The sequence below is a fragment of the Arachis hypogaea genome, chromosome 2, assembly GCF_003086295.3.
Source record: "Arachis hypogaea cultivar Tifrunner chromosome 2, arahy.Tifrunner.gnm2.J5K5, whole genome shotgun sequence".
NCBI lineage: Eukaryota > Viridiplantae > Streptophyta > Magnoliopsida > Fabales > Fabaceae > Arachis > Arachis hypogaea.
The window spans coordinates 98,514,613-98,658,791 of NC_092037.1; the positions used below are offsets into that span (position 1 = coordinate 98,514,613).

The 144,179-nt window shown below is 31.2% G+C and overlaps 8 protein-coding genes, 1 long non-coding RNA gene, 1 other non-coding gene and 1 pseudogene across 25 annotated transcripts; 4 read left to right on the top strand and 7 right to left on the bottom strand.

Moving 5' to 3' along the window:
* Window positions 1-5,368: 5,368 nt before the first annotated feature.
* LOC112755472 (uncharacterized) lies at window positions 5,369-8,884 on the bottom strand. Its single transcript, XM_025803591.3, has 9 exons — window positions 8,567-8,884; window positions 8,233-8,358; window positions 7,452-7,513; window positions 7,127-7,363; window positions 6,868-7,038; window positions 6,654-6,703; window positions 6,186-6,318; window positions 6,062-6,099; window positions 5,369-5,970 (listed from the first exon to the last, which is right to left on the bottom strand). Exons 1-9 carry the CDS (start codon window positions 8,604-8,606, stop codon window positions 5,874-5,876), a joined length of 954 nt encoding a protein of 317 aa, XP_025659376.1. The 5' UTR covers window positions 8,607-8,884; the 3' UTR covers window positions 5,369-5,873.
* A 4,278-nt stretch (window positions 8,885-13,162) lies between these two features.
* On the bottom strand, window positions 13,163-37,557 carry LOC112729306 (bifunctional 3-dehydroquinate dehydratase/shikimate dehydrogenase, chloroplastic-like; annotated as a pseudogene).
* An 11,764-nt stretch (window positions 37,558-49,321) lies between these two features.
* LOC112755494 (bifunctional 3-dehydroquinate dehydratase/shikimate dehydrogenase, chloroplastic) lies at window positions 49,322-57,393 on the bottom strand. The gene is made up of 10 exons (XM_025803625.3): window positions 57,117-57,393; window positions 55,452-55,563; window positions 54,613-54,834; window positions 52,679-53,019; window positions 51,798-51,861; window positions 51,488-51,596; window positions 51,010-51,159; window positions 50,279-50,427; window positions 50,010-50,172; window positions 49,322-49,596 (listed from the first exon to the last, which is right to left on the bottom strand). Exons 1-10 carry the CDS (start codon window positions 57,317-57,319, stop codon window positions 49,553-49,555), a joined length of 1,557 nt encoding a protein of 518 aa, XP_025659410.1. The 5' UTR covers window positions 57,320-57,393; the 3' UTR covers window positions 49,322-49,552.
* Window positions 57,394-69,060: 11,667 nt separating this feature from the next.
* On the top strand, window positions 69,061-76,388 carry LOC112755507 (protease Do-like 2, chloroplastic). Of its 2 annotated transcripts, none has more exons than XM_025803645.3 (21): window positions 69,061-69,411; window positions 70,062-70,217; window positions 70,362-70,412; window positions 71,025-71,098; window positions 71,176-71,239; window positions 71,488-71,532; window positions 71,850-71,957; window positions 72,136-72,213; window positions 72,320-72,386; window positions 72,546-72,604; window positions 72,851-72,950; window positions 73,334-73,413; window positions 73,519-73,575; window positions 74,030-74,133; window positions 74,705-74,792; window positions 74,877-74,962; window positions 75,069-75,093; window positions 75,182-75,253; window positions 75,418-75,468; window positions 75,534-75,594; window positions 75,686-76,388. In XM_025803645.3, the coding sequence occupies exons 1-21, from the start codon at window positions 69,244-69,246 to the stop codon at window positions 75,928-75,930; spliced, it is 1,839 nt and encodes a 612-aa protein (XP_025659430.1). In that variant the 5' UTR covers window positions 69,061-69,243; the 3' UTR covers window positions 75,931-76,388. The 2 variants fall into 2 exon arrangements, with proteins under 2 accessions (XP_025659430.1, XP_025659440.1); XM_025803655.3 differs by having other exon boundaries at window positions 70,065-70,217.
* Window positions 76,389-76,875: 487 nt separating this feature from the next.
* On the bottom strand, window positions 76,876-76,956 carry TRNAL-AAG (transfer RNA leucine (anticodon AAG)). The gene has a single exon. It is a non-coding gene; the product is annotated as a tRNA-Leu (tRNA).
* A 3,723-nt stretch (window positions 76,957-80,679) lies between these two features.
* LOC112755564 (uncharacterized) lies at window positions 80,680-82,401 on the bottom strand. The gene has a single exon (XM_025803739.3). It carries the CDS (start codon window positions 82,396-82,398, stop codon window positions 80,851-80,853), a length of 1,548 nt encoding a protein of 515 aa, XP_025659524.2. The 5' UTR covers window positions 82,399-82,401; the 3' UTR covers window positions 80,680-80,850.
* A 957-nt stretch (window positions 82,402-83,358) lies between these two features.
* Window positions 83,359-89,327, top strand: LOC112755517 (TATA box-binding protein-associated factor RNA polymerase I subunit B). 13 transcript variants are annotated; one of them, XM_072221598.1, is made up of 7 exons: window positions 83,380-83,858; window positions 84,698-85,456; window positions 86,160-86,954; window positions 87,075-87,208; window positions 87,542-88,265; window positions 88,593-88,658; window positions 88,773-89,327. In XM_072221598.1, the coding sequence occupies exons 2-5, from the start codon at window positions 84,814-84,816 to the stop codon at window positions 88,193-88,195; spliced, it is 2,226 nt and encodes a 741-aa protein (XP_072077699.1). In that variant the 5' UTR covers window positions 83,380-83,858; window positions 84,698-84,813; the 3' UTR covers window positions 88,196-88,265; window positions 88,593-88,658; window positions 88,773-89,327. The 13 variants fall into 13 exon arrangements, with proteins under 13 accessions (XP_072077692.1, XP_072077699.1, XP_072077696.1 ...); XM_072221595.1 differs by having other exon boundaries at window positions 84,737-85,456; XM_072221600.1 differs by having other exon boundaries at window positions 83,403-83,891; window positions 84,737-85,456.
* A 358-nt stretch (window positions 89,328-89,685) lies between these two features.
* Window positions 89,686-92,768, top strand: LOC140180441 (uncharacterized). The gene is made up of 2 exons (XR_011874719.1): window positions 89,686-90,570; window positions 92,454-92,768. It is a non-coding gene; the product is annotated as an uncharacterized lncRNA (long non-coding RNA).
* Window positions 92,103-102,750, bottom strand: LOC112755551 (sodium/hydrogen exchanger 1). 2 transcript variants are annotated; one of them, XM_025803720.3, is made up of 16 exons: window positions 102,243-102,750; window positions 97,686-98,857; window positions 96,991-97,197; window positions 96,781-96,899; window positions 95,622-95,719; window positions 94,757-94,816; window positions 94,601-94,647; window positions 94,323-94,517; window positions 94,137-94,183; window positions 93,912-93,978; window positions 93,723-93,823; window positions 93,522-93,623; window positions 93,295-93,433; window positions 93,144-93,206; window positions 92,935-93,018; window positions 92,103-92,700 (listed from the first exon to the last, which is right to left on the bottom strand). In XM_025803720.3, exons 3-16 carry the CDS (start codon window positions 97,171-97,173, stop codon window positions 92,428-92,430), a joined length of 1,578 nt encoding a protein of 525 aa, XP_025659505.1. In that variant the 5' UTR covers window positions 97,174-97,197; window positions 97,686-98,857; window positions 102,243-102,750; the 3' UTR covers window positions 92,103-92,427. The 2 variants fall into 2 exon arrangements, with proteins under 2 accessions (XP_025659505.1, XP_025659512.1); XM_025803727.3 differs by lacking the exons at window positions 97,686-98,857; window positions 102,243-102,750 and adding an exon at window positions 97,284-97,665.
* A 5,329-nt stretch (window positions 102,751-108,079) lies between these two features.
* LOC112755580 (tubby-like F-box protein 3) lies at window positions 108,080-112,146 on the top strand. Of its 2 annotated transcripts, none has more exons than XM_025803767.3 (6): window positions 108,080-109,111; window positions 110,058-110,145; window positions 110,405-110,534; window positions 110,659-110,841; window positions 110,939-111,430; window positions 111,695-112,146. In XM_025803767.3, the coding sequence occupies exons 1-5, from the start codon at window positions 108,779-108,781 to the stop codon at window positions 111,408-111,410; spliced, it is 1,206 nt and encodes a 401-aa protein (XP_025659552.1). In that variant the 5' UTR covers window positions 108,080-108,778; the 3' UTR covers window positions 111,411-111,430; window positions 111,695-112,146. The 2 variants fall into 2 exon arrangements, with proteins under 2 accessions (XP_025659552.1, XP_025659546.1); XM_025803761.3 differs by having other exon boundaries at window positions 108,084-109,111; window positions 110,936-111,430.
* Window positions 112,147-125,935: 13,789 nt separating this feature from the next.
* LOC140177540 (uncharacterized) lies at window positions 125,936-128,030 on the bottom strand. Its single transcript, XM_072210661.1, has 3 exons — window positions 127,113-128,030; window positions 126,207-126,989; window positions 125,936-125,965 (listed from the first exon to the last, which is right to left on the bottom strand). The coding sequence occupies exons 1-3, from the start codon at window positions 128,028-128,030 to the stop codon at window positions 125,936-125,938; spliced, it is 1,731 nt and encodes a 576-aa protein (XP_072066762.1).
* Window positions 128,031-144,179: the final 16,149 nt, after the last annotated feature.

Here is a 144,179-nt window from a genome sequence, read left to right on the forward strand (position 1 = left end):
TATACGCCTCAGCAAAATGGTGTAGCAGAGCGAATGAATCGGACTCTCCTAGAAAGAGCACGAGCTATGTTGCAAACTACAGGTTTAGCTAAGTCTTTTTGGGCAGAAGCTGTTAAAACTGCCTGTTATGTGATAAATCGGTCACCATCAACTGCAATTGGGTTGAAGACACCAATGGAGATGTGGCAAGGTAAGCCACCTAATTATTCTTCTTTACATATATTTGGTTGTCCTGTGTACGTAATGTACAATTCCCAGGAAAGAACAAAGCTGGACCCAAAGTCTAGAAAATGTATATTCTTGGGTTATACTGACGGAGTTAAGGGGTATCGCCTGTGGGATCCCACTGCCCGCAAGGTAGTTGTCAGTAGAGATGTGATATTTGCAGAAGATGAATTGCAAAAGGAACAAGAAAATGACAGCACTGTTAAAGATATAACCACTGTTCAAATAGATGAAAAATGCAGAGAAGGTGATCTTTCTGAAGCAGAACCACAGCACGAAGAACAAGAAGCAGAGGCCAATGACATAGAAGTTCGTCGATCCACTCGACAAAGAAGAACACCATCATGGCACTCAAATTATGTTTTGACAAACCATGATGCATATTGTCTTTTGACAGAAGATGGAGAACCAACAACTTTTATGGAGGCTATGCGCAATCCAGATGCTTTTATGTGGATGACAGCAATGCAAGAAGAAATTGAGGCATTACATAGGAACCATACCTGGAAACTTGTTGAACTTCCAGCAGGTCGGAAAGCCATTGGTAACAAATGGGTTTACAAGATCAAACGAGATAGTAATGATCAGGTGGAACGATATCGTGCAAGATTGGTTGTCAAGGGATATGCTCAGAAAGAAGGTATTGACTTCAATGAAATATTTTCTCCAGTGGTGAGACTAACTACTATTAGAGTAGTTTTGGCTATATGTGCTGCATTTGATTTACATCTAGAGCAATTAGACGTAAAGACTGCTTTTCTTCATGGAGAACTTGAAGAAGAGATATATATGCTCCAACCAGAAGGTTTTGAAGAAAAAGGAAAAGAAAACTTGGTTTGCAGGTTAACTAAATCTCTGTACGGTCTAAAGCAGGCGCCAAGGTGTTGGTACAAGAGATTTGATTCTTTCATTATTAGCCTTGGATACAACAGACTTAGTTCAGATCATTGTACTTATTACAAGAGGTCTGGTGATAATGATTTCATCATTCTGCTGTTGTATGTGGATGACATGTTGGTGGTAGGTCCCAACAAAGATCAAATCCAAGAATTGAAGGCACAGTTGACTAGGGAGTTTGATATGAAAGACTTGGGACCAGCAAACAAGATTTTAGGGATGCAAATTCACCGAGACAAAAAAGATAGGAAGATTTGGCTATCGCAAAAGAATTATTTGAAGAAGATCTTGCAACGCTTCAATATGCAAGAATGTAAGCCAATTTCAACCCCACTTCCTATGAATTTCAAATTATCCTCAAGTATGTGCCCTAGTAGTGAAGCAGGGAGGATGGAAATGTCTCGAGTACCGTATGCATCAGCGGTGGGAAGCCTTATGTATGCCATGATCTGTACAAGATCAGATATTGCTCAAGCAGTTGCGGTAGTAAGTCGATTTATGGCAGATCCAGGTAAAGAGCATTGGAATGTTGTTAAGAGGATCTTTAGATACATCAAAGGAACCTCGAATGTTGCATTATGTTTTGGAGGATCAGAATTCATTGTCAATGGATATGTCGATTCAGACTTTGCAGGTGATCTTGATAAACGAAAATCTACTACAGGCTATGTGTTTACACTTGCAGGAGGAGCTGTAAGCTGGCTATCTAAATTATAGACTGTTGTGGCTTTATCTACTACAGAAGCTGAATATATGGCAGCTACACAAGCATGCAAGGAAGCTATTTGGATCCAAAGGTTGATAGAAGAACTCGGGCACAAACAACAGAAGATTTCTGTGTATTGTGACAGTCAGAGTGCCTTGCACATTGCAAGGAATCCTGCCTTTCATTCAAGAACAAAACACATTGGAGTACAATATCACTTTGTTCGGGAAGTAGTAGAAGAAGGAAGTGTTGATATGCAGAAGATTCACACTAAAGACAACCTAGCAGATGCCATGACAAAACCAATCAACACAGAAAAGTTTGAATGGTGTAGATCCTCATACGGCCTATGGAATACATAAGCAACATGAATTTTGAAAATTTATCAAAATTAGCTTTAAGTGGGAGATTGTGAAAATTAGTAAAGCTAATTTTAGAAAATAAATAAATAAATAAATAATAACTAAATAAAATGAAAGGTAATAAACAATCCTAGTTTATAACCTTAGGATTTTAATGGTTGAAAAAGAAAAGAATTATATACCTCTAATTGATGGATGGTTCATATTGAAGAGACTCACCTATAAATTGAGTTTTTCTTTAATTCATTTCAATCAAGTCATCCAGATAGAATAACATAAGATTTCTTTGAGTAGTTTTCTCCTATATTTGATAGAGAGAAGTGTGTTCTCCTTTTGTCAAGAGAGAGTGTTATTGTAGTCTCCTTGTGATAGAGAGAAGTTGTAATTCTCAAAAAAAATTATTCAATTATTTCCATATTTTATACAAATTTCTAATTTTTCATCTCTATATTTTGCTGTGTCATTTGTCTGGTACCTAACAACGTGGACAAATACTATTATGACACGTGACACAAACAGACATGTGGCCAAATAGTATTGTGACACGTGGCGCAACCATCTACCTTAACATACCACGTGTCACGGCATGTTAACTGGTCAACACATCATACTATTACACGTGGCCAAATCATAGAGTGACACGTGTCACTAATCGCCACATTATCAAATCATGTCATCACGACGTTAATAGAAAATGGATTAGGGATTAACGTGGTGCATTTTTGTCTATCTCAAAGACGTAATTAATGTAATTGAAATCTCAAAGACGATTTTAATACACGACGCCAATCTCAAAAACTATTTTAAAATTTTACTCCAAATCTCTAATAATAAGATTCGGAAATAATAACTAGTGACTTAGCTTTAAAGAAATGGATTAGTTTTGGTTATAGGCAAGCTTTAGTGTCCCACTTAGGCAAAACGTATGTTGTGTAATTAAAACTAATTGCAACCACACAAATCAAAGTTATTTAATTAAAGCAAGTTACCAATAATTTATGACTACTACTAATTAAAAGGAGGAAAAAGAAAAAGAAATTATTATTTTTTAACTAATAATTAGCTCACAAATAATTAAAAGGAGAAGTGAACATGGTTTGGATTGCTACTGTATTGAAGATAAAATAAAATATTGACTAATTATTTATAGAAAAAAATAGTGTTAAAAATTATTTAATTGGTCACACGTAATCATGAAGAATCTTTTATAAGTATGCATCTAATTGTAAATGGATTCATTTCATAACTTGAGAAACTGCTCTTTAAATTTCGAATATTTATTTGAAAATGAAAAGAAACCGAAAGTTGAAGAGATAAGAAAAAATATAATAATGAACTAAATATTTATCATTTTTATCTTTATTATAAAATAATATAATTAATTTTTTTTCTTCTCTCCCGTTTCTTACCATTGAAGAACATAATTTTTTTTCTTTCCTCCGAATCCTGTAAAGGTTTTCTTATCAGCCGTACATTTTGAGCAAAAAATTCACTTGATCTAATGGAAATAAACATACATTTTTCTCTTTTTTTAATATATGCTTCCTTCCAAAGTCTTATATTAGACCCTAGATTACACGAGCAAGCATGATTAACTTTCACTTATATTACTTCAAAGTTATATATTAATTCATTGGATAATTATTTGGACGGATTGTATTATCAAATGATAATATATATAACTTCTTTCTTTTTAAAACAAGTAATTTTTATTTTTTAGGTTTATTAAAAAATATATATTTAGATAAAAAATAAAAAAGTAAAATAATATATTTTTAAAAAGTGAGAGTATTACATTGATAAAAAAAAAACTTAAATGTGGTAACCACTTAAAATTAGTTAAAAATTAAAGCTTCTAAACAAATGAAAGAATGTTTTCAATGATATGACAAAAGAATGAAAAGATAGATCATGATGATGATGTAAAATGATTTAAAATTCATGCTATAAAAGATCTTCTTTAAAATAAAAAACTATCCTTCATTAAACAAATTTGATACAGATACTTAATGAAACGCGTGACGTAAATATTAATAACGTTGTTATTAAATTATATTTTTTTATGTGTTAGAGAAATATAAATAATTTTTTTTGTAATAATTTTTTTCTTGATGTCCTTTATATAAAAAAATATTAAAATTCTATCAATCAGTTATCAAGATCTAGAATGAAAGAAAAAATTTTTAATTAATAATCATTAGTGGTTCGACTTAGTTACTAAAATAAAATAGTATTATTCATTAATATACTAATTATTCGTGTTAAATTTAACGGTGAGATAATATTAAATTTGATTAAAATATTTTTAGACTAAAATAAGACGTTTAAACTTTTTGAGATAATATTTAAAACGGTAGGAACTAAAATAATATTTTCTCTTATTTTATTTTGCGGTCATTATTAGGAAGGCAGTGGTACCTTGAAATTGGAAAACATGAATCATGAATGAATGAATACAAGTTGACATAATAATGGATCATGGAAACCCATGACACATTCGTCTCGTCAGTGTCATTGATGTTCTATAGTGTAGGTGTAGCAGTAACTTTCTCTGACTCTCAGGAAATCATTAATTGTAACAAGCATTCATAAATATGTTGCTGTGATTTGGAATATCATGGTCTACTCTAATTAGAGTTTAGTTCGTTCAAAATATATATATTTACACACTTAACAAAGACTCTAAAATCGAAAGTTTGAGTACAATTATGTTTATCAATTTTTTTTTAACTACTACTTTATTTTAACTTTAATCTACATATCATTGTTAAGAGTGTTTAAATTTGTGCAGAGGATATTACAGAAAATGAATAAATGTGAATATAATAGACATGTTAAACTTAACCTAAACAACCATACTATATAAAACACACAAAAACTAATCATCAATCGGCTATGTTATACTAGCATATTTGGTATTTATGAAAGAAAAATTATATGCTACTATAAGGGAAAAAAATTGATTATTCTGTGATGACAGATTTTGATTATTATACTTTGAAACGTTTAATTAACCTGGTAGCTGATTGCTTTATTTAGAAAATATATAAAATAATAAGTATAAATATAGATAAAAATAGTATACAATAACTAATTGGATAACTAATTTTGAGTATTCATCAAATATCTTAAGCCAAAGGCAATATATTACTATTTGAGAGTCATAACAAGGAAACTATTAATATACAAAAAAATAATATTGAATCTCACTCAACCCTCCTTTTTTTGAGGGGAGGTGACTAATGTAATTTCCATATTACAGTGATGTTATTACAGTAATAATGACAATAATAATACAAAAACAAGAGTACCCTCTTGTAATACAATGATCATAGTAATAGAAGGGTTGGAACTTGGGAACCAAAACAACCCTAGACTCCTTTACTGGCAACTACCCTGGAACTTATTCCAGCAAAACAATGGAGATGACGATGACGACAACGACGACGATTACAATAACAACAACATACTAAGATTAGAATGGATCCCTTAAAAGAATTTACCTGATTGCCAGTAAAAAAAATGTGATATTGTTTTCTGGGGTATGTACCTCAAATCACCAATCAAAACTAACTGAATAAAAATCTATCTAAAAGAATGGACTTGTTCGCAAGAACTAAGAAGAGTAGCTTGCTTCTTCAGCACTTATCAAGAATCATTCTAATCAAAGTTGGTTTATGGTACTAGATTGCCTTCAATCCAGCAAGTTTTCTTAGCTCTTCACATAATATAAATGTAATTGTTGTTTGTGGCCCGATTCTTGCGAATATCGCAAAGCCCCTGGCAGAACGGTATGGTATAGATTAAAACTATGTGAACAAAATATGCATGCTCTGAACCCCAAGAATGCTAGTAGTGAACATAAACTCACCCTTTGTAAAGTGCCATTGGACCCTCTGTAAGTAGGACCTGAACCACAAATGAAAAGTTGCATTAAAACACAAATGCAATTTCATGGCAGGCTTGGGCGATACGAGCGAAAACAACATGAATACCTGGTATGCACAATGAAATCCACTTTTATAGAGCCTAGAACCTTTCGATGCACGTTGCAACATGAGACGAGTTTTAACCATATCTATGGGAGCAGTTACGATGGTGCTCAAAATGCCAGCAACTGTGCTTGAGCTATATAGGGTAGAATTACAGTTAGATCAGAATTGAATCTTGTGCCAGTCTAAAGACAAATAATATTGATCTAAGTTAATCATATGAACAAAATTAGTTAGGCACCTTTTAACAAGATATTAGTTTTCAATATGTTGCACTCAGTATCATCAGTTCCGGAACATATTTAATTTGTCCTAATTTTATAATTCAAATTTCTTTTCCAAGCTTCTTCAGTCGTTGTTAATCTAAAGTTGTTGCTCATAAATTGGGGATTCTTAACCATATTCAGTTTACTATGATTCAATTTACACCAAGAATCCGAAGAAGGAAAAGAGTTGGAAGGAGAGCCATACATCAGATGTAGATGGAATCCTTCTTCAAGAGATGCAAACCTGACTAAAAGCTGCATACAAAAAATGCAAAATAAATTATGAAAGCAGAGAGACAATAGTATTGACAATGAGGACAGAACTAAATTAGGATGAGGATTAAGAACAATAGAGCAGAAGTATTCTCTATGAATTGCTTAAGATATAAGTAAAAAGAATCATACAGTTTGAAGCTGACCTGCTTGGTTTCATCGTATGTAGCAAGCTGCGATGCAGTCAAGGCAGCTGCTCGGGTCATAGCAGGGCCGACACCCTTCCAAAGTGCTTTGATTCCCTCTTCCGATACAGTTCTCTGAAGCTCTACTATCGGTCCACTCTTGTTCATCTCTGGATTCATTTGCAAACGCACCTGATTGTGTGGAATATGATTTCAAAGGAAAAAAAAAAGGGTAAAAAAGAATTAAACTAAATTAGAAGAAAACAAGAAAGTAACACACCTTAAGAACTTCAATTGGATTGGTGAGTGCAGTCGAAATAGCACCAGCAAACATGCCAGAAGCGATTTTAACTAAAACATTCGAGGAGCCAAAAGTAACATCACAAGCATGCTTAGAGGGTTCATACAAGCCCAAGCGTAGTCCTCCATAAAGAACTGACCTTGTTAGTGCAGGTGTCAAGCCCGAATACAAAGACTTTGGTCCTTCGTTTTTCACCACACTTAAAAACAATTGTCCCTGAACAAATGCTTAAATGATAAAAGTTCTGTAACTATAATGTGATAACGGAGGTCATTCATAGGTAAGGTCGAACTCGGCACACTACCATTCCAGTCAAAGGACCTTTCTGGCCAACGAGTTGCATCTGCAGCCTTACTTTCAATACATCTGCACAGAAAGTAAAAGCAAGATATTTAGCTGTTCTTACCGGTTTTGTTTTCAGTTTTTCCGGATCCCAAATACACTAGTATCTTCTAAACATGTTCAAGGTCTCAATCTCATTTAGCCTTCACCAATTTTTACATAACATCCTTTTTTCTTTTTGACAGCATCTTCATCGAAACCATTGACTTCATTAGTACCTAAAACATTTTCCTAAATGCAGCTTCGACTTATGAACCATGCTTATCCACAAGAAATACAAACATAGACAGAGTTCTACATTGTTATAAACTACATTTTCTGTTTTTGAACTTGACTATGCGAAAAATAGGTTGCATTATGGTTAAATTTCAGAAAATATCGTTCATTTGAACTATCCCCGGTTCGCCTTTCATTCATATGCGTTGAGTTATCCTCAATTGAATCCACTAACACAACAATCATTTTCTTGCAATGCAAACAACAAGGGATATAATATAAATTGCAAAACAACCAAGAGGGACAAATATACAAGACCTATTAGTTCTTCAAACAGTTAATATATACATTTAGACTAACTTTATGTTGGATTCAAAGCTGCTTATAATCAAATCAAAACAAGCTACAAATGTTCCAATGACACCCAACCAAACAGCCAATCAATACCAAACATAAATTAAAAAAAAATTGAATTTTGGGAATAAAAATTCCAAATATTTGGGAAGGTAAGAGATAGAGAGAAGAACCTAAAGGGTGAGTGATTGCAGTTGCAACTGCCACAGAAAGTCCACTTGTACCAAAATGATTGAAGACAGTGGAAGGTGATGTAGCCCAACTTTGCCTCTCACCATTCCCATTAATATTACTAGTTCCTGAACATACACACACACATTTTTATTTATTTATCATTGGTTACCTTCTTCTCAGAATTTCAACAAATTCAAAAATCACAACTTTACAGCTGAGAAAATTTAAAAAAAAAATAAAAAAAAATGATGGGCACAACATGCAGAGATCATGAAGATGAAAACTTTATTGAATTGCAAGCAAAAGGGTCTCAGAAACTGAAGCTCAAGTTACCTGAAGCTGCCGAATTATTAGAAGTTGAATTTCCAGCCATTTGTTTTTTCCTGTTAAGAAGAAAAAGAAAAGAAAAAAAAAAACAAAAAAAGGGTGTGTAGATCTGTGTTCTCTGAAGGGAAAATGAAGAGAAAGGTTAAGAAAAAGAGCACCAATTTTATCGGGTGCCCCGTAGGGACTTCAGAAAAACAACCGCACCTTCTGATTCGGGGAAGACAACATTAACAAGAATATTAAAAAAAAAAGGATAAAAAAAGAGAGAGAATAAATAAATATATAAAACTATAAAAGAGTGTTTTATTTTTTTTTTAATGCAACAGAAACACATGCATTAATCTCTACTATATATATATAAGCTTGATCCCTATTGAGTATTGGTGTTAAATTTGCACACAAACTTTAATTTAATCTTTAAATTTTTAATTATTTTTTAAATTTGTAAACGTGACTGATATTAATATTTTAAAAAATAGATCTTCTCGATTATTAAAAAAATTGAGAAGATAAAATATAATTTTTAATTTTTAATATTTTTTTATGGTTTTTTGTTATACTTATAAAATTAATAAAAAAATTACATTTTACTCTTTCAATTATTAAAAAAAATTGAGAAGATTTATTTTTAATATTTTTGGATAAGTTTCAACACACAAATATTAATAGAATATTAATATAGACCACACAAATATCATGTTCAAATTTTATAAAACGACGATGTTTTAGTTTTGGCACTCAAGTAACTTAAAATTGATGTTGTATCACTTATTTTGGATGAAAAAATTTCAATAAATATCAGTTACAAAGTTGTTTTTGAGCTATTTGAGTATAGAATTTAATGTATATTCGGTTATCTACATCAAGTATGCGTAAAAAATTATTTCAAAGACTAATATAAATTACATTCACAAAATTTAGAGATTAAATAAAAACAATTAAAAATTCAAAAATTAAACTAAAATTCGTATATAAATTTAAGGATCAAATTAAATATTATTTCCTATTTAGTGGCACATACGTCTTTTGAGAAAAGAAAATGATTTGCGTATATTTTTTCAATAACTGAATTGTTGTAATTAAAAAAATATTTAAGAAATTAAAATGATATAATAATATGTATTTTATGACTAAGGACAAAATTTAAAAATTTGAATTACCACTTAAGTAACGAGCGAGAAAAATGTCTACCGCAACTAATTAATGTTACATTACTTATAGGCAAATTTAAAAGTGCAATTGAAGGATTAGAATGAACAAAATTGTTATCAGGGAGATGAACGATGAAATTGATCATAAAAACTATATATTAATAATTGTTATTTATATTGTATACAATAATTCTTTAACTTCTTTGAAAAAATGAGAGCAAAGGATCCATAAATAATGACTTTCATTATTCATTCAACATCAAACATTATTATACATAAATAATACATATCACTCTGCATCGATATTATTACATTTCTTCTTAATATGTTTCTTGTTTTAATCACTTTTGCTACTAGTTTGTATGATTTCTAGCTTTTAATTGGAACGTTGAGGAAAATCATGACTATATGGCAATTTGTGTCTTTGTCGGATGATGATCTTACAATTGAAATTTATGATGTTTGAATACTAATTTTAATTTTGGAATAAAGACTTGTAATTAAATAATGCAAAGAAAACAATAATAACAAAATATCACATTCAAACTTAGAGAAGAGAGCTATCATATAAAGTGGTCTTCAATACATTCAAAGAAATATTGGAGCTTGATAGTTGTGTTACAATCCATATCTTCACTATATGGATCCATCCATATTTTTATTCCTAACTAGAATCCAAGGAAATTCTAGTTTTATGAACTCAACTCAAATACTAAAGGAAATCAAAATCAAAATCAAAGATTCTCTCTTTTTATATAGTCAGCCAAAACATAGATATTATAGACTGTGAACAAATGCTACAAATTTGGCAATTTCTGTTTAAGGTCCAATCACAAATGGTGGAGGATCACAATCACATGAACGAGGATCGTTACCAAATAAAATACTCAACCCAAATCAATAGAAACCAATAATATTAGTAAGAGATCAAAGAAAAAAGAAAAAAAAATTGAGTTACAAATTACACAAGTTACAGAAAAAAAATACAAACCTTTTTGTTTCTGTCTCCGACATCAATGACAATATCTACTACATGGTCTTCATCTAATAATTCTCACACCCATCGAAAATACAAACTTATGCTTCAGTTCGAACAGCAGAATACTTATATCTGGCCGATTAATTATATATAAAAATTCAGAGATAGGTTCTCCAATTAGGAACTTCTGTAAATTCAAAAGGATCTCGAGCACAGCACAATCTATGAATTTTATATACTATGGGTTATCTTTTATGATATATGAACACCATAAATTTGTTAAGAGAAAAAGAAAATAATTGACATAAATTAAGAAACATATAAGATTAAGAAAGTTACCTTGTTGATTCCTTTAACCCGCATTGCACCATCTCTTAAAAAAAATAATTTTGATCTAAGCCTAAGCAGTACTTGCGTCTACTGTTCATGTAGGTAGTGTTTGTTTTTGGTATATATTTCCATAAAAAATAGATACGGGAGTACACAGGAGTACATGTATAATGTTTATTTATTAAAACAAAAATTATGAAAGATATAATTATACACAAGCTTCCATTAAAAATATGTATTTTATATTTCTCTAAAATGTTGATACACAAATTTTTAATTTGAGACACTAATTTTTTTACAATTTTATCATGCTCTCTATTGATATTAAAATGCTAAAATAATAAGGATAAAATTAAAATTTTAGTATAATAATAAATTGTTTGTTATGTTCTGTCTAACTTATCAAACACAATATAAAATTAGTGCCTTTTTATATCTATATATTATTATGTATCTATATCTATATTTCATTTATGTTAAACAACAATCAAATACAGCGATAGACATCTTTAAATACGGTATTGATGAACTAATCCTCCATTTGCAGGTGCAGAAATCACCATCATTGCACTATCCTCAAGATTTGCAAAGAGGAGTCTACCATCATTGAACAAATAAGCTAAGAGCACGTACCAATTGTTATAAGAGATGGTCTAATCTCCTTTTCAACCCTAACAAGTTCTATGAATTTTCTCTCAGTTTCTTTGACACCATGTTATACCTTACCTAAATCCAGAATATTAAGAAAATAGACTTTTTGTAATACAATAACATAAAAACAACTCAATACATATAATTCGATACATCCATACATGCATATATTTTATATATGTTAGAGTACATAAGGAGTACATACATAACATAAGGTTAATCACAAAATATTTTTTTATTTAATTTTTTATTTTCATTTGTTTAAAAAAAAAATTTCTGTCAATTTTCATTCTTTCTTTCTCTTCTGATACATCAAATTATTAACATCTTAAATAACTTAAGACATAACATTTTTTTCAAAATAAATTCATTTACAATTACATACATACTTATAAAAGATTCTTTATGATTATGTGTGAACAATTAAATAATTATTTAACACTATTTTTTCTATAAATAATTAGTCAATATTTTATTTTATCTTCATAAATCATAATATCAATAATCCAAATCATATTTATTTCTGCTTTCAATTATTTGTGAGCTAATTATTAGTAAAAAAAATTAATTTCTTATTTTTTTTCTCCTATTAGTAGTAGTCATGAATTATTAACAACTTGCTTTAATTAAATAATTTTGATTTGTGTGGTTGCAATTAGTTTTAGTTACATAAAATATGTTTTTTTCTAAAAATATTTAAAAAAAAATAAAAATATATTATAAAAAATAATTTTATTTTTATATTATAAAATATATTAAAAAAAAGAGCAGAATAATATTGAAATAAAATAACAGTGTAAGTTTTTCATTACTTTTTAGAGAGAAAAAATTTTGATAGATTCTACTAATTTTTTATATTATTTAATATTTTTTTTTCTCCAACTAAATAATAAAAAATAATAATTTTTTTAATTTCTTTTTCTCTCTTTTCTTTTTTTTTATATTTTTTCCTCAAACAAACATTACCTAAAACTTGTCTTTATTCAAAACTAATTCATTTCTTTAAAGCTAAGTCATTTATTTGCGAATTTTATTACTCAAAAAAGTAATTAATTTTACTTGATCAATAAATAACAAATTTAGTATTTATTTGGATGTTATTAAATTCTTAAAAGAAGACTTTTTTTATAAAAAAAGATCTATTTTTATTTTTCAGTGTTTAACAAGATATAGTTTTTCTAAAAAATACAGTTTCTCTTGGTTTTCATTTAGCTATTCTAAAAAAAAAAAAGTTTCTATGGGTGTTATCAACTTGCACACACACACGATTAATACTGTTTCCGCTTCCTTTTTTTTTTTTCACACTCTCTCAGCTCATTGCACTCTCACTCTCTTACTCGCTCGCTCACTCACTAACACTTTCTTCTTTATCACGAAAATGACGACAATGGCGCGCAAAGAATGATGAAGTTAACCATAAATAATACATAAATAATGACTTTCATTATTCATTCAACATCAAACATTATTATACATAAATAATACATATCACTCTGCATTGATATTATTACATTTCTTCGTAATATGTTTCTTGTTTTGTTATTAACAAGAGAACAAGTAACAAATTCATCTTATGGACGAAATATGATGTTAATAAGAAATCAAAATTGTTCCAGAATAAGCTTGCGCATGAATGCCTCTGGAGCTGCAATGCACAAGAGAAAAGAAAAACAAATACATATTAAAATTGGATGTTATAAATTCAATTTGTCTAGTAACAATCTCAACATAAAGTTGTAACACATACAAATATAACTACATCTAATTAAAAAGGATATAAACATTGAAATAGACAAAAATAAACTGTTTTCATAAATTAAAACACTTTAATTACTCAACAACAAAGATATTAACATCTTAAAAGATAATAAATCATAATGAAAAATGTTCGAGGACTATCAGAATTTATTATTCTTGACCAACAGTTTAGCTATCAATGTTTAAAAGTATATACTACAAATATATTATTAGACGGAAAAGCTCTGCATACAAGCCATTAGGGCTTGTATGCTTTACAAGTTTATTAAACAATAAATTTAAAATACGCGCTCCTCCACATACGTTGATTACACGCGCTATATAATATCCCGCGTATATCTAACTTCCAAATTTAAAATATTTGTTTCCTTCTTCGTTTTCGTTATTTTGAGATTTGGTTGTTCTTCTTCTCGCGCGTCTTCCCTCATTCTTCTCCATCGATCTTTTCCTCTCCTTTTCTCACTGGTATGTTCTTCGTTTACGTTATCTTTTTCTCTCTCTGCAACTCGAGCTTCGTTTTCTCTTTTGATTTGTTGTTTTCTGAAATCAAAGTTTGAACTCGTTTTGAAGATAATGGATCCTTCAAGCTCAGATTGTGTGCTGAATCCAGGCGAAGTGGATTATGAATTTGAATCTAACGAAGTTCCTGAGGTTTGATTTACAGTAATTTGTATAGCATTGTGTAGTTTAAAAATTGCTCAACATTGTTTAATTACCTGGAATTTATAGCAGACGCTCGGGTGTAGATCAATTCTTCTTTGGGTGTATTTTAGCTATAAGTGTGGGTGTATATACACTTTACTGGTTTTTTGTTATTTTTAATTGAGTTGTTGTTGTTCAGGTGTATTATATCAGACATGATTGGGTGTGTTTTTAGTTTTTGACATGGTGTATTCTGCAGCCTGTGTATTGACAGTTTATGGCTTTAAAGGTCATTCTGTAGTTGAGTTGTTTCGGTTCGGGTGTATCATATTAGACATGATTGGGTGTATTTGTATCATATCTATGGGTGTATTCACAGTTCTGACACGGTGTATTGTGCAGCCTCTCTCGGTTGTTGATGACGAGCTTGTTCCGAAGGTCGGAATGACCTTTACCACCCTTGAAGATGCCGGAAAATTTTACAGGAACTACGCCAAGGCTGCAGGTTTCTCTACAAGAGTTCGGTGCACAAATAGGAAGGGAAACGAGATTAAGAATCAACTGATTACATGTAGCAGAGAGGGAAAATGGAAATCTAAAATATCTCCAACCGAGAAGACCAATCCGACAGCCGGTTTAAACTGTCCTGCAAGAATTTATATACACACATTGAAGGATGTCGGTTCTTGGATCATTTCAAAGGTTGTGCTGGATCATTCACACCCCTGCTGTCCAAGCAAAGCAGAGATGCTCAAACAGCACAGGGAACTAAGCATGTCCATTCGTCGTACGATAGAGAATAACGACGAGGCCGGTATCAGACCAAGCAAAACCTACCAATCATTTGTTGCGGCTGCCGGGGGTCACCGCGAGTTAAATTTTATCGAAAAGAACGTGAGGAATTACATTACCAGGGAAGTGCGGAATGTTTCCGAACAAGAAGATGCAAAGGAATTCGGGAAATATTTCTTAAGAATGAAAGAGAAGAATCCGAATTTCTTTTTTGAGCTCGAACTCGAGGAGGATCAATCGATTAAGCTGGCTTTTTGGGCCGACGCAAGAAGCAGAGCCGCCTTTGAGTATTTCGGAGACGTCATTTCATTCGACACCACCTACAATACAAACAGGTAACAAACTGTCCCTGTTTATGATGCTAAATTAATTTATTTTTATGAATCCGCAGCAGAGGTGTATATTGGCTGTTTCATTGGGTGTATTCGAAGCATTTGTTAGGGTGTACCTAATGATTTTGTATTCTGGACCATGGTAATTCGTTTCAGGTATAATTTGGTCTGTGGTTCTTTTGTCGGGGTGAATCACCACGGTCAGTCAACACTTCTCGGACGCTCTTTGATGAAGAACGAAGAAATTGAATCATTCAAATGGTTATTTCAATGCTGGCTTCGTTGCATGGGAGGAAACGCTCCGAAAGGGTTTCTCACCGATCAGCGCGCATCAATGAAAAGGGCTTTAGAGGCCTATATGCCAACAACAGTTCACCGCTGGTGTATTTGGCACATCATGAAGAAGATTCCAAGCAAATTAAACGGGTACAAGGGACATGCCGATATCGAACAACAAATGAGCCATATTGTTTGGAACTCTCATAGCAAAGACTCATTCGATAGGAATTGGAACGATTTTCTGGTGAATTTTGGTCTTGCGGACAATAAGTGGCTTTCAGGTAATGTGTTTTTAAAATCTGCAGCAGAGGTGTAAATTGTACGATCTCTCGGGTGTATTTTACAGTGTGTGTTTGGGTGTATTATGCAGATCTGTACGAAGACCGTCACATATGGGTTCCTATCTATCTGGACCACCACTTCTGGGCAGGGATGAGAAGCACACAAAGGAGCGAGAGCATGCATTCATTTTTTAACAAGTACATCACCCGAAACAGCTCGCTCATTCAGTTCATCAAACAGTACGATAATTGCCTCGGAAGCAGGGAGCAAGCAGAGAGAGAATCAGATGCTGCAGATTTTCATACGGTCATACCGTGTGCAACCAAATCCTCCATCGAAGCTCAGTTTCAAGATGCGTACACTCACGCAAAGTTTAGGGAAGTCCAAGCCCAATTCAGAGGAAAGGCGAATTGCATCACCAGATTAAAGAATTCCGCTCTAGGCTATTCAGTATACGAAGTCGGAGAACAAGTTTCCAGCTCAATATTCGACAAGTTTGCGGTTACCTACGACTCAGTTGCAGCCGAGGTAAAATGCCAATGCTTATTATTTGAGTCGAGAGGGATACTGTGCCGTCACGCACTAAGCGTGTTAAGCTTCGAACAAGTAAGCCAAGTGTCCCCTAGATACATACTGGAACGATGGAGCAAGAAGGTAAAGAGGCAACACACACACATCAAGAGCAACCACGACGAGCCACTAATGGAGCCAAGAAGCAAGAGGTTCGACCAATTGGTTTTTCGTTCGCAAAATATTTGCGAATTTGCCTTCGAATCGGAGGAGCTGACTGCAATTCTGCACTGTGCGTACGATAACATCATGGCCGAGATAGAAGCATTAAAAGCCAAAAGGAAGGGGACATCTTCTTTATCCCACGAAGACGCCAACTTGGAATCCGTTAACGAGCTTCAAAGCCCGCCAAGGATTCGAACAAGAGGACGTCCAAAAAACAGGCTAGGTTCAAAGCTCGAGAAACAGATTGCAAATGCCACAAAGAAGAAGAAGACGAAAGTTTTAAGCGAGGTAAATGTAATGTTCTTTAAATTTGTGGCGATTGAGTTTATTTTTCTAGTTAATAGTTTAGCTAATGCGGGAGTGTTATATTCAGATAAACCTGTTTGATGCTGCATCAGCGGCGCATTCAAATTGCAGCCAATATCAGGGACAAGTTATAAATTATCAGTTCAGGGTACCAGCAGCAGGGGATAACTCTTTGGGTGTATAGTTATAAAGAGTATGGGTGTAAAAGCTCTGTTTCTTTTGGGTGTATTTTTGTTAATTGACAATTTACATATAGACACATATATAGATACATATAGAACAAAAGCTGTAAAAATTCACAGGTTATGGGCGTATATTTCAGTTGATGTTTTTCTTCATATTTTAGTACATGTAATTCATTCATTTTGAATACAGCACAGACAGTTGGGTGTATATTTTATTCAACCTCGGGTGTATTATTAATCTTGCATTGGGTGTAACAGTTTATAATTTACGTTTATATATGCCTTTATTTTTTCTTCATATTTTACCACCTGTAATACAGCTTTTGAATACATCACAGCCAGTTTACCATCACAGATAGTTTAACTATCGGAAAAAATATACATCGAATAGAAGTTGTTGATAAATGGAAAATATTTGCATCATTTGTTCAATTTACAAACTACCCAGCAGTTGGATTACCCAGTTTCTATATCAGCAGAATTAATCTGACAAAACAGACTCAATAATACAGAGGATGGCTTCGACAGCCTTATAGCACTACTCTCTCTAATTGCCCGATCTCTCTGTTTATTCATCTCACTGAATAGTATCCAGGAAGCATACTCCACTCTATAGTGGTCCACCTCCTCCTACAATTAAAAAGTATGTTATGTTTAAACAGAAATATTAATTCAGTAAAGTAATACAGAGTTATATAGTTCTAAAGACAGTTACCTGTGTCCAATTATCCCATTCATACTTCCCCTTTTTAATGTTTTCCGGCTCAATTAACTCAAGCCACTTCATTACGTAGATAGCGCAGTCATAGCTGAAAACGAAGAAAATAAATTACAAATCTCATTTAGGAAAGTTTAATGTTCAGAGTCACAAATTTATACCTTATTTTTTGGCCTGATATTTTAACATATGAGGCTTTAATTTCCTTCTCCTTCTCGCCTTTCTCGAGAGGTTTCCCGCCGGCATATGTTATCAATCTTGAAAATACATATCCCTTAAATACCAAAACAAATCAGTAATACACCCGAATGAATGGACAAGATACACCCAACTGAATATGGAATATACACCCAACTCAACCTTCAAAATAGACCTATCTATTAAAGTAAAGAAGACAGAGGCAACTTACAGTGAATTTATTAATGTCCTTTCTCTCATCGCTTGGAGCTTTTTTGTGTAGCGGGTCAAGTATTTGACATTTCCGCTTTGTTGTATTTATCAGCCATAACCACCAATGTCCCGAGTGGCAAATAGGAGCAAAAATCTGAAGGATTGCCACATTTCAACAGTCTGTTATTTTATTTGGCATATAAGTAAATAAGCGTACTAACAAATTTACGAAACGAAAACTTACATATGGATGCGAACTTAATTTTTTTCTATCTATGAAGTGAATGAAACTCGGGTAGGCTTCCACCCTGAATTCTTTTTTTGTTTTCGGGGATATGAATTCCCCCCTTGGGTGATCCGAAAGTGCCATGCTCTGCAAGAATTGCGATACAAGAAATGAAATACTGAAAATACACAACTTACACCCAATCTAAGCTAAAATATACACCCAAATCAATGCATAAAATACACCCAAATTTCGTAGAAGTAACACTTACCACAATATCGGGGGGAGGGGAGACAATATATTTGTTCCTGAAACCTCTTTTCATTTTTCTGGTTTAGGATGAGGCAAATGGCAGATACAATCTAGAAATCAATTTTAAATTAATAAACATTGCAGTTGACTTTGGTGTAAAAACATTAATGTTAGTCTAAAATTACCTGAGATTCTATATCACTTTTTGCCTGGAGGGATGCAAGGTGCGTTCTCATCAAAATGTATTCTCCTTGGCCAATCAGAGTGCATATCTCCTCATACTCGTCAGTATCGCCTTTTGCATCTTCCTTCAGTCTCGTCCCCCAGATGTAGCACTTTTGTTTCATATCATCCGGAATTTGATTTATTCCCCCAGGAGTTTCAAACTTTGCAGAACTTTCTCCCCCAGTCTCCCTCTGAATTTGTGGACTTTTGTCTTTTCCCTTTGCCGCACTGCTTGCTAATTTTTGGACCAAACTGTCTAATTGTTCTAGCATAGTTGCAGTTTCTGGAGATTTTTCCCTTTCTGTCTCCTGCGTTGACGCCCCCTCCTGGCTTGAATCTGTCAATCCGAGGCTGAATGATGGCATCCCCGGATCTGTTTTAGGAACATAGGTTGCTGTTGTGCCATCATCAACAGGGCAGCAGCATCCTCTGCGTCTGGATGAATGCGTCATTATGTATAAGAATAAGAGTAAGAATAAGAATATACGGATGATAAGCAAAGATTGATTTTAGTCTAATGAACTTACATTTTTGTTGGAGCTGGGGGAAGCTTGGGTGTTGTTTCTTGAAGTTGTTTGGGGGTTTCAGGAGTGCTGCACAGTTACACAAAATTAATCATGGCGTAAAAAAAAATTGATCAGGAAGAATATACACCCAAACTGTTAGCAAATATACACCCAAACCCTAAATAAATATACACCCAATACTATTTTCTTACGTTTCTCTAGCCCCTTCAATCCGTAGCATAGGGGTTGGTTCGAAATCTGCGTCAGTGGTTGTTTGTTGGGATGCCGGCACAAAAAACTGGATCGGGACTCTAAACAAGAATAAAAATGAAAGGTTAACAACGTATTTGAAAATAATAAGGTTATAAGGTTGAAATATTCTTGGAAAACTCACATTGCAAGCGCTTCCGACGGTGTTTGTTCCCTAACAACCATCATATTCGAATCAGTCGGAGTCAACCTAAAATACACCCAAAGAAGGTCAAAAAATACACCCGAACAATTCAAAAAGAAGACGGGCTTTGTTTTTTGAGAACTTACATACTTGCAGTTTTTGCTTTTTTTGCTGCCTTTTTTTCTTGAATAAAATAATAAAGGGCTTTTTTTTCTTAAAAAAATATATACAGAAGTTATTAGAAGAACAAAAGTAACGATTATTTGAAAGAGAAATTACATGCTTTGAGACGGCTGGTTTACACTACTCTGTTCTGTGCGTCCTTGAGAGGAAGGATCATCACTTCCCAAGTTCACAGCCGGTAGTCTAAACAGATTTCATGTTATTCAAATGAAATATACATCCAACTTAGTAAACAAGATACACCCAACTTGATCCACGAAATACACCCAAATTGTTTCACAGAATACATCCAAATCATGATAACAATATTTTATTAAATAATAAAGCTTCTTACGTTTCAGAGGACACATAGCGACCTTCTGTCGATCGCAGGTCAGCTTGGTTCTCCCTGCGAAACAAGATACAATTATTAGCAAACAAAAGACACCAAAATCTCAAATACACAGCCCAGCAAGACATACCCCTCTGCAGCAGATTTATCAACGTTTTCCCTTAGCCATTCATCGAGTTCGTCACTTGATATTTCATATCTCTCACTACATTTATAAAATAAGACGTTAACAAAAATAATTACGATGATAGACCGTAGTATAGCTTACGAGGTACTGTACCCGTCAAAGTATTGATCTTCTTCAGGAGGTGAATCCTCCACAACAACTTTTTTCTTTTTTTGTTGTGTTCTGGGTGGAAAAAAAAAACAGTACCAATCAGAAATAAAAAATTAATTTTATCACAGAATTTTATCCAAAGAATTGCTTACTTTTTTGGAGTTGTTTTTGTTTCTTTCTTTTTCTTCTCCTTCTCCGCAGGCGATGATTCTTCGCTCCTATAAGTTAATAATAGACACTTCAGTTAATACACGAAATCTTTATAACGAAGCCAAAAGAAAGGAGTATTAATTTCAGGACATTACTCATCACTTGGTTCAGATTCAGATTTTGAATCAGAATCTGACTCGTCTTGCCTCTGCTTTCTTTTTCTTGAGTCCATTCTAGAAGGCAAACAATTGTCATTTAGAACATACTAAAAATACACCCAAATGAATTCACGAGATACACCCAACTAAATATACAATATACACCCAACGCAGCAAACGAAACACACCCTGCTTAATAAGCTACATACACCCAACGTGGACAAATAAAATACACCCAAACCGAAAAAGAAATTACACCCAAGTATGGTACTTACTTTTTCCCCTTTTTGCCGGGGTGTTTTCTTCCCGAATCCTCTGAGTCTTCTTGAGCCTCAGACTCAAAGGTAGAAGTGTCACTGTCAGTAGTTTCTGTCTCCGAAGACGATGTTGGGCTCGCCTTCCTTTTTTTGTTTTTTTTATTTCTTGTTTTTTTTCTTTTTTCTTTTTTTCTCATTTTTTCTCTTGTCTCTGCCATCTTCACAATCCCCTGAAACATGAGATATTTTAGTTAGCACCATTCGGGTAAATAAAATATACCAACTTATTATGATTACTCACCAAAATTTCCTCTCTTTCTGCATTCATTCTTTCCACCAACTGCTCCTTAGTCCAGTTGGCAATCCATGGCTTTTGTGGTCTTTCAGCCCTGTTCTTGCCTTTGTTTTTTGAAAGATGAAAGTAGATTATCATCAGGGTGAAGAGGCAGCCATTGATTGCCTTCTTCTTCTTCTCTTGATAGTCTGTGATGCCCTTGACCATGAAGGTCAAAACATGCCCCCCAGTTTCTCTCCGATATGCCGTCCATCTTAAAAATTGGGGCCAGGTGCACGGGCGATATTTTGTTTATCGTCGTTGGCAAAAGGAACGCCATCTGTATGTAGAGGATGAATATCCTCTTGAACATCAGGCGTTCCTCTTCGTTGCCAACGCCGATTTCCATCATTTCATCGGTAAGACTTTTGAGGGTCTTACCCTGGAATCTTCTATAAATTATTTTGTCATCATCAGAAAGTTTCTTATAGTCAACTTTCTCAGGAAATAGATCTCCTACAAAAAGGAAGACAACAAAGCATCCAAGTCGGTTCAAATACACCCAAGCATCAACTTAATATACACCCAAGCAACAACTTAATATAGAGCTATAATTTTGAGCTAATTACCTGTTGCATTGATGCCAAGCGCATCACCTATTTTTTTTGGGGTTATTTGGAAAGAACCATATCCTGTCTTCAGTTTGTTCTCCCCAAGTTTGAAGTTGTTTGCCAGCTCCCTTAAGAGTTGGTGATCCACCCTTAGTGGTGGGATGTGCATCAACCCACCGAATCCAAGATCCCTCACAATTGCCTTCTTCTCCTCAGTCATGTTTCTGAACTTATCATTCAGGAGATGTGTGGCACATTTAAGGTCTTTAGTTTGGTTTCTTGCTGCCATTTTCTCTGAAACTAAAAATACACCCAAAGATATCAGTAATATACACCCATATATATATGACTCAGATACACCCATTAATAACAATAAGATACACCCATTGATAACAGTAAGATACACCCATATATATGAGTCAGATACACCCAAAGATATCCGCAAGATACACCCATTGATAACAGTCAGATACACCCATAGATATTATTCAGATACACCCAAAGATATCAACAAGATACACCCATTGATTACAGTGAGATACACCCATAGATATTATTCAGATACATCCATATAGATATCAGTCAGATATCACTCAACCATGCTTCAATATCAAGCCACATTACAAGGTTAAGCAGTTTACACCCCCGAATCTACGGAATAAACCCCCAAAAATCAACAAAAATAGCAGGAGAACTTAGATAACAACGTAGAACGACGTAGAACTTAGAAGAACGACGTAGAACTTAGAACAGTGTAACAAAGAAGCAAGAGTAATAATAAACCCTAGAAGAACGACGTACAAGAAAAGTAAAATATACAGTATCTTAATGGACTTACGTTGAGTATTGTTGCTTTGTTTTTTCTTCAGATTCTTCACGGAGAGTTTGATGGTGTTTTGATGCAGTTTTCGAACTACGATTTCTATATTTTGAACTTTGATTTTCGCTCGAAAATGGGAGGGTTTCGTTGTTTTGAAAGCGCCTTGAGAAATGGAAGAAGTGGAAGAAGTGGAAGAGTCTGCCATACGTAACCGTTCGAATGTTGAGCGCGTGATTTTGACGCACCATGTTATCTCTCTTCATGCGCGTGATTTCTGTTTGGGCTGGGCCAACTTGTATGTGTAGCAGGCCCGATTATTAGATTACTAGACTAAAGCAATTCAATTGATAGTAGCCGAAAACAATAAATTCTGATGGTCTTCTAATATTTGTCAATTAGAATTAGTACCTAATCCATCGGTAAAAAGTCGAAATTGCCCAAGAGCCTGTCTTATGAACATTTCAACACCACTGACCACAATGGCTCCAGACTCAGCAGCCTCTTGCAAGAGCCTTGTATTTCTTGGTGTGTAAACAGCATCAAACACAACCTCATATGCTTTCAATGCACCCTATATATGCAACCACCATTAAAAGATGATGTGAATTATGCATATTGAATGATTTTAAGCTGTAGCTAGTTAGGTAGGAGTGATAAAAGTAATAAATAAGAAGAAGAACCTTGGCTATAGGAGTTTCATTGGACTTAGGTTCCATTCCGACAGAAGATGCATTTGCAAGGATCATATTATTTTGTGGGGAGAATCTATCTAAGTCTTCATATGGTAGAGCTTCTCCTGAGACTGCATGTGCAAGTGCTTTTGCTCTCTCTATCAAACAATAGCCGTATATATTCTTGTAATTTCTATGTGGTATATATATAAGGACAAATTTTAGATGCTATATATGTAAGGGGAAAAAATGGTATAATCTCATAAACACATCTTTACATAAAAATAGTATTGTGGATTATTAGATGTTTAGTACATTTAATTAAATATATTTCACTAATTATCTAAAGTTTCACAATGTGATTTTTATGTGAAGATTTCATTACGTAAATTTTTCTAATAAAAAATAAGTTTAATTATTCTATCAGTCTTTATAGTTTTATTAAATTTTTAATTAGGTCTATGTACTTCTTTTTTTTTATTGAGTCCCTATATTATATTAGATTTTATAATTAAGTTCCTATTATGATAAAAATATTGGAATTAACAGAATATTCTGTTAAGCAAAATGAATATGCTTAACACTTAATTGAATATTCTATATAGTTTAACAGAATATTCTATTAATTTCAACGTTTTTATTACGGCAGGGATTTAGTTGCAAAATCTGATATGATATAGGAACACAATTAAAAAACTATATATATATATATATATATATATATATATATATATATATAGATATAGACTTAATTAAAAATTCGATAAAATTATAGAAACACTACAAGAAAATAGAGTTATTTTAACACTTTATTTTTTAACACCATAATTAAATGTCAAAATTAATATGTATTTTTGACAAATATCACAAATGTCAAATTTTCTATGTTTTCTTGATAAATAATTTGACCGTAGAAAATTACTCCTCAATTTTGACACTCATTTATTTTCAATTTACTCAACTATTTTTCTTCTTCTTTGACCTCTGTTAATTTTGATATCACACTGCTCTCAGTTTAAGATTATACTACTCATTCTTTATCTTCAAAATCTCAATTTATTCTTTAGTTTTAACTTTTAAGATCTCATCTCATTCTTTGTTAAAATTTTTTGTTGAGAATATTTTATAGTCAATAAGTGTCAAAATAAATAGTATTTTTGACAATTAATAAGTATCACAGAAAATATGTTCTCAAAATTTTCTAACAAATTATTTTTGACAGCCAATATTTATCAAAATAAGATTTAAATTTTTTTCACAATCATTTATATGTTAAAAATACTATTTTTGACAAAATTTTTATTAACATATTCTCATAGTTAAAATAATGTCAAAATTTATTTTTTTGACAAATTTTAATTTTCTTTTACACATTATAACCCTAAAAAATAATTTATATTGTTGTAGTGAAAATCACATAATAATTAAACCTAAAAAATAATATTCTTTAATTCGATTTATAGTTCAATATTTTTATAATGTATTGATTTTTCAAAATGGTTTTAGAAGTATTTAAGAATTTTTCATTAGATGGTAATTCCTTTTACTTATAAAAGTTATTAAGGTATTTACCAAAATTACGATTGAAAATAACGACTCGTGCTCCTCTACTCTTTGCACCATAAGCAAGTGCCCTTCGTGCACCTACTGCTCCAACCAGCACAAATATTTTTTCTGCAAGTGGAGAGGTTTCTAGGTCTTTGCCATTCACATATTTTCTACCTGTTCATTCAAATAAATATATTTTTTTAACATTATATATATGTGTTTTTTATAACCGGTTAGATAGGTTTACATATTTTAGTAAACTATTTAATTAAATACGTATCAACATTTTAACTATTAATTTTAGGTGAAGACATTTTTATATAAGTAATCACTTAAATTTTTTTTAAAATATTAACAGATAAAACTAAATCAAATTAAGCACTAAAAATATTTTAAAAATTTTTCAAAAAATTTAAAATAAAAAAAATATACTTTACCCTAACTTTTACCATATCGAAAGATATGCTTATAGTAACTTAGAAATTATGGTTTGATTTTGAAGGTACCTCTCATTGCATCCTCTATTGCTGTAATACAAGCCTCACAATCTGTATTGTAACCAATTAGCTTTCCATCAATAGGCCTTCTTATTATTATAGTATTTACAGCTCCAATGGACTACATAATGCAAATGGAAGACCATAATTTAGAACATACTTTACCACACTTAATTACATCAACATGAAATTTATCTTAATTAAATTTGAATAAATTAATAATGCTCATATGAAAAATAATATTGTGCACCTAAATAATGATTTAGTTTCTAATTGTCATTTAGGTAAATTGACATATCTTCGATGACTATTGTTTATCACAAACCTTAGCAAGTGGATGAACTTCATCACAACAATTGATTGCTGCCTCTTTATGAGGGATTCCAACACTGCATAAATTTCACTTAGAAGAATCACTCCTTTTTTCTGTGCATGTATATAATAATTTCACTTATTATAGTAATTAACATTCAGGGAAAAAAAAATTATATATGGGAGAAATTTGAGTGATATCCTCAAAATGTTTTTTTTTCTTATTCCAAGATATGGGGATCGGAATTAAGAAAATGTTAGAGCTAATTATAAAATTTTTAATTTTTAAAAAGTAAATGTGTTTGGATGAATTTTATTTTTTATTTTAAATATTTTATAAAAGCAATTCATCTGAAGCGAATCGTAACTTTTTATTTTTATTTTTGAAAAATAATTTTACTAGAGCAAATTGTGAAAAATAAATAGTAAATACGTTAGAGTAAATTTTAAACATCACTTTATCTGTGTAATTCACATATTTGGACCAATTTTTAGTAAAATACATAATTCCAAATTATATCAAAATTAAAAAATGCAATATTCAAGCATATTTATTAAGAAAATGCACGCCTGAAATCAGTGCTTGTATAAAAAATGTTGTTTGGGAGGCTTTAAAAGTAATTTTTTTGAGTTTTTAACTTATAAAAATTAACAGTATTAATGTTTGGTGCAATTTTCAAAATCAAATTATAATTTTATAAGAAGTTATTTAAGAGCTTATAGAGAAGTTAAAAAAATGACTTCTTTCTTAATACTACTACTTTTTATCACATTTCTATAAAATAATCACTTTTAGAATTAAAAACTCAAATACAAAATAATTTATTTATAAACTACTTTTTATATAACTATTTATTGTTTAAATTATTTTTAAAAAAATAATTTAATTAAGTTGTTTATCCAAACTGAACCTAAGTGTTGAAGAACTCTTTAACATCATCAACCAACATTGGCACATAAATTCCATTGCAACCTTCATGTCTAAAAGTAGGGTTGTGTAAAATGGGCCCTTTGCTATGGCCCACTGGATTTGATACAAGTCCAAAAACTTCGGTATCGGCATTCAGTTGCTCCAATTTACACACATTTTTAAGGCTACCAAGAGTTGCTAAGCCTGCTATTGGTTTTCCCTCCAAAGAACCATACACTCCGACAAAAAAAAAAAAAAAAAACCATACACCAAAAATCCTCCAAATTTTGGTCCCAATTGGCTTGTAAAATAAATAAATAAATAAATAAGACGTAAATATAAAATAGAAAAATAAATATACTCTTATCTCGTTATAATATAAATAATTTATATATTTATAGATATTATAATTATTGTAATTTAAAACCACACAGAAATAAAAAAAAAGAAGAGAGTAATATTTGTAATATAAGAAAGAAGAAAGAATTGTTTTTATTACTTGTACGTATATAGTTTCAGATTATGTCCTATTTATACATGTATGAAGGGTTTATTTTTCAACCGTCATTTAACGAGATTCTCTTAGTAACATGATCATTTATCATGAAAAAAGGTTGAACCATTCAATGGACATCCACTTTTGTTCTTATCATAACACTCCCGCTTGGATGTCTATTTAGGATTATTGCTTCGTTAAAACCTTACTAAAGAAAAATCCAGTGGAAAAAACCTTAGTGAAGGAAAAAGAGTACAGTATCCTTTGTGATGGGGACTGCCTCATTAAAAATCTTGTCAAAAAAAAAATCCAATGAAAAAAAAAACTGGCTAAGGAAAAAAGAGTACAGTCTCCCCCTCTTGCCGACCTCATTTAAAGTCTTGAAATCGGCGCATCCGAATCTCATGTACCAATCTTTCAAAGGAGGATTTTGGAAGTGACTTTGTGAATAAATCTGCCAGATTGTCACCTAAACGGATCTATTGGACATCAATTGTCCCTTGATTTTGAAGATCATGAGTGAAAAAGAATTTGGGAGAAATATGCTTTGTTCTATCGCCTTTGATGTATCTGCCTTTAAGTTGAGCAATGCAGGCTGTATTATCTTCAAACAGGACAGTTGGAGCTATCTTATGATCAAACAGTCCACATGATGATAGAATATATTGAATCAGACTCCTCAGCCAAAAACACTCGCGACTAGCTTCATGAATCGCCAGTATTTCAGCATGATTAGAGGAGGTTGCTGCTATCGTCTATTTCGTGGACCTCCATGATATAGCTGTACCACCATATGTAAACAGGTATCCTGTTTGAGATCTCTCTTTATGTGGATCAGACAAGTATCCGGCATCTGCATAGCCAACTAGTTGTGACTTAGATCCATAGGGATAAAACAATCTCATGTCAACCGTTCCATGAAGATATCGAAAAATTTGTTTGATTCCACTCCAATGTCTTCTGGTTGGAAAGAAACTATATCTTGCTAGTAAATTCACCGCGAATGATATGTCAGGTCGCGTATTATTAGCAAGATACATTAGCGCTCCAATGGCACTAAGATATGGTACTTCAGGACTAAGGATATCTTCATTCTCTTCTTTAGGACGGAATTGATCATTTTCCACATCTAAAGATCTTACAATCATTGGGGTACTTAATGGATGTGACTTATCCATATAAAATCTTTTTAACATCTTTTCTGTGTATGTTGTTTGATGAATAAAGATCCCATTTTTTGTATGCTCGATCTGCAGGTCGAGACAAAATTTAGTCTTTCCAAGATTTTTCATTTCAAACTATTCCTTTAGAATTTTTATAATTGTTGGAATCTCTTCAGGAGTTCCAATGATATTTAAATCATCAACGTACATAGCAATAATAATGAATCCAGATGCTGTTTTCTTTATGAAAATACAGGGGGCAGATATCATCATTCTTGAATTCATTTTTGGCCAGATACTCAGTAAGATGATTATACCACATTCATCCAGATTGCTTTAGACCATATAAAGATCTTTTCAATTTAATTGAGTATAACCCTTGCGAATATTCACTGGATGGTTTAGATATCTTTAGTCATTCAGAGACTTTCATATAGATATCCTGATCTAATGAGCAGTGCAAATAGGTTGTTACCACATCCATTAAATGCATATGCAGTTTATGATATGCAGATAAACTGACCAAATAACACAATGTTATCGCATCCACTACAAGAGAATACGTTTCTTCATAATCTATACCGGGTATTTGTGAAAAACCTTGTGCCACAAGTCGGGCTTTGTAGCGCATAACTTCATTTTTCTCATTTCGTTTTTTCACAAATACACATCGGTATCCAACAGGTTTTACATCTTCAGGTGTACGGACTACAGGTCCAAAGACTTCACATTTTGCAAGTGAGTCTAATTCAGCCTTCAAGGCTTCTTTCTATTTTGGCCAATCATTCCTTTTTCGACATTCTTCGACTGATCTTAGCTCAAGATCCTTACTTTCATGCATGATATTTAATCCCACATTATATGCAAATATTTCATTGATAATTGTCTTATTTCGGTCCCATTTCTCTCCTGTAAAGACATAATTTATCGAGATCTCATCATTTTCACAATTTTCAGGTACCTAAACGTCTTCTGGCGTTAAAATTATATCAGAATTTTGGACAACTACAGGTGTCTTTACCGTGTCTTTTTCAACAGGAATAGTATTTATCTCTTTTCTCTTTCGAGAATTTTTATCTTTGGAACCGACAGGCCTGCCACTCTTCTGGCGTGTATTTGCTTCAGTGGCTATTTGTCCTACTGGGATATCAATTCGAATTGGAGCATTTTCCGCCTTGCCACGCTTCTGGCGTGAATTTGCTTCAATGGCTACTTGTCCTACTGGGACATCAATTCGAATTTGGGTATTTTTTGCTGGTATATAAGATTTGGTTATCCTCTTTGTATCGGAAAATGTATCAGGCAATTGCAAATGTATAATCTTTTGAACTTCTAGTTCACATTGCCCTGATCGAGAATCTAAATGCATCAACGATGATGCATTCCAATTAAGTTCCTTTTAAAGAAGCTTATTCTCTCTCCCTAATGTTGGAAATTTTGATTTATCAAAATGACAATCTAGAAATCAGGCTTTAAATACATCTCCAGTTTGTATCTCAAGATACTTCATTATAGAGGGAGAATCATATCCAACATATATCCCCAATTTTCTTTGGGGTCCCATTTTGGTGCGATTAGGTGGTGCAATGGGAACATATATTGCACACCCAAATATTCTTAAATGGAAAACATTTGACTGTTGGCCAAATGCTAATTGCATAGGAGAGAACTGATGATAACTCGTTGGCAGTGACGGATTTACATTTAAGCATGTGGGGGCAAGTGCCCCCATTGAATTTTTATAAAGTTTCATGTTGAATATATAAAAAAATATATTTGCCCCCATTCAAAAAATAAATTTGACCCCACAAAATTCTTTTTTTGGTTCACACACTTCTTAATGTATAAGAGTGGAAAAAAAATTCAAAACATAAATATTAATCAATAATGAATATTGTTCATACCCTGGCCCAACGTCAAAGGCCCAGGTCCAAATAAAAGGCCTAATCTGAAGGATTAAGCCTAGCTAAGTACCGACTTTCACGTAAGAAGTCGGTATCAACCACGACTTGATCTAAAGAAGTCGGACATGAGATTAGCTGGCAGATAAACACTCAATTCAAATGAGTAACCGCCCCTAAAATCTCTCTAACCGCTTCATAAAGCCATATCTTAACCTCCCCAAGATAATGGGACGGTTAACACCCTAAAGATACAGCACTACTCCAACGGTGGTTATTGGCTCGCCACTATAAATACACTGACACCCCTCAGGTATCTCTATGCCCAATACTCTCTAGACCTGCTAACACCCTTGCTGACTTAGGCATCGGAGTGTCTTTGCAGGTACCACCCCCCATTCACCCACGTATACAAGTCGGAAGGAGGCTCCAGCGTGTAAACCAACTCGGAGTTCACCCTTCGCGGACGATTGGGCCAACCTACACCATTTATTCTATTAATCTCCGGTTACCCACCGTAACATTGGCGCCGTTGCCAGGGACCCGAGAGAGCATCCATCGATGGCGGACAGATCCCACGAAGAAGGCCATGTGGAGACAGATTCTGAGCAAGAGAATCTGGACACGGGCAATAACGATGCGGACCTCACCCTCCACCAAGAAATTGACAATCAACATAGAGAAGGCACCTCCGGAGTAAAAAACCCAAAGGTAAATTCCTCAGACGGGCGTGAATCAGAAAAAGGTGGACCATCCCACGTAACTGAACTAATGGGGTTAGTCCACAGCCGCCTGGAACAGTTAGAACAAGAACGGGAGAGGCAAAAGGAAACCGAAAAGTACCTAAAAGAGGAGATGGAACGGCGAAAAGAGTTAGAAAGAAAACTCTTAAAGCTAGAATCCTCCCTCAAAAATCGCAACTCCCGTGACGAACAGGAAGAGCCACCATTAGGGGGGGAGGATCCCTTTAGCGAGGACATAATGAGGGCTAAAGTTCCAAGGAACTTCAAAAGCCCTGATATGGACCTCTACGACGGAACTACGGATCCAAAGTATCATCTGAGCAATTTCAAAAGTCGGATGTACCTAGCTGATGCTTCCGACGCGACGCGATGCAAAGCTTTCCCGACCACTTTATCGAAAGCAGCGATGAAGTGGTTCGATAGCCTCCCCCCGAGATCGATCACCAGCTTTGAAGACCTCTCAAGGAAGTTTTTGATGAGGTTCTCAATTCAGAAAGACAAGGTAAAACATGCACCGAGCCTCCTGGGAATAAAACAGGAGGTCGGAGAGTCTTTACGAGCCTACATGGAAAGGTTCAACAAGGCATGTTTGGAGATCCAAGACCTGCCCATAGAGGCAGTCATAATGGGACTAGTCAATGGACTTAGAGAAGGACCCTTCTCGCAATCCATATCTAAAAGACATCCTGTTTCTTTAAGTGATGTACAGGAACGAGCGGAAAAGTACATCAACATGGAGAAAAATGCCAAATTAAGGGACCTGAGTTGGCGACCTGGACCACCTCCCTCAACTAAAGAGAGGGAAAGGGAAGCCAAGAAAAAGGAAGAACTCGGTCTCGAAAGGCCAAGGAAATATCACTCTTATACTCCCCTAAAAGTTTCTATAGTGGATGTATACAGAGAGATTTGCAACACTGAAAGACTGCCACCCCCTAGACCCATTAAAAATAAAAAAGGGGGGAGTCGCAGCGATTACTGCGAGTACCATAAAATATATGGTCACTCCACAAACAACTGCTACGACCTCAAGAATGTGATAGAAAAGCTGGCTAGGGAAGGTCGGCTTGATAGATATCTCATAGAAAGGTCGGACAGTCATGGAAAGAGAAAGCGAGATGATATGGATAGAAGAGACCCACCGCCGCAGACTCCAGAGAGGCATATCCATATGATCTCAGGAGGATTTGCGGGAGGGGGGCTTACTAAATCATCTCGCAAAAGACATCTCAAAAGAATCTACCAAGTCGGGAAAGAGTCACCCGACCTTCCTACTATTTCGTTCACAAAAGAAGATGGGCAAGGAATAATCCCTGGGCACAACGACCCAGTGGTAATAACTATGATCCTGGCCAATGCCCATCTCCACAGAACCCTAGTAGACCAAGGAAGCTCGGCAGACATCCTTTTCAAGCCCGCTTTCGACAAGCTAGGGTTAGATGAGAAAGAGTTAAGAGCTTATCCCGACACCCTATACGGATTAGGGGACACGCCAATAAAACCACTAGGATTTTTGCCCCTCCACACCACTTTCGGAAAAGGGGAAAAATCAAAGACTCTGAGTATAGACTTCATAGTCATTGATAAGGGGTCAGCTTATAATGCCTTAATCGGCAGAACTACCCTTAATCGGCTCGGAGCAGTGGTATCCACTCCCCACCTCTGCATGAAATTCCCGACCTCAGCGGGAATAGCAACGGTGAGGGGAGATCAAAAATTGGCGAGAAAATGCTACAACGAAAGCCTAAATCTGAGAGGAAAGGGCAGAGAAGTTCACGCAATAGAGCTCGGTGGCGCAAGGGCCAGAGAAGAGCTGCGACCACAACCGGGAGGAAAGACCGAGGAGATACAGATTGGTAAAGAGGAAGGAAAAAACACTTACATAGGAGCCAACCTAGGGGAAACTCTAAAACAAGGGCTGGCTGAGCTCTTAAGAGATAATTCCGACCTCTTCGCCTGGAAGGCCTCTGACATGCCTGGGATTGATCCCGAGCTCATGTCCCACAAACTCTCGGTCTATCCAGGGTCCCGACCTGTACAACAAAGAAGACGCAAGCTCGGCACAGAACGAGCCCTAATAGTAGAAGAGCAAGTACGGGCGCTCCTAGAAGCCGGCTTTATTAGAGAGGTCAAGTACCCAACATGGCTAGCCAATGTAGTGCTAGTCAAAAAACAGAATGGTAAATGGAGAATGTGCGTCGACTATACCGATTTAAATAAATCATGTCCTAAAGACCCTTATCCCCTACCAAGTATTGATACCCTAGTGGACTCCAGCTCGGGGTACCAATACTTGTCGTTCATGGACGCCTACTCGGGATATAATCAAATCCCGATGTATGAGCCCGACCAGGAGAAAACATCATTCATCACACCCAGAGCCAACTATTGCTACGTGGTCATGCCATTCGGATTGAAGAATGCAGGGGCCACATATCAAAGGTTGATGAATAAAGTGTTTTCCCCCCACCTGGGGAGCCTAATGGAAGTATACGTCGACGACATGCTAGTAAAAACCAAGAAGGAAGTCGACCTCTTATCCGACCTCTCGCAAGTTCTTGACACCATAAGGTTGCATGGGATGAGACTAAATCCTGCAAAATGCGCCTTCGCGGTGGAAGCAGGAAAATTTCTAGGATTTATGCTAACACAAAGAGGGATTGAGGCCAATCCCGATAAATGTAGAGCCATCCTAGAAATGAAAAGTCCGACTTGTTTGAGAGAAGTCCAGCAGCTCAATGGCCGACTTGCAGCCCTCTCCAGATTTTTGGCAGGATCGGCACTAAAATCCCTTCCACTATTTTCCTTATTAAGAAAGGGATGCCCATTCGAATGGACTCCGGAATGCGAGGAGGCGTTCCAAGAGTTCAAAAATTTTTTAAGCCAACCTCCTATCCTAACCCGACCAGCACCAGGAAAAGACCTCGTTCTGTACTTATCCGTAGCAAACAGGGCTGTCTCATCGGCCCTGATAAAAGAAGACGAGGTCGGACAACACCCAGTCTACTTCATCAGTAAGGTCCTACAAGGCCCTGAACTAAGGTACCACAAACTAGAAAAGTTTGCCTACTCCTTAGTGATAGCCTCACGAAGGCTACGACCTTACTTTCAAGCTCACACAATAAGAGTCCGTACAAACCAACCCATGAAGCAAATCCTCCAAAAGATGGATGTTGCAGGGAGAATGGTTCAATGGGCAATAGAGCTCTCCGAGTTCGATCTGAGATATGAAACTCGGACAGCAATTAAAGCCCAATGCCTCGCCGACTTCGTGGCAGAATATGCAGGGGATCAAGAGGACAAACCGACTACATGGGAACTCTATGTAGACGGATCCTCCAACAAAACAGGGAGCGGCGCAGGCATAATATTAGTAGATGAAAGAGGAACCCAGATAGAGGTTTCCTTAAAATTTGAATTTCCGGCTTCAAATAATCAGGCAGAATATGAAGCCTTGATCGCCGGACTAAAGTTGGCAGAAGAAGTCGGTGCGACAAAGGCGATGATATACAGCGACTCCCAAGTGGTGACCTCCCAAATAAGCGGAGAATATCAGGCAAAGGACCCTAATATGAAGAGGTACTTGGAAAAAACTTTGGAGCACCTCGGGCGCTTTGCAGAAACCGAGGTCAAACATATAACTCGGGATCTAAATAGGAGAGCGGATGCCCTATCCAAGTTAGCAAGTACCAAACCAGGAGGGAACAACAAAAGCCTGATTCAAGAAACTCTCCAAGAGCCCTCGATAGCAAAAACAGAAGATAAGCAAGAGGTACTCGAGGTAGTCGGTTTAAACCTCCGATGGATGAACCCCTTACTCGAATATATAAAATTCGACATCCTCCCCAAAGAGGAGAGAGAGGCTAAAAAGATCCGAAGGGAAGCACAACACTACACCTTGGTAAGAAATATCCTCTACAGAAGAGGAATATCAACACCATTATTAAAGTGCGTACCGACCTCAAGAACCGCCGAGGTATTGGAGGAAGTACATAGCGGGATCTGCGGAAACCATCTCGGAGCAAGGTCACTCGCCAGGAAAGTAATCCGAGCAGGATTCTATTGGCCGACCTTGCAGAGAGATGCCACAGAATCTGTGAAGAAATGCCAACAATGTCAGATACATGCAAATTTCCACGTGGCTCCTCCAGAAGAGCTCATTAGTATCACTTCTCCATGGCCTTTTGCAAAATGGGGGATGGATTTGTTAGGTCCTTTTCCCCAAGCGCCAAGACAAGTCAAATACTTGATCGTGGGAATAGATTACTTCACAAAGTGGATAGAAGCAGAACCATTAGCCACTATCACCGCTCAAAGAAGCCGCAGATTCCTCTACAAAAATATCATCACAAGATATGGGATACCTTGTTCCATTACTACGGATAATGGAACCCAATTCACCGACGCTACCTTCAGAAGCTTAGTAGCCAGTATGAAAATCAAACATCAGTTCACCTCGGTAGAACACCCACAAGCCAATGGGCAAGCCGAGGCAGCCAACAAAGTCATACTGGCAGGACTAAAAAAGAGACTACAGGAAGCAAAGGGAGCTTGGGCTGAAGAGCTCCCTCAGGTGTTATGGGCTTATAGGACAACCCCCCAATCCGCCACAGGAGAAACACCTTTCCGACTAGTCTATGGTGTAGAAGCCATGATTCTAATAGAAATCAATGAGCAAAGCCCAAGGGTAATTCTCCATGACGAGGTCGGAAATGTACAGGGACACAAAGAGGAGCTCGACTTGCTCCCCGAAGTCCGAGAAGGTGCCCAGATAAGAGAAGCGGCATTGAAACAAAGGATGACTACCAGGTACAACAAGAAAGTCGTTCGAAGAACATTTGCCCCGGATGACTTGGTCCTAATCAGAAACGACATTGGAGTCAACAAATCAGGAGAAGGGAAGCTCGCCGCAAACTGGAAGGGACCATACAAAATCAATGAAGTTTTAGGAAAAGGTTATTATAAAGTAACCGACCTGAACAGCACTGAGTTACCAAGATCGTGGCATGCTTGTAATATGAAAAGGTACTACAGTTAAAGCGAACTCTACTCCCTGATGTACTCTTTTCCCAACTTCATGATTTTTTCCCAAAAGGGTTTTTTCTGGAGAAGGGTTTTTAACGAGGCATCATAGTAGATGCTAAGGGAAAATAGGCTATTCACACCCTTAGTAGCAAGAAGGTACCTCCTCAATTAATAAAGATCTTTTCATCTACAATATCTCTTATAATATCCTTCTTTATTTTTCTAAGTCTTTCTACGAAACGCGCCGACTTAAGCTCGACAAAACGTGAAAATCCCATGAACCGACCTAGATGGTCGTCAGGATAAAATGACGAGGTACAAGTCGGCGTAAAGAGGTTGTATGAGTTGATCGTAAAAAACTCGGGAACAATCCGATTCTCAAGTCGGAAATACTCCGAGTAGATGAAAAACGCATCACAAAAATAACCTAAGTCATAAAAACTCACTAAAGCAAAGTTGAGTATAAAGGATAACAAAAAGAGATTGGAAAACCTAAGAAAAGTTAAAGGCTGCATAAAAGCCCTTGAACGAAAAGGCTCGAAAAAAAACAAGACAAGCCAACAGAAAAGGTTTTCACAGAAAGATCAAGAGGGTTTTGAAATAGCGAAATTAGAAAAGCATACACGCATAAGGTAACTTAAACCCTTATCCAAAAAAGGGCATTTATTTTGTTAATCTAAACCCTTATTCAAAAAGGGCACTTGCTGAAATATTTTTGTTTACGGCCTTAAAAGGCCAAAGGAAATTGTTCAAGCGTCACCAAACAACATATAAATGAGTTTAAAAAAAGGGGGGACTCACAGGCCGAGCCCCCATATAGCCATAAAAAAAGTCATTTTTTCAGAGGAGTAGAAGGATCACCACCACCACCAGACTCATGAGGAGCGCCATCGGGACCAGGAAGAGAGGCTGAAGAGGAGGTCGGAGGAACAACTGAAGAGCTCGGAGCGTCTTCAGGACGAGGAGGGGACTCAATAATCCTCTGCCCCCGAGTCTTCAATTCTGACTCGGAAATAACCACGGGGACAGGAGGATCCACGATAGCACCATCAATAACGACTTTATCAGGATGTAAAGGAGAAAGATCCAAGTCGGGAGCGATAACTCTGACTTGCTCCAGGAAAATTCTCCAAGACTCCTCGGCACCATCAGCAATAGAGTCCTCCAACTCGGCGTACGCATTCCGAGAATTCAGCAAATCCTTCCTCACAGACACAAGATCTTGAAATAAACTCTGGTAACTATCCTGTGCTGTCTTCCTCAAGTTCGCCTCCATAGTACATTGGGCCCGCAGCTTGCTCTCCTTTTCCCGGAGGCTATCTCTCTCCTCCCTCAATTTAGCTACCTCCTCCTTCAACTCCCTCTCATGACCCTGGTAAGCAAGAAGCCTCCCCTCCAACTCCTCAACCTTCGAGGTTACCCCCAAAGAGCTGAGGGGAGTCTTCTCAAAGATATCCAAAAGCTTGCCACAAACACCCGCCGCCCGAAAACTCTCCTCAGCCAGAATGGTGAGGTGGTTTCGAACAGAAACATCATCCATGCTTATATGAGGATAGATGTTCTTTCGGACGAATGCAAGAGCATCCGCCTTAACCCCACCATCAAAAGAAGAGCCAGACTCTAAAGTCTTACGCTTCTTCTTCTCTGGCTCAGGGAGAAGTCGGGCAGAAGAAAGTGGTCGGGTCAAGCTGGAAGAAGAAATCACAATGGGCTGAGAGGGAGTCCCCATGTTCTGAGGAGGAGGAGGAGGAGGAGGAGGAGAGACGATTGCCCTGGCACCACCGGCCCTGGCCCGTGACTTGGCCTTAGCCTCCTGAACTCTCTGGTAAGATTCCTGAGCATTATTCCTTTCCATATCTGCAAAAAGAAATAATTAGCAAAATTTACAAGTCGGCAAAAACTCAAGTCGACAGAAACAAGTCGGAAATAGGACATGCATTTACTACCTAGTTGCGACCGAACAAAGGTCGGCATCCCCTGAAGGAATTTCCTAGTATCCAAGTATGGGGCCCTCCCCCACGCTTCTCGGAAAAACCCCACAATGGCCGCCTCCACCTCGTCCAAGTCATCTAAACCATACTTTTCACAAGGGGAGGCCTCCAGCCAATAAAGGGGAAAGCGAGGGGAAGAATGCTCATCCAGGAAAAAGGGGTGGTGACCCTCTACAGCTTGCACTTTGAAAAAATAATTTTTGAAGTCATAGAAGGATTCATCAAAAAGAGTGAAAATCCTCCGACCTTGTATGGCTCGGAAGGATACCCATTGCTGTTTGTTGTTTAGCCCACTAAAGGGCTTAGTCATATGGAAAAGAAAGAAGAAAATCCTCAAAGAGGTCGGAAAGTCCAAAGCGTGACTAACAAACTGATAAATCTTCAGAAAACCCCAAGAATTGGGGTGAAGTTGAGTGGGGGCAACTCGACAGTGGTGCAAAACAGATATTTCAAAATCCGAGAAAGGAAGAAAAACACCTAAGCGGGTGATCATACATTCATACATAAAGAAAAAATGAGGGGCCGCCTCATTGACTCTCCCAAAACAAACCCGGTCTTCCGGACCCGGGGTTATCAACTCATATTTTGGCTCGTCCTCCTCCGAAGTACAAAGCCTGTGATGAGTACGAAGATGAGTGATAAACTCAGCGTCGACCAAGGGTTCCTCCCCAAGGACCGTGACATCAACCCACTGAGAAAGAACATCTACAGAAACCATTTTTTCTTTATATAAAAGGGGACAGAAACCTACAAAAAGAAAAAAGAAAAAGAAAATCAAAAAACACGGTCCCTAAAGAGAGGGGATACGAAGCCAAAACCTACAGACCAACCTATCCACCCACAAAACAAAAGCATGCAAACATAAGGCATGACGTGAAAGAAGTAAAGCTAACCTTTATCCGAAAAGTGAAAGTTGGAAAAAGCAGAAATCTTCGAGCACAAGAATGCAGCACGAGCAAGGAAAGAAGAAGTATGAAAGATTGCAGAAACGGAAAAATGAAAGAGAGGGAAAGTATTTATAAACCTGCTAAGGGGCATAATGGTGAAAGCGGAGCAGTCATTAATGAGATTGCACCGTTACCAAAGCCCTCAATCCCTGAATGCTTCCCCAACGGACACGACGCTTGAATTGACGTAACTGTCAGAAACAAAAGGTCGCGAAAATCACGTCGGTTTATAAGACCCATGTTTCCTCCAAATAAGTCGACTACGAACCCGAGTTAAATACTTGAACCCAAGCTCTAAAGAGACTTTGGGCTCAAGTAGGGGCACTGTTCATACCCTGGCCCAACGTCAAAGGCCCAGGTCCAAATAAAAGGCCTAATCTGAAGGATTAAGCCTAGCTAAGTACCGACTTTCACGTAAGAAGTCGGTATCAACCACGACTTGATCTAAAGAAGTCGGACATGAGATTAGCTGGCAGATAAACACTCAATTCAAATGAGTAACCGCCCCTAAAATCTCTCTAACCGCTTCATAAAGCCATATCTTAACCTCCCCAAGATAATGGGACGGTTAACACCCTAAAGATACGGCACTACTCCAACGGTGGTTATTGGCTCGCCACTATAAATACACTGACACCGCTCAGGTATCTCTATGCCCAATACTCTCTAGACCTGCTAACACCCTTGCTGACTTAGGCATCGGAGTGTCTTTGCAGGTACCATCCCCCATTCACCCACGTATACAAGTCGGAAGGAGGCTCCAGCGTGTAAACCAACTCGGAGTTCACCCTTCGCGGACGATTGGGCCAACCTACACCATTTATTCTATTAATCTCCGGTTACCCACCGTAACAAATATATAAAAATACCAATTCGAAGTATATCAATTCAATTTTAATAGATAAATATATTATCATTAAAAGTTGATACACTATAGATGATGTTAAAATAAAATTAGTTTTTATTTGTTAATTTGGTGTTTAACAAATTAAAAAAATTAAATAAATGTAATGAAGAGCCAAAATTTGACTATTAAATATTTTTTTATTATAAAAATTAAAAATTTATCCATAAAAAATATATTTAGTTTGCTTAATATTAATAAAAAATTAATATCTAAATTATTTGAATATTTAAAAATAATTTTAGATTTTTTGTATGTTTATCTAATCAATTGTTGAAGAAAAACAAAAAAAATTGAAAATAAAACAAAAAAATGTTGTCTAAAATCAAATGGTTTAGTTTCTAAAACAAAAAAAAATATTGTTACAGAGATTCGAAAGAATATTATTTTTTTATTAGTGTTTTTTTTAAATTAGTTTTAAATTTGCCAATAACAACAACAATAGTTGAAGAAACTTCTTTAGCTATAAATATTATAAAGAGTCGATTTCGTAATCATATGGAAAATAAATTTTTAAATAATTATTTAATAACATATATAGAAAGAAAAATATTTGATTGTATTGATAATCAAAAGAAAATTAAAACCTATTTAACTTACTATTTTAGTGTTTAAATTTATTCGTTAGACAATTTAAAAATTAATTATATTTTACAATAACAAAAAAAATTATAAAAATTATAGTCATATTATATATACATTGTCCCTACTAACAAAATTTTCTGGATCCGTCACTGCTCGTTGGTCTCAAACGAATAAGTGCTGCAGCATGTAAAATAGTATGCCCCAAACCGAGGTTGGGAGATTTGTTCTCATAAGCAATGGTCTAGCAATTAATTGGAGGCGTTTAATAAGCGATTCTGCTAACCCATTTTGTGTGTGAACATAAGCTACTGGATCTTCAACACTTATTCCATTAGCTATACAATAAGTATCAAAAGCTTGGGAAGTAAATTTACCAGCATTATCAAGACGAATTGATTTGATTGGATTTTCTGGAAATTGTGCTTTTAATCGAATAATTTGAGCCAGTAATCTCGCAAACGCCAGGTTGCGAGGGACAATAAGCACACATATGACTATCTCGAAAATGCGTCTATCAGGACCATAAAATATCTAAAAGATCCACATGGTGGATGAATAGGTCCACATATATCACCTTGAATCCTTTCTAGGAATTCAGAGGACTCAAATCCAACCTTTACTGGTGATGGCCTTAAAATTAATTTTCCCTAAGAACATGCAGCACAACAAAATTCACTAGTTTTAAGAATCTTCTGGTTCTTTAGTGAATATCCATGGAAGTTTTCAATAATTCTCCTCATCATGGTTGTTCCCGGATGACCCAATCGGTCGTGCCAAGTTATGAATTCATTTGGGCTAGTAAACTTTTCGTTTACAATAGCATGTGATTTAATTGCACTAATCTTGGTATAATATAACTCAGATGAAAGTGAGGGCAATTTTTCTAATATAACCTTTTTATTTGAATCATGAGTTGTGATACATAAGTACTCATGATTTCCCTCATTCATAGTCTCAATATGATATCCATTTCGGCGAATATCTTTAAAGCTCAACAAGTTTCTTCGAGACTTGGTAGACAACAATGCATTATTTATTATGAATTTTGTTCCTCCAGGAAACAAAATTATAGCTCTTTCGGAGCCTTCTATCACATTGTCCGAGCCAATAATAGTATTAATACATTCTTCTTTTGGCACAAGATGGGTAAAATATATATTACTTTTAAGAATAGTGTGCAAACTTGCACTATCCGCAAGGTAAATATCTTCAGAATATGTCCTTGCCATTTTTCTTCAAAAATAAATAATAATAATAAAATGAGTAAAAGTACATGCACAGTAAAATTATTCACATAAATACTTAACAAACACACATATTAAACTATTTTATCATTGATCAAATAACCAATATTTCCTTCAGGATCCTCAAAGAAATTAGATACATCATAATGAGTGGTGAAATTTTTATAATTTGAAACAAAATTTGTTTCCTTTCCTTTGTCATCCTTTTTCAAGGATGCTTGATAAAGATCAACTAGGTGCCTTGGGGTACGACAGGTACGCGACCAATGGCCCTTTCCACCACAACGGAAGCATTTATCCTCAATTGATTTACTTTGTCCATTATTTCTTTCTTTATCCCACTTCTGGTGAGATCCTCTCTTTTGAACATAATTCATTTTTCTTCCATAATTTTTCTTGTTACTAAAACCTTGCCATTTACCTCTTCTGAGGTAGTTTGCCGCATTTATTTCAGAAAATGGGGTGGCGCCAGCTGGACGCGATTCATGATTCTTTTAAGAGTAACTGATTGTTGCGCTCATCAACAAGAAGGTAAGAAATTAGCTCAAAAAATTTTTAAATCCTTTTTTTCGATTGCTACTGCAGGAGCACATTCGAGACATAGAAGGTCGAGAAAGTTTTCCCTAACATATCGGGCTTGAGGAAGTATCACATGATTGTACCTTTCTTCAAGGTCTTTCCACATATTTGTAGGATCTTTTAATGTGGGATATTCATTTTTTAATCATTCGTCAAGATGACGATGAAGAAAAATCATGGCCTTGGCTTTATCCTTTTGGGATGCATTATTTTTAGCCTTAATGGTATGTCCAAGATCCATTGAATCAAGATGGATTTTAACAGCTAGTATCCATGATAAATAATTATTTTCAGATATATCAAGAGCATTATATTCAAGATGAAAGAGTTTCGATATAATAAAAATTTGTTACCTGAAGTCTTCCTAAAACTTCGTTAGAGTTTCGTGCTGATAACGTGTTGTGAAATAAATAAATAAATAAGGAAAACGTAAATATAAAATAGAGAAATAAATATGCTCTTATCTCACTATAATATAAATAATTTATATATTTATAGATATTATAATTATTGTAGTTTAAAATCACACAGAAATAAAAGAGAAGGAGAGAGTAATATTTGTAATATAAGAAAAGAGAGAGAATTATTTTTATTACTTGTACGTATATGGTTTCAGATCATGTCCTATTTATACATGTATAAAATGTTTATTTTTCAACCGTTATTTAATGAGATTCTCTTGATAACATGATCATTTATCATAAAAAAAAAGTTAAACCATTCAATAGATATCCACTTTTGTTCTTATCACAACACATATAAGGCTTCTACTTCCCACTGCAATGGCAATTAGGGAACCTGCATGTAAAGTGTAAACACAGTGGCTAAGGCATGTGATCCAGTGGCAAAAACTATTTGCCTCTAACTAAAGTCATATAAGTTCGAATTCTAGCAGTGATAATTAGGATAGTGTGTGTGAGTGGGTATGTGAGTGTGTTTGTAATGACAAAAAAAAATGTAAACACAATCATGAAATACATTACGCTGCATTTGTTTAGGTATAAAATATTGTGGTATGAATATAGAGACCCAAAATTATATTTAGTATAATTTTAAAATACTAATTATGAAACAGATCTTATAATTACTTATAAATTGTTATGTATTTTTTTATTGATTGTTATGCACTTTAAATTATATAATTTGAAATTTTTATTGATATTTTTTTTAAATTCTATGATACTGATGAAAAAATTTTCAATACTTATAGAAACTATGTACTAGATAATTAAAAATGGCGTGTGTTCTTTTTACTTTTACAGCAAGTACTATACATTTGTCATTCATGACATAATTTGTCTTCTCATTAGAATTAAGGATCTATAAACTATAGTTAATTTGAAAAAATTGGTTAAAAGGTGAATATTTTTTTAAGAATATTCAAAAAATAAAATAAAATTTATAAAATAAAAAAAGAAATAATAAAATAAAAATTGGTATTTTTTGTCAAAAAAGACATCCTCAAATAATAATAATAATAATAATAATCAAATTACTATACTTTTTTTATATTATTTGTTGCTTAGGTTGAATAACACATTAACGTCGTCTCTTTTATGTTTGGGTTTTTTTGTTTATAATTGTAAAAATAAGTTAACTTTAATTAAATTATTTTTTTTACGTTTTAAGAAACTATAATAAAAGATAATGCAAAAATTCACAAACAAATTTGTTGTACAATATAATTGTTTATTATTTATTTAATTTTTTCTATTTTAAAAATTTTAGGTGGTTGAAAAAATAATTAACATTTTAATTTAAAATCAAATATTTTTTACAAAAAAATGTTCGTTAAAAATTAAAAAATATGTAATTTAAAGTGCATAATAATCAGTAAAAAAATATATAACAATTTACTTTAAGTCATTATAAGTTCTCTTTTCATGATTGATATTTTAAAATTAAGATATTTATTATGTTTATTAGATTATGAAAATAATTTAATATAATAATTTAATTATTTTTAATAAAAAAATCATTATTATTAACTTTATCATTACTAGTGTAATATAAAAAAACACAAACTAATAGAATTGCAAGTTTTATTTTTAGAAGTCTGTGTTCTATGAAAAACACGTATTTATCTAGCACTGTAACCACGTTAGTTTTTTTTAAGTGCTGAAATTTTTCATCTTCAGCATCATAGAAGAATTTTTCAATACATGATATTAAGTAATCAAATTATGAAATTATACCATTTTTTTTATTTTGTAGATTGAACTATAAATAAAACTTTTAATAATATTACTCAGATTATTTTTTTTAATCAACAGTAAATATAGACTTATTTGTTATAATTTATTTGTTATACTTTTTTTATAATAAAAGTACAGAAAGAGTACGTAACATATAAAGTATAATAATTTAATAAAATTTTTTGTAGAAACTTTTTTTTATTATTTTCCGAGAAATTTATACAGAAGAATCACAAGAAGCACATCACAAGATCAGGTAAAAAAAAAAGAAAAGTACAAATAACAAGAGCATAAAAACAAAATAATTCCACAACATTACAACTTCTCTCTCTAAATTTCCTTTCCTAGTTATAATAAATCCTACAAGAAGAAGAAAAGAAAAAAGTTAAAAAATTTAATTTTTTTTAGACAGCACAAAATAAGAAAAGATATTAACGGGACTAAAAACCTGTAAACAAAAAGAAAAAATAGTACTACAGATAATTGAGCAAGAAGCTTTAAAATTCTTATTTCCTAAAAACTAAAGGTTTCATCTGTGAGCAGTGACGAGGGTCTCAATGAACCTCAACCCGTCAAATCTTGGAGCGAATTTTTCTTTCAAAGCTGAATCTTTCGGAGAGGAAGAGCCTCCGTGGTCACTCTGAAATCCACCAACCCGAATGGAGACATGCATAGAAGGCGAACTAGAAACTGTGGCGGTCAACGCGACGGCGACAGAAGCTACAAAGAGACTGAATTTCTTCATCATCTTGAAAATGACAAGTTCTTCGGAAAGAAGCGCGTTTGGCTGTCTATAAAATTAAGAAAAGAGAGAGATGAATTTTGGTGAAGTGTGCGTTGTTGCTAGTAGGGTTTGACAGCTTATACACAGTGAGGGAAGAAAGATGTGTTGTTACGAGTAGGATTTGACAGCTTATACATGGTGAGGGAAGAAAGAGAACGAAGCAACTCGCAAGTCATTCATTGTTCCTTGATTTCAGTGATTTGCATTGTGCATTTTTTTGACAAATTTTTAAGTTAAAATGGTTATATTTATATAGGTTTTGTTTGGGAGAGGGTGTTATTTAAATCATTTTTTATTAATATATGATGTATTTTTTATGTACTCTCATTAATATATTATTACTAAAAATAATTTAAATAATATCTTTCTATTATTTTGGTCAATTTTTTCGTTTAATTGAGGTTTATGCATTTTTAAGAGAAATTTCAGAAGATGCGCGATTATCTCAACTCGTCCTATTTTTATTGAATATAGAGTGAACTATCAAGTTAATTTGGTCTATTTTTTAAAATAATAACGCAATTCTTTAAGATAAAAATGATCCATTTAGATCTCTATCTTTTACTTTTGTGAACAATTCTATTTCTTCGTTAACTCTAAAAAAGTATTGACATGTGAAGTTCAAAAATATGTACAAATTTAATTGTCTCTAAATTTAAATTAGTTAGAAATTTATTTATTCTTATTTTTTAAATAATATCTTTTTTAAATTATTTTTTATTTATTATATTAATATTTTTAAAAAAATTATTGAATATATAGTATAATAAGTATTAACTAATTAATAAATTTTTTAAATTTAAAAATATCATTTAAAAACTAATTTTTCACAAGGACAAATTACTACCAATTTCCATAGAATTTTTCAATAAAAGGACATGCTTGTTGGGGTCTCTTATACAATGGAAGAGGCAGTTGCTGAAAAGTTGATTTTGTTTCTGGGCCATAAGAGAGGGTTCTTCAATTCTTGTTAACTATTAGTCTATTAGTAGGCGATGAAATTATCGCTATTGGCCCAATTCACCACACTCATCAATATTCCTTTCTTCGTTTGCATTATTCTTCATCTTTCTTATATTATATCATTAGAGACAACTTTTTTATTTCCTAAGTCTTCTACTGTCATTTTTCTATATCTTTATTTTCATCAGTATTTTCACAAACAAATAAACAGATAAAGATAAACACAAGAAAGTTATAAATACTACAGGTAATAAATATACATTTAACATGTCAAGTACATTTAGGCACATTCAGTTAATACACAAACAAGTAATTCAAGTAGTATGCATATGATGTATCCCTGTTCTATAACTGATGAGGTTCATCTGTCGGTTATCCAGCCAATCTGACAAGTCCGAAAACCTTAGACTATCTCTCGACGTGCATCTCCAACAGTCTATGCATGACTTTTTTCTCAAATAATCAATATTGCTCAATGGGGATTAATATTCTGAAGAATTTATAAGTGTCCGGTCACCCTTACGTCATAGGGTCAACAGAGTATCGAGTTTTCAACTTGGTACACGTGGTGGCAAGCCATGGTACTTTACCCAGAGAATCTTGTATCTTAGATCATTTAACCATTCAAGCCAAGTATCATACATGATCATTCATTTGATTATCATGCCAAGTATCATACATGATCATCCGTAACATTTCATAGTCAATTCATTATTTTTCAGCTTTACTTCACCTCTAAAGTTATCTCCATTTCCTAATTTCATCTGAATATCAAGTTTAACACTATTATTAATGATTAAAGGGATGAAAATAGAGGTTTAGAGGTTTGAAATACAGTTTAAAACATTGAAAACCATGTTTGTTAAAATAAGGGCCACGCGTACGCGTGGGAGTATGAAAGTGCAGCTCACGCACACGTCCCTTGTCATGCGTACGCGTGGACATGCTTGCTAATCCCTTACGCATGCGCATGGGACTAGTCGCGTACGCATCGCCAAGATTCCATGCCACGCGTACACGTGGGCATGCATTCTTTAAAAAAAAAAGCAGAATCAGTAGCAAAGCTGCAAAGTTGCAACAAACTATTTTTGAGTTCCAATCTTCCAACACCCATAACTTCTTTGATTTGAAATATTTTTCATCCGTTCTTCAAATGGCATAAACTTCATAAACCCAATTTTCATTTTAAAATAAATTGGAAGCAAATTGAGTATCCGAAAGCTAGGTTATGCCTCGCCAAAGTTCAGCCGAAAACCAACTTTTTGCAAAACCCCTTTAAACCTTATTTACATCCAAAATTTCCATTCCCTTCCTTACCAAATTTACCATTCCAACTTTATATATATGCTAATAACAAGACTCAACACAATTCTACACCATATTCTACACCATGCTTTCAATCACCACTCATCAACATTTTACATTTTAAGAAATTCATCATGGCTTTATTCAATATATTTGCAATCTCATAACCACCAACTTATTCATGCTTCATTGTTACCTCAATATAATAACAACCTCCATCACATAATCAAATCACATCATAAATATCAAGAACACTAAGTTTTCACAGAACATTATACATTAAATGCACGAAACTTAAATAATACCTTTACCGATTCCCACGTAGCGACCAAAGCAATTTACCCAACACAGACATAGCCACTCAGAATTCAATAAACATTAGGCTCAACTTTCTCAAAGTTCCAGTATTCACAATTTCAAATTCCTATTATATATCTAGTTTAATACTCAAAACTCAAATTGAATGAAATTAAAATATAATTATGGTATCCTCACCTTACCCAAGCTTCACATAAGCAAGAGTGAACGTTCTCCTCAAGTTAATTGGATCTTAAAACATCAAAAGTAAAGAAATTCAACATCTCTTTTCAATTTTCGAAAAATTGGGGGAAAGGAGTGGCTGGGAATGATTAATGGCTTACCTATAAAATTGTTCCGGTAGAAACGTAGAGCTCGACGCGGTGGACGTGTGGTCGCAAACAGTGCGGCGATCAAAGCTCGGACGGAAGAGCTACGGCGGTTGAAGTTTGTCGTAAGGGTTCGAGAATGTTTCGTTTCTCTTCTCCCCTGGAAGCCTTCAGCTTCGTTTCTGCTGAAATGAGGGAGAAGAAAGAGCTTGGGTTCATTTAATTGCTGAACCGGTTGGGCTTATGGATTCGGTTTGGGCCCGTTCAATCGGTTCGGTCCGTTCAGTCTAATCATAGACTGCTTTTTTTTTTTTAAATTAATGTCAAAATTCTCGTTTCAATGAGTTCTATGCCTCTATCTTAATTTGATATAATATTCGCATTTCTAATTTTCTTTAATAAAAACTAATTTATTGACTAATTATTTACTAATTTAACGGAGTTTACATTTTATAGTTAACTTTATATATTCTTTATGTATTTCTACTATAATTAATTACTATCAACATTAAACTAATAAAAAAATAATCTAAATAACACATTTCATAACATGAAAAGCTGCTCTTTAAATTTCAAATATTTATTTAAAAATGAAAAAAAATAAGTAAAAATTAAGAAAATAAGAAAAAGAATATAATAATAAAATAAATTTTACCATTTTTATCTTATTTTACAATAATATAATTTTTTTTCTTCTCTCTCATTTTTTTCCATTGAAGAACATACATTTTTTCAATTTTGTTAAATAATCAACAAAATGTCCAGCTAACTAAGCCAACTAGCATTTTTTACTTTTTGAATTTTTTTAGAAGAAATGTCAATTCAAATTATTAAAAAAATATCCGAATTCTAATAAAAAAATACATCTAAAATTAAACAATAACAAATATTCAAATCCTGATAAAAAAATCTAAAATAAAAAAACACATCTAAAATTAAATAATAACAAATATCTAAAATTATTGTAAAATCATTTTAAAAATTTTTAAAATTCAAATTATCAGTTTAAAGAAAACATCTAAAAATTAAACAAAAAACATTTAAAATTGGGATAAAGTATTGTTTTGTCCCAGTATTTGAGGTGAATCTTATTTTAGTCTCTAACATTTTAATCATCATATTTTTATCCCAAAACGTTTAAAATGAATGATGATCATAAAAATTATATACTAAAATTATTATTTATACTCTATACAATAATTCTTTAACTTCTTTGAAAAAAGGAGAGCAAATGATCCATAAATAATGACTTTCATTATTCATTCAACATCAAACATTATTATACATAAATAATACATATCACTCTGCATTGATATTATTACATTTCTTCGTAATATGTTTCTTGTTTTGTTATTAACAAGAGAACAAGTAACAAATTCATCTTATGGACGAAATATGATGTTAATAAGAAATCAAAATTGTTCCAGAATAAGCTTGCGCATGAATGCCTCTGGAGCTGCAATGCACAAGAGAAAAGAAAAACAAATACATATTAAAATTGGATGTTATAAATTCAATTTGTCTAGTAACAATCTCAACATAAAGTTGTAACACATACAAATATAACTACATCTAATTAAAAAGGATATAAACATTGAAATAGACAAAAATAAAATGTTTTCACAAATTAAAACACTTTAATTACTCAACAACAAAGATATTAACATCTTAAAAGATAATAAATCATAATGAAAAATGTTCGAGGATTATCAGAATTTATTATTTTTGACCAACAGTTTAGCTATCAATGTTTAAAAGTGTACATTAAAAGTATATTATTAGATTACTAGACTAAAACAATTCGATTGATGGCTACCGAAAACAGTAAATTCTGATGGTCTTCTAATATTTGTCAATTAGAATTAGTACCTAATCCATCGGTAAAAAGTCGGAATTGGCCAAGAGCCTGTCTTATGAACATTTCAACACCACTGACCACAATGGCTCCAGACTCAGCAGCCTCTTGCAAGAGCCTTGTATTTCTTGGTGTGTAAACAGCATCAAACACAACCTCATATGCTTTCAATGCACCCTATATATGCAACCACCATTAAAAGATGATGTGAATTATGCATATTGAATGATTTTAAGTTGTAGCTAGTTAGATAGGAGTAAAAGTAATTTATATGAAGAAGAACCTTGGCTATAGGAGTTTCATTGGACTTAGGTTCCATTCCGACAGAAGATGCATTTGCAAGGATCATATTATTTTGTGGGGAGAATCTATCTAAGTCTTCATATGGTAGAGCTTCTCCTGAGACTGCATGTGCAAGTGCTTTTGCTCTCTCTATCAAACAATAACCGTATATATTCTTGTAATTTCTATGTACCATATATGATATATACAAGGACAAATTTTAGACTCTATATATGTAAGGGGAAAAAATTTGTATAATGCCTTAAATGATTTCTTCACATAAAAATAGTATTGTGAATTATTAGATGTTTAATATATTTAACTAAATATGTTTGACTAACTATCTAAAAATTTACAATATCATCTTTATGTGAAGATTTCATAATGTGAATATTTTTTAATAAAAAATAATATTCTTTAATTTAATTTCTAGTTCAATATTTTATACTGTATTAATTTTTCAAAATGATTTTAGAAACATTTAAGAATTTTTTTATTAGATGATAATTTCTTTTACTTATAAAAGTTAAATTTAAGGTATTTTATCAAAAGGATTATGTTAGGTAACTAATAATTTTTTTGAACAATATGAATAATCACCAATCAAATTAAAACATACTATACCTCCAAATTATCTACCTAAATTTTAATATTAGAATAATTATCCATATACCTAATGAAATAAACATCTGAGATTTAGTATTTTCATTATCTATCTATATTTTTTCTTACCAAAATTACGATTGAAAATGACGACTCGTGCTCCTCTACTTTTTGCACCATAGGCAAGTGCCCTTCCTGCACCTCCTGCTCCGACCAGCACAAATATTTTTTCTGCAAGTGGAGAGGATTCTGGGTCTTTGCCATTCACATATTTTCTACCTGTTCAATCAAATAAATATATATTTTTTTTAACATAATATATGTTTTTATAAACTGTTAGATAGATTTACATATTTTAGTAAATTATTTAATTGAATACTATCAATATTTTATCTGTCAATTTTATGTAAAGACATTTTTACGTGAGTAATTACCTAATTTTTTTTTCAAATATTAACAGATAAAACTAAATCAAATTAAACACTAAAAATATTTTAAGAATTTTTCAAAAAATTTAAAATAAAAAAATACACTTTACCCTAACTTTTAGTATATGGAAAGATATGTTTATAGTAACTTAGAAATTATGGTTTGATTGTGAAGGTACCTCTCATTGCATCCTCTATTGCTGTGATACAAGCCTCACAATCTGTATTGTAACCAATTAGCTTTCCATCAATGGGCCTTCTTATTATAGTATTTACAGCTCCAATGGACTACATAATACAAATGGAAGACCATCATTTAGAACATACTTTACCACACTTAATTAGATCAACATAAAATTTATCTTAATTAAATTTGAATAAATTAATGCTCATGTGAAGAATAATATTGTGCACCTAAATAATGATTTAGTTTCTATAGGTCATTTAGGTAAATTGACACATCTTCAATGACTATTGTTTATTACAAACCTTAGCAAGTGGATGAACTTCATCACAACAATTGATTGCTGCCTCTTTATGAGGGATTCCAACACTGCATAAATTTCATGTAGAAGAATTACTCCTTTTTTCCATGCATGTATATAATAATTTCACTTATTATAGTAATCAACATTCAGGGGAAAAAAATTATATATGGAAAAAGTTTGAGTAATATCCTTAAAATGGCTTTTTGAGAAAAGGAAAAATAGGTTTTTTCCTTTTAATTTACTGACATTTAAGTTCTTTAAAATTTACAAATATATTTAAGTTCTAGACCTTTTTAAAATTTAGATATATCGATCTTTCATGTTTACTTGGGTCAATCAGACTCAACCGATAAATTAAACGTGACTCCTATTGTACTGGTTTAGTCGTACATATATATGAGAGAGTTTTTAAAATGCAACAAGTTAGACTCAAAGATCGATGTATCCAGATTTTGAATAAATTGAGGATTTAAATGTATTTTTAAATACTCAGAAATTAAATGTCCGCAAACTAAAAAGTTAGGTATCAATTTGTCTTTTTTTTTTAATTCCAAGATATGAGAAATTAAGAAAACGTTAGAGCAAATTATAAATTTTTTAATTCTAAAAGGTAATTTTGTTTGGATGAATTTTATTTTTTATTTTAAATATTTTAAAAAAGCAATTCATTTGAAGCTAATTGTAAATTTTTATTTTTAATTTTTAAAAAATAATTTTACTAGAGCAAATTGTGAAAAGTAAATACGTTAGAGTAAATTTTAAACATCACTTTATCTGCGTAATTCACATATTTGTACTATTTTTCAGTAAAATACATAATCCAGAATCATATCAAAATTAAAAAATGCAATATTGAAGCATACTTATTAAGAAAATGCATACCTGAAACCTGCAAAGTCAGTGCTTGTATAAGTCTTGAAGAACTCTTTAACATCGTCAACCAACATTGGCACATAAATTCCATTGTAACCTGCATGTCTAAAAGTAGGGTTGTGCAAAATAGGCCCTTTGCTATGGCCCACTGGGTTTGATACAAGCCCAAAAACTTTGGTATCGGCATTCAGATGCTCCAATTTATACACATTTTTAAGGCTAACAAGAGTTGGCAAGCCTGCTATTGGTTTTCCCTCCAAAGAACCATATACCAAAAATCCTCCGAATTTTGGTCCCAATAATTGGCATATAAGGCCTCTACTTCCCACTGCAATGGCAATTAGGGGAACCTGCATGTAAAGTGTAAACACAATCATGAAATATATTGTTCTGCGTTTGTTTACATATATGAACATTGAGATTGATATAGAGATATAAAATTGTATTCGATAGATAAGATATAGAAAGAAATAATATATTTAGAGATATTAAATTAATGTATTTTGCATATATTTTGAATACAGAAATACTAACAAAAAACACAATTTTTTTTATATTATTATTCATGTTAATTTTATAATTATATTTATTATTATTATATTTTTTTTAAATTTTTCAAATAAAAAAATAAAAATAAATTAAACTTTCATAATTTATTCTAATTTATCACCAAACAATATACAAGAATACTAATTTTTATATTTTTATTATTTATATTTTATTTTCAGTATTTTATCTTATTCTATTTTAAGAATAAAAAACAGCCTTAATAATTTCAAGATACAAAATTATCTATATGAATAAAAATTCTCAAATTTTTTGTTTACAATATTTATTTATCACCTTTTAGGTAAATTAATGTGGTTTGACTTATCTATTGCTCCCATATTGAATATAAAGAACTTATTGCAAAATTGGCAATTATACCCGGTACATAATAAACAATAACATATTTATACAATCAATTAATTATTCAATAATGATATTTTGGTAAATATTTTCTTCTATAATAAATCCATAATTGATTTATGTCTATATTTTTTAAAGAAATTTATTGCAAATAGTTTAACGATATTTATACCAATAGTTGTCCAAAACTGTCGTTAAATATTTTGGTATTTGACAACGCTTTATTTAGTGATAAATTTATAATTATCGCCAAATAATTTTGGCATCTGTTAATTCCACAGGTAAAAATTAAATATAACTCCTTCTGCCACGTGAGAATAAGTTGTATAAAAAATTTTAGAAAAATAAATGTTGATATTGGTATATTTTTAGAGAACCAGGTTATATACACACAAGTTAAAAATATGGATAAAGTATGCATTTAATTTTACCTGTTGAAAATCTATAAAATATGTGGATATTTTGTTGAGTTGTCATATTTATTAAATGGTGGATATATTTTGAATATGACATTTATTAATATTCATTTGACACACATATTTTTTGTGTTTAATTACGTCTTAATAAAAAATAATTTTTTTTTTCAACGCTTAGATATATTTAAATATCATCACGTATCAACATGTCTAGTCTTATTCTAAACATGTAATCTTTAAATGGGTTTAAAAATAAATATATTATTATTTATTTAAACAAAAAATATTTTAAATACTTTATATAATTAAAAAATATTAAAAATAGTTAAAATGTTAATTTATATTTTAATACTAATAAAATATTAAAATATTATTATAATTTATCTAAAAGATAATTTTTATTATATATATATCATGTCTTATAAAAATTTAAAATTTATATATTTGTATCGTATCTTGTGTTTATGTCAGTATCCATGCATAATAAACAGACAAAATATATAGATAGAATGTGCATTTAAATCTTAGTGTTTGTAAATAAAAATACGTGGTCAATGAAAAGTTTATGATACTTCATTTACATACAAACTAGTCATTTAATTAGAAATTATTTGATACCTGGCAATGTGTGAGCATCCGAAAAATTGGCACTAAATCAGTGATGTAATTAACATCAATTTTGAGTTTGATAACATCAGCTCCTGTAAATTGCATATCTGCAATTAGATCTCCTAATGTCTCAGCTGATGGGGCTTTCCCTCCATTGATATACCTTGATACAATAAATTTACTCTTGGGGTTCTGAATTTTGTATTGGAATATGCATATATCAGAAGCCAGCTGAAAATAAAAAGGTTAGTATAAAATAAAAAAGAGTTTTTAAAATCTTTAATTTCTTTAATAAAAAATGAATGGTCCATTATATTGTGTTGATATCTATATATATATTGTCTTTGAAATTTGTTACAAGCTTAAAAAGTACACCTAAATTTTATTTTATTTTAATTTTATTTAAAAAAAATCAATTTGCAATATATATAAATTATGGCTAACTTTTTAAAAAATTTAGTATTAATTCAGTAACAATTTTATAAAAAGAATTTTAAACACAAGTAAATTAAACATAATTTTCATATATTATTGTTAGATTGGTTTTAAATTGTTTAAAAATTTATCTGTCAGTAGTATATATATTTAATACAAATAAAAATTTTCAAGAACAAAATTAAAATAAAATAAAATTTAAAAATATTTTTAAAATATTTGACAAACTTTAACAACAAAAAATATACTTTATCCTATTTTTTTTATAATAAAGTCTTAAATCATTATTAAATTCTTCATAAAATAAAACAAAAAACTGGGATCTTGCAATTATTTTAATTAACCTTGAAATTACATGTACCCACACTTTAGAAGTGAGAAGAAGCCAAATCCTTGAAATGTATGATGACTACCTCATAATCCAGTTCAATAAACTCCACCTCCAATTCCATTGCCACTCTTAGTACTTCCAACAATGTAGCTTTGCTTTTACTTTTGTTTATCATACTTGATGGTGATTGGTCTCTGTTAATTAATCACAATTAAGGAAATAAACATCAGCTCAAAATTAGCAATATAATCATATGCTATACACCACTTATAAAATGTCGCTCCTTAGTTCTAAGGTATTTATTACTTAACATTTTAGTGCATTTAAAATTTGAGTAATGCTACCAACACAATAATCAAAAGTTATTTTATTTAATTTGATATTTATTTTTTATATATAATATTTATAATTATATATTTATTGTGTCTAATATTATATATTATTATAACAGTAATTAATAAATACAAATAAAAATAAAATAAAAAACAATAAATTATGACCACTTTTGATCTCCAAATTTTAGTCCCAAAAGTAACAAAAATACTTTTTTTTAGTTATTTTTTTTATATTTTGATCAATAGTGACAAAACTAATCAAGAGTAACTTTTGTACATAAATCAAAACTGTACCAAAATGTGGTCCATTTGCATGTGACATATTAATAACAATAATGAAAAAAAGACATTTTAATACCAAGAAAAACTGGACCAATAATATATATATATATATATATATATATATATATATATATATATATATATTTTATTATGAGAATAGAATTTTTATTTAAGAATAGGAGAATGTATTTATAATTATCGGATAACTTTAAATGATTAGAATTATATTATGTTTTAAATTTAAATGATGTGACCAACATTTAAGTAATTTGTTGTTCTAATCATCCGTAATTTCTAGATAATCTACTACCAATCGATAAATATTTTTATTTTTTTAATCAAATTTGCATTGTTTGTCAAATTGTTCTTATTATTTTCGTCACTATTTCCAAGTGAACCCCACTTGATTCAACCAATCAAATTCATTGATAGTATTTACTATTTAGTACTGATGCAAACAATAAAAAAAAGTGTAAAAACTAGTAAAGTAACTTAAAAATGAGATAAAAAAACATAACAAGCTAAAATATGAAAATAATATATACACACAATATCATAATGACTCAGTTTAATTATTCATAATAAATTTAAAAAAAGTAATGAAGCTAAGATATATAAAATGCTACTTTCTATTCTCAAATTATTTATTTATGAAGTATTTTTTTAATAAAAAATATTATTTGTATATTAAAATCAGTCACTATATGTTTGTATATAAATAAACAATAATATTATAAAGACAAAAAAAATCAGAATTTATCTTATTTAGTAATTATTAATTGTTGTAGCAATTAATAAATGCTAAAAAAAGTAAATTTTGGCTAAATTTTGTTTGTTACCAAATATTTTTGATAAATATACATGTTATTAACTCATTTTCAATGTGTATTTTATAATAGTAGCTGATTTTAGTGTACACGTAATTAAATAAATATTTTTTATATATGATAAATGTTAGAAGAAAAAAATCTAACTCGTTAAGATCTGAAAAAGTAAAGGGTATGGTCCTTTCCAAATTTTGAAAGAAGTTTTAACAATTTTATAAGAGTTTGGCCTGAAAAATAATGAAACACATGCATAAATAAATTAATAAGCATAATTATATTATTATAAAAGAAGAAAAGTAAAACCTGAGAGACACAATTGCAGGGAGTGTTCTGAAGTTGATGAGGCTGTGAAGTTGAGAAATGTGAATGAAAGACAAAGCATGAATGCATAGCTCAACAATGTTGGCACCTTCTGCTTTGGCCTTAACCATGGAAGACGCCATTTCTTCCATAGTTTCACATTCAAGTGCTGCACAAACCAGAGGGTAATTGTTCATGGATCCCATGAATTATGAATTAATAAGTGATGATGATACGAAGAATAGAGTGTTATGCTATGCTATCACTTTGCAACTGATTTGCCACAACTTTATAGGCAAAGGAACAAGGTGTAACTATTTATATATATAACTTCATGGGACTTTATATGTTTATAAAATATTATTATTGTTTCGAAAATTAGCTGAAACGGATGGATTTGGACCTGAACATGAAGTTTATATTTTTTTGAGGTACTGTCATTCGAAGTTCCTCGTGAGGAGGTGAGAGGTGGTACCTACAAGAGACTCAAATGTTTAAGTTAATAAGAATTTAAGTAGATTTCAGTAAATTGGATTCTGAATAAGTGAATATACTTAAGGCTTTGTTAGTATATTTATAGTAAAAAAAAATAATCACTTTAGAGTAGTTATATCTTTGATGGTGGATGACCGTTCTTTTTATTTTAAAAACTTGTTGAGATCTTTTTTTTAGATAAAATAGAAAGATAATAAAAAATATTTCAAGAGATAGTCACTTACTTAGATAAGTAGAGTTGAACCATTCTTGTCGTGTCCAACCTCTATGAGGTCGGATAAGTAAATGAGGTCACATTTTTTGATAGATTTTTATTTTTATTAGATTTGACTTTATGTTTTTGGATCATGTATAAATAATAATAATAATAATAATAATAATAATAATATTATTATTATTATTATTATTATTATTATTATTATTAATTATTATTATTATTGTTATTATTATTATTATTATTATTATTATTATGAAACACTTGAATAATAAGTTATAATATCTCAATTTAACATATAACTCGGTTATTACAAATATTATTTTATTATTATCTTATTAATTTCAAATCATAGTTAAATATTTCGTATTTGTAACGAATTATATTTCGGATGGGAATATATAGGATTGTTGATTATAAAAAAAATTAAAAAATTATTCTTTTATTACTCCTAAAAATTCATTTTAGAAAAATATTTATTTAAGCAACGGAATATCTTTGGTAAGTATCGACACTGCCTGAAAAATTTTGACAGAAGTAATACCGGCGATAAGTTGTAAGAAACAATTATATTATTAAAAGAGTTTTAAGTGTATCAGAAATACTAGTGTTATAAATATTATATTATTGTTGTTGGTGTACAAATAGTTAATTAGCATGTGGAATCTATTCCAATTCTTAATTTTGTTCAAGCCAAATTGAACCATTATAGATATAGTTAGACAATTTTATCTCATGTTATAACCATGTTCAATCATTGAAAAGTTTTAATAGAAATATGACTCTTTAATATCGATTTTCTAGTAAATTTTTTGAGCAAAAATGTTTTTTAATCCCCTTTAACATGCCATGTGCAAATCATGAGCAATGAAGGACACACATTATTATAAGTGCAGTGGTGGAACTGGTTTTATATCATATCATATGGGCACGCATATCAAAATAATATACTTAGGTTATGATAATGAGAGTGACTACCATAACATTTGGTTATATTATTAATTTATTATAACTCAATTATTCACAATACAAACACAATATATAAGGGATGTGTTTAGTTTGTATTTTTAATATTTTTATTTTTTAAATTTTGTAAAAAATAATAAATAAATAAATAAATAATTTTATTTTTTTATAAAATACTAAAAATAAAAACAGAAAATGAAAACACAAATTTTAATAGTTTATATGTTGATATTAGGTTAATTACTTACTGCCACGCGTCCAAATGAGGGTCCTATTCTTTCACGTGATGCATGTGGTACTAATTTGGATCTCTTACTTCCATAATTGAAAAACAATAAGAACAGTTACAGTATTTTTTTTTTAATTATAAGAAAGTAATGTCCATTTTGATAATTTTTTAAAATGACAAATTGAGTTTCATACTTCAAAAAAAATATAGTTTCTATTGGTTTTTAACTAAATTTTTATCATCATATATCTGTTAGTACAATATTGTCATTTAAACGCTGCCTTAATGGATACTTGATTCTAAATTACACCTTTGAATTGTTATTAAAATGATATTCAAAAAATAAAACAGGAGACTTAATTAGTTAGTCATTTAAAAATAAATAAATAAAAACTATTAACTCATCAAACAAGTTTAAAAAACCAAAATGAATATTACTTCAATGTTTTGTCTAAATATAATCAATTTATCTATCATCATTATCCATCAATTATTCTAAAGTAAAACCAAACATTGTGATATTTTTGTTAATTATTTTTTATATGATAGATAAAATTATGTAATATATTAATATGAGTTGAAATGTATTTATTTCATAAGTGTAATTCATAACACAAATCAGTATTCATAATTTATATAACAAAAAAAATTGTTATTCATGATTATATAAATCACAATTTTTTAAATTTGTGGTTCACGATTTTTTATTTCTTTTTGTTATATCTGAAATCGCAAAATTTATTTATTTTTTATTTTTTTATGATTTTTAAAATTATTACTCACAATTTTTTTTGTTTATTTTCATATGACGGTCTTACAATAAAACATCATAATATATATTAACGTAAAACACCAATAACAACCCAATATAAAAAAATTAGCCTCCTATTTTTTTATTAAAAAAATAATTAAATACAATGATTTGATGACTACATTATTGATCCAATGTTGTTGGAAAAGGTGTTCCTCATAGGGCCCTTTGTGTAATGATGATGAGAGAGACTTTTAAGTTTTATCATGTCCAAAAAAAAGGACTTCTTTTATTTGAATTTATGAATTTTGTCCAAAATAATACACATACATCAAACTTTACTACTTTAGTATTAGGGAAAAAAAGTTCAACCAACTTCATAATAAACATGTAAAGCTGACACACTTGACGGTTGAGCTTGACTGGTATATTTCGGTTACTAGCTAGAGAGTTAATTAAATTTATTAAATATTTTTAAATAAAAATATAATATTAATTAATTTGAGTTTGAGGGAAAGAAATCAAAGAAAATATTTATAAAAATTATGACATGGAAAAAGCAATTTGGAAAGATAGTTTTGTATGCTCCATGCCAACAATTACTATAATGTATGTGATTTTTTATAATGATATGTAAATTAATTAAATATACAACCAAGGCTTTGGGCTTAATGGTTAGGTCCCTATAATAAAAGTATAAAACATAATATTAGAAGAATGGTAAAATTAAAAATAAAAGAATTTGAGTACTAATTATTGACAAACTAAAATTCAAACAAAGAGGCGTAAAATTGAAATGTTACAAAATATCTAGGGTAAAAACTGGAATTAAATAAAAGTTAAAGATAAAATTGAAATTAAATACAAATGTTAAGAGTATAAAATACACTTTCGTCTTGTATATAATTTTGATTCAAAATATTACATGTATAGATCTTTTTAAATACAAATAATTTACTTATGAGTCTTATTAACACTTGTGATTAAAATATCTTAAAAACATTACTTTTTAAGGTGATTAATGAAAAGAGTTTTCATGAAAAAATAAAATAATTTAAGTTTTCAAATTTATTTGATGCAAGACGTATATTACAACTTGCACTAAAAGCTTTAAAATAGTCTATATTATTTACCAAAAACTCTACTTTGTAAGAGATGAATGTGTAGGGAATTTTTTTTTGTATAAATAAATTAAATATTTTATTTATTAATATATATCGTTTCACACGTTCATGATTATCTCATTTACACTATAAACGAGATAAATTGATAAATACTTCCTAAATTATATATATTAGTAAATAAAATATTTAATGTTTTATATAGAAAAAATTTCCTAAATGTAGCTTTATATATTTATTTAGAAAATATATTAATAATTAAAATGAAAAACATGGAAGACATGACCAATGGCTCAATGACAAGCTACTTTTGTCTCTAGCAATCAATCACGAGGTCCAAGCAAGCACTTGGTTTTCATGTTTCATTTTATTTAAGTGGGTTTGTTGGTCCACATAGATTTCGATTAAGATTTCACAAGCATTATTATTATTATTATTATTATTATTATTATTATTATTATTATTATTATTATTATTATTTGAAGTCTTCACTGGCTTTCTTTGCAGATTTGATTGAAAGTAGAAATTACAGTAATCTGCCATGGTCTTTGTCCATTTTATAGGAGAAAAATAATATATATTTTTATACATTTTATGTATATACTAAAAATAATTGATAAAAAATAAGAAATTAAATAAAAAAAAGTATTCACTTTTATTGTTATACTAAAGAATTATGCAAATATAATTTCTTTTTTGTATGACTTCAAATTCTCAATACCATCTAAAGAAATGGCTAATTCCAAATTGAAAATTGTTAAGTATATTTTACCAGTTTCTTTTGGATTTATCATCTGAATTTAAAATTTATTATTATTTTATTATTAAAACTTTAACTAAGACACTATATATAGTCATATTAATGTTTTACACATAAAAATGTCTAGTAAATTTTTTAGAGATCATGATTTTTATGTTATATAAAATTTGTAATACTGCATATATAAAGGAAAAAAAAATCCTTTAAGTGAAAATCTGAGATGTGAAAATTATGCAAGTTTATACAAATATTCTTAGATCTTACTAATAGCTAGATAGAATCACTGTCATAACTAGACTAATTCAGAAGAATGTAGAAACCTTTTTTTTTAATTTCCTTTCACCAATAAGTCAGAGAGACAATAATGGGGGCCTTTAATCAATTAGTTTGTGACTTTAATTTTTTACTGTTTCAGCATAAATTAAATATGAAAAAAAAAACATGTGGAGTATAGTGATGATTTTTGTCACCATCGGTTCATGTGTGACAATAGAGTGAAGAGAGAAAAATTGGATACATTATTTTGCATGTTTCATTGGTGATCTAGAACTTCCAATATTACAGGTTAACTCAATTTATATATAATTTAATAAATATATTAATTTATTTATTTTGAAGAATTAAAAGATTATATAGTGACCGACAAAATTGTAAGGAACAATGCAGTGGACAAAAATGGGTAGAGTTGAATCGAATTTTAATTTTGACGAGGTTGATTTATATTATTATTATTATGATAGAATTGACAAATAAAAGTTAACCGCCTGAATTTTCAATAAATTTCTCTTCATGTACATAATTCTATATATATAATGAATAATAATTATTATATCAGTCAACATGTTACTTGCAAATAATAATAATTCACCTAATGACACGTAAATACTTCAAGTGATATTATTTTAAAATTGTAATAGGACAAATTTACACTCAGTTTATATACTTAGAAATTCAATTTAAATTTAGATCATTATTAAATTGAAATTAAATTTATATTATGTTAGATTTTATTATTTTTATTATATAATAAAATTTTTTGTTAAATTCTACAAATAAGATGAACAAGAGTCTAGCAAAGATTAAAAAAAATTGCATTTCTAGCTAGTAATAATTTTTTAAAGTAAATGCTTAACTTGGTCCGAAACAAATTTTAAAAAAAATTAATATTATTTGTGAAAAATATAAAAAAAAATCAATTTTTTAATCAAAATATTTTAAATAAACAAACCCAAAAAGTTTGGTGGGGTTCTAGTCCAAAACTTTTTGTCCTTGTCATTGGGCAAGAAAGTGACTAAAGGACTTCGATTTATCACATGACATTTTTTTGTCTGTATTAAGAAAAACTAAAATTATTCAAATAGTTAATATTGTAAATATAAATTTGATTTTCTAATTTTTACCCAGAGATACTCTAGTTTGAATTTCCACAAATGCAAGCTATGATCGAAGAATTGCAAGCCCTATATAAGAATATAATAAAACTTGGACCTTTGAATTATGTATGCCAACTTAATGGTTCAGAAGCAAACTCTAACTTGGTTCATTACTCTATGCTCCACCCTTCATCATTTGGTTTTAACATTATATTTGGTTTAGGGGAAAATTGGAGGAAAGAAAAATGGTGGAAGGAAAATGAGTGGAAAATTTTATTTTTCTTTGTTTGGATGTTAAGAAAAATGGAAAGGAAATAAAATTTTGGTATGGGTTCTACTAAAATAATTTTTCATCCATTATAAGCAAAAAAAAAAAAGAAAAATATTATCTTTGATGTATTTACAATATTACTCCTAATTTTATTATTATTAATAATTATCAATATAAATTTAATTTTAATAGTTTTAATATATTATTATAATAGAGATTTACATTTAAATATTATATATGTATTAGATAAATAATTTATAAAATTATAATATTTAAAAAATGCAATAAAACATAAATAAATAAAAATATTTATACTTTATTTTATTATAAGAGTATTAATATAATTGTTTACCATTATAATTTTTTTTCTTCTCACTTTTCTTTTCATCCAAACAAAAGAAAATTATCTCTCTATTTTTTTTCATCTTTTTTCTCTTCATTCAAACATCACACAACTAACTTTACTTTTCTTTCTATTTTCTCTCCTCTCATTTTCTTTCCTCTTATTTTCTTTCTTTCTATTTTATTTTCTACTTTCAAACAAAGCCTAAAAGACCAAATCTAATTCATTTTTTGTCCTGAAAGCACAATCTGCGAGAAATCTCTCAAATTATTTTTGGTCAGAATGATATTTTTTCTTTAAAAAATCTTAGAAAATTTTACTATTTTTTGGGTATAGAGGTATCTAAAATTAAAATCAAAATTATTTTCTTTCGCAATTCAAATATATCAAATATAATAATACAACAATAAAATTTTATTCTCTAAGGATAATTTTAGATATCAAATATATCAAAGCCTCTCACTACAATTATTAGGAGCTTATTCTAAAACATCAACTCAAAAGAAGAAGTAAGAACAACCTAAAAATTAAGCTCCCAATTAGGTTTACAGTATAGTGATAAAAAAAATTGTGAAATATTTACGTAATGAGGGACAAAAAAAAAGAGAATATTACCATTCTGAAGGGATTTTATTTCAGCAGGTGAGGAATAGACGTGTAACGTTTTGGTATTGGACGCGTGTATGAAAGTGTGGGTACACGCCAAAACTATTGCAGGTTGATTGAGACTGGGACGCAATAGAAGTAGAATCTGTCGGTAGAAAGTAAAATAATTTAGTGGGGTTAATGCGGATATAATTATTATCATTAAGATATTGAACTTTTTTGTGTGTACATGGACATGTTTTTTGTTTTGGTTTGCAAAATTATGAAGATGATGAGCATGTGTGGCTAGAGCGTTATTACTTATTAGGATCATTTTTTAGATAAATTAAAAAAATAAAATTAAAATTAATAGAATTAACATAATATTCTATTTGTGAGAATTTAAGCAACTGTAAAATTAATTAATAAAGATTTTCATTTCTAAACCAAAAAAGAAGTTATTATTATTATTATTATTATTATTATTATTATTATTATTATTATTATTATTATTTTATCGAAGATAGAGAGACTCAAACTCATAACTTCTTAAGTGAATATGAAGAGATTATGCCTTTTAAATTATATCTCATTGGCATTATTATTATTACTAATAATAATAATAATAATAATAATAATAATAATATTAATAATAATATTATTATTATTATTATTATTATTATTATTATTTAGGTCAATGTCATATTTTTTCCTGCTCCATATATAGTCCATAACTTTATTATCATATCATATGGATCACATAATGTTCAGACCAAACCAAAAAGGTTAGCCCAAATTCTATATACCAAAAATTTTATGGGACTGCAAAAAAAAAAAAGCTCAACAAATTAAGGACAAATCACTTAATTAAGCCATGGTGAAGAAAATTTTACACAAATTCGCTAAATCAAAATCTGGTTTATGAATCAATCAACGCACGTTTTTATATAGTTCGAAACAGCTCAATTTGAACTCCATTTATATATAATTTGAATCACCTTGATTCGAATTATACACACACGCACACACACTAATTTGAATCAACCTAATTCGAATTACTGTGGGTGTAGTTTAAATCACCCTGGTTCGAATCACTGTGTGTGTAATTCGAATCAGGTTGATTCGAATTAGTGTGTATAATTCGAATCAAGGTGATTCGAATTATATATAAATAGAGTTCGAATTGAGCTGGTTCGAGCTACATATAAACGTGCATTGGTTGATTCATGAACCAGATTTTGATTTAGCGAATTTGTGTAAAAATTTTCTCACCTTAACTTATTTGAGTTTTTTGCCCACAAATTAATTATGGGATTATCAATTATTCTACAATGATAATTATCAATACTTTTAAATTAAAAAATTACAGATTTTAAATTTTTTATTTTCCAAATTTTTAATAATTTCAAATTTTAAATTCATTTTGTTACCTTTGTTTATTTTAAATTTTCTAATTTTACACTAATAATACTATTAAGTTTATATTTTAGTTTAAAAAAATTACCAACTAAGATTAACTTTAAAAAATTCTAAACAAACATCGGTTGAATAAAATTGGTAAGATCTTCAATTAACTAAATACAATCTAATTTATTGTATTTTTAAATTACAATATCAATTTTTTTAGAGTATTTATTTTTAAATTATTTAATTTATACTAAATTTTTGTCTACTTTAAATTAATATTTATTAATTTAAAATTTATAAATTAAGTTTTTAAAAAATTAAATACACATCACTAATCCCTAAATCTTAAACCCTTAAGCATAAATTCTAAACCCTAAATTACAAACCCTAAACCCTAACACATAACTTCTTAACCCTAAACCCTCAATAATATATCATAAATTCTAACCACAAATCTAAAATACCTCAATCATAACCTAAATTATAAACCCTAAACTACAAAACCTAAACACTTAATACTAAATAAAAAATACTAAATAAATAACACTATACCCTAAACCTTTTAACTTGCTCATAAATTCTAATCCTCATTCTAAATCCTAAATTCTTAACCCTTCAAATCTAAACCAAAAATTATAAATCATACACTACTATAATAATAATAATAATAATAATAATAATAATAATAATAATAATAATAATAATAATAATAATAACTTTTTTTTTAGTTTAAAAATAAAATATTTATTAATTAATTTTACAGTTGTCTAAATTCTCACAAATAGAATATTATCTTAATTCTATTTGTTTTAATTTTAATTTTTTAACTCATCTAAAAATGATCCTAATAAGTAATAACGCTCTAGCACACATGCTCATCATCTTTATAATTTTCAAACCAAAACAAAAAACAGGTCCATGTACACACAAAAAAGTTTAATATCTTAATGATAATAATTATACCTACATTAATTCCACTAAATCATTCTACTTTCTACCGACAGATTTTGCTTCTACTGCATCCTAGTTTCAGTCAACCTGCAATGATTTTGGCGCATACCCACACCTTTATACACGCGTCCAATACCAAAATATTTCACATCACAAAATCCCTTCAGCATGATAGCATCTTCCAAAAAAATATCGAACACAGTTGATAATACAATAAAAAAGAAAAAAGCGAAAAGCGACACAAAACTAAGGCTGAATTCTTTTATAAGGAGTAATATGTGTAGGGTATTTTTTGAGGAATTAGTATTAGGTAGTGTTTGTGTTTTGAGGTAAACAGAAATTGAGAGACTGAGATTTAGTATTATGTTTGTTGGTTCAGAGATTAGTACTAAAATTTCTGTTTCTGTCTTCAAAATTTTAGTATTTCAATACCTCAAAAAAATGGAAACACAAGGGACTAAAATTTTTAGAGATAGAAACTGAAACTTTAATAACATTTTATATCTAAAATACCCTCATTTCAATTAATTAATTCTAATTTTACCCTTTGTGTAAATCAAATTAGAGTTTTATTCTTATTTCAATTTTTGTCTTCCATTTTGCACCAAACAAAATATTGAGATTTATTTCAATCTTTATCTCTTAGTTTCTGTCTCTCAGTTTTAGAATGCTACCTCAGTGTTTTGGTGTTTTGACAAGGTATTTTGGTTGTTTTTCGTTAGTTATTGGTCTTTGGTCTCTTATTTTTGTTGAGTAAGAAGTAGATTTTTTATTTAATTTTCGTGTGTTAAGTAGTTTGGGCCGGGGTATCATTTGTAAGGATGAGACTTGTTGTTTTGATAGTTAGTCCAATTCATCTGTTTCGTTGAGCTCTTATACTTTACTTTCTATTTGTGGTTGAGCAACTCACCTAAATACACAAAAAAAAACCAATTTTGTTGGCTGTTAATCCAACACTACATGATCGGAGAAAAAGAGTAACTTCATGTACTCTGCATACCCTTGTCCACTTCACCATTTTTCAAATTTAAGGATAAACTCAAGGTTTTCTCTAAAACTATCCTTGAGTTTAAGGATGCACATAAAAATTATATTCTATTACTCGTCTAAGTTTATTATAAAATGTTTCTTTTGGTGTATAAAAGTTGGTATTTAATTGCTAAAAAAAGTTAAATAATTAATATTTAATTTAAAATATAAAAATTAATAAACTTTAAATATTTAAAATTTGATATAAAAGGTAAATTCGACAAAAAAAAATCACACCAAATAATAGAAACTACAGAATTTGCATTATTGTAGTTGTTCATCCCCTTTTATTGGTTCTGTTAATTATGTTACAAAAAGAGATTTTAGTTTCGAGTTTAGGAAATCTAATTTGCACTGCAGGTATTGTTTTTGGATCGAATTGTATTTTATCTTATTGGGCCAAGATTGTAAAGATTTTGTGGGCTCTTTCTTGCTAAATGTGTTGCTGAATTTCCGTACACATAAAAGCCCGTTTAAGATAATTTTCAATCTGCTAATTACTTAGGCCCAGTTTGATAAAACAGTTTAATTAAATAATAAATAATTATATTAAAAATAATTTATAAATAGGTTATTTTATATTTAGATTTTTAGTTTTAAAAATTTTTATTTTATAGAAATGTGATAAAAAATAGTAGTATTATGAGAGAAGTAATTTTTTTTAATTTTTCTATAAACTCCTAAATAGCTTTTCAAAAAACTGCGATTTAATTTTTAAAATTACACCAAACATTAATATTACTATCTTTTATAAGTCAAAAATTCAAAAAACTTACTTTTAAAATTTTTCAAACGGACCAATATAATAAGTAATGAATTCATCTCAAATACTAAAGATATATTACATTACAAATATATTATTATTATTATTATTATTATTATTATTATTATTATTATTATTATTATACAAATAAATTCTTAATGGAACATTAGATATATGATATATCAAGCTACATTAGTCAGGAATGTGAAAAGAAAAATCTCATTGGAAAATTCTTATTTTTTTATAATAAAGATAAAATATATTTTTTGTCTTTTAAATTTATTAAAAAAATTAAAAATATTTTTAAATTTTATTTTGTTTTAGTTTTATTTTAAAAATTTTTAAATTACATTAAATATATTTCTAATAGTTAATATTTTAAAAAATTTTGGACCAATTTAGTAATAATTTTATAAAAACAACTTTTAATACAAATAAATTAAATATAGTTATCATGCATTATTAATAGATTGATCCTAAACTTTCTAAAAATTTAGCTATAAAAATATACTTGATGAATCGAAAATTTTAGAGACAAAATTAAAATGAAATAAAAATTTGAGATCTTTTAACATTTTTAATAAGTTTTAAATTTTTAATAAATTTTAAAGCAAAAAAATATATACTTTATCCTTATAATAATTATTTTATTATATTATTATTACAAATACATAAAAGAAAAGAAAAATATCCAAAAACATAAGATAGGAGTTTGAATGCAAAAACAAAGAAGCGGATAAGAAAAAGAGAAGCAAAAGAGAAACAAAGTAGACACTAGTTTCAGAAATGGTGGCCGTGAATCAACACTGAACACACTTAACACTTTCTCTCTCTCTCTCTCTCTCTCTCTCTCTCTCTCTCAATTTATATTAATGGCGGTTGCAGCACTTTCCAGCTTCACTTCGCCGTTATCATCTTCCACCGTTAAATTCCGTTACTCCTTCTACTCAAATTCTTCGTTCTTCCTTAAACCCCTTCACTGCCACTGCAAGATCTCACCTTCCAATCCTCAACCTCATCATAGACATAATCATCGAGAAGTAAGTTCAACTTCGCACTCTTTTACGATATTATACATTCTTTACCCTTTACTTAGCATATTTGCTTATTCATTATTCAATACGCAAGTTATGATTTGTTACTTACATTCATTTATCTTTTACTTAATTGCTGTTGTTGACATTCATTTTTTCACTAATCATTAGTATTAGGTGATCTGAGCTTGTATTATCAACTAAGGGTATGTTTGGGTTGATGAGCTTTCAATGGAATGGATAGTTAGTGATGGAATTGAATTTTTTTTTTTTTGTTGGGTTCTAACTAGAAATCCTGATTTTAGTTACTCCCAATTTGGGGGATTTTGAGTGGAAATCCATTTTATTCAAATAGTAAAAAAACAAAGCAGTACACAAGCATCTCGCGTTAAGGCAGGATCCGGGATGAGCTGCACAGCCTAACCGGAGAATGACATTGGTGGCTTAGACAACTCGACTGTTGCTTCAAGGTTCCTCTTCTATTTTATCCAAAGAATGAAGTGGAATAATTGCTGCACTCCTTTGTTGTTGTTAGACAAGTCATGGCAAAGCCTTTGTTTGTAGTCAACTATCTTAGTCGGAAAAGACTTGATGGTGGTTGTAGATGCTATATGTTTATTATTTTTGTTAACATTTTGGCTCTGCTAAAACTGTAGCAGGAAGTTGTAGGGAAGAAGAAGAAGCCAAGGGAATGTAAAGATGAAAGGTCTGGTAAAGGGAGTGTGGTTGGACCCCAAACAGCTGCTTATAAGTCCTTTGGCATTTCTAAGAAAGATAAGGAGTCGTTGATATTTGACTCCAAGGATCAACAGGTATAGACAGGCACAATGGCTTATTCTTCATGCTGTCATTGTTATGTACTTCTTGTGTAACAAAGCTAGATTGATTTGTTTGTGTTAGGGTTTGAAATATATTGGTGTTGCTTTTTCATAACTTCTTCTAATAATTGTGTTCAGGTTGAACCAAATAACATACAAGACTCTGCCTTCCTTAATGCTGTTGTGAAGGTAAAGTTTCACAACTTTCTTTTCATGGTTGGTGGTTATTTTTGTTTTGTGCGGACAAAATAGTGAATTAGAGAAAATGTTAGGGTAATGCCTATTATAGAACATATGGTAGAATCTTGCCTTAGGTGGTTTGCTTATGCGTGAAGACATGTAAAAGCCCTATGAGGAGCGTAGATCTAGAGAATGCCATAATAACTAAAGATAGAGGGAGGCCAAGAAAAACATAGGTAAAAACTAAATTTTGTATGTTAAAAGCTATTAAAGTAGATTTATACAGTAAGTTTGTTAATTTGTTTTAACATTTTTCCTATGATTATAGGTTATTGATCACTTACTTATGTAAGACACTAAATTCATATATAGATTGTTCATGTCCTTGTTAGCGAGCTTTTATTGCATAGCACTATATGATTGACTGTCCTAAATCTGAATGATCTCATCCATTTCATAGCATATAAGTTCAAGTGCTTTAATCAATGTATCCTCCTTTTTATCCCCAATAAGGATCAATCTTAATCTGATCTCGGTAATTTCATAGTTTCTGGTGTGTTGCACTGCTCCTGTATGCATTTTCTTTTTATTAATATATCTTTTTTTCTTTGACATCTTTAGGTTTACTGCACTCATACTGCTCCAGATTACTCACTTCCTTGGCAAAAACAGCGACAATACGCAAGTACTGGAAGGTAAGGTTTTGAAAACCTTAACAGTAGAATAGTAAAAATGGATTCATTCTTAATCTTACAAGCCACCTTTTTTGCAGTGCATTTATGATTGAAGGTAGGAAACTAATAACCAATGCACATTGTGTGGAACATGATACACAGGTAATTTCCTTAATTGTCCTATTTTCTCCAGGCTGTAGATCCTGCAATATAAATTTTATTAAGAAATTATATTATGTTCTTAGATCTTAGAATCAGTTGCCAAAAGGTTATAAATAGCACCCCCGATTAAATTAAGTTTGATTTTGATATTACTTTGATGTCTTGACTTTAACCAATTATTTGTAAGTTCATAGAGCAAGTTAAAGACATTAAGCTGCCAACTTTTTCATTGTTGTGGTTTATTGCAGGTTAAAGTCAAGAGAAGAGGGGATGATAGAAAATACGTGGCTAAGGTGTGTCTCCTATGAAGGACTTGTCCTTTTTTTATTTAAAAAAAATGAGTATTATGTGAAGAGCAATTTGCTTAAATATCTCATATAGTAGTGAGTAAGGACATTAAAAAGTATCAGTGAATAAGTCACTAAAATTGTATTAGTGCAGGTAAAATTTGATATATCTGAGGTTTACTTGTAAGCTATACCTTGCTTTTAAACTTGGAGTGAATTCATTGTAAAGTGCAAGTTTTGCATGTTTGCTTAGAAGGATATATAGCTTCCAACTCATGACATGTTCATATAGTTACTTTACTCTCAGTGAATGAACTGTACAGGTTTTAGCCAGAGGTGTTGATTGTGATATAGCTTTGCTTTCAGTAGAAAGTGATGAATTCTGGAGAGATGTGGAACCTCTCAGATTAGGACGATTGCCGCATCTTCAGGTTTGAAATAACTTTCGTTTTATTTTTGTTTTTCCTTTTTTTTATTTGAAAATTGACAGTGTTTCAATGGAAAATGTTTAAGCATATATACTATATAATTTGTCATAGAATATATTTCAATTTGCATGGTTTGAACTGATCAACTGAAGTTTCTGTATACTTGTCTTGTAACTTGTAGGATTCTGTTACTGTGGTGGGATATCCACTTGGAGGAGACACAATTTCAGTGACAAAGGGAGTTGTATCTCGCATTGAGGTTTGATATATTGAACATAAAATTACCATTTTATATGCCGTAAAATCAATAAAAGTGTTTTACTCTATGGTTTTAGTGCTCAGTTATTGAAAAAACCTGTAATCAGGTCACATCATATGCTCATGGATCGTCTGATTTGTTGGGTATTCAAATTGATGCTGCAATAAATCCTGGTCAGTAGATCTTATAGTTGTTTGATTGTTTCACTTCCTCTCCAGCAAAAAAATTCTCCAGCCTCTTATTATTGTAAGAACTATTGGAAAAACAACTTCCTCTTATATGGAACTATGTGCATTGATTTGATAGCCATCGTTTACAACTTTTGATTTCAGGCAACAGCGGTGGCCCAGCATTCAATGACCAAGGGGAGTGCATTGGTGTGGCATTTCAGGTATATTTTTTTATGGCCTTCTGTTAACAGACTTGTATATTTTGCTATGAAAAATGCCAATTTTTGTAAAGGAGGAAAAGGTTACACTTTCATGCTGGACATGTTAGAGTAAACTTGTCAGGTAGCATGACCATTTCAGTTCTTTAGGTTGAGATAATATCCCTTCAGATCTTAGTGTATATCTTGTGCTAACTAATTAGAACTGGCATTATCCTGTGTCATTTTCTTACGGGACTTCACCTCTAGGTCTACAGATCTGAAGAAGCCGAGAATATTGGTTATGTCATTCCATCGACAGTTGTTTCCCATTTTCTGATTGACTATGAAAAGAATGGCAGATACACCGGTGAGAAAATCTTCTCAAATAGTTCACATTAGGTTGATTGGTGTTTACTATGTCTGCTAAAGGCATTGCCTCGTACCGCATGTGGAAATTTAATTTTTGTCTTGATATCATTTTGTTACGACTCTGTCTCAGAACTTGAATGATTGATTTAAGTTCTAAGCTAGTGAGCTAATTAAAATTTCTAGATTTCTGTAATGATAGTTATAATACAAGTTGAGGCTACGTGCCAATGCCTTGACCATCTAAAAATGATTTCACATGTGTGTTATCTATTTTGTCTGCATAGATTCACCTCTGTTTATCGCTGCACACAAGAATATGATAATCCTAGTTAAGCTTATAGAAATTATAATGTCTGTCTGAAACTGGGCTTTTACTGCCAGGTTTCCCATGCCTTGGTGTACTAATACAGAAGCTGGAGAATCCTGCACTACGAGCATGTCTAAAAGTACAGTCTAATGAGGTATGTCTTTGGCTAATCTTGGCTGGGTGAAGTAGGTTTTTATGCGACAACTTTACCTGTTTTATGCATAGTTGAATTTGACATTTCAAATTTCATCCTGCGCAGGGTGTGTTGGTACGCAGAGTTGAGCCAACTTCTGATGCAAATAATGTATTAAAAGAGGTATCAAAGTATTTCAACTTGTATGATATTGTCCTTGAATGTTCCATTAGTCGACAATCAACAAAGCCTTGAATCATTTCTTTGCTTCTCCACATAATTAGCCTGGTAGCAATTTTAACATGAAGTGTAGCTGTTGGAACTAAAACCTAGCTTTGGAGTCTCAAATACTGTCACACTATCATGCATTTTGATTATTTTAAAAAAAAAAAATTAAAATATTTGTGAAGTGTTCTAACTGTCAAAATATCTGTATGTCTTCTTTATTATTCTCATATTAAAAATCAGTCATGTCTTCTTTTAGGTAACTTATATCATTGTCATTAACCATGTAAAAGAATTTTTTATGATTGGATTTGGAGAATACATACCTGTGGAACTGTTACATAAGTAAGCTTCCTTTTCTGGAGTTAATTGTACCAGATGTTAACGTTTTGCATAAAACTTTCCATTTCAGGGTGATGTTATTGTCAGCTTTGATGATGTTCGTGTTGGTTGTGAGGGAACAGTTCCATTCCGATCAAATGAACGAATTGCGTTTCACTTCCTCATTAGTCAAAAGTAAGAGCTTTAGTCTCTTCCAAATTAGATAAGTTAAATGCTCCATTTGATTTCTGGTTTATCTCTTAGTTTTGCTAGTAACGTCGATTGCCTCTTTTTTCTTTTCTTTTTTTTTCTTCTTCTTTAATCAAAGTACATTGGTTTGATTTGGATTTCAGTGCTCATTTAAATGACTCATTCAACCAAGCAAAACAAATATCTTATATTCTTTTTTTTTCTCTTCTTTCCTATAAAAATATTTTTGACAATTTTTTATTATCTATTTGATACTTTTGTAATATTTTTATCTTAATTTGCCTAGCTGGTCATTGAAAGAATTAATTTAAGTTGACTTTTTTAAATTAAAAAAAATTACCAAATAATAGTAAGTGCTTCACCAAAAACCAGTTGGATTGAATCCAGCTAAAACTATTGGGAAAGGTTTAGTTCTCTATTCAAAACAAACCAATCAGATTCCATGATGTCTATATTATGATAATATCTTGAAAGAAATTTATGACCTTCTGCCATCTGCTTTTTAATGGACATTGATATTGTTAGCATGGAAACATAGAATAATTGTTTTGTACAGATTTGCAGGTGATACTGCAGAGCTTGGTATCATCAGAGCAGGGGAATTTATGAAAACCAAAATTATTTTGAATCCACGAGTTCACTTGGTATGTGATATATAAATATCATACGATATATGCTCTCGTGCTCTAAGTTGCAATTTTTATATTTTAACCTCTCTTCTCTTCAAGGTTCCTTTCCACATTGATGGAGGTCAGCCTTCCTATCTAATAATCGCCGGTTTAGTATTCACACCCCTCTCAGAGCCATTGATAGAGTATGTTATGTATTATTCTTCATATTTAGCAGTGTCCATGGTTTTTTCTTTGGGAGATTGTATTCCTAGTTTTTGTATTCTAATTTCATTATTAAACCTTCTGCAGGGAAGAATGTGAAGACAATTGGGGGGTAAGTCTGAATTTGACAGATTAATTTTAAAGCATAAAGTTGCAAAACATAATGTTTATTGCTGAGTTTATTTTATTTCTTTGGTCAGCTGAAGTTATTGGCGAAAGCGCGCTATTCATTGGCAAGATTTAAAGGTGAACAGCTAGTAATCCTTTCACAGGTTGGTTGCTGGGTATCTTCTTTAAAAATATTTATGTATCTGATGTTGTTTTTGTTGTCTACATTTATTCCTTAATCTTATTTTACCAGTTTCACAATTTATTATGTAATTCATAACATGTAGCATTTTGGTATAATTTTGCTTTGCTTCTTTCTGATAAATAGGTCTTAGCAAATGAAGTCAACATTGGTTATGAAGATATGGGCAATCAACAGGTAATTTCCATTTTTGACATTTGAGTCTCACTAGTATGTTTCTCTAATGTTATTATTTGTCACAGGTTTTGAAATTCAACGGAACTCGTATTAAAAACATTCATCACCTAGCACACCTCGTTGATTGTAAGTTGCAACATTCTTTATCTATTTTCCATTCATTTTATTTTGCAATATATCTCTCAAAGTTGTGCCATTTCTTTTCTCTCTTGATCAGCATGCAAGGACAAGTATCTATGTTTCGAATTCGAAGATAGCTATGTTGCTGTTTTGGATAGGGAGGCTGTTGCTGCAGCTTCATCCTCCATTCTTACAGATTATGGTATTCCATTGGAAAGATCTTCTGATCTTTCGAAACCATACGTGGATACGCCAGAAGGCGACCAACCGTCTGGCAAGGAATACAGCGATAGCCCAGTTTCAAATTACGAAATCGGTTTTGATGGACTTCTCTGGGCGTAAAATCTTTGCAACTTAATGGATATACTTGAAAGCAAACTTTTCACAAATTTTTGGGTAGCAAGAAGTGCAGCAACAGTGTCATTCATCAAATCTTGATGTGAATCATAAGAATGGTTTTATGCTACCCTTGGAGCATTCCATAAGCATTAATCCTCCTTCCTTCCCCGTTCTATTATTATTAGATTTTTGTTGTTAGAAAATGGATAGGAAAGTGAGTTCATGATATTTATAATTTTCTTTTTTTAAATTCTTATTGTAACTTTATTTTTTTAAATGAGTAAACCTGAAAGAATGCCATCAGGTTTGATCTCAAAATTTTCACTTGCATTATGTATTTTTAGAGAATAGTGCACATAGGAGTGGCTTTTACATAAGCCTTTGATGCAATCATGTAACATTTTTAGAATACAAATCATAGTTATGAATGCCCGTTTTAATTGGGCTTCAGCTGTGGGAAATTTTGTTTCTATTCCTATCTATAAGGCGTATTTAGGGCTTGTTTGGATGAGCTTCTAAGAAAAGGTCTTTTTCAAGTTATCTTTTTTTAAAAGATCTTATAGAGAAGTAAAAGTAATTTTATGTTTGGATATCTCATGTAAAAATGTCTTTTTATCTATCAATTATGTTTGGGTATAACAATATAAAAGTATTTTTTTGTTTATTTATTGCATGAAAAACATATTTTTTTAAGAAAAAAAAGATCTTTTAAAAAAAGATGTAAATTACAGCTTCTCAAAAAAGATCTTTTTTTTATTTTACTAGTGCTTTTACTTTTACTATTAGAAATTTGCCAAACACATTAAAAAATAAAAAAAGATCTTTTTTCATTGAAAAAGATCTTTTTTGAACAAAATAATGGCGCCCAAACATGCACTTAGACTTGGTAAAATTAGAGATAACTTGATTTCAAGTTGAATTTAGAAGGGCATAAAAAACATTTTTCATTGTTGAGAGTGGGATTTGAACCCACGCCCTTTCGGACCAGAACCTTAATCTGGCGCCTTAGACCAACTCGGCCATCTCAACTTGATGTTATTACAAGCAAAATAAATTCTATTCATATTGTTTCTAACTAGAAAATTACATATTAAAGGTACAATCTGAATGACCGTTGTTGAAGTGGGGGTGTCAGTTATTTTGGCATAATGGAATGGAAGAATGACAGTGAATGTGCCTCTCCACAGTTTCATGTATACAGTCCCTAAGGACCCTACCATTCACATTCATGTGTCTGATTGCCATTGACATTTCAGAAAGTGATAGAAGTAAGTGTGTGTGTGTGATGCCAATAATACTACCCAACAAAAGCAAATAGCAAGTCTTTTCCTTCATACTTGTTGTCCGTGATTGAAATAACGACAAATTTATACAACTAAGATGTATAAATTATAATATTTGAAAGTTAATTTGAATGTGAATGTGAAGTGACACAATAACCCACATAAACTAAAGAAAGCTAACACTATATATATAATAAGTGTAAAGTGACACTAATATTTAATTAGGTTTATTATATAGAAAACATAATTAATTTTTACACTATCATCTAAATTTTTTTTATTTATGTGACAATATATGATTAAATATTAGTGTAAAAAAGTTTTGTAAATTGCATTGTATAAAAATTTAACTCAATAATGCATCAAAAGACAAGAAGAAACAATAGTAGCTTAAGATTCCCTTACAATTGCATTATTTGTCTGGCTTGTTTAGCCCCTATGTTTCTCATGGCATGGCCCTTTTATTAATTATTATTGTACTCATATGCACAATAATGAGCAAGCACCATTTTTCTTTTCTCTAGGGTAGTCATTCTACTTATTTTTATCCTCTCACTTTGCTATATAGTCTACCAAAATTATTATAATTCATGAACCTTTATTAAGGAGCCTATCTTTAGTATTTGTCTTTGGTCCTCACAACATATGCTTCAAATAACATTAGATAATAAAATGATGGTAATTTTTTTTAGAATAAATGACAAATAAGTTCCTAATTTTTTATTTTAAAGATAAATAAGTCATCGATTAATTAAAAATACAAAAATGTTTTTCACTTTTTAAAATACAGGATATCTAAGTCTTTTGGAGGACCGATTAGTAGTCCTTATATATTTTAGACAGAAAAATTTAAATAGTCGGAGATGATTTTATATTTTTAATTAGTAAAAAACATATATTTTTGAATTAAAAAAATTAAAAACTTATTTATCTTTTTCTTTATTTTTTTTAAATATAGAAGCAAATGTCAATTAAAGAGACCAGTGTAATATAGAATCCTATGTATATAACCTCCATTTGTTTTTTTTTTCTTTATTTTTGTGAAAATTTGTTACATAGTATATAAAATCAATGTACTATATCTAGATAGAGTATTCAACATTATACCAAATTTTATTAGTGATTAGGAAAACCAAAAATAAAAAAGCTGAGGGAGTATATACATTGAAATTCCCAATATTTGATTCCGTATTAAAACAATTGCACTAGATATTAAAGCTGAAAAGAGAAGAGGATTTGTTTCCCCCAATGTTTATGTACTTCAAATAATTCACAGTGTAATGGTATCCACCACTTCATGCATAGTTTGTGAGAATGGTTGCTTTCTACTATCTTTTATGGAAGATATGTACAAAACACTAAGTGTAAAGTGTGTCACGTTGAAAAACAAATATTATTTAAAGTTTCATTATTAGACACTTTTTTCTTTCTTAAAACTAACAAGGAACACAAACTTGATATAATGAAATATAAGCCCACTTTCTTAAAATTCAAGATCAAATTTGAATTCTAAAACTCTAATGATTTCATTACGTGTGAATAAAGCTTTCTTTATCCAAATTTCACTCAATTGAAATTTGAAAAAGAAAAAAAAAATCCACTAAGCTCCCCTAAACTTGTATATATATGGTGGTGAGTAATATCATCTAAAATAGCAATATCAAATAAAAGGATTGCATTATTTGAATATTCAGGGGGTAAAGTTGTAAACTTCACAATAAGCAAAAGTGATATGCTTCATGCCTAAGAATTTCTATTCTATATAATCTATATAGTGCCTACTTTATTTATTGCCACTTCAATCCTTCAGAGTTCAGTGTATAGTAACCAAGAAACTTTTTGGTCCTTATTTATTTAATTATTCATTTTTATCCAAAGTGCAACCTACCATAAACTATTCATGTGCTCCACATTTTCAATTACTGATCAACTTTGTCACTTAGCATTCACAAAGTTTGCAGCTGTAAGATTGAAAAAAAAAAAGTTTCCAATCACCAAATGCCACCAACTCAAATTGGATCCCACCACCACTTCTTTGTTTTTTAGACACAACCCTTTTTTAAAAAACCTTTCTTCTTCTTCTTTCAATCATAAATCACTTCCCTTTTTCTTCTTCTTTTCTTCTTCTCTCTTTTTAAGACACAAACATTTATTAGAGACTTTAATTCATTCATTCATTCATTCATCATAAGGCAATTGATTCTACATCATTTATGGCTTCCCTTTGTTCATTCTTAATCTTCTTCATAGCCTTATTAATTGCATCATGCAATTTTACATTATTAGCCTCACACAAAACCATGCATGTTTCAACAATTTCAGCAGCACCAACAGTGTTACCAAGTGTTGATTCTCCTTCTTCTTCTTCTTCTTCTTCTTCTTCTTCTTCTTCTTCTCCTATGGTGTCTCCAACACTTTCACCAGATATTGAACCTTTGTTTCCAACACCAGGAAGTGCTGCTTTCACTCCTTCAGAATCTTCATTGCCTACAATTCCTTCAAGTCCAAGTCCTCCAAACCCTGATTCCATTACAAGTCCTGGAGGATCTGTTATGGCTTTTCCACCTTCTGAGTCTATGCCAGCTCTTGCTCCTTCTTCCATTGCTGCATCTCAAGATCAACTATCTTCAATTCTATTACATTTGGCCTTGTTGGTATTTTGCATACTCCATTTTCAAGACATGTGAGTTAAAAGTCATAGATTTTGGTGTTCTTAGATTATGTTCTTTCCTGCTGCTGTAATAATGTTTCAAAAGTTTTATACTCCATTTTGTTTTGATAATGTTGTGTTTGGTTTTGGAGACAAGACTAAACACTATTTAAGTCATTTTAATTGTTCTGATATGTTCATAAATTAATGTATTTAAATACATTTTATATCTAGACATTAATTTTTGTTTACCTATCAAACAAGTTAGAATGACTTATTGGCTATAAAATGGAGAGAGGACTTTTGAACATTTTAAGTGTGTCTGTCTGATATTCTGAGTGATTGTAATGTAAAAAGAAAATAACAATTGAGGATAATTTTTTTTTCTTGGTTTTATTTATTATATCAGTTCAGATGTTACTCAGCATATATGTTGTAATAGCTAGAAAGCTTGTATTATTCAAAGCTTTAATTTTTGTTAGTGTATGTCACATCTTTTTATGTTATTATATTGAACATTACTATCATCATATCATCATCATTAATGTTACATTTTTTTTCAATTTCTTTTAAAATATGTAGAATTAAGTAAATTCAGGAATATTCTTCAATTGCTTTTAAACTATAGATTCCTTGCACTATGGCATTAGGGCCACAAATAACTATGATTTAGCAGAAAGAACCTTTTAATGACTCAGCTTTATGTTCACTTTGCACTAAGAAACAGAAGAAAAAGAACAATTGAGGCAAGATAAAGAGAGATTAGGTACATTGAGTGGAGTGCATTATATATAATGAAGAAAATATGAGACAGAGGAATAAAAATATAAAATATCTTACTAAAAATATAAATAGTTTTAATTATATAAGATACTATACTAGGATGATATTGTATTCTATTATCATATTTCTATGCTACTTGGGTAAATCCCAATCTTATAATATATAGACATCTTTGTAAGATCTCTACTAACTTTTTTTGAACCAGATCTAAATTGGCATAACACTAGTTTGATTCTTAGAGGCTCTATTGAACAATTTATTAAAAGGGTTGTTCCATTTCTTTTCAAGTTCCTTGGAAATGAAGCTTCTCATCTTCACATTCTCTTGCTTAAGCAAATCTATTGCTAAACTTAGGTGCCTAATCACTCCCATCTTCTCTTCATCTTTCTGCTTCAAATGAGTCTTTTGTGTCTTATTCTCTATTTGAAGTTCTTCAATTTCTTCCCTCAGCATCACTGATACTTCATCATAGATGTTATCTTTCTTCTTTAGCAGATCCTTCAGAGCTATATTCTCTACTCTGAGTTTCTCTGTTTCTTCACTCAAAGTCATTATTTTGATACAAATTGCATCTTTGTACTTCAGCTGATCCTGTTTTGTTCTATTCTCTTCTCTGAGCCCTTCAATTTCTTTCTGCAAAACCATTACTTCATCACAAATGCTACTTTTCTGCTTGAGTTGATCCTCCTTTTCTCTATTATCTTCTCTGAGTCTTTCTATTTCTTTCCTCAACACCATAACTTCATCACACATAGCATCTTTCAGCTCGAGTTTTTCCTTCAACAACCGATTCTCTTCTCCAAATCCTTTACTCAACACCATTAGTTCGTCAAGAAAGCTATCTTTCTGCTTCAGTTGATCTTCCTTTGCTCTATTCTCTTCTCTGAGAATTTGTATTTCTTTCCTCAACACCGTTATTTCAGCACAAACGGAATCTTTCTGGTTGATTTGATCCTCCTTTGCTCTATTCTCTTCTTTTAGTTTTCTAATTTCTTTTCTCAACTCTATTAATTCAACACAGGCAGGAACTTTCAGCTTAAGCTTCTCCACAAGTTCTCTATTCTCTTCTTCAAGTCTCTCAATCTTTTCCTTGCACACCAAGTTACCTTTCTGCTTTAGTTCTTCCTTCTGCACTCGATTCTCTTCTCTGAATCTTTCGTTTTCTCTCCTCAACATCATTACTTCACCACAGATTATATCTTTCTGCCTAATTTGATCCTTCTGTGCTTTATTCTCTTCCTTGAGTCTTTCGATTTCTTCTTTCAACATCACAATTTCTTCACAAATGGAATCTTTCTTCTTGATTTGATCCTTATCACCCTTGTTCTGAATTTCTTTCTTTATCTTCATCATCACTTTATCGCTTGACGCCACAGAACGAACATCATCCTCGTGCTCAGGATCATCAACTTCGGATTCCATAAACTCGTCCTCTACATCACAACTCTCGGAATTGCTATCATCATAACCACTATCTGCAAAACTCACTGCCTTCTGTAATTTACAACTTGGAGAGGCAAAAGGCGACCCTCCAACCTTCAGTAGCCGAGCTCCAGTGTCTGGCCTGATCTGATCGTACCGCTCGGCTAACAAGCGATGTGTTTTATAGAAATCTTCAACAAGGCTTAAAAGCTCTGGCCTCTTCTTGTAATACATCTCTGCGCGTTGCGCGAATGAATCTGCATCTTGTTCAATTAATTTGAGCATTGCCTGTGTCTTCTTGTTCAGTTCTGCCATTAAAGAAAACAAACACATCAATTCATTTTTGAAAATCATATAAGTAAAGTTTGATGGGCATGTTTCACTTCCGGTTTATACAACCACCATCTTTTAAGTTAAATATGAAAATAATAATTTTTTTTTGTTACCCACAGTATTCTCCAACCTGACATGTTAAGGACTATTTTCCAACCTGACATGTTAAGGACTAATCTGTTGCGACACTTGGTTAAGCTATATTTTCGTGGAACTACAGTTTCTATTTTTTATATTTAACAATGTATATGCAAGCAAAATTTTATTCAGAAACTGGTGGTTGATAAAATTCAGAAGGAATTATAAAAAGTTTACATTTGAAAGCTGCTAGAGAACTAACTACAAAGTGTAGACAATGAAAAATGGGTCTTCTGAATTTAAATAAGATTTTTTATTAGTATAACAAGACACCATTCAAATTTGAATATAATAACTTAGATTAGGTAAAAATTATAATTATTATTTATTAATTCACCAATACAAACAAAATTTAAATCCTAAACTTGTCACAATCTCTTTGATTTGGAAACAACTAGATTAACACTAACATATATGAATAGGGAAATAATAGTAATACCAATATCCATTACATAGAAAAAAAAAATCCTCCTTTTTTGGGAGGCATGAAGAGCACAATTAAGAGTATGTGATGTCCTTAAAAAGATAATAAAAGAAGTTACATTGCCTCTTAAAAGTTACATGATATATTATACACAAATATACTATTTCTTTTTAGAAAGCCTAATATATATATATATATTTCACTTATTATCTTTGTATTATGTGAAGTTTAACAATGAACGAATAAACATGACACTAAACTCCCAAGTAAAAAAAAAAATAGTAGACATGACCAATAAAAAAAATAGTAGACATGAACCGACTGAACCGTCCGGTTTTTTTTACGGTTTTTCGGTTTAAAAACCCCTTTTAAAACAGCGCCGTTTTTGGCCTAAAAAAAAAAAAACCTAAATCATCTACCCGAAGCCCAGACCCCCTCCCCTCCCACCAAAAGTCCAACACTCCCACTCATCTCCTCTCATCTCTGTCAAAAAATCAAAACTGAAAGAACAGATGGAAACCCTAACAGACTAGCCGCCGCACCCACCACAACCACTGGAGCCGCCGCACCCACCGCGACCACCGCAGCCCCACAACCCCGCGGAACCCACAGACACTAGATCTCCTCTGCTCGAGCGTGCTTTCTCTCTGTTCGCCGGTGTCGCACCGTGGAAGCTCCGTCGTCGTCGCAGGAACTGTCTCGCCGTCGTAGGAAGCTCCGTCACCGTCCTAGGAAGCTGTGTCGCCGTTGTAGGAAGCTCCCTCGCCGTCGCTTGGAAGCTCTGTGGCCGTCACCGTCTCCCCTGTTCAAGCGCTCTCTCTCTCTCTCTGTGTTCGCCGGTGTGGCCGTCTCCTTTGTCGTCGCCGTCACTCCCCTTCCTCCTCGCTGCCGGGAAGCAGTAAGCACTCTGACTCTCTGAGTGTTGATGCAGGTCCCAATCTTCATATTTGCAAATCACTTCACTCGAAAGCTTTTATGAAAATTTTAAGACAAATATGATTACATTTGGCATCAAAATTTTCATGATTTCTAAAATTGTGAATGAGTACATAGTCTCTTATTTTATGAAACTGGAATAATCCTGTTGATTGTTGATTTATGATTCTAGAATGATTTTCTAAAATGATGATGATGTTGTTACTGATATGTTGTTGGCATGTTGTTGATTTTCCGATGATTACTGATTAGTGATGATTAGTAGCTTTGTTTAATTCTGAATTGGAGTTGGATTTAGTTGAGTTACTGGATTTAATTCTGAGTTGCTGAGTTAATAATATTGATTTTGTTGATGTTTTCTTATTCTGAAATGTTGATTTTCTGAAATGAGGATGATGTTGTTGCTGATTTTCTGATGATTACTAATTAGTGATAATTAGTTCCTGTGGGTAGTTGAATTTTGTTAATATTTTTTTGGTGTAGAACATTAGGTGCAATTTTGAATTTTATTAGGGTAGAAAAGATCAAATTTAAATATTTGAAACTATATATTAAATTTTTAATTAATATTTAATTAAACCGGTCGAATCCCGGTCGAACCAGTGAATCAGTAAACCAGTTACTTCACCGGTTCATTGACCAGTTCGGTTCTCGCAACCTTGATAAAAACTATTTTTTACCAATCCAATACTCCAATAGGCCAAATTTGAACTTTTTTGGCATTGAACCCGCTATTGAAGATAAAAAAAATATTAGATGGCTTCTTATTGGGCCTCCATTACTTTAGTCTTCAAATTTCAGGTATTCAGGTATTCTTAATTCTTGTATGAACTGAACCAGAACTATGAACTCTTCACCTAGTTTGGCGCCTGCGCTTCACAGTCACAGCTGGTCTTCACTTCACTTCTCCAGATGTTATGGCTGATATTGATCCCCACACCTTGACCTGCCACGCCTGCGGAAACGTCGGCCTCGTCGACGGCGATGACGGATTTTTCTACTGCAACCGCTGCGGTTCCCGCTCTGAGGATGTTGTCGACACCGCCGTCGACGATAACGATCTCTACAAAAGCGGCGGCGCCTCCGCCGGCATATACCTCGCCAGCCAGCAGCGCTATCGAACTTCAACTGTCGGAATCAAAGCGGAGCCAATCTCCCAGTACGACTCACAATCGGTTCTCCTCCGCAACCTCGGGTTGGACGACGACGACAACCAAACCCCTGGCCGGAGCAACGCCGTCGAGGTGAAGAGAGAGGAGGAGAATTACGCTCCGCTTTTCGGCGATATTCACTCTGTTCCCGAAGATTTTGCTGACGTGGCTGGCGCCAATGTTCTGAGCTTTGAGGATTACCAGAATGAAGTTAGGATGAGGTACGTGTTAGGGTTGCAGATTATGGTTCAACTTCAGTGTGAGGCGTTGGTTAAGGAGTTCAAGGTTACGCCTTTGATTTGCGGGTTGATGCAGCCCATTTGGTTGAGGTTCGTGTTCGGAACTGGTGTCTTCAATGATGATTGGGCTGATCAAGTTATCCATGACTCTGAGATGCAGCATGAAGAAGGTCCTAACACTATCAATTTTCGCGTCTATTTTGCATCTTTACGCCTCTTTTGTTGCATTGCATCGCATCAATTTTTATTTATTTATTTTAATTTCTGCACATACACTTTTGAATATTACAATTTGATAAAATGATTTAGTCACAAATTTAAGAAGTTTAAGGTAGCAGTACTTGTGCACCGTAGGTGTTTGGCTATTAGCCAATTTAATGGCTCGTGATTTTTCATATATGTTCATGAAGTCACAAACATTGCAGGGTCTAGTTCTGAACGTGCTAATCCATTTCTATATATAGGGAGGGTCAAGATTGAACATGATTTCCGATATTTGGTTTATTTTTGTTTTCTTCCACGGGTGCGTCATTGTGTGTTGGTCTTGAAAGCTCTAGGCTAAATGCTTTTTGTTAATTACTGGTGAAGTTCAGTGAAACTTGATATTAAGTTAGCTAAAAATTTAATCACCCTAGCATCTTGTGTTTGATTAGTCACAACTCAATTTGGCATTCATTAAGCTTAAAGTTGATTTTTAATTATTGCTATCTTAACAACAGGACGAAAGGATTGGTTATGAAGTTATACACTTAATGTTTAGGATAGTTTCTCCTTTCCATTGCATAGAAAGAACTTTTCTTTCTTTTCTTTTGTTTGAGTCATCTGTTCTTGTAATTCACTGAGTTTATTTCTCCCTTGGTAACTTGGTTTCAGAAGAACCCAAAGATCGTAAGACACGGGCTAAATACAGAGATGAACCCTACAATTTATATGGTCAGCGTGCCGTGATGATATGGTTCAGGGCCTTAAAGAAAAGGATTCCACCATCCTGTACTCTTGCTGTTTCTTTTCTGGCATGTCATGTTGCAAGGGAACCTGTCCTGCCATCTGATTTAATCAAGGGGACACTGGAAGGGAAGATTCCGTATATTTCTGCATTTGTTGAAATTGAAAAGCGTCTTGGACGGCCATCAAGTGCATGCCCTATTAGTTCAAGTGTGATGTTCAAGCCTCAGCGAGTTCTTATGGTGCTGAAACTAGAAACATTTGCTGCATCAATTGCTCAGTTCATAGGCTTGGAGTTACCTCCTGTGAATTTCTTTGGAATAGCACGTCGATATCTTCAGAGATTATCTCTTCCTTCTGAAAAGATTCTTCCTCATGTAAGCCGCATATATGAATGGGCCATGCCTCCAGATTTGTGGTTATCCTTATCCGAAAGACATTTTAAGCTACCTATTCATGTTTGTGTGATGTCAATTCTGGTTGTAGCAATAAGAATGTTGTTTAACATAAATGGTTCGGGAGAATGGGAGAAAAGTTTGTCCAACAAAGGTAATACCAAAGACAATGGTGAGAAGGGTACAGCTTTTTCCTCCCGTGATAGACCTAATTCTAGTGAAGAAGATTCGGATAAAGACAAAATGAAACAACAGGAAAATGAATTAGACACTTCAGGACTTCTCCAACACCTTCAAGCAATATATAATGATCTTGCAGATATCCAAGGTGCTCTTTATTTACCCAGATCAATCTGTTTTTAGCCAATCTTCATGAGTATATATTCTAGTTTCCTCTTATTTCAGCAAAAGTTAAAAGATTAGCTAACACCCAATATTTTATTGACAGATTATTCAAAAGACCTGTCAACATATCTCAAACACTGTAGGGATGTTATCTTTGCTGGGTCAGAGGCGTCATATGGGAATTACGAAGAAGAAAAGATGATAGAGTACTTATGGAACTTTTATATGAATGAAAAGGTAATTCAAGGCTTGATTGAGTTGTACTTTTGGCACACACAAGCTTTAGAATTAAAATATGTCACTTTCAACTTCTTTCTTCTTTCCCTTGGTGCATCAAGAGGGGAAGTTTCCCCTGTGGTCATGATCTCTTGTCTTCGGGACATGAGCAATGCCTGTGGACTTCGATTTTTATTCTCACTTATTTTTCATCAAATGCGAATACATTTGTCAACTCATGTCAATCTACCATCTAATGTAAAGTGTTTTGACCTGTTTGTCCTTGCTTGCTAGCTACATTGTGAATAATTCTTTCTAAAATCAATTCTTATTCAATGATATTTTGTATATCAGGATACTAAGCCTTCAGTACATGGAGAACAATCTAACAGGTCTCTTAATCAAACAAGGTCGAGGGATAATGCATCGGTTGGTAGGACATCTCAGAGGGAGAGGACAAGTAAAGAACATTCTAATCAGCCATCTCTTAATGACGCCACCAGCCTTGAAAATCATTTGCCTGAAAATGTGGATAAAGATGATGGGGACAATGACAAGGACAATGATTCCTCAAAGAGTTTTAGAGGCCGTGATGAATCAGATTCCAATGCGCACAGTTCAGAAAAACCTCATGTCAAGGAAGCCATTGCACGGATGAAGTTAGACATGGAGGAGAATAGGTTCTACTATATACCACCTATTGTCAAGAAGAAAAGACGACACAATTATCTTCACTATGTGAGGAAGATAGATGAAGGTGCCTTGGAGTATGTTGCTCATGCTGATTACTACATCCTGCTTCGGGCTTGCGCTAGGGTCGCACAAGTTGACGTTCGGATTATGCATACTGGTGTGTTGAAGCTCGAAAGAAGACTTGCTTGGTTAGAGGAACAGATCGACGAATGCTTGCAGTTGAAACCAGAGAAAATTTCGTGCAAGTTCTGCAGTGATGCGGCCCCTGAAAATGAATCTGATGATGTACCTGGGCTGTCAGATTTGGATATTTGAGAATTATTTTTCCTTGTTATAGTTTAAAAATCAATGCTTCGTACACATTTTGATGGTTTCAACATAACAGGTTAAGATGGAAGTTTATTATGAATATCAAGGATCAATGTAGTCATGTAGATAAACTTTATGATTTGTTAAATTCTGATTTTAAGATGGTTGCATGTGTTAAATTCTGATTTGCAAAGCATTTTTGATATCATAATTGCTTTGTATTTAAAAGACTTCTCAAATTATTTCTGTGATGTTTAAATACCTTTTGGAGTTAGGGCACAAGTATCATACTATATATATATAATCAGAATTGGTGTTTCACATTTATTTGCCCATCATTCACTCTGTATAATTGTGTGTTGTAAAATATGCTTAACTATTGCTATTTTTCCTGCCGTAATAGAGTTACCTGGAGTTCTTTGGGTGCTGCCGGATTCATATCTTGATGTTCCCAACAAGGACTATGGGGGTGAGTTTTGGACCCTGACATAATCAACATGTAATTTGATTGTTTGATCATTCTTTCTTTCTTTTCTTTTTTTTTAATTATTGGTTGTTTTGATCATGTAACATGAATTTTCAGGTGACTTATTTGTTGATGGGAAAGTGATTCCAAGGCCGCAGTATAGATATTCTGAGAGGCAACCAACTAGGAGCAGACCTCGGCCACGGCATGACATGCGTCGTGAAACAATGCAGGTTGAAAGGAGAGACCCTGTTCAAAGACAGGACTGGAACCAAAGTCAGGGAGGACCTATGCAGCAATCGACTCCAATGAACAGTCAAAACTCTCCTTCTGGTGGACCAAAATGTTAAACATGAACTCTGCCTGAACTTGGACATCATATGATTAGAATCTTTAGTATCATTATGATGATGTGATATCCAATTCAGATCGTTTACTATTAAATTTGATAAACTTTTGGTTGATTGTACTTGTCTTAGTATTCAAATTCTCGCAGCATGGATCCTTAGTAATCTGGTTATTTTTTTGCCAGAGCCAAAGCAGTTCGCCTTTTGGGATACTGATTGTTTTACATATTTGTGTCTGTAGCCTTTTTATCCGGTCAAGTGTGAAATCCAAGTGTATATGTATCTTGGTGAGTTTTGATTATGACTAAGAGGAGTTCTTTGTTTATTTTGTTTCAAGTTTTGTTACTAGCAGCTGGCCAAGTCTATAACCAACAATTAAGCACCATTAGATAATACCGGAGCCAAGGATTCCCAGATATTTGCTTCAATAATTTCCTCCGAGCTTGGGCTTGGAATGACGTAATTGAAGATTGTTTATTTCGAATGTCTACGGTAAAATGACTAGCAAAACAAGTTGAAGAAGTGTCAGTTCAAATTGGAACTTTATGACCAACCACACCCGTATAATTAAAAAATGACATAAAAGAAATAGTTATGAACTATTATATATTAACTTGGCGGCGAATCCTAATTTGTTTTTCCACAAGTGCAATACTAGAGTTAACATACAATACTATGATGGCATCACATAGATGTTGGTAACTAGAACAAAAAACTAAATGAGAATTTTATTATAAAGTTATGGATCATAAACAGTGGGAATCAAACACAAGGCATGTTTTCTTCCAATTGCCAAGCCAGCGAGTTCAGTCATGTCCACATCCTCAGGCTTCATCCTATTGGGGAGTTCCCAATTGAAATGGTAAAGTAAGGGAGCGAGTTCAGTCATGTCCACATCCTCAGGCTTCATCCTATTGGGGAGTTCCCAATTGAAATGGTAAAGGGAACCAAAGGAAGTGTAACGCTGGCAACACCAAAAGTCATGCCAGGGCATATTCTTCTTCCTGCCCCAAATGGTAAATACTCAAAATTATTCCCTTTGAAGTCCAAAGAACTTTCTTCAAATCTCTCAGGTATAAAACTCTCAAGAGTCCAAAGAACTTTCTTCAAATGTACGTGACCGGCCGGTTTTTTAAATTTTGCAAAACGCCATCGTTTTGCTGGGATGCCCTAGCCAATTTCCCAACCCAGCAACCTTAGCTCCAAACAACGGCTAAACCCGAACCCATCCCTCCCATCACCCTCGAGCTCCTCCTTCCTCTCACGTCATCGATCTCATTCCCTCACCTCCGTCCATCTCCCGCCGCCGTCGCCGAAACGAGCTTCGAAGCCACCGTCGTTATCGTGCAGCTCTTTTCCACCATCGTGCAGCTACTGTTTCAGCTTTGAAAGCACCGTCGCGCAGCTCGGTTCCATCGTCGCCGGGCTCGCCTCCTTTTTCCGTCGCTCAGCTCTGTTCCATCGTCGCCGGCGCTATCTCTGTTCCACCTATCATCCCTTCGGTCGTGCCCTTGTCCCCCTCTTGCTCAGGATCTGCTCTGCTCTGTTTTAGGGCTTTTAGCTTCTAGGTATTTTTTAAATAATAATTATTGAATAATTGTTGTTAGTTAATTTGTGAACTTGTTATGGGTTGAATAATTGTTGAATAAGTGTTAATTAATCTGTGAATCTTGCTGTTTTTGCTGTGAATTACTCCATTGTTAATGATTCTGATAATTCATCTGCAGAAGGTGATGGGGTCTTTAGGCTTGAATCTTTTGAAACTAAGTGTTGAACGTGGCGTATGCCTGTTTTGTGTCTTCTTTTTCTTTGAGAACTTAGCTTTGCTATGCTTGATAAATTGTGCCAATTATGCATTTCCTGAAATTGGTATGCCTCTGTAGATTCTAAATAGTGCGTTTCATGAGTCTGGTGTACTAATTACAAAGTGGAGAGGGATTGTAGAATTTGTCACATAGGTTTGGAGAGTGATAGTTCTGAGTCTGGTGTTCCAATTGAATTGGGTTGTGCTTGTAAAGATGATTTTGTTGCTGCTCACAAAGTATGTGCTGAGACATGGTTTAAGATTAAGGAGAATTTGAGTATAAATCCCATCTTTACTTTATTCTGTTTAACTGCAAAATTTGGTTTTTGATAATTTTAACGCTGAATTTGATTGATTCTATGGATATTTTAGACACCTTTTTGTTTATGATTCATGGAATTGAGAATTGGATTGTTTGGTACTGTTCTATATGTGTAGTTGTTCTATGTTTTGGTGCTGAGTTTGACAAATATTTTCAATTACTTACAGCTATGGTTTCCTTCTTGGATGGGATTTTATTTTTCCAAAAGAAATCATAGAGAATTAGGGTTGTGAATTGTTTAAAAAAAAAACTTGAGTTTGTATTTTGATAAGATAATGTGGTTTTGATTTATGACATTTCATGTAGTGTTTTAAATTTGGAAGATACTTTAATATTTATATTAGACTATAATTATATTTTAGTATGTATATTTATAATTTATTTATTATTTTATTTTAAAACGGTTTTTTCGATTGAATTACGGTTGGACCGGTTAGACCAATAAACAATGAAAAAATGGGTCTTCTGAATTTAAATAAGATTTTTTATTAGTATAACAAGACACCATTCAAATTTAAATATAATAACTTAGATTTGGTAAAAATTATAATTATTATTTATTAATTCACCAATACAAACAAAATTTAAATCCTAAACTTGTCACAATCTCTTTGATTTGGAAACAACTAGATTAACACTAACATATATGAATAGGGAAATAATAGTAATACCAATATCCATTACATAGAAAAAAAAAATCCTCCTTTTTTGGGAGGCATGAAGAGCACAATTAAGAGTATGTGATGTCCTTAAAAAGATAATAAAAGAAGTTACATTGCCTCTTAAAAGTTACATGATATATTATACACAAATATACTATTTCTTTTTAGAAAGCCTAATATATATATATATATATATATATATATATATATATTTCACTTATTATCTTTGTATTATGTGAAGTTTAACAATGAACGAATAAACATGACACTAAACTCCCAAGTAAAAAAAAAAAAAATAGTAGACATGACCAATAAAAAAGTGTCGCATATAACATTACTTAACACTAAGATAATACATTTGGTGAAGCGAAAAATATAAATAATAAAGAAATAAATAAAAAACCTCTACCACTTTTTTTTCGCTTGTGCAAAATTACAAAGTGTACTTATATATCGATATACATATTCCTCTCCGTGAAAAAAAAAAACAAAAAAAACAAAAAAGCAAAACAGAACAAAAAACTTAGTAAAGCAACTAACTTTTCTTCCTAATTCCTATGTGACAAAGTAGTCAGCAGCACCATTACCATGTATGTACGTCTAACACACCAAAAAATCTTTTTTCTTTTAGCAGATACTAATGTAGACTACTACCTTCTGTAGGTGAACTTGGAACGACAGGTACAAACCCTCTGCCTCCGAACATCGGACGCATGAACCTGTCGTCGAACCTTCTCCAATAATGGTGGACAACTTGGCTTGAATCGATGGGGTTGCCGGTATCTATGTTGGATTCTGATTCTTGTCTACTTGAGAGAAGTGGCAGTGTCTTGGAAGAAAATGAGTCAGATGACATTGAGTTCCCAACAAGCAATGACCTTATCAGAGGCTTGGTTAGTAATCCACCCACCTGAATTCATCAATAAAACAATATTCAGATTAAAAATCACAAGAAATATATTGAAAGTTATCTATTAATATCTTCTTCTGGTTAGAACCCTCCATAGGTAGCCCTTTTCGGCTAGCTCTATAAGGCTTTTCTTCTTCGGATGTTGGCCCCCGATGTGCGACTCTTTCTCAGGTATTGCTCTCACGAGATTCATAACAATCGAGTATAGACACAGATACTTTGAAGGATTCTTACCACATTAGTGAATAGAACAACTGTGATGGTGCTGGTGATCATGATAGCATTCCCTTGCAGTTGAGTATGCCCCTTTCTAGTAAACTGAACACGCAAAAGCAAACCTCGTTTAGCAAATAATTACACCATCCCAAATCGAATTCACAAAAAAATAGCAGAGACTCTTGTAATTTGATGAATCCGTGCACATAATATGATCATTCTTATACCTTATTATATGCAAGTGCAATGGATACAGCGCCTCGCATGAGCCCGGCCCACCATATTACAACCTGTTTGAAACATGCACAAGTGATTTAAGACTTAGCTTGCAATTCAAGGTAATGAAACACTTACTTGAAACAAATACAATACACTTACCTGCTGCTTGAATGCAATCTTATCAGCCTTGGATTTCCTGAACAAATTAGCTATGAATGAAAGGGGGAACACGAAAGCGGCCCTTCCGAGCAGAACCAAGCAAAGCAGTATTCCACAGGCCCCAAGTAATGTCCATGGACTGCATGAAACAAAAATCAAATGAATATAAACTTTTTTTAAAAAATTTATGCAAATATGTAATGATGATGAGTGTATCTGATCAATACCTATTGCTGGCGAATCTCCACTTCTCCATGTCCAAGGCATCCATACCAACATACAAGAAGATGAAAATCTCGGACACGAAAGAAAAGGTTGCAAAAGCATGCCTATCAGATATGGATTAACAACATTAGAAGGACGACGACATGACAATAACTATATTTGCATACTGGAGAACTCGAAGAAATGCATGGTAGCTTAATTACCTGCTTGTGATCCTAGAACTTTCGGTAACATTATGCCAGGTATAGTGTGACATGACAATTCCACAAAAGAACACAGTAAGGATCCCACTCAAATCAAGAAGCTGGAAGATAAAAGTTGTCAACATTTTAGTCAGAACAGGAACATGTAAACACATTAAGAAATATACATCTAGCTTAAGAAACACTTACTTCAGCCAACATATAAGAGAAGTAAGCCATCAGGATCATAAGTGCGATTTCTCTGTCAGTTGAATGCCTGATACCAAGTACCAACCACAAGAAGCTAAGATCAGATTCAACTACAGCCAAATAATAATAATAATCATAATAAAGGATATTTATACTCTATACAATATGACAATCTAACAGACCGATATGAAAAAGATATCAATAGAGAGTTCTAGCACGATGTACCTGCCAAAGTACAACTTCTTTATAATGTAAGCACTGAGCAAGCCAACCTGAAAAAAATGATATATGGTACAAAGATAAAGATCATTACAAGCAAGCATGTTTTATGCGATAGAGACTCGATAATGTCGATAGACGATAGGGAACACAGATTATAAGCAGACAAATATGCAGAGGAGAGGAGCATACCACTACTCCCAGGAAAGTGCTTGTCAGGAATAAATAAAAGAAATTGCCGATGAACTGCAAGACATTGACTGAGGTGATATGTGAGAGGTCGAATTTCTGGATTGCGTTAAAAAGAACCACGGAAGTTGCATCATTGACCACGCCTTCACCGAAAACTAGACTATATAGGAGAGGTGTCTCTTCCTGATTAAGCACCTGCAACATAAGAATGAAAACTAAGCATCGGCTTTCCTCCGCCGGTTTTATAACTAAGTATCTTTTCCTTTACACACACTCACCTGTAATGTGCACACAGAATCTGTCGCTGAGAATACAGCTCCGAGTGCTACAGATAGAGAACAAACAGTTTAGCAGTAGACAAGAATGTAAAACAATTATAATTTATAAACTCTCACTTGATGTCATGTTATAGGACTCATAAGGTAAGAAATTACCAAAATAATCTGCCAAGCCCATCAAATCCAGATCCAATGTTTTGAACAACTGTAAGGAACCTGAATCATAAATTTATAGTGCTATAAATAGTTAGGAGGACCATGGTAAATTAAAAAGACATAACATGTCCACACATAATACACATAACTGCTCTAGAAGTAATAAGAAACTTTTCTAACTGAAAAAAGTAAGTGGAAAAATATTTTTTTTATCACAGTACAAGTCAAAGTTGGCATTATTCTGCTAGATTTCTATCCAGAAGACAATACTACATGGATGGGGGAAAACACCATACATGATAGTTTAGAAATTAAGTAGTATCATCAAAATCTGTAAAAGACAAAAGTTTTTTTTTTTTTTTGGTTAAGTAGAGTAACATACAGAGTTCATACAAAATAAACCAATCATACAAACAAAAGAAAAACAACCCACCTACACATACATTAAAAAAGTATGAAAGCCCCAAGGAATATGAAATTTCTATAAGATTTCACTACACTTAATTTGATGACATTCATTTGTGTTATTGAACTCTAACAAAATCACAACAGCACAGTGTTGTTCCTTTCCTTCATTTCCCATTCATTGGGTCTATCCTCGTTAGCTTATCAAATCCTTTCCCATTTCCACCCATCCACGTTTTTTATAAACAGAGAAACATGCTTAAAACAAAAGGGTACCATCATGAACTACAAAAGAAAAATCTCTTTTTACAGTGGTAATTGGACTGCTAAATAAATTTAATGTAAATACTTTTACCCATTGAAAGTTAGACACATTTACAGAAAATTCAAAATGAAAAATTCTTATGCATGTCATGGTATGCTTAGGATATTTACGCAAAGAAGGTCTGTCTGAACATACCAAGAGATACGATGAGAAATGATATTAAACTTCCAATAACACCATACAAAATAATGGCCAAAAAGTTCCGAAAGAATTGTTTCTTTTTCACTTGAAACCTGATAAAAACATAACAGAACAGGAGAATTGTGAGCAAGAGAAGCCAGAAAATAACCTATATTAAATAACCTATATTGACAACCTTTCTACTGCTACAAGTTCACAAATAACAGCAAGAGAATTATGAATAAAAAATCATAGTTATTTAACAAAAAATTGTTTTATTTTCGGCATATTGACATGTAATAAATTTTTTCATTTCATCAATTCAATGAAAAGTAATTAAAGAATAAATAATTAATCATTGATCAATTTATCTTTAGAAGTTATATGATAAATACAATAATTTAATATAACAGTTTTGAAACACTAACATTGAAATGAAAGAAGAGAGAAAGGAAAAAATAAAATAAAATAAAACCAACATTAATTAAAAAATTGTGATAACCACTCTTCCTTTAGCTTCAATAAAAACCAAAACTTGCATTCTTTAACTAATATTTACAAAATAAAAAAAAAAACATGAAGGAAGATACAGGGGTAACTAGTGCAGTTTATATCGGTTTTGAAACAAAAATTATAATTTGTAACAATTTGGAACATATGGGGGTTTATTGGCTTCGAAAAAAATTAAAAAAAAAAGTTGAGTATTAAAAAATAAATGTATATGTTGATAAAATAAATAACTAAATAACAATTCATTTCACAACCACAAAATCCTTATTTAGGTAAAAAAAAATAATGTATAAAATAAAGTAAATTATATAATGTATTAAACATATTATAAATAAAAAGCATTGGTATGATAATAAAAAAATAATTTTTTTTTCATATCTATATCTATATAGTCACCAAAAAAATATCTATATCTATATACTTCTATAGTTGTTAAATCCTACCAGATTGAGTCCAAGCTAAGTAGCTAACTGATCAGTTGGATTCAATCCATCACACTTTGCTAGAAACAGGATCCAATTACAATCCAATCCAAATTAGGATAAAGTATTGTTTTACCTTGAGAACCAAAACAGTGAAATAGGATCCAATTCCAATCCAATCAAAATTATTATGATTTTGATCGATTTTAGGTCTTGAATCCATTATATATAACCAAACTTACCCTGCATTGAATATAATTGGCGGAAGAAGATAAATAAAGAAAAGCTCCTCATCGAACACCAAAATGTGCGAACTTTTCCCCCTAGTTGTCATTAGAATTATGGTTCCGGTGAAAAGACCCTAAAATCACAACAACATTAATGCACATTGCAACAAAAAATTGCATGATGAAAACTGAAAAGAGAAAAGGAAGTTTGTGATGCTAACTCACAATAATTAGGGCAACAACTGACTCAGTCATCCATCGACTCTTTTCTAGAAGATGGCCAATGAGAACGCAAGCACAAAGAAGAAGCACAAACAGAGTTATGGAATCCACAGAGGTTGAATCCGGCGACGACGAAAACATCTCCAATTTCATAACACCTAAGCTTGAATTCAAAGCCATCATCATTCAATGGCTCTTTCTTCTTTCTTTCTGCAACATCAACACAATCAATCACTTCAACATTCAACATCTAAATATGTATCCTACAAAATTTAAGGCAGCAATTGCAGTAGTACCGTTTAAAATTGAAAATTTTGTTTGAATTCTTGCTTATTGTTCTTCTTATGTGGCTGATCAATTCTGATTTTAGGTTTCAAGAAAGCAAAGCACAAAACAAACACAGCTAGCTGAAGAACAATAATATGCTTTTTGAGGATTTGACTTTTAGTTCTGGTTCCATTCATTTTTTTAAAAATAAAAAGTGTTTTTATTTTTCAATATATTCAGGGGAAAAAAACTTTTTTAATAGATAAAAATTCTAGCTGACTAGAATAATAATTCAGCTTGAATTGATGAGAAGAGATACACTCCCATCTCCATATATTGCAAATATAATAATGTAAATAATATATTTCCAAAAATATTGAAGAAAAGGGAATTTCTAAAAAATAAATAAATAAATAAAAGAAGTGATTTACCTTGAAGGAGGTTGAATTAGAAGTAGGTGAGCTTCATAAGCGTAACAAGTTGTTTTTTTTGTAATCACCAACAATGAAACAAATTGGAATCAATGTGTGTGTGTGTGACAGTGTGTGAGAGAGAGAGAGAGAGAGAGATGGTGAGTTGCGTCTTGTGAAAGTTAATGAGAGCAGCAACTAATGTGGTAGGTTGGTACTAGAATCTTATAAAAAGCCACATTCTTATTTCAACTCTTTTTCTTTTGTGTTTTTTTTTTTCTTATTTGTTCTTTTAAATATTTTTACAGATACGCCATCTTTTATGAGAATAAACAAAATAGATAACTTTTTTTTATATTATTTCAATAATATCTTTTAATTTTCTACGGTATTACCTATTAGTTTATATTAGTTTATTTGAACGAAAATTACTTTTTATCAAAAATAAAATATTCTTATCAAATTTTAAACACATTTAAATAGATCTTTTAAAAATGTACTTTTATTGAAAAGATAAATTATTTGTTTTTTTTTCAAATTAATAATATTTTATTTAAAAAAATAGAAACAAAAAACATATTTAATATTTAAAAATTCTGTTTAAAAAATTTATTCAAATATAAAATTATTTGTATTTATTATAAAAATTAAAAATTAAAAAACAAATATAACTAATTAAAAAGATAACTAACTAATTAAAAAATAAAAAGTCTATTATAACTTATAAAAAAAATAACTTCTTATTATTTTAATTTTTTAAATTTCAAAACTAAAAATACAAATAATTAATTTGAGTTGACTTATATTATAATTGACTCCTTGAATCTTTTTCTTTTTTCAAAAATAATCCAAATCTACACTTTATCTGCCATAAATCGAAACTCTTCATAAATAGGGGTGTCAAAAATCTCCAGGAGGCGGGAATTTCGCAGGGACCGTCTTGAATGGGGTTCCGATGGTGGAGAATTTTCTCTGTGGAGATGGGGATAGGGAGTAAAATTCTCCCGAGACAGGAGACAGGCGCGGGGATTCCTGCCCCATCCCCGATAATTCCCCGATGTTAAACTTACTTAAATATCCTTACTTTATTTCTAACATAAGGGTATTTCAGGCGCGATGTGCTTCTCCTCTGCACTTCTGCGTTTGCGTGTTTGTTTCCATTCTCGTCACTGTATGTTAACATATTTATGTCCCTGTTATTTTAACAGAGAATATGAAGATGTTTGTTGAAAATTGTATGCTGACAATGAAAGAATATTTGATATTAAAGACTTTATTTTATTGCTTTTTTTATAATAAAGTTGTATTTTAAAATTTTATATTAAACATAAGGAGATGGGAAATGCAAAAAACGGAGATGAGGACAATTATTTCCTCATAACAAAAAATGAGACGGAAACGAAAATGGGGATTAATTCTAAAGGCGGAGGCGAAAAATAGGGAGGCATCTCCGTCCCCACCCCACCCCATTGACATCCCTATTCATAAGGCAATAGTACAAGCAATTAGCATGTAAATAAAGTAGGATACTGTTTTTACCTTGTTTTGATAATATATTAAGAATAATATATAAACTCTAAGCAATAAGCATTTAACATGTTTCCAAATGAATTGAAGTATGTTGAGACATGAGGACCGTGGATTCTTGTTTATAATAAACTTGAGCACATCTGAACCGTTGAATTCGTTTGAAAACGACCATGCCTGGAATCAACGCTAACTACACCTGCGATCTTAATGCAGTGTTTGGCTAACGACAAATCAAACCTACAAATCTATGAAGAGGGAAAGAATTATTGGAAGTAGCGTGTTTCCTTCGTTTGCAAGACAAGGCAAAGGAACAATCACATTTTGACCCTTCCTGTTACTATCAAACAAATAGTAACAATCAATCCTTGTCAATTTCTTAATTACATTTTTCATATAATAATAATACCCATCCAAACTTTTTGTTAATTATATTTAATTAAATTAATTTAACACAACAAAAATTAATTATAATTAACATTTATTTTAAATTTTATTATTTAATTTGATTAAATTTAATTCATAAAATAATTATACGTAACCTTACTCTTTTTCATCTACTCAAATTTTGATGTTGCTTTAAAGTATAAACAAATTAATTAGAATTTAATACAAAATAATAATTACTCATAAACGTGTATAAATCAAGACTGCTTTCTTGAAATATACAGTACTATTCTGAAATTTACTTTGAGCTCTTTTATTGAAACTTTTTTATTTTTTATTTTTTTAAATTATAAAATATAAAATAATTATTCATTTAAGCATTTAACAGATAACTAAAATTTGGATAAAAATAAATTTTAAAAGACACATTAAATAATTATTGTTGGACGAACATAGTATATCTACAAAAATTTTAACGATCAAATTGATTTAAGATGGACAAGTAAATTGACCGCTTAATCAATCTAAATTAATTAAATATAATATATCTCTTAACCCGACAGGTCAAGAACTAATCCGTCGCGAATATAAGAATTCTTCCAATGGATTGATTTGATAATGTACAACTTTAAATGGACCGTTTGAACGCACTTAGGTCTAGTTCAAAAGTTGAACAGTATCTGACAAAAAAAAAGCCAAACAATAACAATTTTCTACCTATACTATCTCCCAGGTAATTTTCTTTAATTACTTAATTAGTCCTGACAATAATTATTAGTCTATTTAATATTAAATTGAAAATAAGCTTCTTAAATTAAAATTTAAATATATATTGAATGCCTAAGTTATAATTATTAGTCTATTTAATGTTAAATTTAAAATAAGCTTCTTAAATTAAAATTTAAATATATTGAATAACTAATTTTTAAAAATATAAAATTTATAGAATATATATATATATATATATATATATATATATATATATATATATATGCTTTTTTCTTTTGGAAACACGTTTCCACCTTATACGATTTATATAACTGATTGCACAGCACGTCAAGTTCTTATTAATTATTATGAAAATGAAAATGCAGTACATCATTTTGTTCCCTGTCGTGACCCACCTGCACTCACGTTCTCCCCTTTATAATAAGACTTCCCGGGATCTCAACTTTATAACTTTAATTATTTAATTAAAGACGAGTCTTGTATAATTGTTGACCGATGGGCCCAGAAAATTTAAATAATCTAAGCAAAAATAAATGGGTTCGATTTATGCTGTTGAAAAGTAAAATTTCTTCAACACCTGCAGAAATGAGATGAAGATAACCAAATCTGGACGCGTGTTGTAATTGTTATTGCAGTAATAAATATAGGCTGAAAAATAGTAGTGGTAGCAGGAATTTATATGGATTAATTACGCTATAAAATTCCGTAATATAAAAGCATTAAGAGGTTGTTATTTGTTAATGTGACACATGTTTTTGTTAGTTTTTATTGTTATTGGATGTGGGCTGTTTGGTTTTTGATGGAGCTGGGTTGGGAAGACAAAGTTTGATCAGAAAATAATTATGGACCACTATAAAATGGTAAGAATAAAAACAGAAACAAAACAATTCAATAACACAGAAGATCCAAATTCAAACCATATCTTTAACAATTTGTTAACCAAAAAAAAAAAACAACAAAAAATCGAAGAATAATTGTAATAATAATAAATTCAAAATGAAATAGTTAGGATAGTATGTGAGAATAAACTATTTATCTCTTTTGGTCAATTATACTTTTGATTTTGTGTTTGTTTGAAAGCTACTGAATTTATTTTTTAGTGTGTCAACAAAATTTTTAATAATAAAAATAAAAATATTAAAAAATAAAAAATTTAGAACATACCATTTATATATTTTTTAATTTTTAACATAATAAATAAATAAATAATATTTTTATATTATTGTACTTAAATATAATTATTAGATAAAAATTTTTTTTAATACTTACTTGAAAAAATTGGTGAACTAACACAAATTTTTCTTTTTCTGACTCTAATAACAATTTGTCCCACACGATCATCGAGATAAGTCTCAAAGTTGTCCCTAAAGTTGCACTCGAGCCTCAAAGTAATCTCTGAAGTTAATAATTCCTCAAAATCGTCCCTGAAATTGCACTCTAAGACTCATAATAGTCCTTGAAATAATTTCCGTTCATCCTTGCTACTTAAAATCTGAGCTGGACTGAAACGATGTCGTTTTGTATTTATAAAAAAAAATAAAACCTAATCCCCAATACGACGTCGTTTTATATTTATAAAAAAAACTAATCCTTATCTTCACCAATTCTCTTTTTTACTGATGTTCTTCTTCTTCTTCAATTTCATAGAAGCAACAACATCTTCAGAACCAACAAAAATCACAGAATTGAAAAAACTAACAATTACAAAAAATCACAAAAAAGAACCAACAACAATTAGAAAAGATCAATTAACCTAAACAACCAGCATCAATCAACCTAAATAGCAACAATCACAAAAAATAGCAACAATTACAGAATCAAGAACACAAAAAATCAACCATGACAGCTACATTAAAACACAATCATCAACAGCAATAATCATCCAAAATAGTAAACAATAATGATTCAATAATTAAAAAAATTAAAAAAACTCACATTTGCCACATAGAAGAGAAGAAGGATGCAGAGGAAGACAGAGAGGAGAACAAAGAGCAAACGGCGACAAATAGGGAGGGGCTGTCAGCCGAGACAATGGAGAGCGCCTGGAGCTGACCATGAGAGACATTCTGTTTGTGGCCTGGAGCGCCTACCTCGTTGTGGAGCTGTTGGTGGGTTTTGGAATTGCCGGAGAGTGCAGCGGGTTTGAGAGCGAAGATGGCGGCGACGAAGGGTTGGGGGAGGTTGACGGAGTGCTTGAAAACAGTGAAAAAGTGTGAAATCTGGACGGCGAGATCGGAGAGCACCTCGATCTCGTAGTGGTGCGAAGAAGCAGATTGAGAACGTGAAAGATTAGGTTGGGGAGGGACGATTGGTGCGACACCAAAATGGAGGCCGGCGACAGAGAGAGTTGAGAAAAGCTTGCTTATGAAGGATAGAAGGGGAAGGGAAAGGACAGATTGGGGAAGGGAAAAGGTAAGGGTTGGGGAAAGGAAAGGGAAGGTTCGGGAAAGGGATGGGGTTTAGTGTGTTTTATTTATTTATTTATTTATTTAAACGTAAAACTACGTCGTTTTTAATGTTCTTTTTTTTTTTTTTTACTTCTCAAAACGACGTCGTTTTAAGATTTCGACGAACAGAAAATTCTTCAAGGACTACTATGAGTCTTGGAGTGCAATTTCAGGGACAAATTTGAGAAATTATTAACTTTAGGAATTATTTTGAGATTCAAGTGCAACTTCATGGACTACTTTGAGGTTTATCTCCACGATCATTATCTAAGATTTTCCAAAGCCCATGAAACGCAAACATAACAAATTTATGACTCTCATCCAATTCGCTCGAATCTATCTGTGGTCTAGCCTCTAAATATGAAAAGTGAAAGTAGGTTGTTCAATTCGAAACCGTTGTAAATCTTAAATGGTTTGGAGCACTGGACAAATAAATATATTAGTAGATAGAAATTTAGGTGTAGTCAAATTATAATTGAGAATTGTTAGATGAAAATTTAATTAAACCAGTCAAATTATTTAATGACTCTCAATTATCCACTTCACGTAAAATTGACTGCACTTAAATTTTCACCATGTTAGTATCATGGCTAAAATTAAATCGTTATTGTTATCGATATTTGTTTTATAAAAAAAGTGAATAAATAAATATGTTTGTACCTATTGATATATTAATATAGAGTAAAGATATTACATGAGTTCTATCTATGTCATCTATAATTAAAATGTCTTTCTAATCTTTTTTCCCATCAAATTATGGTCTGCTCTATGTCTTTGATTGGATCACTTTCATGATGTTCCTATAAAATCTACACTTTCCTAAATTACAATACCCTTAGGGTGTATGTGATCGAAGAAATTATAAATAATTCTTAAAAATTTTAAGCTAAAAAGATCATATTTTATATTTAATTTAAAATTTAAAAAATTATTCTTAAATAAGTTTAATTCTAAAAAATCAAAATATCATCATTTTAATTTTCATTTTCTATTTGAGTATACTTGATTCGCATAAAAATAAAATTTAAATAATAAAATAATACTTGAACCATATACTTTTTTTTTATGTTGCTAATAACCCACTTGTGTTGGTGATATCATTTGAGAGTTTTGCACACTATTTTTTTTCCCTCAAAACCACACTTCATAAGTTTATATCATGCTATGGTAAAAAAATTCAAACACAATCATCGATTGCGGCCAAGACCTAGTTGAGATAGCACATTAGCATGCCTCTTATTATGTTACATTCGGATTCAAAGTTTCAAATCATGGTAATAACATGTGGTCGATAAAAATTTTTGAAAATGTTGGATGTGTAAGTATATAATGTAAATGAGTTTATGATTTAATGTTTAAAATTAGAGTTATCTAATTTATTTGACACAAAAAAAAAAACACAATTATAATTTATCTCTCTCAGGAATAGTTTGATAAATTTGATTTAACCGATAAATTATAATTTTTTTTATAGATTTTTTAAATGTTAAACGATATTTTTTGTATTTATTAATTTATTGTATTATACAAAAAATAAATAAATAAACAAAATGGAGATGTTGCATTTTTTTTTACAGGATGTTGCATGAGTTCAAGACCTCTTGCATTGTTTGTTGTTCATGAACATTTGGGCCGAAGAAAATTAACGTTTTTTACTCTTCATCATATGGGCTTTGGCCTCTTTGCTGTATTTTAGAACTAAAGTCCCAAAGAAGTTTGTACCCCAAAAATAATCCCAAATAAAAGTTGATTATTGAAGAATTTTATAAATCAAGTTGGGTTGATCTAATAGTTAGCTCACTAGTCCGTTTAATCAAGTGTCAAGGATTTGAATCTCACATTGTACATGTAGCAAACTTATTGAGGAGCGACAAACCCTTAAATGAAGCTTAATACTGCGACAAATTAATCCTTAACTTGCCGGTTGAAAAATACCTTAGGAGACTAAAAAAAATGGATTATCTTTGTTAGCAACAACATCTCTTCATGTGCAATTTTAGGAAGATGCCTTCATTATATCTATTTACATAATTAATAGACTATCAACTAATGTTCTTGACAATAAAAACCCTTACGAAGTTCTATTTTATCAGCCACCAGATTTTAAACTTTTTAAAATTTTTAGATATACATGCTTTCCTTATTTAAGACTATATAAAAGTGCTAAATTTGATTATAAATATAAAATTTGTCTGTTTTTTGGATATGATTCCAATCACAAAGGATATAAATGCATGACTAAGAGTGAAAAAGTTTATCTTACAAAACATATTCAATTTATTGAAAATTTATTTTCTTATCACACTATGTTTAGTGAAAATGGATCCTCTCCATTTTTTTGGTCATTGGAGAGAATAAAGTGTAATCTCTCACCTTTAATTCTACAAGTGGGACCAGAAATAAATGAGAGAGAGAAATCAATGAAAGGTGAGATTTTTTATTGGATACCATCCAATTTTTTTTCCACTAAAGAGAATCCACTCCCATGTTTAGTATTGTCTCATCAAAGTCCTCTTTTATATATATATATATATATATATATATATATATATATATATATATATATATATATATATATATATATATAAATACACATTGAAATATACATTTTATGATAACAAGAGCTATAGTAAGAATACACAAATCAAAAGTCCTTTTTAACTCAATCTACTAATCTTATACATAATATATCAATTACAGTTAATCAAGTTTTAAACGGTCTACATTGTAAAAGAGCTATGAATGCTGAAATTCATGTCTTGAATAGGTGTACCTAGATTCTTATTGGACCTCCATCAAATACAACAGTTATAAATAGTAAATGGGTGTTCGCTATTAAGAAAAATCAGAAAGGTGAAATTCTCAGATACAAAACCAGGCTTGTTAGGAAAGGATTCCACCAAAAAAGAAGGGGTGGATTATGAACAAATTTATTCTTTAGTAATCCGACCAACAACAATAAGAGTTATTCTCACCATTGCAGTGTCATTAGGCTAGCCACTGTGACAATTTGACTTCAACAATATTTTCTTAAATGACAAGCTCGAAAAAAATGTCTTTATGGCACAACCTCAAGAATATATGAGTAATAATCATATACTAGTTTGTATGCTAAATAAAGTCGTATATGGCTTGAAACAAACACTTCGTGCTTAGTTCAAGACACCGGCAAAAACTCTTCAAAATTTTGGCTTTAAGAGTACTAAATTTGATATTTGTCTATTTATCAAACGTAATTCCTCCTATGTTGTTTACCTCTGGATGTATATAGATGATATAATAGTGACAAGAAATAATTCAAAAGAAATTGAATCTTTAATTGTTGAATTGAATAAGCAATTCTCTCTAAAAGATCTTGGCAGCTTCAATTTTTTTTTTGGGACTTGAAGACACATATCTCCCATAGGGAGACCTCATGGTGTCACAAACAAAATGATACGTGCTTCAAATGTTCGTGATATGAAGAGTTCAAGTGTTATTTAGAAGATACTAGTTTACATTTTTAGAATGTTTTAATTTAATGTATTTGGATTTTGTTTATTTAATTACTATATTGGGCCTTATGTGTATGGGCTTTAGGGTTTTCTCTGTTTTAACCTAATAAGATGTTATAAATACCTCCTTAGCTATTATAGTCATAGTATAGAATGATTTAGAGGTTTCGAAACCCCTTTTTGGTTTCGTGATGAAACTATGGTGTGGACAATTGAGGTTGAGGAGTCCCTCTTTTGTTGCATCGGAGAATTGAGTAAAAGGTTGAGGAGTCCCTTCGATTCAATTTTCAAACTATGGCGTTGATAAGTTAGGTTGAGGAGTCCATTTCTTGTTGCGTCAAGAAATTGGGTAGTAAGTAGAGTAATTCTCTTTGTACTCAATTTCAATCTATCTTTTTTATTTCTATTTCAATTTTAATGTATCTTTATCTTCTTGTTTATCTTTTATTTCTTCCCATACATATAAGGCCCAATATAGTAATTAAATAAACAAAATCCAAATACATTAAATTAAAATATTCTAAAAATATAAACTAATATCTTCTAAATAACACTTGAACTCTTTATATCACGAACATTTGAAGCACGTATCACAAAATATGCCAAAGAGCTGCTATGCAGGTCTAGAATGGATAATGCTAAACCATTACCTACACCAATGTCTACAAATTCGAAGTTATACTCAAATGATTCTGAGCTCTTCGATAACCCAACTAAATACATATCTATAGTAAGAGTCTTGCAATACTTAACAATGACTAAATCGGATATCACATTTGCTGTCAATCGTGTCTCTTAATTTGTGCATAATTCAACTCTTTTACATTGAAAAAGTGTCAAAAGAACACTTCGATATGTGAAAGGTACAGTGGATAATGGGATTGTGTTAAATAAATATTATAAGTTCAGAATTCTTTCTTTTGCAGACTCTGATTGAGGTGGAGATCTTGAGGATCGAAAGTCAATCACAGGGTTTTACATTTATTTGGACAATAATCTTATATCTTGAAAGAGTAATAAGCAAACTAAAGTCAACAGGAGTAGTACAGAAGCAGAATATCAATCTATGTGTGCTGTCCAGACTGAAATCATGTCAATTCAACAACTTTTGAGGGAGTTAAATGTTTCTCAACTATCTCCACCAATTATACTGTGATAATCAGAGTACATGTCTATTAGCGGTAAATCCTACACTACATAATAGATGTAAACACCTATAATTGGATCTTCATTTCTTGAGAGATCTGGTCAATCAAAAAGCTCTTTATGTGATGCACATACCTTTATGTTCCAGAGGCTTACCTAGAACCGAATGATTGGGCTCAACTGGGGACCCAAACGTTAAAAGAGGGTGTCTCCGAGCTATTACTGCTTGGGAGCCTCCGTCCGAGTTGTATGTTTTGAAGAACGGAGGGTGGTACCTGCAGAGGCACTCTGATGCCAAGTCAGCAAAAGGGATAAACAAGTTTAAAGTATTGGAACTTAGTTTATCTGAGTGTATTTATAGATGATAAGCCAATAACCATCGTTGAAGTAGTTTCACTTCTAATGGTGAATAGAGTCTTAGAGTTGTTGAGATATCTTTTTTAAAAGTGAATGAAAAATTTAAGGAGACAGTTATTTATTTGAATCTACCAACACGTATTGAATCTAACCTCTTTAGGAAATCGGATAAATTAGTGAGGACCAATCCAAACTTTATTGACTTAATTGTGCCTGATCATTACATTAGACCAGGATATGAAGAGTATACATAACAACAATTATAAATTTAATAGTAATTAATTTTTTATTTTACTACGTTATATTTTTTTTTCCCGTTGGAGTGAGTGAGAGGTGTGAACCTCGTAGGATGTAAATTGTGGGTGCAAAAGATGACCCAAGTGGAAGAGAGAAAACAGAGAGAGAGATGAATTTGTGGACTAAACCCAATCCACACAAACACACAAAAACACTATCGTATCCGTATCTATTTCTTTCTGTTTGTCCCAACAATCTCTTTTCTTCTTGGATAAGGCCGTTACTGTCATTCTTACTGTTACTGTTTCTCTTTCTTACAGCCCCCACTCTTCTCTCCTTTCTTCACCTTTCCCTTCTCTCTCTTCTTATTCTTCCATTTCCACATGCTTCCAAGGGAAAGGGAAGAAGCAGCAGCTGAAGAAGAAGAAGGGTGGCACTGAATCGTATACTCTTCCTTCATCAACTTTGTTTCCTCACTCAATTCACTTTATCTACTCTTTTCTTTTCTCTTGTTGTTTTTCTTTTTTGATAAAGTGTTGTGATTTTCCAATGTGAGAGAAAAAGAAAGTGTATATTTCACTCTTGCTACTGCTAGTGCTTCGTTTGTTTGGCAAAAAGGAAAGCTTTTTCCTGGGAAATTTTCCACCTTTCTATGTTTTTCTGCATCAGCTAGTAAAAGGGTAAGTAGGGGTGTTGTAGAATTCTAAAGGGTTTGCAGCAAAAATGGGAAATTGATTTGAGTTTAAGAGAGAGAGAGAGAGGAGGAAGAGGGCAGAGGAGGTTTGAAACGATGTCGTTTAGGAGTATAATCTTTGATATGAAGGGTTTGAGATCCAGGTCACAATCACACCACAGAGATGGTGTTGGTGGTGTTGTTAGTGTTAGTGAGGGTGGTGGTTTGGTGGTTCTTGATGGGTTGAAGCAGAGTTGTTGGGCTAACATGCCACCTGAGCTATTGAGGGATGTGCTCTTGAGGATTGAGGCCTCTGAAGATGCCTGGCCTGCCCGGAAACATGTCGTTGCCTGTGCCGGCGTATGTCGCAGCTGGAGGGAGATCATGAAGGAAATTGTCAAGTCCCCTCAAATTTCCAGCAAGCTCACATTCCCAATCTCATTGAAGCAGGTCCCTCTCAGTTACTTGCTTTAGTTTGTTTGAGATTCCTTGCAAAATATGTGTTTTGAATTTGTTATGGTTCTAGTTAATTCAGTTCAAGTAGTGAGCTGATGATTTGATAGTGTTCGGCTCGTGAACCGCGACCCTTCTATGTTTGGTTAGCTTAGAGAACTTTGTTATATCCGAAACAGACTTCATGAATAGGTGAAATGGTTATCCTTTTATGTGTGATTCTGATGAGTGTGACTAAAATTCATTCGGGGAAGAAACAATTTATTGATTGATCTCCATATTTGTTGGGCAGGCATATTTAAGGGATGTGATACTACTCTTAGTTTGTGTATGCCAAATTGAATGCCCAACAAAGAGTGAGTGAGTAATTAATAAAGATTGGGTGCAGTTGTTAACTTCTCTCCAAGATGAGAACCAAGCTTTAAATCCTTTAGTAAGCAATTGTTATTAGGTTCTCTTAATAGCTACGGTGTTAGGGGAAGAAAATACCTTCAAGATCAAAAAAGAGAGGGAAAAAGAAGACGAGAGTGGTGATTGAGTGAGAGATCAAGAATGATTGTTGGAATTTAGGAACTTAACGAGAAAGAAAGAGACAGAATGAAGACTATGCTTTTGCCATCCAATAAGGTTGAGATGGCTGGAGTTGAACTTCTATAACTGGAATGTCTAATTAGTCAGTCAAAACAAGTGATAAGGATTGAATATTGATTGGGTACTTTAATACTAGTAGCTTACAAGAATTGGTATTATTGGTTTTACTAAGTTTATATTTTGTTGAAAGTGTTTTATATTGTAATCTTGATGATCCACTATTTACTGAAATCTCTGCTCTCTTCTACTGTGAAGTTCTTATTGTATTAGGAAGGTTGTAACAGTTGTCAACAGTTTGCGATCCCTTTTATTCACTGCCAAGCTTTGACCGACTTCTGTTATAATTATGCAGCCTGGTCCAAGAGATTCTCTTCTCCAGTGTTATATTAAACGCAATCGTAGTAATCAAACATATTATCTGTACCTTGGTTTAAATCAAGGTGAGTGCTTCTGAACATTTATTCTATATAGTACTCCCTTCATTCCATATCAATTAGTCATGTTGACTTTTCTAGTATATTCAGAAAATTAATGTAAAAAAAAATTTAAAGTGACTTATCAATCTGGAATGGAGTTAGTATCATGCTTTTTAAACCTTTTGGCACAAGCTTATAGACTTGTACCAATATAATATTTGAAGAACCCCTTTTATTTAATCTTTCTTTATGCATTGTGAGATTTACCTTAATAATCTGGCAGCCTCAACTGATGATGGAAAGTTCCTTCTTGCTGCACGCAAGTGTCGTCGTGCAACTCACACCGACTATATCATCTCTCTTAACTGCGACGACGTATCAAGAGGGAGTAGCACCTATATTGGAAAACTCAGGTATATTAGCTCATATTTGGCCTGACATGTTATGGCTTACTAATCATTATCTTTTATATGTGTTTTTATATAAAAAAGATAATTATCTTCTGTGACTGAAATCACCTCTTTCTTTTGGTAATAGATCAAACTTTCTGGGGACTAAGTTCACCATATATGATGCGCACCCTCCACTTTGTGGAGCTTCCAAAGTTACAAAGTCTCGTTCCACCAGGCTGGTTAGTCTTAAGCAAGTGTCTCCAAGAGTTCCTGCCGGCAACTATCCCATTGCGCATGTTTCGTATGATCTGAATGTTTTGGGATCCAGGTATGTGGATTATTGCTTAAAATAACTATCCTTGCAATGCTATTTTGTTGAGTTATTGTTGCAAATAACTAAAAGTTGTTTGCTGAAATGTTAGCAGGGGCCCTAGGATAATGCAATGCGTTATGGATGCCATCCCCGCATCGGCTGTTGAACCAGGAGGTGTAGCTCCAACACAGACTCATTTTCTTCATAGCCGAATTGAAACTTCTCCATCTATTCCCTTTTTTAGATCAAAATCAACCCGTGTCGACAATCTCCAACTGGTTCCTTCGACTACTCAAAACGAGGGAATGCTTGTGTTACGAAACAAGTCCCCTAGGTGGCATGAACAACTCCAGTGCTGGTGTTTGAACTTCAATGGACGAGTGACAGTAGCTTCGGTTAAAAACTTTCAGCTGGTTGCATCACCGAAAAATGGAGTTTCTGAGCAGGCTCAGGAAAATGTTATTCTACAGTTTGGAAAAGTTGGAAAAGATGTATTCACCATGGATTACCAGTATCCAATCTCTGCCTTCGAAGCATTCGCAATTTGCCTTAGTAGCTTTGACACCAAGATTGCTTGTGAATGATTACCAAGATTGATAAGCAGGTATTCTTAATCCCAATAGAATAGTTTATTAGTTTAATCTGGAGGTAGTTGTTTCAACTTTCAACTTAACAATGAAAATGTCTAGGGTGCAAGGTTATCAAACTCAAAATCGGACTAAACTCGTAAAAGTTTAAGAGTTAATTCGAGAGTTGATAACCATGCTGGTTTGCAGCCAGCCACCATATTATATAAATTGTGAAATCAATTTGTCTGGTTTTTATTTTTGACATTAACTCGCACTTGTTCACTTACTTAACATGTCAGGTGCTAATCAGTGCCACTGCTGATCGAAATCGCAGGACACTATCACAGGTCAGATATTGGCAATAGATTCTTCTGTTTTTTATTTATTTGGTCCAACTAAGCCTGTTGTATATATGATTGTTTGTGTGCATTATATGTAACCAAAGTGGATTGTATGTCGTTGTTTTCGGCTTTTCGATTGCAAGTCTTGTAGACTACCATTTTTTGTTTCTGCTGTGAGATTTTCGCCGACGATAGCCGCAACTGGTTTGTGAGATTTCCAGTTATTGTTGCTGCCATTGGTTCTGGCAAAGTAACAAAATGACCAAAACCTTTGTATGAGTGCACATTTTGCTGCTTAGTGTTGTTGATTGATTTGACTCTTAATCCATACAAAAAGGAATAAGAGTGATTCTGGGTTTGTGTATGCTTGTCACTGTTATTAATTTATTTATTTATTTCAAGTTCATAAATCTGGGTGAGTTTATGATTTTGCATAATAGCCTTTGTTTCTAACCTCATTCAAACCAACATATATTGTACTAAAATTCAGATCTGGTTCATAAATCTGGGTGAGTTTATGTCTTATTCAATGTTGTATATTGTGAATTGACACGATATGTTGCACATAATTATATACATAAAAAAAAAATCCTATGCCTTTTTTCATTCTTTCTATTTTTCTTTCTTTTTTAATGAAAAAGGTGTCATCCATTTTCACTACCTTTGCTCATTTTGCCACATCTCACGAGTATCACAAAATAAGAATATATATCTTAGTAACACAAAGTATATATAAGGATAAGACGGATTTATTTGTTTATTTTCTTACGGTATTTTCCAGTGTAATAATATGAGTATTAATTTGTTGCGGATTTAAGTTTTAATTAAGAGTTTATCGTTGCTAAATAAATCGTTATATATACTAGGTGAATTCAAACGTGTAATACTTGTTTAATCAGACGAATGAGTTGATTCGTTCAAATTAAATAAGAATTTATTTAAAGCATAAGTTTTTAAAAAAAAATTTTCATTATACAAAAGTAATATGCCAATTAACAATTACAAGATACATGGGCAAATTTTTGGGCCTTTATTGTATGATGTTATTTGGCCTTAGACAGTTATCCCCTAACCAAAACAAGCATTAGAGAACCCAAAATATGGACAATTATGTAATTTTCATTTTGGACAAATAGAAAATGTAATTCCCAAAACCCATGGTAATGTATATGAATATCAATTGCATTCATATTCAAATACAGTGACATTGATTTTAAAATTTACCAATTTAATGAATGCAAAAAAAATTCGAAGCATAAGTCCTTACCATAGGCAAACCAACCAAAAAAAAAAAAAAGCAATGAAGAAAATAGGTCAAATCAAAAGAAAGTGACCTATATTTGAATGTGGAAAAGCCTAAAAGTACAAATAAGACAGAACAACCAAAGTTGTATATAAAACATCAACATGTATAATGTATTAGGTGACACGTGTTAATTAAGAAGGCAATTTGAGATTTTGATGCACTGCCCTTTTTGCCCTTTGAGTTGTCCTAAAGCCTTCTTGTCGGTACTTTTTCTCTCCTTCATAATCCTCTCCTTTTCAATCTCCATCCAAATTTTCAATCTTTCTTTTTCCTATTATTATTAATTTTTTTTTCCACATGTTATCCCTCTTCGGCTCTTGCCACTACAAGAAAAAGACACTAATATGGTAACCATAATCTCCTTCAAATGCGGTTAGGGTTATTGTCTTAACTAGTGTAGAGTTCAAATTTTTCCTAAAAACATAATATATATGTTTTTGTAAATCAGGCACCACCCTTATTAGGTTATCAATATGTAAATTGTTTACAATTTTGGTTATGATTATTATTAATATCACATGATACTCAATTATATATGAACTTTTTTATTTTATGTAACAATTGAAAACCGTTATAGTATTTATACATTGTTAACTTTATATAACTAAAATGGAGTTAATTCTAAAAGATCTCTAAGATTGACCGCTTACACTTTAAAGATTTTCAAAATTTTAATTGCATTATAAATATCTTTGAGATTAAAAAAATTGCACTATTTTAATTCTTCTATTCTCTTTTTGTAGAGTTATTATGTTGTGAATGATCTAACACATTTCTTTTACGTTGATAAATAAAATTATATCGCTTTAGTTTTGACATTAAATACTTAAAGAAATGATGTGGTTTAATTTTAATGGTCATACATTTTTTATGGAGAATAAGATATTTTGTGATTAGTTAAGATTAAATAGCGTGGTTTCATCAAACATTTAGCGTTAAAACTAAAGCAATGTCATTTGATATAGTCCAATATAAAAAGGTATGTGTCAGGTTATTCACACCATGACGAGTAATTCGAAGGAAAAAAAAGTGAAGATCAATGTAATACAATTTTTCAATTTTAAAAACCTTTCTGATACAGTCAAAATTTTGAGGATATTTTTAGTGCAAACAATTAATTTCAAAGATCATTTTGCAGTGTAACTCTACTTTTTTTTCTTTTTTTTTTAACTTAAATAATATTACATTATGTACCTTAAAAATTATGTGTATCATAAAGTGCAACTCGTACCTCTATGGAATTGTTACATTTTCTTTTGCTATTTCTCTCTACCTTCCTTCTTTTCTTGTAACTTATTGGAGGCTAATTTTTTTTGTTATGAAAGTAAAAGTAGTGATATATTTTAATATTATAATTTTTTGTATTTTTTAAAAGTGTGAAAAGTACACAAATTAAAGAGTTCGATTTCTGTACTTCAAATTTTTTATTAAACTACTCTTCCACCTTACTCCATGACAACAATAAAATTTCTTCATATTTTTTTTTCTTTTCTTATTCTTTCACAACTTTTTTATCTTTATATATTCTTTATGTACTCTTTCCATTTTATTATGGTATCAGAGTTTTGGTATCCTATCATCTTTTCGGTAAAAAAATCACCTTACTTCTTTTTTAACTTCCTCCCACGATGAATAATCAATTTTTCAATTTAATTCAAGATCCAACTAATCCTTATTACAAACATCCAAGTGAAAATTCTACCTCAGTTTTGGTTACCCGGTTCTTTTCTTTACAAGCAATCTGCACTTTCTTCCATCTACTTGCGGGAACGTATTAAACTACTCTTCTATCTTAACCGATATCAACAATAAAAAAGTCTCACGGCCCACAAATTTAGCCCAACATAATACATAAATTCAATTACAATTTTAGTTTTTATCATATTATCTTTATCTTATCTTTAGTTGTTCTTATCTTATCTTTATTTACTTTTATCTTTTATAGGACAATGATATATATATATTTAATTTACAACACAATTTAATACAATTCAATCAATCAACAATCAATAAAAATTTGCATTTTTTTTCTTTTCTTATTCTTTCACAATTTTAAACAAGCTAGTTATGATGGCATGCAGTTGGCATCCCATTTGGCACCCCATTCATGTGTTCTTGTTAGTGGCCATCATTAGCATGGTGCCTTGTTGGTGGCGATGGCTCCACAAGACAGCATATGAAGTATCACCGCCATCTTTCATTCTATGGTTTATCTGCGTCTGTTATATGCTCCTCACTATCATGGTCATCACAGGGAGCATCAACATAATGCAACTTTTACGAGTCTCCCAACTCAGAGCTTCTTGATTGTGAGATTTACTTTGTTATTCGGCAATTCGATTTCCATTGCCACTCTGATTGCTGTGGCCGCACTTCAAGAACCACCAATAGTGTCTGACACCGCCTCACAAGCCGCCGATGCAATAACGACCTTCTTTCTTAGCGTCCAGATAATTGCCTCTCTCCCTATGGTTGCTGTTGTTGACATCTTTCCCATTCCGGATATGGTACATTTTGCCAGAGTCATTTTTCCTGTTTGGGAGTCATTGGTTTTCACATATGTAATGCTTAGCGCTGTGGAATTGGCAGCTGCTTCTCACGCAACCGTACAAGTTGATATTGAACCAGTCACTGATCCCTTTGAAGTCATCACTCTCGCTGTAATGGCTTTCTCAACCGTAATCTTTTCAATGTTCATAGTTGGCCACCTCCCACGCACGGCCTCCCATTGAGAAATGCTCGGATTCCATTGAAATTTTGATTTTGGTCATTATTTTTAAGAAAGGTATAGATAAGATAATAAAAATTAAAATTGTAATTGAATTTATGTATTCTATTGTACTGAATTTATGGGTTACGAGACTTTTTTATTGTTATCATGGGCTAAAGTGAAAAAGTAGTTTAATATTTTTTTATTTTTTTATTGTGTACCTCTAGAAATCGAACGGTCCAATTTTTATACGTCTAATAAATCGAAAAATTCGATTTCTACTTCTCTAATTAAACAGTACCACATGTACAAATAACACCCCAACAGTTAATATTTTAAAAAAATATCACTACCATTTTAATATTAAAAATAAAAAGATCCCTTTTGGAAGCTCTTATATAATAAATACCAAAAGAAAAGAGAAGAAAAATCCACAACGATATTTACGTGTCACTGCTTTGTTGTTTTAGATGGGTTGGTCCATTGCTATTTCCCTACACCAAACTTTTTCATGCCTCATTGATAATGATACCAAATAAGTGATTAGTTGATAATATTCATAATAATTAAATTAAATATACTAATCAGAGTAATTTTGTTGACTAAGAAACAATAAAGATAAACAAATAATTACAAGTGATCTTAAATTACACATTAAATTTGTTGTAAGAATATATATATATATATATATATATATATATATATATATATATATATATATATATATACGAGGAGTGCTACACATACAAGTCTTTTTGACTTACAAGTCTTGCAAGTTGCTACACATACGGGCCTTTTAATGCGTTATTCAACCGTTTCTTGTTTTCAAAGCGCTACACTCAGAACGGTTCTTCTTCTTCTTCCTCTTCCTCTTCCTCTTCTTCTTTTTCTTCGTTTTTTTTTTCGATTTTCCTGTTTTCAAAGCGCTACACTCAGAACGGTTCTTCTTCCTCTTCCTCTTCCTCTTCCTCTTTCTCTTCCTCTTCTTCATCTTCTTTTTCGTTTTTTTTTTCGATTTTCATGGTTTCTGAAATTAAGTTTTGAAATCGTTTTGAAGAAGAAGAAACAGCAGAAGATGAGGAGAAAGAGAAAGGGTTCTGAATTATGCAAGGAATTTTGGGTGTATTTTCGTAATCATTTGGGTGTATTTCTGTAATCCTTTTGAAGATAATAGAACTTCAGAAATACACCCAAACGGTTAAAGGAATTCACCCAAAACGATTATAGGAATACACCCAAAGGATTACAGAAATACACCCAAAAGATTACAAAACTACACCAAAAGATTTAAGAAATACACCTAAAATTCGTTGAAGTACATCTTATGCATAATTCAAAACTCTTTCTCTTTCTCCTCCTCATCTTCTGCTGCTTCTTCTTCTTCTTCAAAAACGATTTCACCATGAAAGATAAAAAAAAACGAGAAAACAGAGAGAAAAGAACATAAATAAAGAAGAAGAGGAAGACGAGGAAGAAGAACGTGCAGAAACGAAAGAAAAGAAGAAGAAGAGTAAAAGGAAGAAGAATGTGCAGCAAGAAGAAGAAGAAGAAGGAGAAAGAGAATGCAAAAAACGAAAGAAAAGAAGAAGGAGAAGATGAAGAGGAGGAAGAATGGTTCGAAGCACGTTTTGAGTTAGTTTTAATTAAATTTGTAAGGTTTACAAGCTTTAATCGCGTGTATGCGACATTTCATATTTTATATTGGATTAACTACCAATTTTATTGCTAATGAAAATTTTTTTAAAAATATTATCGATAAAACAGATTTTAAATAATTTAAAAATGCAATAAAAAATAAATAAATATTATATTATTTTGTAAATAACAAAAAAAATTTAAATTTAACAAATAAATTATACCATTAATAAACAAGAAGAAAGCCCGTGAAAGGTTCATATCAGAATTTTGGCACTTTGTTAATGGCAAGAAGCCAACAAGGCAACAACCACCTATGAATGTGTCAGAAAACTAACATGGTGCCTCAGAATGTTGTCTCCTCTTTAAACCAATAATACTGTCATCATCATTCAGCTACTACTACAATCCAATTCTTAATTCTCTAGTCCTCTTCTCAAAGTTTTTTTTTCTATTTCAAAAAAAAAAAATTCCAAGTCATACATATTTCAATGTTAGATTATGAATTAAGGGGAAAAAACATGGCAATATTTCAAAAACTTTGTCTCATTATTAATTTACCTAAAGAAATTTCAGATAACAATGTAAAAAAAAAAGAAGTGTAAAATCAACTTGTCATGGAAATTACTTACTTAGTACATTACTTTCACAGTCATTGAAAATTGATAAGAATAAAAAAACACATTTTACTTTGGAAATAGTATAGGCATTGCATTTTCTATGTATAAATAATAGGAGAATTGATATTGTAAAAGTTAATTTCCAAGTGAGAAAAAAGGATATAATATATGATGCACTTGAAGACTTTGGGGATTTGGATTTGTGTTTGGGCCAGCTTTATTAGACCCAAAAGATTTCTATGTGGGCCTACGAAACATAAATAGCAAACTTAATGGACCTACACAGGCCCAGTAGTTTTGTATTCCTTATGAAACTTGGTTGATTTTTATTATGAAATGAAAACTATTATCAAATTCAGGGGTGTCAATACATCTTAATTTGGGGTTGAAATTCAGTTATATGTTTCACTAATTCCGATTATCCATTTTTCAAATTATACTTAAGGTTTGAAATTAAATTATATTGGTTAATTACACAAAGCATACTGATATTGTTATATAAAAATAAAGGAACCAACCTCAAGAAATCTTTTTTAAGTTTTTCATAATTACTTAGTCAATACTACATACATAATAAGATTCGAACTCTTAATATTTATTTAAACAGCGAGTGCTGATTAATCAATTAATCTAAGTTGGTTAAATACAGAGATAACTAATGGCATAGGAAATTGAATATGAACATTTATGATCATACTTTGATAAGTTCCTAGAGCTATATATTTTATTTATTTATTTATTTGGAGGAAATTGCTATCATCAAGTTGCATTAGCCATGACCATGACAAGCTTGTCGTTATCGCCACTTCATTGGACAAAAAGAAAGGAAAAAATTAAAAGCAAGGGATAAAGAAAAGGATGTATAAGAAGTCAAGAAAAAAATAATTTATAAATGGCCTGATTAAATATTAAAATAGAGGAAGCAGTGACCCACTTCAATGAAGTGTAATGTGAGCAGGAAAATGAAAGCACCTAAGTATGTGCTGTATAAGAAAAATTAAATTCACCCCTCCACATCACCCCATAGATTTATTAATTATGCTTATTATATGCTTCTGTTTTCACATTAATATCAAACAACTGAACTTGCAACTATCAATTTGATTTCCACCTATTTAGTACAATGTCAAGTTAGTTATTAGATTGTCACAATAGCAGTTAATTGCACATATAAATATTCAATAATATTAGAAAGATAAAAAAAAATCATCAGAATTTATTTTATTTAGTATTTATTAATTGTTGATTAATTTTAACTAATTTTTTTATCATTAAACATTTTCGATAAATATTATGTTTGTTAGAATAATATTTTTTGGATTCATTAAAAATTAATATATTTAGATAATAGGATTATCTAGTTACGCTCATTTTTTTAATGGATTCAAAAAAAATGATACTTAATTTTAAATGAAGAATAATAAAAATATCAATTTGATTTATTACTATAAAACTGATGACAGAACTGATTATTATATGAAAACTCATACTAAATTGAGTCTCATATAAAAAAATGTGTATAAGTAAAACAATAATGTTTTCCGATAAATTTTGTGTAATTTACTAATTTTTCACTTAATGACTTTAAATTTCATGTTTTAAGACATTTATCAAACACAATCTATAAAATTTTCAAATTTTGATTATGGTAATCAAAACATGCTATTAATATAAAAATGACTACTATCTTTTGTATGATTAGAAGAATTTTACCAAATCAGTCAATTCTGTTAAATTAACTAAGAATTTACTATCAAAATCGGTTTAATTCAAGATAAAAATCGATTATTAGAAAATCAGTCAAAAACCTGAAAAAATGATAAATCAATTTAGTTGGTCTAATTTTTTAACGGATAGCCAACTTAAAATAATAAAATAAAACAATATATTTTAAAAAAATATTATATATTTAGATAAATATATTCTTTATTATATCTGTATTCATTTTGATTAAATTTTAGTTGACCTTTAAACTTCTAGCTCCACTAGTTTGATTTTCAGAACCGTTTTGAGACCTTTGTTTGTAGTTAATCATATAAGAACCCATATAAAGACTAAATCATTAAAAAAAATGCTAGATTAGTAGATTTAGATGGATAGTAAAAAATTGATGAAGAAATATTCAAAAAGGAAGAAATGTGATTTGTGGGAAATGGGAATAGGCTAATTGGGCCTTAATGAATCTTTGGTAAAAGGGCTTATTAGAAAAGAAGTCAATGTCACAAAAGAAATTGGTCCCTCAAAGAGACAAAGGCGATGTAGTTTGGGACAGTTTTTTTTAGTCCCTCATTGGAGTGTGTGGTCCTCTTTTGAAGTGTGGTCCATACATTTTTCAATGTCCAAAAGTGGCTTAGTCCAATGAATAAATCAATCACAACCATTGATTCCACTCAGGGATTTTAATCCTATGGACCACTCTTTGCTTTCAATGAACATAGATAAATAAATAAAAACACTTTGATTCAATGGGGTCATCATAAATGCTGAATAAATCCACAGGTGAAATTTATAACTCCAAGCCACAGCTTTAATTTATAACAGCCTTCGCTGTCATAATGCTTTTGTATTATTTTCCTTTTTATTTTTTTTATTAATATAGATTTATGAATAATTTCTAGCCATGAATAATATAAATATAAATCTCACATACAAGACAGAAAGTTGTAGTAGTATAAAATTAATTTTTGTCTGTGGTAAAATGTTAAAATTATAAGGAGAAAAAAAATGATATATATATACTAGAGTTTTTATTACAAAAGTATGATAGAATTTTACTTGAATTTTATTTCCCCATTCTTATAAATAAAAATTTGGTACTGAATGCATTAGCTCTACATTATTTTCTATTTGAACTCAAAATATTTTAATTGAAAAAACACATTAAATGTGAATTTGTTTTTCAAAAATACTAATTAAACATAAATAATTAAAAATCAGTTACTAAATCGGTTATTTTTAATATTTTTATATTAATGACTAATTTAGTAGTTAATATTTTAAATATATATTATATATAATTAAAAAAAGTTAGTTGACGTGTAAGGGTGGGTGATGGTGGGGAATAGGAGAAGATTTGAGAGTTACTTATGGTTTTATATGTATGGCCCTCAAGACTTACAATAATAAGAAATGATGTTACCTATTAACTACTTTCTGTACCACACAATGTGCAAGATTCAATACCGTTTTCTCATTCTATATCTATCTGCTTTTAATGTTCACAAAAATAATTGCCAGCCAGCAATTTATTTCATGGCAATTTAAGAAAGTGATTGCAAAATAGATTCAATCTTTTTTTATAATACTAATAATAATAATATACATGGAAGATATATGTAGATGTGTATATAAGGTTACATGTGAAATTGGAAATCATTTTAGACTTCTTAATCAATGAAACAAATTAAATTAACACATATATAGAATTTAATAATATAAAATAAAACAAAATGAACGGTATATAGACTTATTTTTAACTCAAATTCTTTTATTGTTTTAGACTATTAAAATAGTAAAAATTGAGAGGTAACTATTCTTATTCATATGGCAGAAAAATTTACATGTATTATATATAGTATATAAATATCAAATCAATGTCTTATATGTCTTCATTCTTTCATTTATTTAATTATTATTAGGGTGTATTGTCTTCACTAGCATTATAAAGATCTATGCCTAGTTAATATCATTTTCAACATTTGCATAATTAAAATATTAACATTTATTTAGAAGTTCTACCATTACCACACATGTTAATTATTAATTTAATCTCTATATAGAACCTTTTTGCATATGACCATATCTAGAGATAGCTTAGGTTTGGTAATGGTGAACAACTTCACAATCTAGCTACTTCGGACTTTTCAACGTGCAAGCAAGCCAAAAATAAAATAAAATAAAAAAAAAAAAAAATCGTTGTACTTCGGATATATTGCATTGTGGCAGTTATAATGTAACATTTATTTATACATGTTGTTCTTATGTTTGTTATGTTATCAAATGATGTGGTTGACGTGAATTTAATTTGTACTATTGATTTGATCATTATCAGTTTTTGTTTGAAATTTGTAAGCATTTTTAAAGTTTTAAAATTTTAAAAATATATCTTACTTTTGAAAAAGTAGTTGTAAAAAAATAAAAAACTATACAAGTTGGATTTGACTATTAAGAAATTAGTCTTTTTTGTTCTGATTAGACAAATAATATTTAAATTTTATTAGTAAAAGATTGTCTAATTCTATTCAAACAGACTATAATTCTATAAAAGAAGTAAAATTTTCAACAATTTTTTTCTTTTTTATTTCATTCTCAAAATTTTGTATCATAATTTCTAATTGTTGCAACTTTTTTATTCTATTATTATTATTATTTGGTCACGCTATATGCATGCAAGTAATTATGGGTTCATTCCTAATTTTGTAACAAAATTTTCTATACAAAGTGGAAAGTATTGACCCTCTAATAAGCGTGCCGAATTTGAATTTGTCTTGTAGTGGAAAAATACTAAGAAAAAGCCTCTAATCCTTTTTGAAAAGGTTGTACACAGAACATGGGTTGGAGTAGTAGTATTGGCATGGCATTACTTTATTTTTCTAAAATGAAAAAATATTGCAAGAAATCACAATACCATATATACAAAAACAAATCTGTTAATTTATCTCCCAATTACACAAGATAACCAAATATAACAGATATGATGTTTGAGATTATAATAAATTTAATACATATTATATACATCTGTTTATTTTATTTTTTCATATTTGTCATATATAATTATTTGTTAAATTATTTATATTATATTATAAATCAAAATTTAAGTTGACCAATTAGTCAGCTCATTCGCTTTTTTAAACAAGTATAAAAGGTAGGATGGTAAAAGAATTCGCACCCGCAGATACCTACCTGTGAAATTTTTGCGGAAGAAAATCTACTTAAATGTTCTTTTATATATATATATATATATATATATATATATAATATAAAAGCTATGTAAATAATTTTAATTTATTTTATTTTAATCTATATATTAAATTTTATGTGTATGTTACTATGTTAAATTTATATTTAAATTGTGTTTGATATGATATATTTAATTGAATTATGTAGAATTTTATTATGGTTGTATTAATTAAAAAAATTAAAATTGAATATGCATAGACTATTCGCAGATATTCATTTTCCTCTTTAAAAAAATAAACGAGAATTTGTGACGAAAATAGAGTGAAAACAGAAGTATTTTATTAAATAAGAATGGAAGATGAGAGAAGAATTTTCATCCTATAAAGACTCACTTCTAAAAAGATTTGAATAATCCTCCTATCTCAGAATAAATTTTAAATAAAATTTAAATTTGTAATAAGTTAGTCGTTAACTTAACTGAATTATTTGGGAGATATAATAGAAAAAAATATATAACGAAAAAAAAGTTAGAATAAAAGAAAGTGATCAAAAGTCAGTGATACATAAGCCTCCCCTCACCTCCCCCCCCCCCCCCCAAAAAAGTTTCATGCGTGTTCCTAATTGTGGCTTGAAAATGACAAAATTTGAATCTAATAATCATATAGCCTTTCATTGTCTCAAAATAACAACATAAGCCTAATTTTGAATGTAACTAACAAACTTATGATAAGATCACGCCTTACATTTAAGAATACATACATAATCGTCATTATCCTAATCTTAAATAAACCTTAGACATATATACATTTATATTTTGCATGAATTTCAAAATGTTTGAAGGTGAGAGATTTTGTTCCCCTATATATTCTCTCCAATGACCAATTAGCTTCTATGTTTGCATGACCCAATTATTTGATTAGATTATTCTTTTCTTCTTTAAGGAGAAAGGTTGCTTAAGTTAGGTGAATCATATCTTCAACTTTTGACTTGTATATATCTGCATCAACAACGTTATGCACATCCACGCTTATATTTTCAAACTTTTATCACCTAGACTGAATTTAACTTTTCTTTCTCTTTTATTTTTTTTTTTATTTTTGATAAATAAGCAAAAGTGATCCTAAAGATCAAGTAACTACAAAGATACGACCTAACCGAAATAAAACACACAAATGTGAATTTGATGATGAATAAGAATGGTAATGGGTTAAGACAGGGCAGATATTTTAATACACACCTATTTTGAATATTAATTACATGTTTTATTATCTGCAGATATTTTGCTTCTCGTTTTAAAATGATATCTTCAAGTATTTTAATTTATATACTCCGTTTTGTTCCGTTTTTGAGCTTGATATACTTTTTGGTTCTTTTAGCGACATTTTTTGGTCTAAAATATAATTTATCGCATGTGAAAATAGAATTCAAAGTACTAAAAATATATGTAAATTCTAAATATAATTATAAAGTCATCACATTATAAATTTAAAATAATCTTAATGCAATTTAAATTTATTAAATTCGATAACATATTTCTGTTAATGTTGCAAGTGTGCGGAATATATGAAGTTAGTCTCACATCAAAGAAAGTAAAGAAGAGTGAGGAGTTTATAAAATAAGAGACTCATTAACTTGTCATCTTGAAGTTTTGAGTTAAATGTAATGTCTTCTCTTCTTATGTTTTCGCACTTAATTTCTTCTCGAAGACTTCAGATGTTGTCTATATTTCTCTTAAATTTTTGTTGTCGATTAAAAAATTCATTCTGTTTAAAGTAAAATAGGTCGGATCGACTCAAATTGTCATATCTAGTGATGAGAGAATTATAAAACCTACCTTAAAGACTCAAATATAAATGAATGAAATATTCAAACATAGAAGTATTTTAGGTGTTACTTGTGATTATTAAACAAATGTAGTACCCAAGTGTAAGACAAAAGTTTTCAGCATAGCTTTGGCTTGCAACATTGCATTAGCTGAAATGTTTAAAATACCAAAGGTTAAATAAATAAAAATAATGCTATGTATGGAAATGATAATGTTGTATTGAATAATTAATGAACAATTTCGGTCTATATTAAATATAATTAAGGTAGCATCTATTGGTTAAAATTATGGGATTTAATCTTGTTTGTTTAGGTAGTTTTTTTTAGTAAAATATCGTTTTTGTCCCAACATTTTGGGTAAATTCTATTTGTGTCCTTAACGTTTAAATCGTCTTATTTGTGTCCCTAACGTTTGTAAAAGGGATTCAATGTTATCCTGCCGTCAATTACACATCATGAACGCTTTAATTTGAGTTTTAAAAATCTCTTCTTGAAGTTAGAATACAAATGTCTGGGATAGAATCGATGATCCACTCCGAAAAATAGCTCATCAAAAGTTGAAACTAATTCTTACAACATTTACATAATTCACTTTTCTAGAAACATAATTGAATCTAAACACAAATAGTGGGTATAATATTAAAATCAAACACATCCAACTGAGACTTAATTGAAAATGAATACATCCAAATGAGAATACTTGAAAAATATAATCTGAATTGTTAGTATAATTGATAGTAGGATAATATTGAATCACTTTTATAAATATTAGGGATACAAATAGGACGATTTAAACGTTAAGAACACAAATAAAACTCACCCTAACGTTGAGAACAAAAACGATATTTTACTTTTTTTTCTTGTACAAAAGAGGTATATATAGAAACCCCTAATAACAGTGGCGAAACCAGAAATTTCATAAGAGGGGGGCCAATTAAATATAAAATATAACAAAAAATTAACAAAATATGATTTGTAGCATATATATCAAAAAAGTAATTATATTATATAAAAGTCAATGTTCAACTACATACTTTAAGATTTTGATATTTTTAAACTTGCTCGACGATGCTTCATGGAACTAAAATCATCAATTATCATCTCTGAAGTGAATTTTGAAGCAATTTCCTTTTCAATATATACAACCATACAATCTGCTAAAAATTCATCTTCCATCTTGTTTCGAAGCCTTGTTTTAATAATCTTCATAGCTGAAAAGGCTCGTTCAGTTGTTGCTGTTGTCACAGGAAGATTCAAAACAAGACGAATTAATCTATCAATTAAAGGATATATATTTGATTTTCCTGTCTCTGTCAATTTTTGACACAATTCAGCAAGAGTAGACAAATTCTGAAAATCTAGAGCTTTAACCACATCAAGTTCATAATGTTGTAACTTATAATCCAATTGAATCTTTTCTTGCTCAGAAAAATCTAAAGAATAGAAATTCTTTGCAAGATTGCATATGTTGCAAACACTGAATAACTTGAAAGCATCTTTAGGATCTAAAGATGTACTCAATATGAGGAGCTCGGTTGTTTGCTCACTAAATCTACTATTTAGCTCTTTCAATTGAAAATCTATCACGCTAGTAAAAATGTCAACACGATAGTGGTGTTCAACAGTGACAACATCCTTTTTACAACGAGACCGAATTATGTCACTAAAAGAAGCACCCATATCAGGTATCTGAATAGCATGATCATTGCAGAAAGAACTAACTTTTTCTAAAAGTGCTCCCCAACTACTATCTCTTAACTGTTGAATCAATGACTTTGTACTAGAAACCAGATGCATAGCATTCAAAATGTCTTGAGATTTTTGTTGCAATGCTTGACAAAGTTTATCAGTGATTCCCATGATTTCTTTCATCATATGCAAAATGAAAACAAAATCAAATGATAATAAAGATTTAAGAGCATAAGTAGCATCACCACGTTGAGAATATATAGATCCATTAGTAGCCAAATCTTCCAGAACTGAAGTTGTTGCTCCAAACATACGTAAAAGGCTACAAATTGAGTTGAAGTGAGAGCTCCACCTAGTATCTCCTGATCTTTTTAATGTGCCAATTTGATTTGCTCCCCTTCCTGTTTCAATTTGATTAGTTGCAACTAAATGAAAAATTTCAGTTGCATAAGCAGATCGTAATTCATCATTGCGTTTGCAAGAAGAGCACACAGCGTTGATAATATTACTCAAACTTTGGAAAAAAATATGAACATCAACAACTTCTTTAGCCGCGGCAACAAGAACTAGCTGTAATTGATGAGCAAAGCAATGAACATAATATGCTTAAGGACATTCTTGAATAATTAAAGCTTGTAACCCTTTCCACTCTCCACGCATATTACTAGCTCTATCATACCCTTGACCTCGAACATTTTGAATGTTGAGATTGTGATGAGATAATGCAGAACAAATCTCTTGTTTTAGAGTAGCAGAAGTAGTATCTTTGACATGAACAACGTCTATTAGCCTTTCTTTGACAAATCCATGCTTATCAACAAATCTAACAACAAGTGCCATTTGTTCTCTTCTAGATTCATCTCTAGCTTCATCAACAATCAAACAAAATTTTGCATTACCAATCTCATTGCGAATTTCATTTTGCACCTTTCTAACAAAAACATGTAGAATTTCCTTTTGAATAGAAGGTGATGTGTATATTGCATTTTGAGGAGCATTATCCAAAACAACTGCATCCATTTCTTTATTGTAAGAAGCTAATAATTTTAACATTTCAAGAAAATTTCCTCGATTCTGAGACTCATGACTCTCGTCATGTCCCCTAAAAGCACAAGCTTGAAACGTTAACCATCTAACAGTATCAATAGAGGCTTTAAGACGCAATCTATTGCTTAAAACTTGTTGTGAGCTTTGCTTAGCCAATACTTTGTCAATGTGACATAATTGATTAAGCAAATCTTTACAAGACTTAACAGCAATATTATGAGGAGAATTAAGAGATTTACCCACATGAGATAAAAATGCACAATTCTTTCCATTATTCACTTTTTTCCAATTGCGAAATCCTCCTGATGTGAATGGACTTGATTTTCTAGAAAATAAATAGCATGGAAGACAAAATGCAGCATCCACTTCTGGCAAATATTCTAGCCAAGAAAAACTCTTAAACCAATGAGCTTTGAAACGACGATGATGACTTTCTAGACCAGAAAGAGGGTACTCATCCATAATAAATTGATATGGTCCAAACTTTATGTATGCTCTACGGATTTCATCTTGTTGATTGATAGGATAATTCCAAATTTGCGGACGCTTTCCAGGATCACGCATCAATGTATCAATATTAACTTGATCTATTTCAGTCCTTGTTATTTTGGAAGCAAGGGGTTGAATATCTTGCTCAACAAGTTGTGTCACAGGTTGTTAAATAATATTTTGAACATTACTCAAAGAATCTGAAGCTGAATTTTGTTCATCATATATTCTCTCTTTTCTCTTGAAAAATGAGTGAATTGTTTTCATCTTTGACATTTTTAACTTAACTTGAACTATCTAACAAAAAAAAAAACAAAAATAATTGCATATATATTATTTTCTTTAAAAAAAATATTAAACCTATACAGCAATAACAAATAATTTTAGAAACACAAATATATAATAACCAAAAATAAAATTATTGATTTACCTGATTATTTTTTTGTTCCAAGTCTCACCCAAAAATAATTCTATTGAGTTTTGCCCTCACTTCAATCTTTGAACACTGTCCATTATAAAAAAAATTAATTATTTTAAATAAATAATATAAATAATACTTGACATTGTTATTAACTTAAAAAAATTGAAATATACCTCTTTGAATCTTTGTTGTGTATTCAATGGTTAATATTTTGCTGTTCACTTCTCTTCAATGATTTTTCTTCATATGTCTTATTTTAGTATGGAAAGAAAATTAAAATGAGAAGAGTAGAAGATCAAAAGTTTGGAAACCACTAAAAGAGAGAGAAAAGTGGCACTCATTTAAAAAATGTACTAGTATTACTTTAATTAATAGTATGAGCTTAAGTTAGTATAATAGAATCATTTTTATTAATTATTAAAATAGACTATTTGTTAACAAGAGCAACAATAATTTAAATATCTAATACATAATAATACAGTTTTTAATTATTTTAATTTATAAAATTTTATAACTTATATTTTTTTAATATTATATATATAAATAAATTTAATATTATTAATTATTACTATTTACTATTTTTTTTAAATTTTGGGGACCATAGTCACCTTAGCCCCTAAGATCCGCCACTGCCTAATAATGCTTCAGATGGATTGCATTAGAGTATATAAAAAAAATAATGCTACGTATTTAAATTTTTTTGTTAATTAAATTTAATTAATTTGATTTAATATAACATAAATCAGTTATAGACTTATAGGTAATATTATTTTAAGTCGTATTATTTGATTTGGTAAAACTTGGTTCATAAAAAAAATTTAGATGTATAGTATTACTTTATAAAAAAATTTAAAAGAATATTATATTATATATTGGTTTTTGTTACTATTTCATTTTTTGTATAAAAGTATTTTGTAAGATAAAAATTAGGAACTTATTATTTGTTAGCTCATGTATATATAAACAAGTAGTGAAAAATAACCGAAAAATTTTTGAGCTGTTAATTTATCTAATTTTTAATTTAAAAATCATTTAACTCTTTTTTTTTGGCGAAGTTAAAAATTATTTATAACTAGCATTGTCCATTCTCAGTTACAAACAATGTTGGCTATCGACATAACCTACTACTAGTTTTATATATAAGTGGATACTATAATAAAAATGGCATAATTGTCTTTATATGAATATATTTTTTTTTGACTTTTAGATGATGGATTGTATAGTTAGATTTTGATATTTATAAAAGTGTTGTTTTTGTTTAAAATATGGCTAAATAAATAAACCACACTTTTAACCAAAGCATCTTCATGAGAAGATAATTTTGCCATCTTCATTGTAGTATCCACCTTATATATATTGTAATAATACATAAGGGGAAAAAAACAAATAAAACTGTCGTATTAATATCAGCAGCAGTATACAAATATATATATTTATTTATTTATTAACGCAAAATACTAAAATCATGTCAATTGGTTCCCTTTCACGAGGAAAAGTTTAAATATAATGAAAAATGAATATCAAATCTTTTTGATACATATGTAATTTTTTTTATAATTTTTTAAACAAACTGAAATTAAAAAAAATTAAAACATTAATACTTTAATAGCTATAAATACAGTTATAAAAATCGGAATCAATCGGTTTAATCCGATTTAATGATCGAGATTCATAAGATAATGAGATCTCAATCATCAAATTAATCCGACTGAAATAAAAAATTGATTAACAATAAATTGGTCAAAAAATGAACAAAATCAATCAAAAAATTAATTAATTAACTAAATCAGTATATTATTTATTATTAACTGATATAAAATATAAAAAATATATATTATATATAAATATATTATTTTATTATATTTAATTTATCTTTTGATTAAATTTTAGTTTAATTTTTAAAATTTTAACTTTATCGGGTGAATAACCACTGAAGAATTAACCTTGGTTACAACTTACAATTGAATCATTTTAATGGTTAAAAATTGTATTACAAAAATAATATTACTGAGAGAATAAAAGAAAGGCAGAGAATGAATGAAAGGTTGTGTCACTGCGACTTTGATAAGACAGTTGAGGCCGGCGATAGAGGCGGCATGGCTTTTGTCAAAGCCTCTTTGCCATTTCATCATCAACAATAGTTTCACAAAATTAAAAAAGACCATTTCTATTCCTTTATATATATAATTTTGGTTATTTGGATTTAATTTATATACGTATATATGTCCTATATTTGTTACTAATTATTTTCTTATATGATTTAAAGATTGTTGGGGAAACACTAAATACTTAATTTAATGGTGCATAATTTAAACAAATTTTAGTTATACAAATACTTAATTATATATTATTACTAAGTTAATAATATATCTTAATTAACTACTAAAAAATTTATCATTATTAAATTTATAATTAAAAAAGTAAAAACAAACAATTCTTAACCAGCTAATTTTAAACAACTGTAATTAATAATTATTAATTTTATATTTTTAAAAGTATAGATAGTTAATTTTAAAGTTTAGTAGTTAAGTTTTGTAAAATATATTTAGAATTAATTTTTAATTATGTCAATTTAATCATTATTTATAAAAATTAACTAAATGACATAATAAAATATATTTTAATGAGATGAAAACTTAAATTCCATTTGGGGAAGAATGATGGTGATGGGGTCCCCCCAAAAATTATTTCTCTTTAAGGTTCGGATTAAATTAAATATATTCTTGCCTTATATGGTTCCTAGTTGCTGTGTTGCATGGAATATGATTATGGTATCCTTTTGCAATTTTAGGAGGTAATGGTGAATTGGCGGCAACCACTAAAAAATGGGTCATTTTCATTTTTGTATCCAATTTTCCTGAAAAAGAAAACAAGGGTCTTTAAAAGTGAAAGAGAAAGTTGTGTATGCAAATGCAGAGATGCAAACTGTGTCCGACGTAGAATGCAACGATTTTCTTTCTTTCATCATTATCATGATTCATGAGATGATTTATTCATACATGGTTGACGTATGAGTGTGGTATTGAATAATAACAAAATACTATTCCTACCCAATACTACAATATTTTTAGTCTATCATCACGTTTTTAAATCATCACCATAATTAATAAAAATTGTGACCCATAAATTTATAATTACCGTTTTTTAGTTTAGATCACTTGACCTATTTTTTGTAGTCATAGTTTTATAATCACTATTTTTCGGTCTAAGTTATTATTGTTTTTGTCAAACACTTTACATCACGATTTAAAACAGTAAACGTAACTTATTTTATGACCACGATTAACGTGTTATCTTATATATATATGATCACGTTAGTTTAAAATTGTGATTATAGTTTGTTTTATGGCCATAATTTTAAACTATCATCATAAATTATTCTATAACTACACTATTTTAAAATCGTGACCATAGATTATTTTATAATCATCCTTGTTTAAAATTATAGACAATAGTGTACTTTATGATCACTTTTTTAATTAATGGCCATAGTTTAATCTATAATCACACTTATTTAAAATTGTAATCATAACTTTTCTTATAGTTATTAATAAAATTGTGAAAGAATAAGAAAAAAAATTAAAATATATATATATATATATATATATATATATATATATATATATATATATATATATATATATATATATATATGGATTTGAATTCTTTCAAGTTTGAATTTCACTTTAAAAAGTAAAGTGTAATTTCTCACCATTAATTTCATAGATGGGACCAAGAATAAATATGAAAGAGAAAATATTCAAGGGTAGAAGATCTCACTTTACTCTCTAAAGTGAAATTCAAACTTTAGAGGATCCAAATCCTATATATATAGAGTATTATCTACGAAAAGATAAAAGTAAAGATAAGATAAAATAAAAAAATAACATAAAGATAAGATAAGATAATAAATACTAAAATTGTAAATGAATTTATGTATTTTGTTGGACTGAATTTGTGGATTGTGAGACTTTTTTATTGTTGTCATGGGTTAAGGTGAAAGAATGGTTTAATATGCCCTCGCAAGTTGGAGGATGAAAGATGCCAAGAACACCAAGCTTATTGAGATTAAGATGGAAGGGTTGAGAACACAAAAGTTTCGTAAAAATGTCAGCTAGCTGTCCAGAAGAGGGAATGGAGCGAGGTTTCATCATTCCAATTTGAACTTTTTGTCGAACCAAGTGACAATCAACCTCTAAATGTTTGGTTCGTTCATGAAAAACTAGTTAGCAGCAATATGAAGAGCACTCTGATTGTCACAATATAAAACTAGTGGGCGGATAGGAGAGATGCGTAAAAATTGTAACACATTTAGTATCTATTGAAGTTCACAAGTTGTGTTGGTAAGTGCACGATATTCTGCTTCAGTGGATGAACGGGCAACAGTGGTTTATTTCTGAGTCTTCCAAGAGACTAAAGAACTGCCTAAGAAGAAACAATAACATGTTAAAAATCGTCGAGTGTCAGAACATCCAATTCAATCAGAGTTACTGAAGCCGAGAAGCTAAATTTCTGATTCTCTTGAAAAAAAGTCCTTTATCGGGTCTGGTTTTTAGATATCGTAACACATGCTTAGCAGGTTGAAGATGAAATTCAATAGGAGATGCCCTAAATTGATTTAATTGTTGAGTGACATACATGATGTCTAGTTGACTAGTAGTGAGATAGATAAGACGTCCAACCAAATAGCGATATACAAAAGGGTCAGATAGTAGGAGACTTTTGTCTTTATATAGTCTTGTGATACTATCCATTGGAACAGATGCATGTTTAGCGCCTAATAAACTAGGATCCTCCAAAAGATCAAGACAATATTTTCTTTGAGATAAGCAAATTTTCTTCGCTGATTAAGCAACTTCAATACCCAAAAAATATTTTAATCAACCCAAATCTTTAATTTGAAAGTGTTGGTGCAAAATAAACTTAATAACAACAAGTTCAGAAATGGAATTACTAGTGAGAACAATATCGTCAACATAGACTAGAAAGATAGAAATTTGAGTTCTAGTGAATTTAACAAATAGACTATAATTAGCTAAGATTTGCTGATATCCATGACATAACAAAAGATGAAAAAGTTTGTCATATCGCATATGACTAGATTGTTGTAAACTATATAGTGACATCAGCAGCTTGCAGCATTGATTCAGTCGAAAAGATGTAAACCCGGGTGGCAGAGTCATATAAACATCCTTAGAAAGATTCCCGTGTAAGAAAGCGTTATTGACATCCAACTGATATATGGGCCAATGCTTCATAGAGGCCAATGCCAAAACTAATCTGATGGTGGTAGGCTTGACAACAGGGGGAAGTTTTTCAAGAAATCAACACCTTCAATCTGAGTGAACCCTTTAGCCACAAGACGTGCTTTATATCGATCAATTGAACCATTAGGCTTGCATTTAATGCGATAGATCCATTTACAGCCAACCAGTATAACGCCTGTAGGGCAATAAACTAGATGCCAAGTTTTGTACAACTTAAGAGCATCCAACTCATCTTTCATAGAACTACGCCAATTAAAGTGTTGATTAACATCCTTAAAAGACTTTGACTCAACATCATAATGTAAAGATAAAAAGAACTTATGATGAAAAGATGAAAGAGAAGAAAAAGACATAACTAAAGATAGAAGATAATGACACTTTGATGGAGAGAGATTTGTGGAGGTGAGAGAGGAATTACACAAGTAGTCAGAGAGATATGCTCGAGGTCGGTGAGGTCGGTTGGAATGACGAGGATGAGGTTACTCAGATGACGAAAAAGGTGACGTGGGATGAAGAGGTGATGGTGGAATAATGTCTATTGTGGAAAGAGAGGAGGTTGTATGACTTGAAATAGATTCGGGGGTCATGGGTTCAAGTTGGTTAGGACACGACAATGAGAAAGAAAGAGGGGTTGTTGGAGAAGAGAAAGAATTTGATGGAAGTGGGTTAATGGATATGGGTGAGGGTCTAACTGAAAGACTAACTGAATCTTATTTTTGAGAAGGCATGTTTGGCAATGTTGAGTTGAGTGTATGGAATTAGACATTTTTTGTGATTAAGGGCAAAATCATTTCATAAAAAATTATATTTCTAAAAGTCTCAATTCTTTTATCTTCTAAAACATAAACAATATATCCTTTAAAATCATGTTGAAAACCAATAAACTCATCTTTTTTGGCTCTTGGAACAAATTTTGATCTGTTTGCCATTAAAGTAGAAACAAAACATAAGCATCCAAAAATTTTAAAGTCATGATAATTTGGTGGACGATTAAATAAAATTTCAAATGGTGTTTTAAAATTAATTGCGGATGATGAAACTCTGTTAAGTAAATAAACAGCATGTTTAACAGCATAAGACCAAAAAGATGATGGTAAATTAGATTGAAACATAAGAGCACGATCTATATCCAAAATATGTTGATACTTGTGTTCTACCCTTCCATTTTGTTGAGGAGTATCAAGACAACTACGTTGATGAATAATGCCATTTGAAACATAAAAATCATGTAAAATGAATCCTGGTCCATTATCAGAACGAATAGCTTTGACTTTACAGTTGAATTCTAAAGTAATAAATTTTTTTACATTATTTTGCACTTCTCCTTTTGATTTTAATAAAATAACTCATGTAAAATGACTAAAATCATCAACAATCATAAGAAAAATATTTGTGATTATGAATAGAATTTTGTCGAAACGGACCCCAAATACCAAAATGTAATAAATCAAAATTTGCATTGGATTTGTTAAAATTTTGAGAAAATGAAAGTTTCTTTGCTCAGAAAAATGACAAACGTCACAAGCCTCATCATGATGCATAGAGATAAAAGGAAATGTTTATGTAAATGATCAAGTCTTTATCCAGAAAGGTGTTCTAAACGAAATGCCATATATTTGAAGGTATAATGGATGGGAATTGGATGGAATTTATGGAATGTGTAGTAGATGGATTTTTACCGAAATTGGATTCAAGGAGATATGATCCCTCTCTCATTTTGCCCAAATTAATCATCCCCAAATTGTGCTCTGTAGAGTGCAAAAAGAAGATGAAAAAGTGAGTTCACATTTGAGTGCTAAAGTAATTTTTGAGATGAAGATAATATTAAGGGATAAGTATGATTTTGGTCCCCAACGTAGAGGCTGAAAATTTATTTCGTCTCCAGCCTTTTTTTCGCTCCAAAATGATCCCCAAAGTTTCAGTTTATTTTAAAATTGTCCTTTGGATGAAAATACCCTTCCTCCCCTCATCTTCTCCTTCTTTTCCAAAATTATGCAGAAGCACCAGTAGAAGCACCAGCAGAAGCACCTCCCTCCCCTTCTTCTTCCCCTTCTTCCCCAAAATTATACAAAAGCACCAGCAGAAGCACAAGCAGAAACAGAATCAAAAGCAACAACAACAATTAATCAAACAGAAGCAACAGCAAGACAAGAACAACAATAATAAATCACCATTGAATCAACATTGGAATCAAGTAGAAATGGAAGAAGCAGAAGCAAAAATAGAAACAGAACAACAACAATAACAATAAAACAATATAATCAATCAAAATCAGAATCAACCAGAAACAACAATAATAAAAAATCAACAAATATAATAGAAGTAGAATGAAAAAGGAAGAAGAAGAATGATGGAAGTAGAAGCAGAATACGACGAGCCACCCGAACGACGACGAGCAACGGCCATCGAGCAAAGAAGAGCAGCGGTGGCGGCGGCGAAGAATGGCGGCGGCGACAGCGAAGACCCTTCCTCCTCTTCTTCCCGAACCCCCTCCCCCCTTCTCCCTTCGCATAACCCCTCTCCTCTTCTTCCTCAACGCCCCTCCCTCCCCCTTCTTCCCTTTCATCCCCCCTCCCCCGTTTCTCTTCGCATAACCCCCCATTCTTTCTCTCTCCTGATCCAACAATATTCCAAATTCAAGCCAAATTTAGTAACAATAATATTTCACAAAAAATTCAGAAAGTCTACAAAAAAAAAAATTCAGTTCACAGAAGAAGAAGAAGAAGAAGAAGAAGGGGCGACGGCGGCGGCGGTGCGGGCAGTGGCGGTGCGGCGGTGGCGTCCCCCTTCTCTCCCCCTCTCCTCCCTCCCCCCGCTTCTCGCCCCCCACCCCCTTTCTCTCCCCACCCCCGCTTCTGTACCCTTTATTTATTTATTTATTTTATATTTATATTTATTTTATATTTTTTAATGAGGGGATAATTTGGTAATAAAAAATAAAATTGGTAAAAAAGACGATTTTAAAACAAACTGAAATCTTGGGGACCATTTTGTAGCGAAAAATGTCTGGAGACAAAATAAATTTTTGGCCTCTGTGTTAGGGACCAAAATCATACTTATCCCTAATATTAAAGTTAAAATGAGGTAAATAAAGAATATTATGAAGAACCAAAGATTGTGAAAATTGAACAATGTCTTTATAAGAAACAGTAATTTGAGAACCATTTGGTAAATGAATAATAATAATAAAAAATTTGTGTGTAAGAAAAAAACTAAGAAAAATTTGATGTAATGTGATCTGTGGTACCAGAATCAATGATCCAGGTGTTCAATAATAAATATCGATTTGAAAAATTGTTAACAATAGAAAAAGTATTAAAAGAATAAAGATAATGAATAGTTGGACTCGATAAAAATCCAAGTTAGTTTGAATGACGAGTTTTTTTATTGGAAGAAAGTATTATCAAAGAAGAGTGTTGGAATGAGGAGAGCTCCAAAAGAGACTCTCCTAGATAGAGCAGCAATTTGAAGAAGATCTGAATTAGTTGGTTTAGCTTAAGAGGAGCTCTGATACTATGATAAAATTGTGAAAGAATAGGAAAAGAAAAGAAAAGACAAAATTTTTATTGATTGTTGATTGATCGATGAATTGTGAAGATAAAACTAAATATATATAGAGCATTGTCTATGAAAGATAAAAATAAAGATGAGATAACATAAGAAAATAACATAAAGATAAGATAAAATAATAAAAATTAAAATTATAACTGAATTTATGTATTTTGTTGGACTGAATTTATGGATCATAAGACTTCTTTATTATTGTCATAGACTAAAATAAAAGAATAATTTAATAATTATCTTTTTAAACCATGATCACAGTTTTAAAATTATAGGATCATAATTTTGCCTAAGCTACTCTCTATACGTAATATATGAAAATATTTTTTATTATAAAAAATTTATTAAACCTATTTTCTTAATAACCTACATGATCTATTACAAAATATACAAGTCTAAAAAAGCAAATAAGTTCAGGTCAACCAAACAATAAAGTTGAATAAAAAAGAAACGAGTTTGATTAGGAAAGTTTGTGTTCGTTGTATCCATGTGTGTGATATTCCCCTTACTTTGCTATATAGATAGATGGCCATACACAACTACTAGCACTTATCATCAGTGCTTATATCAAGAATTACACCAAAACTGTTAACTAATTATATTGAGAAATGTAACTAACTAACTAATACCTTCTTAACTATTGTTAGTCATTGGTGCTTCTGAGTTCTGACTCTATATGCACTAACATTTTTCGTCAAACTCAGAAAAATTTTAAACCACTCTAAATTTTAAAATTTTGAAAATGAACACCAAATAGAGATTTAGTTAGAAAATCAGCTATTTGAGAGGCTAAGGGGATGTGAACAACGAAAAGTTGGCTTTTGGTTAAGAAAATTACTTGGGGAATAATTAAAAGGTCTTAATATAAGTATCATACCAAACAATTGTGTTTATAATGAAAACAAAAATCAAATTCACACCTTGATGTTGACTAGAATTCTAGGCATGATTATGGGATATACATGTGGCCTCTCCTTATCAAAAGAAATTTGTGTTGATTTCACAATTCTCATTGATTGTGGTCATGGATATCGCAGTAAAGTAAAAAAGTATTGACAGAAAAAAAAAAAGAAAAATAAAATTAATGATGGTCACTACATTATTATAAACTCTAATAATCCTTCTCATCTTTTTCAAACTTTATAAGCTTATTTGTAATTTCATTCAAGCTGATTAATGATTAATAATCAGTCAATGATACCTAATGTTGTTAAAGATTCTCTCTTGAGTGGGACTCCATATAATAGTCAATGATATTCAACACTTATATATATATTATATATATTATGAAGGCTCATAACAATGTGGCACCTTTTTTTTTATTATATATTCTTCATTCTCTCTCTATTTTGTGTGTGTTTGGAGGGTCAACAAAAGTTAGCTCAGCTGCACCTCCTGTTTGATGGCATGCTCACAAGAATCACCCTTAATTTTGTTGGTTTCTTAAATCTTAATGATATATAAAAAAATATATAAAATAATAAATCTACAGTTTTTTTTAATGATGAAAACAAAATTGTTGAATAAAACTAATAGCAATATCAAATTTAATTTATATAATGAAAAACAAACTTGCCCAATATAATAATTAGGCATTTTTACATTAAAAAATATTTGAAAAATAATAAAAAAAATCTAAAAGTAGTTCAAACAAAATTTCCTTACTTTTTATTTATTAATTACTATTAAAATAATTAAATATAAATTAAATAAGATAATTTTAGAGTATTATTTTTTTACATCCTAAAAAGTCAAACTACTATATATATATTTATGATCACCTTATGCTTATAATAACAAATTGGAGTTTACTACTATATAGTAATTGTATTATTAATATTAATTTTATAAATTGTGTGTATAAGGTTGTAAGGTTAATCGTATGTTAAATGTGAAATGGGAGATGAGATCAAAAGCAATAGAGAAACGAGATAACGACAGAGAAAAGAAAAATAAACAAGAGTTTAAAATAAACTTTAATTATATAATGATAAGAAAGGGACCGTTCCACTAATGGAAAAGCCCATTGACGTAACCATATTAGAATAAATCATTTTACGTGAGAGATTGAGAAAGATACTATATAATAATAATAATAATAATAATAATAATAATATCCTAATTAAGTTGAATTAGTTTAAAGTTATTAGTTCGTGTAAGTAAGTATTATAAATTTAAATTTTGTCTTTTATATGTAACAATTAATTAATCACTCATAAATTTTTAAATGGAATTTTAATCTACGATAAATTAGTCATTAATCTCCTAATTTAGGAGAGACTATAAAAACCCAAAAAATAATATTTATACCCGTTCAATGCTAAAGTCAGACTCAAAATAAAAAGGATCCAACCTACAAAATTCAAAAGTAGTCTAGATCTCTAAAAAAAAAAGTAATTTATTAAATCCAATACGTCCTGACTCGACTTGCATATAGAATCTTAATTGTACTAAGATGTATATGTATAAATTAGTCCTTGAACAACCTTAAACAAGAGAAAAAATACTTGCCTATCTATCTTTTTTATGGTATAAAAATTTCTTCACACACATGTATTTCTCAAACCAAAAATCTTTCATAACTTAAATATCAGAGTCCTTTGCAGGTATTACTCACTATTCACCATTAAAGATCTCGAACGACTTTGCAGACTTTGGACAACTTTGCTTTATTGGGATAGACGTTGGAACCCTCACAAAAAAGTAGACGTGTTCAAAAACAATTTAAATCGACATAAACCGACCAATCGAATAAAAAAATCGAAAATCGGACAAACCAAAAATTGAAAAATTGATAAAACATGTTTCGCTGTTTTATTGCGGTTCAGTTCGATTTTCGATTCTGACAATGAAAATTCCAACCGAACCGAACTGATATATTAAAAGACCCTAAAAAACCAACCCTCACCCCAAACGTGACTCGTGACCTAACACTCCCTCCCCACTCCCAAACGTAAACATAGCCGCTCTTCTCTCAGTCTTGCACTCTCGCTCTCTTCACTAGAGTCTAGAACTAGAAGAAACCTAGGACCGGCAGCAAACCCACCTTCTTGCAGCACCTCCCAGTGCCGGCGAAGCCCTTCCTCCCACCACCTGGCAGCGCTGCCGAAGCCTTCACCCAGCGCCTCCTCACGGACAGCACCACCAAACCCCAATCAGCACCACCCTCACGGAGTTGCGGTCGTCGACACTACATCACCCAACTGTGACACCGTCTAGTAGCCAGCAGTGCACCGCCCCCGGTGTCACCCACAGCACCATTTCTTGCAACCCGCAGTACCGAGCCACCAAGCACAGCACCACCCAGTAGCGTTGTTGGTCACCCACAAGGCCACAACACAACACAGCACAGCACCGACCACCGAGCCACCCAGCCACCGATTCAAGTCAGATATAAATTTTGAGCCTCCGAATCAGGTATGTAATTAAATAATTTGACTAATTTCTGTTCAATAATCATTGATTTAATGTTGTTGGTTGTTGTTAACTTGTTATTGTTTTATTTATTTTTCATTGTTTAGAGAAATTTATTGTTTTATTTTTTTATTATTTTACTTGTCACTGATAATTGATTTCATTGTTGCTGGTTGTTGTTTTATTGCTAATTCAGTTATTGTAAGTTCTTTTATTTGATATAGCATAAGTCAGTTAATATTATAAGATACTGATTTTGATTTAATATTTCTGTGTTTTGTTGCTCCTGCTTCTACAGTTCATCTTAAAAGTTGGAATCTTATGTAGTCTGTTTCAAGGTCAGATTAATTTTAGTTATGATGTTTCGTTATGTGATTTGTTTTTTAATCTATTCATTTAACTTTTGGATTGTGGTTATATGCTTTTACGCAAGTAACCTGTATCTGAGGGTAGTTGTAGATGTTGGTTACTTTTCAATATAGCTTTCTAATGGTCGATACTGAACTTTTTAATTTACGAATGTAGCATACTCATAGGGCTTCTTTCATTCATGGTGAGTGCCTTCTTTCATACCATCGGCAATATAAACATAACTACCGCCGAGAAACAGCGTTTAGCAAAATCTTCCCTTTCGTTCAATTGCAAGAAGTAGGTCTATTGCATCATCTTTTCACAAGTCACCATAGAATTTAGCAAGGTCTCTACAATTTGTCTCCAATTTTATTTAATTGTCGTATTTGAATTCTTTTTGTCGTTAAATTTTATTAGATCAAGACTTTGTTAGCAATTATGTGTTTGTGTTTGTCGATTTCAATGTTATGACTTTGTGAAATAATATAGTAGTATTTTTTTTGAACTGACTAAAGAAACGGAACAAATCGAACCGCAGTTTAATTAAATGATTGGATCGGATGACTTTTTTCTCAAAAACCGTATCAAACTACACCACGAACACCCCTATCAGAAAGAGTATGGACCTCACATTCAAGTTATGATGCACAGACAATGACACATACGCAGAACACAATACGGCATGAGATACACAAACATATATATATATTATTTTTTAGATAAATTATAATGATATTTTAGTATTTTATTGATATTAAAAAATAAATTAAAATTTTAATTATTTAAATATTTTTTAATTATATAAAATATTTAAAATATTGTTCTTTTAATAATATATATTATTTTTAAACACATTTCAAGAATACATGTTAAGAATAAATTAAAACTGGATACATTAACCACAAGTTATTTTTTATATTGAGATGGAAATGGTATTTTTTAGGATTATGGATGATAAGGGTGTTATTCTCAAATATAAAACTTTTTTATTTAAAATGTGAAAATCAGATCCTCCGATTTTTTTGAGAATAAAAACCGGACCATCCGATTTATTAAGAACAAAAAATCAGACTTTTCGATTTATAATTTTTTTTTTAAAAAGATCCCGACAAACAAATTGGACCATCCAATTTGATATTAAAAAAATTTTAAAAATTAACTTACAAAGTAATCGGACTTACCGATTGCTCATTCTCATATCAAAATAAAAACATATACACCATCAACAGAATTGAATTGCACACATTCATCTTTCATTATAAAAATTTTTAGCCATACATTAACATATGATGGTATTTTAGTGTGTCCACATATATTAAAAAAAATTTTATTTATTTTATTAATATATGATTGGACACAAAAAATACACATATCGAATAAATGTCGTATCTAAAATATATCTAACATAGTAGATTAAAAAAATATCCATACTTCATAACATTTAAGCCAAAATCATATCAGTTTCAAATAATACTCGGAGTAATAATAATAATAATAATAATTTTATATGAGAAGAAATCAAGAAAAGGAAGAAATAACCGGATAATAACGTTGAGTTAAAAACGGTTCAACTCCAGGTATGTTAGGTTAAAGTATGCGTGGCTCAAACTTTTGTCCTATATCACTTGTCTTTACATGGATTATAATTTATAAGTAACAAAAAAATTTCTTAAAGTTTCCATTTATTATTTTTACTATTATTTTTGGATAAGAATCTATCTGTTTAAAATTATAGAAAATTTTTAATTTAGTATTAATATAAAATTAAAGGCTTTCATATATATTATAACCAATTAGATTTGAACTTTTAAGACAGTGAACTCAAGTGTGAAAAAAAACAAAAATTAAAGCCACTAATATGTATATATATTGTTTTTGAATTTTATTGAAATTAAAATGATATAAATTAACAAATACTTACAATCTAGATTTTAATTAATTGTATTATATTGTATAAAATTAAGACTTAACTGCGTAGAAGTTGGACCAAATAAACAAACATATCTTTTCATCAGGGGCACCTAATCTCCATGATTGGCTTTACTTTCATTTGAGAGCATTATTATTAATATTATTCAGCAAATTTCGGTCGTCCAATAATACATTAAATCCTAACATTTTAATGTGCCAACTTCACAAAAGTCTTTTTCTTTTGAAATTGCCCTGCTATTCAATCTCCACCCCAACTTTATTTTTTTTCCCCAACAAAAAAAAAAAAATAAAAATAAAAATATTCCCATATTCCTTATTTTGCTAAACTTCCTACCCAAATAGGAATAATAATGTTTTGAAATTTCGGGTGACTAGAGAATTAGTGCTTTAATAACATGATGCCATGATTAAGAATTAATATAGCTATTAGCAGGCTCTAAACAAAAAGGTTCATATAATATAAGATCCCATTTATAATACTTAACATGTGTTTGGTTTACACACTTAAAATTTTTCTTCTTTATTCTTTTGTTTCTTTCTTTAAATGTACATAAATTAGTTGATTGAGCCATAAAATTGAAGATAAGTACTTAATACGGGATTCACTAAATCTAACAAAATAAATGAGTGATTCTGCTACTCTGTTACAAGATATTGGAATATATTGGGCTTTAAATCTAATGAACCTTAGTCTACGACATGAATTAAATGAATCATATCAGTTTGTAATTTAAAAAAAATTTCATCACTAATAAATCAATAAATTCAGTACATAGATTTAAAAGCCAAGTTTGAGCTAAAAATTTAAACTTAATTATTAATAAATGAGCTGAACTTAATTTTATCATTTTGATTAATGACTCGTGAGCTGAATGATAAATGTCATTTTTTTAAGAGAAAATGCCACTTCCCTTTCCTGCGAGATGCTAAAATGTCACTCCCCTCCCCTCTATTTTATAAATGTACATTTTTCTCCCTTCTAACTTTTAAAAAACCTCCTCTTTAATCCATTTTAAATTTTTTGTGTTAATAATGTTAACTTTATTCATTTTTTATGAAAAAAAATAAAATATTTTTTGAAAAAATATCCATTAACAAAAATTTTATTTTTTATCATTAAATTTTGCTTACCAAAATATCCTTTAATAAATTATTCTTTTATTAATTAAATTGTATTTTTAACGAAATATTTTCAAAAAAATTAATAATTAAATTATTTTTTTCTAAGATACCTATTTTTCAATAATTTTTTAATTATTAAATTGTGATTTTACTAAA

Coding starts and splice junctions, on each gene's coding strand:
- LOC112755564 (XM_025803739.3), bottom strand. CDS start 82,398: ATGTGTTTGTTTTCTTTAATGGCAGAACTGAACAAGAAGACACAGGCA.
- LOC112755494 (XM_025803625.3), bottom strand. CDS start 57,319: ATGGGATCCATGAACAATTACCCTCTGGTTTGTGCAGCACTTGAATGT. Junction 51,160..51,487: donor AATAGAGGATGCAATGAGAG/GTACCTTCACAA, acceptor TTGATTGAACAG/GTAGAAAATATGTGAATGGC. Junction 49,597..50,009: donor ACTTTTTACCGATGGATTAG/GTACTAATTCTA, acceptor TGTGCATTGCAG/CTCCAGAGGCATTCATGCGC.
- LOC112755472 (XM_025803591.3), bottom strand. CDS start 8,606: ATGGCTGGAAATTCAACTTCTAATAATTCGGCAGCTTCAG. Junction 7,039..7,126: donor ATCCAATTGAAGTTCTTAAG/GTGTGTTACTTT, acceptor CCACACAATCAG/GTGCGTTTGCAAATGAATCC. Junction 6,100..6,185: donor GATTTCATTGTGCATACCAG/GTATTCATGTTG, acceptor TTTGTGGTTCAG/GTCCTACTTACAGAGGGTCC.
- LOC140177540 (XM_072210661.1), bottom strand. CDS start 128,030: ATGCGTGATCCTGGAAAGCGTCCGCAAATTTGGAATTATCCTATCAAT. Junction 126,990..127,112: donor ACAATCTCAACATTCAAAAT/GTTCGAGGTCAA, acceptor CATCAATTACAG/CTAGTTCTTGTTGCCGCGGC. Junction 125,966..126,206: donor ATGCTTTCAAGTTATTCAGT/GTTTGCAACATA, acceptor CTGTGACAACAG/CAACAACTGAACGAGCCTTT.
- LOC112755580 (XM_025803761.3), top strand. CDS start 108,779: ATGTCGTTTAGGAGTATAATCTTTGATATGAAGGGTTTGAGATCCAGG. Junction 110,535..110,658: donor ACCTATATTGGAAAACTCAG/GTATATTAGCTC, acceptor TTTTGGTAATAG/ATCAAACTTTCTGGGGACTA. Junction 110,842..110,935: donor CTGAATGTTTTGGGATCCAG/GTATGTGGATTA, acceptor CTGAAATGTTAG/CAGGGGCCCTAGGATAATGC.
- LOC112755551 (XM_025803720.3), bottom strand. CDS start 97,173: ATGATGATGGCTTTGAATTCAAGCTTAGGTGTTATGAAATTGGAGATG. Junction 94,518..94,600: donor ATTCTGTGTGCACATTACAG/GTGAGTGTGTGT, acceptor CTTATGTTGCAG/GTGCTTAATCAGGAAGAGAC. Junction 93,434..93,521: donor TGGAGATTCGCCAGCAATAG/GTATTGATCAGA, acceptor TGTTTCATGCAG/TCCATGGACATTACTTGGGG.
- LOC112755507 (XM_025803645.3), top strand. CDS start 69,244: ATGGCGGTTGCAGCACTTTCCAGCTTCACTTCGCCGTTATCATCTTCC. Junction 72,605..72,850: donor GCATTGGTGTGGCATTTCAG/GTATATTTTTTT, acceptor CTTCACCTCTAG/GTCTACAGATCTGAAGAAGC. Junction 75,254..75,417: donor AGCTAGTAATCCTTTCACAG/GTTGGTTGCTGG, acceptor TCTGATAAATAG/GTCTTAGCAAATGAAGTCAA.
- LOC112755517 (XM_072221591.1), top strand. CDS start 84,814: ATGGCTGATATTGATCCCCACACCTTGACCTGCCACGCCTGCGGAAAC. Junction 85,457..86,159: donor TGAGATGCAGCATGAAGAAG/GTCCTAACACTA, acceptor ACTTGGTTTCAG/AAGAACCCAAAGATCGTAAG. Junction 87,209..87,541: donor ACTTTTATATGAATGAAAAG/GTAATTCAAGGC, acceptor TTTGTATATCAG/GATACTAAGCCTTCAGTACA.